Source organism: Lycium barbarum, chromosome 10 (assembly GCF_019175385.1).
Source record: "Lycium barbarum isolate Lr01 chromosome 10, ASM1917538v2, whole genome shotgun sequence".
NCBI lineage: Eukaryota > Viridiplantae > Streptophyta > Magnoliopsida > Solanales > Solanaceae > Lycium > Lycium barbarum.
This window is the reverse complement of record NC_083346.1, coordinates 21,907,138-22,033,591: the sequence shown is the minus strand read 5'-3', so window position 1 is coordinate 22,033,591 and position 126,454 is coordinate 21,907,138. Positions and strand designations below refer to the sequence as shown.

Below are 126,454 nucleotides of genomic sequence, written 5' to 3'. Positions count from 1 at the left end.
TCTACGAATATTCATTGGTGTAACGAGTTTATATGGCAAAATTATTCAGAAAAGTAAAGCTTATTTGATTTGTTTTTCTACCGTTTAGTTAAAAAGAGTATTTATTTAATGAATATCCTATCAAAAGAATAAGGAACAAAATAATTATAAAAAGTATTGGTAAAAATAAGCATAAGGAATTGTGGATAAAAAGAGTGCTTGGATTGTCAATAACTGTATTACAAATGAATTAAATCTACTGACAAATACTTGTTCTACTAGGGATCACGATACACACAGGAGCGTGATTACAATTCAATTTTCCTAATTACGAAAATACCCAATCATTGCTCAAAATTCACATACAAACATGTTGTGAAGTAAAAATTGATGTGATATTGAAAAATAGGTCTTGAACAGTCAATAACTGTGAACAAAATTAAGGACCACAATACACACAGAGGAACTGTAATCGCAATTCAATTTCCCTAATCTACAAAAATATCCAATCAAAGAATAAAAGATTTGTAAATGGACGACTTAATATTTGCCTAGCGTCAAAAGTGGACTTAACTTAATTAAAATATGTATTAATGTAAAATGTGTGTTGTATTAAAAGTGTATAAGCAATATAAAATAAAGGATGGACTAATATTTGTGCCTAAACGCCAAAAGTGTGAATTTAATTAACAAAGTATTTATATCGAGTAAATCTAATCAATTCATCAAAGTGTAGACCGCCTAAGTCTTGTCTAAAGCGAATGATAATTTTAAGTTTAACAAACAAGGCGACAAGTAAATAAATATATCAACCCGTCATTTCAAAATAAAATTTTCACTATACTATGAGTTTATGTTATGTACAAGTTTAAAGAACGCAGGAAGTAAATACAAACAGTGATTCGGTTGCCTTCCGGATGTCGTCTTCGGGATGTGTCTCCACGTACCTGTATAAACACTTAGTAAAAGTGTTAATAAGAGAATAAATAACTATCGAATGAATTAAAGAAATAATGAATATACTTAAAATAAAAAACCCGTCTTTTGTACATGGGAGGCCTTGGAAATCGACGGAAATTTCTTCATTGGCCATTTGGGTGTAGTATTTGCCCAAATGAATTTAAATAAGTGTGAAAAGAAAAGAAAAAAAGAAAAAATGTAATAGTATAGTTGGCCGCCAGAAGTATTTTCTGGGCGCAGAACCAACCATGGTATTTGCAAAAATAATGTAAAATGTGTATAATCAATCCAAACAATTAACAACAATGCGGCAGTAGATGAGCCATTGAAAAAATGACCGAGGTTGTCCGGAAAGTGTCACAAAATGGTCAACGGAAAATAAAATCAATCCATCGTGGAGCAACCAGCTATCAACAGAACAACAACAACAAACCAACATTAACACCAATAAGCAAAAACATAAATAATAGCGAAAACGAAAATGACATAGTAATACTTGGAGCAAAAAATAATCACGAACAAAATTTGAGGATCGTCAGAGAAATTGAAGCTACACCGGAGCTTTATTCTGCCCAGCCAGATCTGAACATTCACAACCTCAATATGGAAATAACTTTGAATCTGCTAGATTAAAACGAAACGACACCCAATTCGGAGCCGCGAACCAACAGAAAGATCGACCTCAACCTGCAACTAAACAAACAACACTCTATTTTTTTTTTAATAGAAAAGAGTAAATCACATTGAAGATTTTTTCATGAAATATCTGTACAATAAGGGACAAATGGCACAACTCTAACAATCAGCACAAACACATTAAAGAAAAACAACATTGAGACAAGAAGCAACAATAAAGACATTTAAGAGCAACAAGAAGCAGTAGCCGGTGTTTGGGATCTGAAACGTCGAACCAAAACAGGGGATGTAGGTGTTTAGGTGGAAATTAGTGGTGGTTTAAGGTATTGTAATAGTGGTTTCAGGCGGAAAAAAAAAGTTTAGGGGTGGTGGTTTATGGGTTTTCCGATAAACAAAATGAAGAAAGAAGATGATTCTTTTTGTTTTGTTTTGTTTTGGGGTTTGTTTGCTGACTGGTTTTTAGTTGTAAAATAGGGGTGTTTTCAGTTGGGGTTTGGGGTGGTGAAATGGGATGAGGCAGTGGCTAAATGGTGAGGGGCGGAGTGACGACGGTGGTGGTGGATGGGAGGAAGATGAAGTTGTGCAGTGGGGTCGTGGTTGGGAGAACGGAGGGGCGTAGTGGGCTGGACGGAGCTGGGGTGAAGTTCGTCGGCGGTGGCAGCGAGGGTGGCGGTCGGCGGCGGCTGTTGTGTGAAGTGGAGGAGAGGGAGAGAAAGAAAATATTTAGAGAAAGGAAGGAAAAAAAATCTGATGTTGTGTGTTGTGTAAATATGTGTAGAATATGAATACCCCCTCTATTCCTTTATAAAACAAAGTGGCGTGATGTATTGTCCAAAAAATATAACGCCATACCCCCTTGTCCCCAACCCATCACCTCAAATGTCAACTTCTTTTTTAAAAAGGTGACGAAACCTTGACTTGATCGAGTTATGCTCTACGTTTAAAAATTAATTACTCCGATTTTCTCTGCACTGTCGGACTGTACTAAAATATAGTTAATTAATACATGTGTATGTATAAAAATGTAATTATTAATGTATAAGATATGAAAATGTATTGCTATATAATAAAGAGACCATTATTAATTGCACAAAATGGTAGTATTACGCTGTACATGTGCAAAATAATGATTCTTGAAAAAATGACAATAAATTGATAAAATTCCTAAAATAAGGATAATCATCAATAAATTATCAAAAATGTAAAAATGTGCAAAAAATGTATTTCGCGCTCTTTAACGAATCAGGGTCCCCCAAAACGTTAATTTTAAGCACGTCAAGCCAAAATTAGGTGTCAACACCAACTGCTTAGTCTTTTGTAAATCCCCAAGTGCTTTTGATGTCGTTTCTCGTGTGTTTTGTGTTAATTTGTAGAATAACATGTGTTGGAAGCGACTTGAGGCAAAATGAAGCAAAAACCAGCTGAAACGAACTAGAACATCACCTGCGAATCGCATGTACTGCATGCGAGTCGCAGGTGCTGCAGCATCTGTTGACAGAGATGGCTAAAAGACAGTGGTGCAACACATGCGAGTCGCACCTGATGCGGCAGATGCTGCACCACACCTAATTGAAGATGCAGTTCCTGCGAAGATTTGGTGCAACCTGCGACTCGCAAGTTGCACGTGCGACACCAAGTGCGATTCGCACCAGATGCGCAGGGGTATTTTTGTCTGGAAATTGTTCCCGTTTTGGACATTCTATAAATAGATTTTCTAGGGTTTTGGACTCATTATTCTACAGATTCTTAGTTGTCTTTTTTTTAAGGTCATTTATTATTGGTTGGTGAAGCTTTTAAGAGATTTCTTTTGCTTTTGTCATCTTCTCCATTCAATAATTTTGTAAGCTTTATGAATACACTTTATATTATTGCTTTACCTTTAATGAATATTAGTGCTAATTTGGTTGGAAAACTTTTAGCAAGATTCGCGTGACCCTTAGTTTAATGCATCTAGGCGTATAAATAAGTTGAATTGATACCCAAGCGAATTACTTTCCATTGGAACCGCAACCTTGGTCCCATTTACCAATAGTTTACATCTTATAACCACTCTTAGTCTTTAATGAACAAACAACAACCAAACTATTATTATACTCTCCTCTCCCTTGAAATATAGACTAATAGTCGGGCTTTACACTTGACAAGTATATTTCTTCATTGTATTCTCTGTGGGATTCGACCCCAACCTCGTTGAGTTCTATATTTGACAACGACCGCTTACTCCTGATATTAAAGGTGTAATTTGGGCGTATCAAATTTTGGCGCCGCTGCCGGGGGCTGTTCTTGGCCAAAAGCATGATAAGATCTTCCACCCAATTTACTATGCAAGCAAGACTCTAAACGGTGCCCAAATGAATTACGCTATCACAGAACAAGAGTTGTTTGCTATTGTGTTTGCTTTCGAGAAGTTCCGGGCTTATTTGTTGGGAACCCATGTGATTGGTCACACCGATCATGCAGCTCTACGTTACCTCATGACAAAGAAAGATGCAAAACCGAGGTTGATACGTTGGGTCTTTCTCTTGCAAGATTTTGACTTTGAAGTCAAAGATAGAAAGGGTTGTGAAAATCAAGTAGCGGACCACTTGTCTCGTCTTAAAGAGGGTGGGCGTCCATTGGATGGCCTAGAAATTAATGAGTCATTTCCGGATGAGCAGGTAATGGCGGGGTCGCATGACATGATCCCTTGGTATGCCGATTTTTCTAACTTCCACGCAAGTGACATCATGCCGGAGGATTTGAACTTCCACCAAAAGAAGAAGTTTTTGAGTGATGCCCGGAAATTCTATTGGGATGAGCCATATCTATTCCGGGTTTGCGCCGACAACATCATAAGGAGGTGCATACCCGAAGTAGAAATGATGCCCATCATCGAAGCTTGTCACTCATCACCGGTTGGTAGACACCGTAGTAGTGCAAGAACGGCGGCTAAGGTTCTTCAAAGTCGCTTTTATTGGCCTACAATCTATCAAGATGCACATGACTTTGTGAAATCATGTGATCAATGTCAAAGGCATGGAGGCATCTCGAGGAGGCATGAGCTATCGATGACCCTGATTCTTGAGGTTGAATTGTTTGATGTATGGGATATTGACTTTATGGGTCCATTTGTGAGTTCCTACAACAACAAGTACATTTTTGTGGCGGTGGACTACGTGTCTAAATGGGTGGAAGCCGTTGCGCTCCCTAATAATGAAGGAAGAAGTGTCACCATATTCTTGAAGAGGCATATTTTCTCAAGATTTGAAACCCCAAGGGCAATCATTAGTGATGGGGGCTCTCATTTTTGCAACCGAGTAATCAAGACTCTTCTTGAGAAGTATGGAGTAAAGAATAAAGTTGCCATCCCATATCATCCCCAAACGAGTGGACAAGTTGAAGTCTCAAACAGGGATATCAAGAGCATACTCTCTAAAACAGTGAATGCTAACCGGACCGACTGGTCAAAGAAATTGGATGATGCGTTATGGGCCTACAGAACGGCTTATAAAACACCAATTAGTATGTCTCTTTATCAGCTGGTGTTTGGCAAAGCTTGTCATCTTCCCGTGGAACTTGAACATAAGGCATTGTGGGCCTTGAAAAAGTTGAATCTGGATTGGAGTGATGCCTCAAACTTGAGGACGGAACAACTCAATGAGCTTGATGAATTTCGACTTAGAGCTTACACTAGCTCTTCACTCTACAAGGCCCGTATGAAGCACTTTCATGATAAGAAGATTTTGCAAAGAGAATTTAGCCTCGGGGATCGCGTATTGTTGTTCAACTCAAGGCTCCGGTTGTTTCTCGGAAAGTTGAAATCCAAATGGTCCGGCCCATTTGAAATCACACAAGTGTTTCCACATGGAGCAATTGAACTTGTTTGCCCAATTGGAAATAAAATCAAAGTGAACGGGCAAAGGGTGAAACATTACTTGGGATCTCATAATGAAGCAAATATTATCGAGGTCTTCCTCCTTAATGAGCCATGAATAGACTGAATAGGTACCAACGTCGTGCTGCAACGTAAAATCAAGTGCTTCTTAGGAGGAAACCCAAGTTTCATTTTCATGTGTTTGTTGTTTTTACTTTCGTGATGTTTTTGATGTGTGTCTAAGTGTGTAGGAATAAATTATGTGCACAAAGAAGAAGAGTTAGGAAAATTCCAACAGGAATAACATGCTGCAGCACATGCCACTCACATGTCGTGCCTGCTGCAACACCTGCGCCTCGCAGGTGATGCAACATTTCAGGCCAAGAAAGCCAAATTATCTGTTAGTAGATGCGAAGAACTGGCAATACATGCGACTTGCATGTTAACATGCTACACCACATGCGAGTCGCATGTTGTGCAGGTAAGTGTGATTCACGGGTCGGACCGACCCGACTCGAATTTTTTTGTTTTCAAATAAAAGAAACGTAATTGATGTTTTCATAAGTTACGCTCTTCATTTTCCCTCTCCCACTCCTCTTTCTTTCCTCCAATATCATCCCATAATCCCACTTCACTCTAATAATTCTTAATCACATCACAAATCTTAAATAGTGTTTCCTTTTCTTTTACCTTGACAAAGATTTCAAGGGTTCCAACTGTCATCAACTCTCAAGGTATGTCAACTCTTCTCTTCTTTACATTAGGTGGTATCTACGAATTGCTCAATCCCATGTTATTACCATGCCCTAACACTTGGTGTAATTAGTTAGTTAGGTAGATTTATCTTATGCACTGTGTGGGTTGTTGGAAATTGATGAACAATGGGAAATTCTTAAGTACCCATGCTTGTGTAGTCTTTCTAGGAAATGGTTGTTGATGCATAATTAGATAGCCACTGGGGAATTCTTGAGTACCCATTGTTGTAAGAATTGATAGTTGATGCATGCTCGGAACTCGTTTGATGAAATGCCTAAATGAACATGTGAGTGTTTGGATGTTGTGGAAATATGATCATTCGCCAACAATGGGGAATTCTTGAGTACCCACGGCACATTACCTGTAGAATAGGACCCATGATGCCCTCTGATTTGTAAAATTGACATTGTCTTTTATGAGGGATGACCATTGAACATAAGCGCGAGTAATTAAATAGCTTTTCCCAATGATAGACGGGGTGACAACCCTCTTAAGGGAAATAGTTACATGAGTATGTTCTTGTGTGTGTGCATCTGTGTTGTGTGTTTATATTTTAAAAAAAAACAACAACAAACAAATTCTTTCAGTGCCTCACCTGCGAGCAGCATTTGCGATTCGCTTGTTTAACATGCGAATCGCACCTGCTGCAGCAGGTGTTGACAGTGAAGAACGAGAATCTGGTCCTCATTGTGTAGCACCTGCGACACTACCTGCGACTCGCATGTGGTGTTTCGCAGGTGATGACACCCTGCAATACTATGTTTTTTTTTTCCCATACCTCTTTCTTGTTGCTTAAAAAACACCATAAATAGTGGGCATATTTTTGTATGTTGTGCAGGATGGCTCGAACAAATAAAGCTCAAGGTGGAGGAAAAAGAGCAACACGACAAGCCTCCACCTCTAGAAGAAAAGAAAAGGCACCTGCGGATCCCGTCCCCCAATCTGAAGAGGGGACACATGAGGCTTCTTCACCTGAGCCCGAGGATGCCATCACAAGAGGTGAAAGAAGGGAAGCAATGGAACAACGGTTCACCGTGCCTGGATCCAGGGACCTGTACAAGGCTTGGAGCATTATTATGCCCGATGGAAATCCAGTCTGGGGCTTCATTGTAGAAAAGAGGGTAACTTTGCATGGTCTACAAGACCAACGCCCGGGCATCATTCGTAAGCTCGAGGCTTTGAGATGGACCTATTTCATACAGCCGGCTGAATACTACCCAGCCCTTGTGATGGAATTCTATATGGCTTATGCGGCCAAGTTGAATGCAAAGATCTCGCGCCGCCAACTAAAGAAAAATATGGAACACTTATGTTGGGTTCCGATTCGGGGGAAGGATATTGATTGTGCTGCCGATACCATAACTTCTATCATATATGAGCAACAAAGCGAAACAGACCCTATTGAAGGTTGGCCTCTGGTGAGTTCTGAATATGATTTAAGGATAGAGAACCCGGAGGAGCAGCGAGAGTGGGTTGCTTCGGTGATTGCCTCAGGGACTCCACCATGGCTAGATCCATCTGTCTCCATTGAGAAGAACACTTTCAACCGCGAAGCCAAGTTTTGGCTATCCCTAGTATTATCGCGGGTGATTCCCTCCAAGAATAATACCGACATACCCATTGCAAAGTGTATTCTTATTGCTTCACTCATGTCTGGGTACCTCGTCAATGTGGGGGTAATTATCCGAGACGAGATCAAGAATAAGTCCACTCAAAAGGGCATATCATTCCCTTTTCCTTGCTTGATCACTGAATTATGCCGACGAAAGAAGGTTCGTGATATTCCTCAGGTGGACAGGATGTTAAAGGCTGACCAAATGATAGATTACACCAAGTTAGAACCGGGGACTAGAAAGAGAAAGCGGGTGAGCCCAGAGCCAAGAGCCTCGGCTACTGTACTTGATGCTCACATTCTTAAGCCCGAGGACTTGGCCACAGACAATGATGCGACAACTCCTAGTTCTGTGCCTCGAGCTCCGGGTCTTGACCCTCCGAGTTCTTCCACTACAGTTCCCTCTGCCCCCGTTCCACCATCCACCACAGCAGCTCGTGGAGTGTCTAGCGAGGGTATGTGAGTGCTTCGGGCAGCGGATGCTAAGGTCAATTGGTTGGTTGAGAAGCTTCCTAATTTTGTTAAAGAGGCTATTGAGGCAGCAATGGCACCATACACTCAGGCTGTCACAGATATTAGGAAAGAGCAGGACAAAATTAAGGAGCATGTACGCCAAATCGATCGTCGATTGAAGCGTATTGAGGGGGGTGGTGAAGGCGGACTTCCAGCTATTCGGGCGGACCTGGCTAAAGTCAAAGAGGATATTCGAGTATTGAAAGTCCCAGACATTGAGCTCAGTGCACCCATTCTACTATCCAGTGCCTCCTTATTCTCCACTGGGCCCACAGCACCTGCCATGCCTTCGGGAAATAGGTTGAGGAGCCAGCTGGGGAAGAAGAAGAAAATGAGGAAGAAGAGGAGGAAGAAAGTGAGGAAGAGTTCGACGAGGAGCTTGAGGGTGACCCAGCTGTTGAGAGGGTACAACCGTCTCGAGTTGTTGAGACAGAGCAGGAGGTCCGAGAGAGAGAGCATCTTGAGGAGGCACGTACTTCCTCCAGGGCTGCTGGTATTCCTGAGGACGAGATTGACACATATGTGGCCATGCAGCAGTCCTATGAGGCGAGCAGGAAATCAAGGGGGGCCTACCGACCCCCGAGGGCGGGTGAGGCCAGTTCATCCGCCGCCCCTCCAACTGACACACTATTGCCCCCGTCCGTGGGTCCTGAGGTAGTGACACCCGGGCCGGAGGCAACGATCGAGGGTGATACTGTGCCGCCTCCATTGATAGTACCTCCGTTGGAGGTCCTCCCTGCTGATCAAACACCATCGGACACCTGACGCGTCCATCGTGAGTTACTCATCTCTTGTACTACATTTGATGCATTGAGGACACTGCATATTCCTTTTGTTGGGGGTGGGACAGCTCACACTTCATATGTTTATTTTTGTTGTTGTAGGATAGCTCATGTTTAAGTTTGTGCACTTGTAGTTTTTCATTGCCAAGTATAATAGTGATGGTTGATCAGTTTATAACATAAATGTTTTTGTCTTGTTTCGTTTTTCCATCGTATTTTAATAACACTCCTCTCCCAAATTTTTTGCATATGTATTCAGAGGGAAGGAGCAACACTAACATGACTCGTTTGGTGACACACAGATGTTTTGCAAAGCCTAGAATGATGGGTTGAGAAGTAGTTAGAAAATAGCAAAGTAATCCATGTGCCATGTGTGTGAGAGGTTATTGTTTTAGTCTTGTGCATAATTGTGATCTAGAACTTGCCCGGAAAGTGTCTCAAGGCGAAATCCTAAACTACACTTATTTGAAAGAGGATATTAAGCTCTCTTTGGACCGCCACTAAACCTAAAAATTCCTACCCATTGCATTTATATTCTAGTTAACCCATTTTTGAGCCTTAACTTTGTTTTTCTTTTCTTTTATTACAACCTTGTGACAAGCCCTGTCCCTTTTGCCCTTGTTTACCCACCTTTTTGGCACCCTATCTCCCTAAGCAAGTCGAATACGCTAAAATAGGCTAAATCGCTTAAGTTTGGGGGTGGTAGCTGGCAAGAAAAGGCATGGTATGTGATGGAGAGTAGAGGACACACACAAAAAAAAAGTGTATATGTAGACATATGTGTATAGAAAGGTGTGTATATGTACATATAATTTTATGTTTTGTTATGAACACGAGGGTGTGAATAATGGTTGTGACGTAAGAAATAAATGGGGAAACTAGGGAGGCAATAACGATATTGGCTAAAAGAGGCACGAATGGGCGGTAAATGCTTAAATGTTGAAGAAGGGACGGATTAGGTGAAGGAAGCGTGTTCAAAAATGCTTAGGAAGAAGTCAAGTCACTCTTACCCAAATTACACCCCACCTTAACCACGAACTTTAGCTATGACCCGCAAGTCCTAATTGATTTTGAACAAAGTATGTTTATATTAGTGGAGAAATACTTAAAGGGCAAGCTTATGGCACCGCATTTTCTGTACTTGTACATTATCTTGTCTGAGTGTGAGTTGTTGATGTGCCCTGAAATTACGGGATATTCAATGCTAATTTCTTAAGCTTTTGTAACTCTTCAAGCACTTTTGGTGTTACTTTTCGTGTGTTTTTGTCATTTTGTAGGAAAAGATATTCGGAAAGCATAACGGAGCAAAATGAAGCAAAATAGGCCAAGTACACACTTTGCACAACATGCGAGTCGCATGTCATGTCTGCGGATCCACAATTCCACCGCATAGCATGACAGGCCATTGAAGAATAGAGAATGAAAGGTTGTGCAATTTGCGAGATCAACATGCGACTCGCATGTTGAACTCGTGAGACAACAGTGTTAACGCAAACCTTGTCCGACATCTGGGAAGCCTGAAGTCAAGAGCATAACATGCGGTTGCTGAGCATGCTTCGCGTCTCGCATGTTTGTCTTGCGCCACAACATGCGAGACGCACGTTGCGCACGCAAGGGTGTTTTTGTATAATATTGGTGCCCTATTCAGTTTTATGTGATTTAGAAGTGATCGGAAGAAACCAAGTGAAAATAAAGTCAAAAAGAGGCCAAACTGGACAGTTTTGCAAAACTGTCAAAACTGGACAGTTTTGCAAAAACGGGACAGATTTGCAAAACCGAAACTTTTGGGGTTTATTTTGTCATATTTTGACTTGGGAAAGTTGAGGAGCTACAAAAGAGAGACTTGGGGCATATCATTTTCATCTTTGGCCATTTTCATCAAGCTTGGAGAGCTAGGTTTTTGCATCCACACTTTGGGATTGAAGATTTGAAGATCTTGATAAGAAATTTCTTAATCATTTACTCATTTCTTCGTTTCCTTGCTATGTATTGATTATCTAAGTGTGTAGCTTTCTATTCCATTACTTGAATCTTGTTTATAAAAATATTCTTGATTAAAGTTTGGTTTGAAACTCTTGTTTTGCTTATGTATTGAATGATTTTTATTCCTAATGAAGTGGGTTATTGTTTCTTTAATTAATCTCGTTCTTGAATGTTTCCAAAGGGATTAGCTAACCCTAGGACTCACCCATTTAATTTGATTTGAGCTCGAGAGAGGAAAGTCAATTTGGGAAAGATTAGTTAACAAGGATTTGAGGCATAACCCTCATCTAATGACTTGAGCTCGAGAGAGGAAAGTCACTTGGGATTATATTGATTGTGCCTAATATCACACTTTAAGGCTTGAGAAAGCTTAAAGTGAAATTCATTGATTTGGTTGAGAAACTTTCAATGAGAATTTAGAAATCATTATCTATTAACATAACCTCGTTCTTAGTTGTAATATCGTACAATACGTTGGATCGTTACTTGAGTGTACTCTCCTATTATCCATGCTTGTGGTCATTGATCATTTTACTTGCTTTCTAGGTTAGTTTACATTTCTGCATTAGTTATAATTTTCTCAAAAACCAAAATATTATCTATCATTTGGCTTTAGCTTAGTTGGTGAAAGTTCCTTACTTTCTTAATCGCCTAGTATATTGTTCCCTGTGGGATCGACCCCGACTCATAGTTGGGTAAATTATATTGCATATGACCATGTACACTTTCTCTTTGAGGAGTGGATTTGGACGTTATCAGTTGTTCTCCCCTTATTCGTCTTTTGTCCCAGTTGCTATTTGTGAATATGTGTGTGGGGGACTTTCTTTGGTCCTTTATGAGGGCATGTGGATTACTAAGCTCAACGAAAGAATTACTTCTTGACGCTTCATTTGAAGCCGTTTCCTTAAAAGATAGAGTAACATTGTGTCACTAAGTGCAGCGGTTGGTTAATGCTCGACCTTTGAGGAAAGACACCATGTTCCGCAACAAGAGGGAAGGGAACTCATATTTTAAATGAATATGTTTAGACTGATCACGATCATCACTGTAGTACCTTAACAATTGGCATATATTGTAGTTTTGCTTTAACTGCTTGAGCACAAGCAAAAGTATAAGTTTGGGGGTGTTGATGTGCCGTGAAATTACGGCACATTCGACGCCAACTGCTTAGTCTTTTGTAAATCCCCAAGTACTTTTGATGTCGTTTGTCGTGTTTTTGTGTTAATTTGTAGAATAACATGTACTGGAAGCGACTTGAGGCAAAATGAAGCAAAAACCATCTAAAATGAACCAGAACATCACCTGCGAATCGCATGTACTGCATGCGAGTCGCAGGTGCTGCAGCATCTATTGACAGAGATGCCTAAAAGACAGTGGTGCAACACATGCGAGCACCACATGCGAGTCGCACCTGATGCGGCAGATGCTGCACCACAGTTGATTGAAGATGCAGTACCTGCGAAGATTTGGTGCAACCTGCGACTCGCAGGTTGCACATACGACACCAAATGTGATTCGCACCAGATGCGTAGGGGTATTTTTTTCTGGAAATTGTTCCCGTTTTGGACATTCTATAAATAGATTTTCTAGGGTTTTGGACTCATTATTCTACAGATTTTTAGTTGTCTTTTTTTGTGAAGCTCATTTATTATTGGTTGGTGAAGCTTTTAAGAGATTTCTTTTACTTTTGTCATCTTCTCCATTCAATACTTTTGTAAGCTTTATGAATACACTTTATATTATTGTTTTACCTTTAATGAATATTAGTAGCTAATCTTTTTAGCTAAGGTTGTGGGGCCAAATGTGTTAGTTATGTGATTGGGTTTCATACTCATACTTCATTTATATGCTAATGGTGTTTTCTATTAACTCTTCAAGCATTAATGTCTTGTGATGGTGTACAACATTACTTGTGCCTTAATACCATTACTTTGCTTGGAAAAGAAAGTAGAGGTTAGGAAAAGAGTTAATAGCAACAATTTGGGTCATAAAATCCATCTAATAGCTTGAGCTAGGAATAAGAAAGCTAGTTGAGGCTACATGGGTGTTCTCTTATAAAACATTCTAGGGCTTGGAAAAGCCTAGGATGAAATTTGCTAATTTGGTTGGAAAACTTTTAGCAAGATTCGCGTGACCCTTGGTTTAATGCATCTAGGCATATAAATAAGTTGAATTGATACCCAAGCGCATTACTTTCCATTGGAACCACAACCTTGGTCCCATTTACCAATAGTTTACATCTTATAACCACTCTTAGTCTTTAATGAACAAACAACAACCAAACTATTATTATACTCCCCTCTCCCTTGAAATATAGACTAATAGTCGAGCGTTACACTTGACAAGTATATTTCTTCATTGTATTCTCTGTGGGATTCGACCCCAACCTCGTTAGGTTCTATATTTGACAATGACCGCTTACTCCTGATATTAAAGGTGTAATTTGGGCGTATCAAATATAGAAAATGATAAGTCTAAACGAAATTGAGATATCAACAATTAGATTTTATCACCTTTCTTATTAATAATATAATGAATCAATATTAGCATAATTAGCAGGAAAAAATAAAATAAAGGTACTTTGAATTTTAAACCAAGTTCATACTATATATAGATGTAAAACAATTTAAACTTAAAATAAATAAATAAAAAATCGAATTTGAATTAAATTGAAAGACAGTTACCTTTTTTAAACTAATCAAAGGACTATCCTTCCTAAAAGTAAAAAATATGGAACACATCAAAGTTTTTTTTGTACTTCCTTTTAAGAAGAAGATTTTCTTTCAAGCTAGGGTACTAACAGAATCAAATCGACAAGTTTTATGGCTCTGATAAACTAAATTTTATAAATAAATATCGATTTCCTTTTCTATATTTCTCTTTCTATGTAGAGAAAATATTCTAATACAAATATTTGAATTGAAATAAAAAATTTGAATTTGAATTAAAAGGTAAAGCATGTGCAATTCAAATATCATCATCTAAGGAATATTAGAATTTTTTTCGCCGTAGATTGGGTTATCTTTGTAATGAATTTATAATGCAATAAAAAATTAAAATTGATTTTACCCCCCAAAATTTAGGTAACTGCTTATAAATTCTAAAATTTTTAATTCAACTTCTGAATTTGAAGTAGTTAGCCATATATTTCATTGGAAAAATGGTTAAAGAATTATCTCCTTTTTCGGCTTTTCTCGATTTATATTTTTTTTTATTTTGCATTCTCCCTTATTAATCTGCTACACCTTATTTAAATAAATAAATAAAACAATCACCAATTTGAAAAAACAATCGATGCCTTATATATGTCCATATAATCTTCCCGAAATTTGTGGAGATAATTAAGTAATCAGTTACATATCAAATCATAAAATTAAGAAAGATTTAAGGAGAACATCATTAAGAAAGATTTGAGTGGAAGTTACAAAAATAAGGTATGAAATAATAGAATATCAATCAATAATGATACATAATTATGGTATATTTATTTTTGTACAAATTATTAAGCAAAAAAAGGGTGATAAATTTTTGGAATCATTCTATTTATGCCATCAACCAACTCTCCAAACATCCTCTTTGCTTTTGCTTTTCATTGCTTGAAATTTTCAGTGTTTATAATCTATATTACATGTGTATTTTCTTAATTTTATTTTATATTGTTTTGCATAATTATGATATAAAGGTGATTGACTTTCTTGATCTTTTTCTTTTTTATCCTTTCAACACCAGATTTTGGTAGAGTAGGAGATCAAGCATGTTGATGAGAAGTTTTCTCAAGGACATCACTAATTCAAAATAAGAGCTAATGGAGGTTGAATGCTGAATTCACAACGTATGTTTGGAACAAGAAAATTATTTATCGCGAATGATTTGAATTATTCATAGTGTTGATAGTTGGTAAGTTTGGTGAATGCTTGATTTGAATACAAAAGTTTATACTTCCTCTTTCCCAATTTATGTATACTTTTCGCTTTCCAGCATTCAAACTGCATGAATTTTGATCATCATCTTGAGATGTATTTTTTTTACCAAATTGATATGCTAAAAGTTATAACTTATTTTTCATGTAGTTTTTAAATAAAATATTAATTTTCAAATATTGAGTTAATCTATTCCAATTTAGCTTCAAAGTTTAATCAAATTGACTCTCGAAAAGTGAAAAATATCTCATAAATCACATTTTAATATGGTTAATATTTTTTAATTTTTTCCGGGTATCGCACGGATATGAATATTAGTACTAAATAAAGGTTGGCTCTTCACATATTCTTTAGGTTTTGGGATATGTTAAAACAATTCCATGCAAGTGTTGTTCCCTTTTTGTTTTTTATACTTTCTCCAGATTTTTTATTGTTTAGTGTGTTTTTTGTTTGGTTGTGCGGTGTCGTGTGGTCCATTAATATTTTCTTATTCTTTACCATATATGGAAGTTTATTTATTGTTACTATATAGAAGCACGAGTTGGGGTCCTTCTTCATCGTTCGTTGATGGGCCCCATAAAAAAAACTTTTTGGGCCCTATATTAAACAGACCCTAAAAAAAAATTGTAGATTCCATATATATTAAACAACAACTAATATTTTAAAAAACAATTGTGCGCCCCATATTAAATACCAACCAGTATTATAAAAAAAAAGTGGTCCACCACATCCAAACTCACGGGAAAAAAAAAGTGGACCCCATATTAACAAAATCAAGCAATATTAAAAAAAAAAAGTGAATCCCATATTAAAAAAAATAATGTTAAAAAAAATTGTGGGCCCATATTAAACATCAACCAGTATTTAAAAAAAAAAAAAAGAAAAAAAGTGAAACCCACCACATCTAAAAACAAAATTGTAAAAAAAATTGTGGACCCCATATATATATTAAACAACAACTAATATTTTTAAAAAAATTGTGGGCCCCATATTAAACACCAACCAGTATTAAAAAAAAAAAAAGTGGAACCCATATTAACAAAATCAAGCAATATTAAAAAAAAAGTGAATCCCATATTAAAAAAATAAACAATGTTAAAAAAAATTGTGGGGCCCATACTAAACACCAACCAGTATTAAAAAAAAAAAGTGGAACCCACCACATCCAAAATCATGGGAAAAAAAAGTGGACCAAAAGAGAAGAAAAAAAGTGGAACCCACCACATCCAAACTCACGGGAAAAAAAAGTGGACCCCATATTAACAGAATCAAGCAAAAAAAATTGTGGGCCCCATATATATGAAACAACAACTAATATTAAAAAAAATTGTGGGCCCCATATTAAACACCAACCAGTATTAAAAAAAAAAGGTGGAACCCACCACATCCAAACTCACGGGAAAAAAAAAAGTGAACCCCATATTAACAAAATCAAGTAATATTAAAAAAAAAAAAGTGAATCTCATATTTAAAAAAAAAAACAATGTTAAAAAAAATTGTGGGCCCCATATTAAACACCAACCAGTATTATAAAAAAAAAGTGGGACTCACCACATCCAAACTTACGGGAAAAAAAGTGGACGCCATATTAACAGAATCAAGCAATATTAAAAAAAAAAATGAATCCCATATTAATAAAACAAATAATTTTAAAAAACAAATGCTTAGAAAATCAAACAATTAAATCAATAATGATGGACTCATTGCCACATGCGTATCAACCCATTAGTGGAAGGAAATGAAATTATTGTACAACAGCATACTTAAAATACTTATATATTAAAATAAGATAGAATTTAAATACTTTTTCATTTTTTCCTTACTCTAATAAATGTGAAAAGAGATTAATGTCATAAAATAAAAAATAATATTAAATGGAGATCAGATAATTAATAAGCTAAATTAGTGAAATTATAATTCTAATTGACGTTTCCTTAAAAAACCATGTAAAAAATAACATGACAAGTAAAATGAGTTAAACAAAAAATATTTACTAAAAATTAAAAAATAGAAGTTCTTCATGACCCCATATTAAGCACCAACCAGTATTTAAAAAAAAAAAACAGTGGAACCCACCACATCTAAACTCACGGGAAAAAAAAGTGGACCCCATATTAACAAAATCAAGCAATATTAATAAAAAAAATGAATCCCATATTAAAAAAACAAACAATGTTAAAAAAAAGTGCTTAAAAAATCAAGCAATTAAATCAATAATGATGGACTCATTGTCACATGCGTATCAACCCATTAGTGGGAGCAAATGAAATTATTGTACAGCAACATACCTAAAATACTTATATATTAAAATAAGATAGAATTTAATTACTTTTTCATTTTTTCCTTACTCTAATAAATGTGAAAAGAGATTAATATTAAATGGAGATCAAATAATGAATAAGGTAAATTAGTCAAATTATAATTCTAATTCACGTTTCCTTAAAAAACCATGCAAAAGACAACATGACAAGTAAAATGAGTTAAACCGAAAATATTTACCAAAAATAAAAAAATAGCATTTCTTCGTTTAAATAGAAAGTTAATTTCTACTTTGTTTCGTTTCAAACATGTAAAATTAATTTAATAATTTGAATTAGAATTATCCAAATCAAAATTTGATAAAAAATAATAAGTATTTTACACTTTTAAATTAATCGAATTAAAATTGAAAGTATCAACTGATGCTTAAATATTGCTATTATTTTATCTCAAACAGAGGAAAATAGTTTTCTTTTAAACAAGTCTTCTGTTTTAAAAAGTATTAATAAATTTTCGTAACAAACAGGAATAAAATAAAGTTTTAGATACGGAGCACAAACTACAATGTTATATTAATCGTATTTTGAACATAGAATATATATATATTATCACTATCTAAACACAATTACATATACATAGATACACTATAATACGAAGTGTTGGGCCCGTGTGCAGCACGGGCATAAGCCATCTAGTATTTATCAACCTGCATGCTTGCATGATTTTATATTTATGACGGGGTGCCTATATTGTTGGTTGTGGTCCTCAAACTTTAATTGTTTTTTCCTTTTTGCTAACTAGTCTATGTATCAGTGCGATGCGCGGACGACATTAAAAGATATTAATCATGTTGAATTGTATCTCGCTTATTCGAGTACATTAAATTATATTATTTTAACAAATACCAAGTACCATCTAAATTTTCAATTTTTACTCCCAATTAACAACGTCTTCTTTAAATAATATTCAATTTTCTTTTCTTTTCAATTTAAATTTGAGTTTTAATTTCAATTTTTGAATTACCTAGATTAAAAAATTAATTATCTTTCATTTAGCTTGACATATTTTTAATTTTAATGTTTTTATTTTCTCATTTTAGCTATTAAGGATTTCAGTTTCTGATCTTATCCATAGTATAACTTTTTCCACCATAGTATAGAACTTTCTCATCTCAAATTAAGTTTTATTCTTCTATATCATGTCCAATCTACATTAAATTATTCATTATTTTCCTTCATGTATACATCTTTTCTCACTATGATATTTTGATTAATTTTTTTCATTTAGTGTTTTAGCACCTGCAATTCAAATAATGTCCAGATTTTCTTCTAAATTGTAATTTTAAGTTGTCTAAAATATAAATAAATAATTTATTTGATTATATATTATAAACGCAACAAATATTTTTAATAACTATTATGTTAGCATTAAATGATCACATTTATTTCTCTTTTATTTTCAATTTAAAAATTTTGAGTTTTAATCTCAACCATTAAATTTACCTACATGATTTTTTATATAGATTTTTAATTCTTTAATCTGCTATTGACGATGTAAAAGTTTATTCGAACTAAAATGGATTTGGATCAAATATTGCTTCCGTTAGCTATTTTTTCTTATTCGTTATGCTAATTAACAAAATTCATTAATATTTTATTTGTGGAAGGATATGTTTATTTTTCAATTCAAATTCAAAATTTAATCACCCTCAACTGAAACAAATTATTTTTCAGTTCAAATTCAAACCTAACCATACTCATTTTAAGAGTTAGCTCCATTCAGAGTTCTTTCAAAAGATATTAGCATGTTTATCTTTCAATTCAAATTCCGAAGATGTTGCAGATGGTGATACTCCTCACCAATTTTCGCGTTGAATCTCTTTACTTCTCCATTGGATGAATTTTGGTTGTGAATATCTGCTTGCAAAACATCTTCAATTCGTGACATAATTGTGAATGCTTTGCTTTGAATTATTTTCGAATAGCTTGACCATATCGTGTTAGATAAAACAGAAAATATAATTTTTTAAAGTCCAAGAACTGAATTTTATAAGAAGTCATTAGGGTTATCATTAAAGAAAATACGAAATAGAGTTGAGGTAGAAAAAGCATATGTATATTCTGGTAAAATCATTTCATAAGTAAATTGTATAAGGAGTCTAGACTCTTTTGAATATGAGAAAAATACTACATACAACCTTTGATATTTTTGGTAGGATTTTAATTTCATTTTCCAACTATCCTGTGTTTATTTTAATTAATTTTCTTTGAGTCGGTTATTATAAATCTTTTTTAATGCCTTCATCTGCTTTACAACGGGAAATATTTTTGGCATATTCCCCTTCTTGGTGCCAATGTAAGTCCTCTTCAAGTTTAATTAGATGCACCACATCCAATTAGTATTACCACTGTATTAGCTTTTCCTCCAAAAATTAATCGGCAATATAAAACTTCATTTAACTACAGTTGATTTGGATAAAAAATTATTCTCGCTGGTTACTTTTCTTTTTTTCTTTCCGTTAATTAAAAAAGGGGGAAAATATTTTACATGTGTGAGTTATTTTTCCTTCTTCTTTCATTAGTTATTTTCTCAAAATTCACACACACACACACATAAAATAAAAAAGAAAATTAATTCAATCTCAAGTTTTTCACCATCATTCTTAGCCTTAAAGTGAGCGGTAGAATTGATCTTACCAATTACGATTGAATAACGTGCATTAAATCAATCAATTGTATAGTTATCTACATCAACAATAATGAACAGACCATTTAAAAATTCTTATAAACAAAGGTAACAACGTAAACATGTATTACTATTATATCAAAATAGTTAAAACTCTGAGGATAACATACTTGTACATTATACATGACCTCCAGAATCCAGATAGAGAACTGTCAAGAAACTAATATGGCTTACAACTTTATTTGAAATAGATCTCCAAAATGATATAAATAAGTTAACTGCACCATAAAAGGCGAAAAATAGTTTAGAATTTTTGAGACTCTTTGTAGTAAATAAATCGAGTGGAAGAGAGCAATATGAAAAATGATATAAAAAATTAAATTGCATCAGTAGAAACATGACGATAATGAATTAATAGAAAGTAGCGTAATTAATAACATGAATAATAAGGAAAGAGATAGGAACACGTTAAATGAAAAACAAAAGTAAGAATATAAAGCATTGAAAGAACATCACAAAAAGAAAAAAGAAAGAAAATGATCAGGAGCATAACCAAATAGCTTCGTAAAATAATAAGAATAATTAAGCCGATAAGAGTTAGAATTTTCATATTCTTCCCAATAATAAAAATGAGCTTTGCGAAATGTTGGCTTCCGCTTTGGATTTGAGGGGATTAAATAGGAAAATGGAAGGGAGATATAGGTATGGATTTAGATAATAGATATTATAAAAGATATAGATTCAAATTCAAGAAAATATTTCAGTTCAAATTCAAATATTTTATGTGATATTTATGTGACAACTTAAATTAACCATATGTTTATCACTTCACTCACTCAAATCTTTTATCCGGTAATTGATTTCGAAAAACCGATTTTGACGCGATGTTTCTTCAAATAATTTAGAATAAATTTTCTCATATACATTGATCTTTAAACGCCCTTACCAAGCACCTTATGTTGACTGAGGAAAACAAAATGAAATAATGAAAATCAAACTCTCAGTTTAATCACAAACTTATCGATTGTGAAGCAAATCAATTAATTCAAAAATCAAACTTTATCTTTAAAGTCAAAATATTATCTTTCAATTAAAAAACTTTATCTTTTGAAAAAAAGTTACATTATAAATCAAATTTAAAACCTTATATTTCAATTTATATTAAATATTGTAATATAAAATATTAATCCTTGTCCAAAAATTGCTAAATAACAGTAAATATATAATTTATTATAATTATTATTATTATTATTAACATTTTGATATGAAACAAAAAAAAAATCCTCATCATATCCCATTGACATATTTTCAAAAAGTTATGGTATTAAGTCGAAACCTACGTAAATTTTGTTATGATATGAATTTTTGGACCGTGACTAATTAGTCGAGAATCTACATAATTTTCGTTTGTATTCATGAGTGGAGGTCTTCCTCCTTTAAGTAGATTGTAATATAAATTTGAATTGTATAAAAACTCGAGAGTATAGAGTTGTATCTTATCCAGGTGGTATGAATTATCCTACCAAACTAATTTATATTCTAATTTTAAGATTATTTAGATTTGTCCTAGAAAAATCTAACAAACTAATAGATAAATTAGAACATATAGCATAATGTATATGTAGCTATTTTAAACTTAAAAATTCTCTCTTTTATTTTTAATATACAATTTTGAGTTATAATTTAATTATTTAAATTTCATGTGATAAATTTATTTAAAATTCATTTATTTATTTGTATGTGTTTATGTATCTTCATAACGATCTAAGTGGAGATATTATCCTAGATCCTATAATTCAGAGGTAAAACGTAAAGGTATTATACTTTCATCTTCTTAAACGAATTTGTATGCACTTCAAATTTAAAATCGTTATATTTCAATTAAAGTATATGTTATTATTGTTCATAATAAACATTATCCTAAAATTGTCGATTGACTTATAGCCTGTTTGGCCAAGCTTATTTTTCCCCCAAAAGTACTTATTTTTTCAATGTGTTTATTTGAAGAAAAAAAAAGAGGTGTTTGGCCAAGCTTTTGGGAGAAAATAAGTGCTTTTGGGAGTAGTAGAAGTAGTTTTTCAGAAGCTAAAAAAAACAGCTTTTGCCCAAAAACACTTTTTTGAAAAATACTTTTGAGAAAAATACAAATAAAAGCACTTTTTAAAAGTTTGGTCAAACACTAATGACTGCTCAAAAGTACTTTTTTAATTAATTGGCCAAACACAAACTGCTTTTCGCTAAAAGTGCTTTTTTGAAAAATACTTTTAAAAAAAAGTACTTTTTAAAATAAGCAAATTTTAAAAGCTTGGCCAAACAGGCTATTAATCTCAAAGCTGATACTATATATATGTGTGTGTATATATAAAAAATAAAAATGAAAAGCTTGCATGATTTAAATTGCAAGAAAAATGGGTAATTATTGACAATTCCCATCTTTTTTTATCTACCTTCATTTTAAAGCCTTAACACTCCTTTCTTCAGTCCAATCCCTTTTGCTACCCACACGCATAATATTTTTATTTGTGTTTTTAATGCTAAAGTTCGTTGGAATATAGTAGCTTTTAATTATCTTTATAATATTTAGTTTTAATTCAAATTTATGAAGAATCTTTACCTATCAAATTTAAATTCAAATTTAGTTATGGACAGAGAAAGGAATTTTGAATATGGATGAAATATTGCTAGTGAATGATAAAAAAATTATCAAGATCAGACATGGATGTAGTTTTCCTGCTTGTGGCATAAAACGTTGGGATATACTGGTTTACTACTTTTCCAACCATTAATTTTTATATTCTTTTTGTTGTTACTGGACTTTACTCTTTTTCTTTCATCATCTGCACTGGAAAATATTTTCTTTCATACAAAACACATTCTAAATATGGATTATAACAAACAATATAAATAGAAAAAACAATAATTTGACTGAATTTCAATACGAATTAAAATCAATCAACAACAACATACCCAATGGAATTCTATAGGTGGGGTTTGGGGAGGGTAGAATGTACGTAGACCTTACTTCTACCTTTATGGGTAGAGAGGTTGTTTCTAATAGATCCTCAGCTCAAAATGAAGGCAATCAATAGTCTTAATCTTCTTATTTTCTGATCTCTTTATTCCCTGCAACTGCCAAATTTTGAAAGGATAAATCAAAATCAATCATTGTATAGTGAGGACATATTTCAAGCACATGTAATTTAATTATGTAATCAAAAAGGTATATCAATGCCAAAATAAAGATCTACCTTGCCCTGCTGCAAGTTCTTGCGCTTGATATTATACATGAAACACAAAAAAAGTATTAACTTGACATAATAGTTGTGTGAAAGGTGATATATTTTAGGATGCAGAATCTCAAATTAAATATTTAAGAAACTAATAAAAATAAAGAAGTTGATAAAGATATACATCGAATTCAAAACTAACGCGAGAGTACCTTGATATATAGGTTTTGTTATATCCCGTATTTTTGAATGTCAGATTATTTGCTGAGGTGGGGCCCACACATCGAGATTTTTTTGGGACATCTGAAAAGTCATATGAATCACATATGTGAAGTTAAACACAACTCAAGAAGGACCCTTGGGCCAAATCAAAGTGGAAGTCCTCCAAACGAATATTTTTAAGAAAACGTTTTCGGGTGATCTGACTTCTAGGGGCAAAAACGGTATTATAAGTTTGGAATTTGGAAAATACCAAGAAATAGAAGTTGTAGATAATTGAATTAGCTTTCCAACCATAGGTCGTGGGTTCCCAGGTGACATCGGTACAAAGAGATATGGACGTTTTAAGGTCGAAAGGTCAGTGGGCTAGGCCCAACTCGGGATCAACCGAGTTGGCCCAAAAAAATAAAAAAACGAATTAAGGCCCAAAGGAGAGGGGTGGCCGGCCATCTTATGGCCCAAGCCCACAAAATTAATAAATTTCCCATGTGATAATTAATATAAAGGATCATTAAATTGTCTTGAAACATTTAGAAGTTTCAAGACAATTGAGAAAGAGAGAAACAAGAGAAAGAAGAGCAAGAATAAGAAGGCCATTTTCGGCCAAGCTCTAGACCAAAAAAAAAAAAAAAAAAAAATTTTTTTTTTTCAAAAATCATTTTCTACCAATTAAAGGGTCCTTTACAACTTGGTGTAATTATTTTGGAAGAAAGAACACTTGTTTCTTCAAGTTGACAACTTGGTCAAGTGAAGAAGATTGTAGAAAAAGGTAAGAATTAATCCCTTTTTATTATGTTATGAAGGTTGGTTTATGTTGTAGTATGTAGAAATGAGTAGAATTTATGGAAATATGGAAGTTTACAAAGTGGGTGTGCATATATGTAAGTGGACATATATGTATATTGTTGTATAAATAATATGAGTTGAATTTTATGTTGTATTCTAGTTGTGGTTATGGTGAAATTTATATTGGAAATGGAAGAAAATGGTTCAAGTTGGCATGGAAAATTTTTGGGAATAGTTATAGGAAATTATATGATTTTAATGAAGTTTTTATGTAATTATAGAAGTGGAGTTTTAAATGTGAATTATTATGTTAGTTGGTGAATTTGGAAGGATAATAGTCCATATTGGCATGAAAGATTGGTTGTTAAGTGGTTATGAGAAGTTTTGTGATTTTATGGTAGATTTATGTAATTATGAAAATGAAATTATTAAGGTGCAAATTATGATTATGGTTGATGAAATTGGAAGATGGAAATATGTTATGAATATGTAGATTGAAGATTTGAAGTTTTGGATGGATTATGGTTTTGGTAGAAAGTTTGTATATCTTGTGAATATTTGGTAGAAATGATATGAAATGCTTCCGAATTATATTGTAATGATCTTGATTAGTAATGAATGTAAAAGCATTGAGATTGGTTTGGAAATGTGAAGTTGGAATGAAAACTATTGCATTATGTTGGAAAGAAGACTAGTTGTGTTATATTGTGTTTTGTAGTCATGGTTGTTGTCATTGTGTTGATAGTTTGGCCGGGTTGAATTCCCGGATTGTTGTTGATAAAAAATTGGCTAAGTTGAATTTTGGGGATGGTGTATTTATAGGGGAGATGCTGCCCAAATTTTTGTAGACAAGTATTGGTTAAGATTGAAATCTTAAAGCCTTACAATTAACATTTGGTAATTGTGACCAAATTGTAGATTTTGGCGAACTTGAAACTTGATTTTGGAGACGTGTATGAAGCGGAAAAGGTATGTAAGGCTTCACCCTTCCTTCTATGGCATGTCTTAAACGTAATAAGTTGGGTACGAGCCTCGGGGACAACTCTATTTCCCGGAATCCGCACTTAAAGTTTCCCCTTTTTCATTCAGTAGAATTGAATTAGAAATTGTGTAAAATATTGGAGAAACTTCCTAAACATCTAGAACTGGCATAAATATGACCCGACTACCTTAAAACCCTCACAAGTGACGTCATGAAATATAATGTACGTAAATTTGGTACGCCGCCTCATTTGACCCGAGGTGGGCCCATTGTTCCCGAATTTTCCCTATTGCTCCGTTTGACTTATTTTGGGAGTAGAATCCAAAGGAAACTTTTGATCCTCGTTCCGATTATCAAACGATAAGTACTGTACCATTCTAATGGAAATATGTATATGTATATAAAATATGTATATGTATATAAGATATGTAAAAGTATATAAGACATGTATATGTATATAAGATATATATATGTTTATAAAATATGTACATGATATACGTATATGTATACGATGAAAGATCCAGAGCGCTATAGACGCTGATATATGTATATGATACACGTGTATGTATATGATAAAAGATCCAGAGCGCTATAGTCGCTGATATACGTACATGATACCAGTATATGTATATGATAAAAGATTCAGAGCGCTATAGACGCTGATATATGTACATGATGTATGCATATGTATACGGGGAAGATAGGAATAAGGGCAGAGCGTTATACACGCATATCCACCTGATCAGTTGGCATTACATGACATGATATCGTCCCGGACGCGGGATGCCCGGACGCGGGATGTGTATTTATGGCTAAATGGATCGGCTGCCGACGCCTCGACAATATGACATGTTCTATTTTTATATATATATGAACAAGAAAAGATTTTCAACGGAAAGCTAAGCTATGATATGATACGCTATGCCATGATATGATACGCTACGACAAGCTATGCTATGATATGATAAGCTATGCTATGATATGACAAGTTACGCTATGGCATGATACACTATGACACACTATACTATGACATTGACATGATATAACACGATACGACATGCTGTAGTAAGACATGACATTACACGATATAATATGCCATGATAAGACACGATAGGATACGACCTGATATGCCACGATAGGATACGACCTGATATGCCACGATAGGATACGACAGGGCACGATAGGACACGATACGACAAGATACGACATAATATAAGTTCTATTTTCTACGTTCATGGAGGGGAAACGTTTTTAAAAGGGAAAGACAAGCCATGCATGATAGCCGCCCAAAAAGGGGCCTTCCTATGTACAGGTTACTTTCTTGCCTCGTTATATGTCCTCTGACTCCATGATATTATTAATCGCACTCTAGGTTATTGCTTGCATTGTCTTCCATGCCTTACATACTCGGTACACTATTCGTACTGACGTCCCTTCTTGTGGACGCTGCGTTTCATGCCGCGCAGGTCAGCAGACAGGTGGACGTGATCCTTAGAAGCTCTACCAGCCGCACTTGACAGCGCTCCAGTTGTTCCGGAGCCTCACTCCAGCGGTACTATTTTATGCATATACATTCGGGCTTGGTAGCACCCCGGCCCTTTCTATGTATAAGTGTACTATGTCTAGAGGCTCGTAGACAGATACGTACAGTCAGTCAGGTACAGATATATGTATAGTGTTTTGGCATGTTAATATTGTTGTACAAGGTAATAACGGAGTTTATTAGTTTATGTTCAAGGAAAAAAAATGGCTCGATTTACACGGCTTGCTAAGAGATACAGGTAATACGATAGATAAGGGGTGCTCGGTACAAGTATCGGGTACTCGTCACGGCCCCTAGTCGGGTCGTGACAGGTTTAACACTTCGTTTCTTTATAGCTGAAGCTGCCCAAAAATCACAGAAACTACAGAAATATAAATTCGTTATAAAATCTACCTTAATAGATGAGAAGAATATCTTACCTCGATTTATATATCATTAGAGTCAACACGCGCGCGCGTTGGAACTTCATTCAAACTCAACTTTCATTTAAAATCAAATTCTAAAATCATATCAGTGAATAAATTTTAGGAACAAAGAATTTGTTTTCAAAATAATATATATTTCAAAAGATATGATTCTAAGATCATATTTATCATTATCTTATTATTATGTAAATAAGATTACTGTAGATAAAATATATTTAAAAATAATACTCTGGTAACATTTTTATCATTATATTTTAATAGAAAATTGAATAAAAAATTAATATAATTGCAACAATTGAGTCTTTTAATTTATAAGATCGTATCATTTATAAGTAAACTGAATCTGGATACTTTTCAATTTAGATTTCAAAACGTCAATTACAATATCAAAAAAAAAAAAAAAAAAAACACGTAATGAAACTTTTTGACATATCACAGGATCGATGTGATGCAATCTCATACTTTGAGATTATGGTTTTAAGTCTTTAATTCATAAGACTTCAATAAAAATATTGTAAAAGTAATTTCTGGGAAAAAAAAAATTGAAGCTGTTCTTGATGTTCATCAATTAATACCCATCTATAAATTCCATCCTCTAAAATATATTTTTTCCATATAAATATTATGAAGTAGTATCTAAGAAATAACATACATTTTTCTGTATCTTCTACTACAAATAAACTACTTCCAACTCCAAGCTGCTGTAAATTTTGCAATGTTGCCAAGAGCTGTGATACGCTCAAATTACACCTATTAATGGCGTAAAGCGGACGTTGTCAAATATAGTAACCCAACAAGGTTGGGGTCGAATCCCACAGGGAATATGGAGAGAAAAGAGTACTAATCGTATGCGATACCAATCTTTAAATGCTTTAATCCTATTCCGGATAGTTTGAATTGATTGTTGAATAATGTAATTGAATACTTTGACTTAGAATGTAATTAATATGAGAGAGAGACTAAGGTTGTGTTTCCCAATTTGATTAGATATTATGCTTCGGATTTCAATGTGATATACTTCTAATGGTTGTTCTAAGAATATGCACTTGATCTCTTAAAGACTTCTTAATGTTTCCCAACAGTTAAGCAGTATTTCCTCTTTATGATTCTTCCGAATATAAAAGAGTTACAATCGAAGAGCGACCAATAATGCCAATTTAGACTTATTCTTATTCCTAAGTTAGTCTATTAAACGAGGGTTAACGCCTCGAGTCATTGTTATTCAATCTTACCAATATTGACTCTCTTTCCCAAGAAAAGTCAATATAATGGCTTCGGCTAATGCTTGCAATCATTACCCAACGTTACAACACAAAGATAGAATAAATAACAACAACCATTATGCATATATCAATAATAGAAACCCATTCACATAATACCCATCATGGGATTCACAACCTTAGAATTGAAATTAGCTACTCATAATGTTTCTTAACAGAAAAAGCTTAAAGATTAACATAATACACTTACAATACTAATACAAGATGGAATGAGAGTGAAGTTGTTGCCTTAAATGCTCCAATCACTTCAAGATTAAAAATCTAGGGTTTATGCCTCTAAAATAAAATCTGAAAAATGAATTAAAACCCTACATTATGTATTTATAGAGCCAAAAATCGCGCCAAGTTTCTGGACAAAAATGCCCTTACGCCGCATTGTTAGTCCTTCATTTCGTCATTTGACCACTTCGACGTTACGGCCACCATGCGACGGACCGTACCCTGTGTTACGGTCCGTCCTTCTGAAGCGTAAGTGGTGACAATTACTTGGCAACTCTCTGGAATTTTGGATGATGTTACGGTGAAGGGTTACGGACCGTAACATGAGTTACGGACCGTAACACTAAACCGTAACACTGAAGATTTTATTGAAACTCTCTGGAAATTTAGCTCATGTTACGGTGCCATGTTACGGACCGTAACATGAGTTACGGACCGTAACACTAAACCGTAACACTGAAGATTTTATTGAAACTCTCTGGAAATTTAGCTCATGTTACGGTGACATGTTACGGACCGTAACATGAGTTACGGACCGTAACACTTCACCGTAACACTGATGGTTTCAATGAAACTTTCTGGAAATTCAGGCCTTGTTACGGTTCAAAGGTACGAACCGTAACATGAGTTACGGACACCGTTACGGTCCGTAACATGAGTTACGGACCGTCGCTTAGCTCAAATTTGTCCGTTTTTCCAGCATTACTTCTCATTTCCGATCCTTAGTTAATCAACCCTATAAAACACAAAAATAACATAAGAAACAATATAAAAACACTTAAAATCAAGCAATATTTCTAGTTACAAAGGCATAAAATGTGCCAAAATTCACGGCACATCAACACCCCCAACTTAAGCTTTTGCTTGTCCTCAAGCAACTACAACAATACTCACTACTAACACACGACATCTTAGCAAAATAAGAATGACTACGGTGGTTTTGGCATGTGTTCCTAGCACGGACTCTTCAATTCAAGAAAAATATTTAGGCTCTTATCCATCTCCTATTTGTGACACAAGATGCACATTTCGGAAAAATGTCAATTCACTATGCAACCTCAATTAATGACATAATCGTAGTACGGGGGCCTCTATGCACATGAATTTCAACTTCCGGAAAGCCAGTTACTTTGAAACCTACAATCCTTATGCCCTCACATAGACCAAAGAATGTCCCAACACACATTTACGACATAAATGGGACAGAAGACTAAAGAGACAGAAGAACACTCATACTCACAAAGAAATTTGCATACCATGCGTGCACATACCATAGGCTTGCCTTTATTTTCCATGCATTCAACTTTGAACAATTTGATCGTGATCACATTAGGACTTTTTGGGCTTGTAACATTGGCTTAGGGACGGGTAGGATGAATATTTGGGTATCGGTGACTCACTCTCCTCGACACTTCTTTTTGACTTCATTCACCATTCTTCCTATCATTTCCGACCCTCCATTTTTAGCGTGGATTTATTTAGAACTTTGAATTTTTTTTTATTTTTTTTTATATATATATATCCACGCTGAATTATGTCCCTTTATATTCGTGATTACCCCCAACAGGCCTTTGACCTCATTTTCCTCATCTTTGACTTATCACCCCCAACTTAGGCTTTTAGCCTCATTTTCCGCATTTTTGACTTGTCACCCCCAACTTAGGCTTTTAGCCTCATTTGTCAATCTTCCGTGTCAAGGAGGGACTTGGTGCCAAATGGGTTTATTCGAAGAAAAAGTCTATAGGCTCAAAAATGGGAGACTAGGGATCATTTTCTGTACGGGCCAGGCTCATTTAAGATACTTTGGGGTTAATACAAAGAAAGCCTAAGATCACTTCACAATCTAATTCTCCTTAGAATTCACGCACGACCAACCGGGCAAGTTCTAGATTGCAGGCATCATATGCAAATAGAAGCTAAAAACTCACAACACAATGGCATAAGGATTGTTTAAATACTCCGACTTCATTTCCGTTTGAAGATTTCACATACATAAACACCCTTTCTTTGCAATGTCATTAAAAGAACCATACATGTCAATATCAACAACTCAGTTTTGATGTACATCACAAATTATTTTTCGGAGGGATATCATTGAACTTGTAAAAACCATTTTTATCTATGCTAGAAACACGGACCACCACCACTTAAGTCAGCATTACTTTACTTCTATATTAAACATTCTAAACATGCTAGGTTCAACATACACACAGCATTCTTCGGGAATAGAAACACATAGCAAAGAACAGCCGAAGAACGTCCTAACACATACTTGTTAATAAAAACAATACCAACAAAACAAAACAATAACAATTGTCTTAAACACATGCTTACTATCACAATTTTGATAAGATATTTACCAAAACAAAACAATAAAAACAATATCCAGTATACTAAAACAGCAATCCCAACAACCAATCAGCATATACCACACCCCCAACTTAAAAGCATGCATTGCCCTCAAAGCATCAATATAACGCAGTAAAAAATTTGGAGGGCCTCCCTGGAGCGCACTAGGCACTCGGATCTGTCGCAGCATCATGGGGTGGAGCAGTGGATGGGGGAGAAATACGGTGAGCCGGCTCTGTAGGCTGAGTTGAGCTAGAAGTAGTTCCTGCGGTGTCGGAACTTAACCGGGACTCCTGGCGGATTATTTTCAAAGTACGCCGCTCCTCTTCCTCATTCTGTGGGCGTAACTCAGCATATGGATCAAGACTTTGGAGAATGGGCTCGAGATCTGGCGAGGCTCTGCTTCGCTTCCCTTTGTCCAAAGAGGGGATATCCTCCTCCAACTCCTCGTCGTGCTGTTCCTCAACCGTGTCATCGTTGTCATCATCCCCTAGTAAGCTCTGAATCGGCTGGTATAGGGTCTGTACCAACTCCGTGTGTACTTTAGGAAGCTGGTCTGTCGCCACAGCCACTTCCTGGGCCTTCAATTTCTGCACATCATCCTTGACAGACCGCAACTCACTCCGAATAGCGCCCAATTCCATAGTAGGGTGTGTCCTAGTCAGCTCAGTCATCCTGCGCTCAATACCATCTATCCGGGAGTGGATTTGTAATGATTGTAGGTGGTCCGCAGCCATCTGTTCTTTTATCTGTTCTTTTATCGGTCGCAGCGCTGCATCAATAGCCCTTTTTGTGTATAATTTTAGCTCAGTCATGATCTGCTTGACCTGCCTATCTGTGCGATCCGCTTGTAAGACCACCGCCCCAAAATTGTCCCGGTTGAACATCATTTTTCTCGCAAGCTCGGGTGGGACTCCTGGTGTTGCCTGCGGTGGTGCTGGGCTTGCTCCAGTGGAAGAGGTAGGACCACCCGAAGTAGGTGCGGCTGGAGGTGGCATAGGCTGTGTAGCATGATCAGCCGGTGGAGCCTCAGAATCTATGTGCTGATCCGCAGCAGCTCCCTCTTCACCCATGATAGCCAAGGGTATAACATCTGATCTCGTAGGCCCCTCCGGCACCTCAGAAACCGATGCAGAGGGCAACGAACCCTGGCTGAACACCTCATCTTTCCCTTTTGTGATGTCATAAATATGGCTGGCAATCACACTGTGATCGATATGGGGTAGGGGTTCTGGTTCTGCACGCAAGAATAGTAGCGTAAGCAGGCATGGATGAATGAGGGAAGTGGCCGGCTGGGTGGCTCTCTCTCGGAGGTCTTCGGCTATCAGTCGCCCGAAGTTGATCTTATATCGCGACATTATGGAAGCCACAAGAACAGCCCTGTCTGGAGTCAAATAATTATCTGATTGGGTAGGACGGATTCGGAACAGAACAATTTGCCACCAAAACTTTGCCTCTGGCGTTAGGGTGTTTTTCCAAATCCGCGTGGTGGCTGTCAACTTTGGCACTATGGCCCATTCAGGATCTGTTGTCCGTGCAATAACAGAAGCTACCCATTTTCGGACGGGGATTGTATCCTTCTGTTCAATTTTGTAGGCAAACTCCCCTTCTTCCGCTGCTGTAGGCTCTATATAATCTTCCCCGAATAGTGTTTTATTTATAGCCGATGGAGAGACATCTATCTTCTTTGTCCGGAATACAACCTCATTCATTGCCGGTACTTGAGTTGCTCGCTGCCCTTTCTTCACTACTTTGAATACAGTTGCCCCATATGAAGCGTAGAATTCCCTAACAAAAACCGATATGTAGGACCCAACGGGGTTTTTCAAAAACTCCAACTTGTGGAATCGGATAGTATCACTAATGCCGGGATATCCTTCGATTCCATCGAAGATGACATTCCGTTCCTCGAAAATACTCCGCCTTGGGTCCATTCCCTCACCTTTTACCCGCTCACACCCCTTGTTATACCAATCTTCAGATCCCTCCACATTAAACCGGAGGATCTTCTCAATCATAGTTTGCAGCCGAATGTCAAGTTTCCTTCTTTCCTGTTCGCGCTCTTTTTCGCGCTCCTCCGCAGTAGACTGTCTAATGGGTGGTTGAGGTCGGTGTGTTGGTGTGATAGCCCGCTGGGGTTCACTTTGGCTCGACGAACTCGACGAGCTCGACTCTCTTAACTCCTCAGTCGAGGAGGAACTTTCTGATTGTGGGTCTGGTTGGCTGGGTGCAACTGGTGGGGGTGGCTTGCTGGGTGAGACCGGCCTCTTTTTAGGCCTGGCGTCCTTGATCAGATCGTCGTCGCGCAGCCGTGAGGTTACCTTGCTTGCAGCACGACCTTTTCCTTTTTGCGCGACCTTAGGTGAAGCCTTCTTTGATTGTCGTGGTTTACCCATACCTGTGGAAGGAAAAGTTAGATATGATGTACGAGAAGTTGTAAAAAATTTACACCTTATGAATTTAAGCCAAAGACTTTAATTAGGTCAGGTACCGTAACACATTCGACGGACCGTCGATGGTGTTACGGGCCGTATCTTCATCCGTAACTGAAATGGTTCAATTAAGCAAAGGGACCGTAACACAGTCGACGGTCCGTATCATAGTATACGGTTCGTAACGTCGCACCGTAACGTGATCAAAATTTCCAGAAAAGTTACTGGAAATTTGAGAGGTGTTACGGTGTGATGTTACGGTCCGTAACGTACGTTACGGTCCATAACACATAATGACGGGCAACAGAGTAGCAAACAAATGGCTTGGCCAAATTTTATCGTTTTAAGCACGAGGCCAAGATTTTCGACTTAATGATCCATGGGTATGTTGTGAAACAATATTATATCCCCTCACATGCCTCGGGTTACTCAGACTTCACCCAATTTTATTAAAGTTTTCATTGGGGACTTGTATCGAACAGTTGGTGGGCAAACCGATTTAGTAATTTCACGAATGAAACCTTCAACCGGATTTGCCCTCCAATTCAGTGGGAAGCAGATGCTTGTACCCACGAATCTTTTAAACAACACCAATACCAATCCCAACCCCCAACCAATGTCAAATCCCCCATAACTTATCAATTTAAATGCAAACTCAATCAACACAGCCCAAAACACGAATTTCAACACATATTTTACGAAATTACTCATGAGCATCATAGAACTCGCATTGATAGCTAAAAGAAAAGAGTAAAGACATGTAATACCTGATCGTTGGCGATTGTAAGGATGAAACTCAACTTAAAACAGTGATTGTGGATAAGAAAATAGTAATGAGATTTTAGAGAAATATGGGGGAGAATGGGAGGAGGATGAAGAGAGGAGGATGTGAAGAAGAGAAGAGAGGATTTATGAGGGAGAGGGAGTTGAAAAACGTGTGAAGAATCGTTATAATTTGGAATGGGAACCGTCGGTAATGTATTTAAACATTTCCGACAATTACGTTACCTGTTACGGACCGTATCATAGGATACGGTCCGTATCTTGTGTTACGATTCATCAAACGACCCCGTTTCGTTTATTCATTAATGACCTGGCAGTCCAATCGACGGACCGTAACTCGTGTTACGGTCCGTATCACCTGGCGTAACATGTTGAAAATTTCCAGTGAAGCCCATATTTTGCATCAAAGTTACAACACAGTGTTACGGTCCGTAACACGTACGACGGACCGTAACTCGTACCGTAACACTCTTCCTCACCCTTCAGTGATTTTTTATTTTTTTCTTTTTGCCTGTTACGCTTCATGATACGGACCGTAACAAGAGTTATGGGCCGTAACGTGGAGCGTCTCGCCTTGGATCACTTGGTAGTTATTTGGTCCCTTCAGTTCTCAAAATCCCACCACATTAGCACATCAACAACACAAAAGAATACAATGAAAATACAAACTTTAAACTACTTACAAAGCGGTAAATGTGGGTTGCCTCCCACACAGCGCTTGGTTTAACGTCACGGCTCGACGTGGTACCTCATTTTCGAGTTCAGGAGCCATATTTCAAACGATACCTATCCACGACCTTACCATCATCAATACACCAATGGTAATGCTTCACTCTTTGTGCATTCACCTTAAATGTCCGAGTGCCATCCTCGGATTTCACCTCAATGACGCTTCCATTTGGGGACACACTCACAATTTCAAAAGGACCAGACCAACGAGACTTTAACTTGCCTAGAAAGAACTTCAGGCGTGAATTGTACAACAAGACCAAGTCTTTTGGCTGAAAATCCCTTTTTAGGATCTTCGAGTCATGATAGTATTTCATCTTTTCCTTGTACAGTGTTGCACTTTCATAGGCATTGTACCTAAATTCATCCATCTCGTTGATTTGAAACAACCGCAGCTTAGTTGCTTCATGCCAATCCATATTCAGCTTTTTCAATGCCCAAAGGGCTTTATGCTCAAGCTCAATAGGCAAATGACATGCCTTCCCAAATACCAACTTATACGGTGAAGTCCCTATAGGCGTTTTGAATGCCGTGCGATATGCCCATAAAGCATCATCCAACTTTTTAGACCAGTCAGTGCGATTCACATTGACCGTCTTTGCCAAGATGCTTTTTATTTCTCTGTTTGAGACGTCAACATGACCACTCATCTGAGGATGATATGGAGTGGCAACCCTGTGATGCACGCCATATTTTTCAAGAAGATCAGCTAATGGTTTATTGCAGAAATGAGATCCACCATCGCTAATAATAGCTCTAGGAGTGCCAAATCTAGTAAAGATGTTCTTTTTGAGAAACGCATTGACTCTCCTACCATCATTGTTAGGCAAGGCCACCGCCTCCACCCATTTGGAGACATAATCCACTGCGACAAGAATGTATTTCAGGCCGTAGGAGCTCACGAAGGGCCCCATAAAATCAATTCCCCATACATCAAATAGCTCCACCTCAAGAACAAAGTTCATCGGAGTTTCATGCCTCCGACCTATTGTGCCCTGGCGTTGGCATTTATCACAAGAGCGTGCCAACATATTTGCATCACGATAAATGGCTGGCCAGTAGTAGCCACACTCTAGCACCTTGGCTGCTGTTCGATTTCCACTGTGATGTCCACCAACTGGAGAATCATGGCACGCTTTCAAGATGTCCATCACCTCAGATTCCGCCACACATCTCCGGATCATATTTTCAGCACACGTTCTGAATAAGTAAGGCTCATCCCAACAATACTGTCGGCAGTCTCGCAAGAACTTCTTCTTTTGATATGTCTTCAACTCTTCAGGAACGATGCCAGTTACCAAATAATTGGCAATATCGGCATACCATGGTGCCACATCATTGGAAATGACCAAAACTCTTTCATCCGGGAAAGTGTCATCAATATCTAGCACATCACTCGGTCTCCCTGGTGCTTCCAGTCTGGAAAGATGGTCAGCTACTTGATTTTCTGACCCTTTCCGGTCTCTGACTTCAAAGTCAAATTCTTGTAGCAACAACACCCATCTTATCAACCGAGGCTTAGCATCCTTTTTCGTCATCAAATAGCGCAATGTAGCATGGTCAGTGTGAACCACTACCTTGGCACCTAACAAATAAGCCCGGAACTTTTCAAAAGCATAAACAATAGCAAGTAATTCTTGCTCCGTTACTGTATAGTTCAGCTGGGCTCCATTCAATGTTTTGCTGGCATAATAAATTGGGTGTAGGATTTTGTTTAGCCGCTGACCAAGCACAGCACCAATTGCAAGACCACTGGCGTCACACATTAATTCAAAGGGAAGTGACCAATCTGGGGACACCACAATCGGTGCGGAGGTTAATTTCAGCTTCAACTCGTCAAACGCCTTGATGCACTTTTCATCAAAATTGAATTTGGATTCTTTTTCTAAGAGTTTGCACATGGGATTTGCAATTTTTGAGAAGTCTTTGATAAACCTTCTATAGAATCCGGCGTGCCCCAAGAAACTCCGAACGCCTTTTACTGAAACGGGCGGAGGGAGTTGTGAAATCACATCGATTTTAGGTTGATCAACCTCAATCCCTTTTTCTGAAATCTTATGGCCAAGGACAATGCCCTCCTTGACCATAAAATGACACTTCTCCCAGTTGAGCACGAGGTTGGTTTCCTCACACCGTTGCAGCACCCGATCAAGATGACCCAAACATTCATCGAATGAATCTCCCACCACCGAGAAATCATCCATGAAAACTTCAAGAAAGTTTTCAACCATATCAGAGAATATGGACATCATGCATCTTTGGAAGGTAGCTGGTGCATTGCAAAGACCAAATGGCATCCGGCTGAAAGCGAATGTCCCATAGGGACAAGTGAAAGTAGTCTTTTCTTGGTCTTCCAACGCAATGTTGATCTGGTTGTATCCTGAGTACCCATCCAAGAAACAGTAATAAGATCTTCCGGCTAGCCGATCAAGCATTTGATCAATAAAAGGCATAGGGAAGTGATCCTTGCAAGATGCGGTATTCAGCTTCCGGTAGTCCATACACACTCTCCAACCGGTGACAGTCCTTGTTGGAATCAACTCATTTTTCGAGTTAGGGACAACAGTGATGCCCCCTTTCTTTGGCACACACTGAACAGGGCTTACCCAAGGGCTGTTGGCAATCGGGTAAACCACCCCAGCATCTAACCACTTAATGATCTCCTTCTTCACCACCTCTTGCATCGGTGGATTTAATCTTCTCTGATGTTCAACACTCGGCGAACTTTTCTCCTCCAACTGTATTCGGTGCTCACAAATTCCGGCGGGAATCCCCCGGATGTCTGCAATAGTCCAACCCAGAGCTCTTAAATGCTTTCTCAAGACTACGATGAGTCTTTGAATTTGGCCCTCATTCAGAAGCGATGACACAATAACTGGAAGAGTAGCATTTTCTCCAAGAAATACATATTTAAGATGTGATGGCAGTTTCTTGAGTTCCAGTTTCGGTGGCTCAATAATTGATGGTTTTGCTGGAGGAGTTGTTCGTTTCTCTAGATCAAGAGACAATTTCTTGGGCTCATAAGAGTAAGACCCCAGACCTGTGAGTGAATTCACTGTCTCATTATATCCCTCCATTTGGTCGGCATCAAAATTCACCAAGATGGCCAACAATGCTTCGCTCAAGCATTCTTCCTCCATTTTAAATTCCACTGCTTCATCCACCTTGTCAACAGAGTTTATGACTGAAATGCTTTGATAAGGACTAGGTAACTTCATGCCTTTGCTAGCGTGAAAAGTCACCTCCTCATCGTTCACCCGGAACTTTATTTCGTGCTTTTCGGAGTCCATAAGAGCCCTCCCTGTGGCAAGGAAAGGTCTTCCCAGAATAATAGGAATTTCATGATCAATAGCACAATCAAGAATCACGAAATCTGCCGGCAGTAGAAATTCCCCGATTTGAACCAGCACATCATCAACTACTCCAACTGGCCTTTTTATCGATCTGTCAGCCATCTGCAACCTCATGGTAGTTGGCCTTGGCATAGCTAGCCCCGATCTCTTAAAAATTTCCAGGGGCATAAGATTTATGCTAGCCCCGTTATCACACAAAGCCCTGGCAAAATTTTGCTGCCCTATGGTGCATGGAATTGTGAATGCTCCAGGATCTTCCCTCTTTTGCACAGTGGTTTTGGAAAGAATGGCACTAACGCGGTGAGTGATACCCACAGTGTCGTGTTTCAATGGCTTTTTCTTCTTTGTTAAAAGATCCTTCAAATACTTAGCAAAGCCAGGCATTTCTTTAACAGCATCCATGAAAGGAATGTTCATCGTCAACTGCTTGAGTTGATCATAAAATCTCAAGCACTTCTCATCTTCTGTTTTTCTCACCAACCTTTGAGGAAAAGGCGGTGAAGATTTAAACAATTGGCTCAAAGGGCGAAGAGCACCAGAAAGTTTTGCCTTCCCCTTTTCCTGGTTTTCCACCGGTTCCTTTGGTTTATTAAGATTCAGCTCTTCTTCAACTACAATGGGGACTTCCTCCCTTGCTTCTTCCTCGACAATATCATCCAATACACTAGGCTGCGCTTCTTTTTCAACAATTGGTTCCTGATCAATTGGCTTTTTATTGTCACCCTGAAGTATTTTTCCACTTCTGGTGCTAATGGCAAGTACATTCTCCACAGAGTTCACTCCACTACCTTTTGGATTAGGAACTGTATCACTCGGTAATTGTCCCCGTTGAGGAGTATGCACTTCTCGGGAAAGGTCTCTGAATTGCGCTTCAAGCTTCTGAATGGAAGCTGAATGCGATAGTTGGACCTGGGACATTCCCTTGATTGTGCTCTCTGTTCTGTCTTGATTCATCAGTATTTTCTGCATCATACTCTTCAGTTCTGCAGAATCATTAGACGTGTTACCAGCAGAGTTAGTAGCTGAATTATCTTTCCATGGCTGGGAATTGGATGCTTGCCCCCTAGGTGGAATGTAGGGGTTAGAGCTCTTGTTGCCATAATTATTGTTATTGTAATTCCCTTGTTTGGGATTACCCTGATCAGTTCTTCCATAATTCTGTCCTTGGTAATTTTGTTGAGGCCTTTGCCATGGGTGATTACCGGAACCTTGGTAGTTTTGCCGTTGATAACCCCCTTACGAGTTATTGACATAATTCGCATCCTCATATTGTGGCTGCCCCTCAAGATAAGTTTCGTCAGAAACTTGATACATTCCGGGAGCATGAGGTGGCATCTCATCGATAACGTTTACACATTTGGCCTCTTTCTCCATAAGCCTTTTGGATAATAAATCCACGGTGGTTTGCAGTTGAGCGAACGCATGATCTCGCTCATGATTTTCTTTGGCCACCGCGGCCACAGAGGGACTACCATATGATAGGAATTCGCTATCAGTCGAATGCCAGGCTTGATTATGGGTAGTAAGCTTGTCGAGCAACCGGGTGATGTTGACAAAGGTTTTGTCCATAAAGCATCCCCCAGCTGCAGTGTTGACAGCTATTTGATTCATTGTATCTAGCCCCTTGTAGAACTTCTCTGTGAGAATTGCATCTGGAAATCCATGATTCGGAGATTGAGCTAGATAATATTTGAACCTCTCCCATGCAGCATATAGTTGTTCCCCTGGAAGTTGTTTAAACCCAAAAATCTTATCCCGAAGCTCAGCCTTTTTGCTGGGTGGGAACCATTTTTTTAGAAAGATATTGGCCAGCTCATTCCAGGTATGAATAGTATTGCTCGGGAGCTTTTCATACCATTCCCTAGCTTGGTCAGCTAATGAATATTTGAAAACCCGCAGTCGCAGTGCATCAGCAGGAACAGCACCTTGAGATTGTTGGGAACATACATGCACGAAATTATTTAGGTGTCGAAGTGGACAGTCTTCCGAAGAATTTCGGAAATAGCCTTCAAGTTTCAATAGCTGATAGATAGAACTATCAATTTTGAAATTAGCATTTCCTGTTCTCGGGGGAACTACAGCAGAAGCATAATCAGCTTCGTCGATGAATTCTGCAAATACATTCTCATCCTCCTCTTCTTCTGGTGCAGGATGGTTCACTTGGATCCCCCCTTGGTTCCCTTGATTGCGATGGGGTCTTCCAGCCATGTTCACCTGGTTCACTAAAACAGCAAACGAGGTGTGATGGAATAGAAAAAGTTTTAAAGAATAGTACACAACAATTAATAATTTCTGAACCGTATTCCCCGGCAACGGCGCCAAAATTTGATACGCTCAAATTACACCTATTAATGGCGTAAAGCGGACGTTGTCAAATATAGTAACCCAACAAGGTTGGGGTCGAATCCCACAGGGAATATGGAGAGAAAAGAGTACTAATCGTATGCGATACCAATCTTTAAATGCTTTAATCCTATTCCGGATAGTTTGAATTGATTGTTGAATAATGTAATTGAATACTTTGACTTAGAATGTAATTAATATGAGAGAGAGACTAAGGTTGTGTTTCCCAATTTGATTAGATATTATGCTTCGGATTTCAATGTGATATACTTCTAATGGTTGTTCTAAGAATATGCACTTGATCTCTTAAAGACTTCTTAATGTTTCCCAACAGTTAAGCAGTATTTCCTCTTTATGATTCTTCCGAATATAAAAGAGTTACAATCGAAGAGCGACCAATAATGCCAATTTAGACTTATTCTTATTCCTAAGTTAGTCTATTAAACGAGGGTTAACGCCTCGAGTCATTGTTATTCAATCTTACCAATATTGACTCTCTTTCCCAAGAAAAGTCAATATAATGGCTTCGGCTAATGCTTGCAATCATTACCCAACGTTACAACACAAAGATAGAATAAATAACAACAACCATTATGCATATATCAATAATAGAAACCCATTCACATAATACCCATCATGGGATTCACAACCTTAGAATTGAAATTAGCTACTCATAATGTTTCTTAACAGAAAAAGCTTAAAGATTAACATAATACACTTACAATACTAATACAAGATGGAATGAGAGTGAAGTTGTTGCCTTAAATGCTCCAATCACTTCAAGATTAAAAATCTAGGGTTTATGCCTCTAAAATAAAATCTGAAAAATGAATTAAAACCCTACATTATGTATTTATAGAGCCAAAAATCGCGCCAAGTTTCTGGACAAAAATGCCCTTACGCCGCATTGTTACGGACCGTAACTCAGGTTACGGTCCGTCCTTCATTTCGTCATTTGACCACTTCGACGTTACGGCCACCATGCGACGGACCGTACCTTGTGTTACGGTCCGTCCTTCTGAAGCGTAAGTGGTGACAATTACTTGGCAACTCTCTGGAATTTTGGATGATGTTACGGTGAAGGGTTACGGACCGTAACATGAGTTACGGACCGTAACACTAAACCGTAACACTGAAGATTTTATTGAAACTCTCTGGAAATTTAGCTCATGTTACGGTGACATGTTACGGACCGTAACATGAGTTACGGACCGTAACACTAAACCGTAACACTGAAGATTTTATTGAAACTCTCTGGAAATTTAGCTCATGTTACGGTGACATGTTACAGACCGTAACATGAGTTACGGACCGTAACACTTCACCGTAACACTGATGGTTTCAATGAAACTTTCTGGAAATTCAGGCCTTGTTACGGTTCAAAGGTACGAACCGTAACATGAGTTACGGACACCGTTACGGTCCGTAACATGAGTTACGGACCGTCGCTTAGCTCAAATTTGTCCGTTTTTCCAGCATTACTTCTCATTTCCGATCCTTAGTTAATCAACCCTATAAAACACAAAAATAACATAAGAAACAATATAAAAACACTTAAAATCAAGCAATATTTCTAGTTACAAAGGCATAAAATGTGCCAAAATTCACGGCACATCAAGCTGCAAAACCATAGTAAAGCAAATCACCATCCCTCCTGCGATCAAAAAAGAAAAAGTAAAAATCACATATTATATGACACATCAAATACATTTCGCATGAAAATGTAGATTACTTCCAGGGGAGGTCTAATATGCATTCATTCCAAAGAGCAAAATAATGAAAAAAGAATAAGGAGAAGAAACAACAATCCGCGTCTCTACCATTCTCACCACCAAACATTGAAAAATATTTTTTTCTCAATCCAAGCCTACTCTTCTCCTTATATATAGAGAGAAGATAAGATTCAATTGTTATCTTTCAATTCAAATTCAAATTCCAAGTTTTTAAAATTTCTTTCAAATCAAATTTTGTGTTTATCTCAGTTTATATAATTTTTTATTAACTCAATTCAAATTCGAAATAGTCTCACTTCTCTTTTCCCCCCTGTAATATGTACATTTGAATCAAAATATGTGGAATTAAGGAGTAGTGATATAAGAAGAGTCCTATATGATTCAAAAAAACCGATAGAAGTTGATATGTTTTATAATTCAAGCCTCTATCGTATAAAATTTGGTTTAAAATTCAAAAAGCTTCATTAGTTATCTAGTAATTGTATTACTATTTTCATTTGTATTATCGGAAATTGACAGGACTACTAAATAATTTGTTAAAGAGGAATTTTATAAAAAAAAAGAAATTTCTTATCTTGTAACATTTTCACTTGACATAACTATGCCTTTTTTGAATTTCAATTTAGGTTTAAAAACATTATCATTAAATTCAAACTCATATTGCAAATAAAATTAAAAAAATAAAACAAATATTTATCTCTAATTCAAATTGATAAAAGATCTTCTTAAACTCGAATTCAAACCACAGTTAAGTAGGATAATGGCAAAAGAATTTCGACATGTTGGTCAACAGTGTAACCGGTTGCTATTGTGAAAATTAAATACACTATTTTCTTTTACAGTGCGAAAGCTAATTGATTAAATTTTCTCAAGCAAAAACAACATTCAATTCTTCTCCGATAGCAGGGTTCATATATCCGCCCCCCCCCCCCCCCCCCCCCCCCTCTTTTACGTACTCTATTAAGAAACACAAAACGGAGAACAATATCAAAATAAGTTAATATCTTTTAAATTTAAAAAATGAATAGTAATCCACAACATCTTACAATAAGAGTTTCAATGATACACTACAAAGCGCATACATAACCTGCTTAATCTATAAGCTAGATTGATCAAAATTGCTAAGGCACTGCCTTCTCACAATAACTACAAAATTAGAAGATATATTTATCTAAAAATGACCTATTTACTATAGTGGCTCATACTACACAAATATGCATTCTTTTGGCAATAGTATCCCCAGGAACCTCCTTGTGCTCAAAGATTCTTGTGTTTCTCTCCATCAAAAATGGACTATAATTATGAAACTCAAATGAACGAACTTGCAGTGAGAAAAAGTATAATGGATACTATACATATTCATCATTAAATATTGTAATATTCTTTCCTTATATACTACACATGTGATTTCTCTTCAACTCCTATAAAATTCACTATACGACACTTGTTCTCTCATTCGTTGCCTGCATATCTTTGAGAGGAAGTATATGTTCCTTCTTTATGATGATATCCTTGCATTTTTTTTGTCAAAAATCTAAGATTTCCTTGTCCTTGAAACTCTTTTTTTTTTGTCTTTTCCTGCTTAAAATGATGAATTTAGTGCTAAACTTGAGAAGAGCGTTAAAGATGATAAAAGGTCAATGCACAAACTGTACGGATTGGCCTCAAGTAGCTAATAGATCGAGAACATTTTCTCAACTATTTTTATCCAACAGATTTTTGGAAACCTGAAAAGAAAAAAGAAAAGCAAGAATTCAAAAATAAAGAAGTCTGATTAAAAAGAAAAATGATATACAGTAAATACATTGTATAAATCAAGCTTTAAAATATAATTGTAAATTAAGAAAAGAACACCTAACCTCGTAAGTTTTTTGGTAATAAAATAAAAAAATGTGAATAAAGGATTTCACTAAATTAAATTGGATAGTCATGTCAAAAAAAAAAAATTCTATTAGATCTAAAACAATTACCTACGACAAAATTTTCAATTTCTTAAATGTCTTCTTAATGCATTATAAGAAGAAGTGCATTTTTATTCATTCTTGTGGTAACACATAGTTATGTTCCTTTTGAGTAGGTTTGAAACAATTATCTATTATCACTACAAAAGAATTATTTCGTTTATCTACCCTCATTTGTTGTAGCACACTTAATTATAATTTAATACTAAAATTTTCAAGCTATAAAGAAAATTATCCATTCAACTTACTTGTCACACGGCAAAATGTATATGCTAAGAAAATTTTCACTGTTAGTCCAAGAAAACAAACCACAACTCGAAAAAGATTACTTTTTTACTTGAGAACGCCATAAAAATCTAAGCTCAATGATAAAAATAAAAATAAAAGGTATACGAACAAAAAGTTTAGATTTTTTCTACTGTTTGTAAGTATTATGACTGAAACAATACGTGAGGTGGAAAATATTTTGACATTTTCATAAAATTTCAAAGCCATTTCAAATAAAAGGTAATAGAAGGGAAATATTTTCAGTTTGAAGTTTCTTGATTCATCACCTCTTCGAGGTACATTTTCTTTGCCATTGACTTCCGTATATATAGTTGAACTTGAGCATTTCACGAACCAATAGAAGACCTGCATTTCATTTCTCAAAAGAAAACAATTTCACCAATAGTAATAGTTAAGAAAGTGAGACATAAAAAAGAAATAAGGATTCATTTGATAATTGTTCTTAAGATAGTGCACAGAGCCAATGATAATAATAGCTCTTCCCTCTAAAACTTGATAAGCATAATTACTAAAAATTAATAATCAACAACAAAAAGAGAGAAAAGAAACAACTCCGAAAAGATTGTGTTGTGAATGAAGTATATATAAGAGGTTAGACGTTGGAACTTCACTCCAACTCAAATTCATCTAAATTCAAATTCAAAAACCATACAAAATAATAAGCTAATAGGTACAGGATCTGTTTATTTTTTTTTACTTTTTTAAAAAACACAACGTATACTTAAAAGATAGACCCCAAGATCCTTAATCCTTATCTTTTACTCCTAAATATGACTACTATAAAATATAATGCCACTAAGGACTTCTTTATTTTTTAATTGCTATTACTAAAATTATCTAAATGAACTTTTTGTTTGTTTGTTTTAAGTTCTAGTCTATTGCTCCGAAGTTTATTATTATTCAATACTATCTTATCAAATAATATATTTCTTACTTCATAAAAATATTTCCTTTTTGTTTTTCAACTTATATTTGCTCGTGAAAATTCTTTCTTTGCATTAAGTTATCAATTAGCTAGTATTTTAGTATTATTATTAAGTTTTATTTATTAATTTCAAAATAATGGAGTGAGTAATTTTTTTAATGGGATTTCAAGTAATGCAAAGTGAAATTTAACTACTTTGCAACTCCTATGCCTCTTCTTGAATGACATAAACTGTACACTTATCAGCAACTTTTGTAGTAAAATTAATTCTCTAATATTTATTCAATAATTTTAAATTTGAATTGATCGTGTTATCTTTCAAATCTAAAAATGATACCTTTACAAATTCAAAAAGTTTATCTTTTAATGATAAGCTTAATTTTTTTAAAAAAAATATATATATTAGTGAAGCTATGATGGATAACTACTACACCTAAAAAATATCATATTCAAATCTAATGTACATATGGATTCTGCTTTATCCTTTAATTTAAATTTCAAAAGGTTTATCATCCAATTCAAGTTTTAAAATCTTTTAAGTTCAATTTAAATTATTAGTTATTACAACAAATAATATATAATCAATATAGTCTTAAAATTGCCAAGTGGCTAATTATTAGCTTGCAATTTGGCTTAATCATATTACTTGCACCTCTCCTATTTTGTATATATAGAATATATAAATATAGATATAGATTTCTTTTGACTGAAAAAATACCAATTGTTGTAAATATTAATATATATATCTATTATTCGATTACCATGTTGAGTAATAATTTTTAAATTTAGGCATAGTATATAATTATATATAGAAGATAACTGTTCAAATATATATGGAATCTTATCACTTATTAATCGGATTTGGATAACTTTAACTCAAATTTCAAAACTTTAAAATAATTGCAAGTTCAATAAGTAAAAGCACGAAATGGAAATTTGTTGATTTTGAATTTGATGTTGTCAGTGCTTATCTTTCAATTCAAATTTAATAACTTTATTTTGTCAATTTTAAAAATTATGTTTTAAATTTGCTTTGTCCTAATTCTCATTAGCTTTGTCTTAAAATTGCCAAGTGGCTTGTTATTAGCTTGTCACTTGGCTTAACCGCATTGCTTGTACCTCTCCTTTTTTATATATAAAATATATAGATATATAGATATAGATAGATTGGTTTCTATTTTGGTTTTTTCCTTGATGTGGGTTTTTCTGTTTATTGATTTCATTTTACTTATTTGTTTTTTAATATTTGTTAAATTTTGCACGTTATTAAGATGGTAATAATTAACTTATTCTTCCATCATAGTGAGTGGATTAGAGAACCACATGTGTTGTATGACAAGAAATGGCTCCACTGTTGGAGAGGATGATTCTGATTTCTTATGATGAAAACTAGTAGTTCTGAAATCGATAATAATAACGTTCACGTATTCATTGAGCAAGACAACATGAACCTACTGTTTGGATAGTTGTAAACGATAATAACTTTTGTCCCTTGAGTGAGAGAAGACAAATTGCTCTATTTTCTTACAAAATATTTTCTGATAACTATATTTTTTTTAAAATTCTTCATAAAATGTATATTTTTCTAAGAAGTAGAAAAATATTTTTCATCATACCAAACACAATATTCATGCATGAAAGTCGATGTATGTATGTCAATTTCAGTTGTGGCGACTGGCTCCATCTAGGTTTGTGCTTGTGAAATGTAAAGCTTAGCATTGTAATGATGAGACTATTGTCCGATCTCACATATAACTACTACAGTTTCACGTGATGCCCACTGAAAGTTTATCAACTCTGCAAGTATCTTGGCTCTTCATTCATCAAATTCGCATAGATCAGGCTCAATTAGCATTTTCATCAGCATCGCGGATTTGGCCAATAGAAGCTTCATAAGCTCCATTTCAAGCTTTGTACCATTTACTCGTTCAAGCTGAACTGTCCTAAGGTGGTTCAATGTAACACCTGAGAAACTTGCGAAAAATTCATCAACTTCATCAGTGGCCATAGGTTGTTCACCCGATTTATCATACCCCACACGATATACCAAAGAAAGATCAAGAAGATTCAAAAACCCAAGGAGTATGATAACAAGAAAGTTGTCATTACATACGAATAGCATATAAAAAAGAGAGTAAAACATAAACATCATTAACAACCTCCACTTCAAGATCATGTAAATATGGAGAGCTGCTTATCGAGCAAAGAGCACAGGAAAGATAAATATAAATCTAAAACATCCAGAGATACATGGAGACGTTTAAGATGGTTAAGAGGAGACGAAAGCCTTCTTGGTACTGCAGCTGCACCTGCAACCAAGAACTACAAAGAAAATAAAAAAACCAGGATGACTTGAAGCCAAAAAGATCGTACATGTATGAAAGTGAAGGTACATTTACCTGGACACTTCCCTCATCCAAGTACAGATGCTCGAGGGCAGTAAGTGACTGAAAAAAATTGTCAAGATCACATTTTTCTGATTCCTCTAAAGATCCTCCATAGCAAAGAGAAAGTTTAGCAAGAAGAGGAACATTAATTTAAGAAATATATTTTGTAGTCTGTGAAGTTGAAGGATGTCAAATTGGGAGCGTTAATTTGAATGTGGTCTGAGATTTTCAACACCAACTTCTCAAGCAATGGGCTATAAGAGATTAAGCTTTCTAGTAATTTGGAAGAAACTGTGACATCATGCAAGTTCAGGCTATTTAACATATCAAATCCTTTGAAGGCCGGTGGAGGGCATATTACAAAATTTTGGAGAGTCAAACGCCTCAACTGCGAACACGTGAAAAATGAAGGTGGCAATCTGTATCGGTTCCGCTCCGAAAATAAAAGAACAAGATCCTGAATGTCATTCCTAAAGAGGAAATATATCAAACTGCCAATCTTAGGATACTTTTTCATTTCAGAAATGGAGAGGGTAAACTTAGTAAGGGGTCCTGAATGACGGGTCCAAATGTGGTACATAATTTTTGTATACTTAATAGAAGGGGATAGTAAGTCATTTGTCGCATCCCAAAGTGAATCATCAAGCGTCAACTGTGGAAGTCTGCACCATTTATACCTCCATTTCTTCGATAAGATGCTGGTCCTCATAGCTTTTTTCAAAGGCAAACGCATCAGAATGGCATTCATAAAATTCTCAGGAAGGTTGCTAAGTCGATCGGTAGGTAAACTTTGACAACCATGCTTTTAGCTCTCAGTGCAATGCCAATGGGAATCTGCAGAAAATAAACAAGAAAACAAAGGTAAGTAATCTCAAAATTATCTGCACATACTACATAGTACATAGACAACAGTCATCCATCTCTTCTTAAAATAAATGAATTGCATTGTTTTAAAGCAAGAATACCTTCCATAAATAATTCATGGATCCAGGAGATTATACAGATTTGTTATTGGAAAGGAAAAATCAAAAGAGCACCTACGAGAATCACATTGTCGTTTTCTGCTAATAAGATTCTCAGTGGACATCTATAGCTACAAAAGTTTGCCCAGTATTTGGTAATTTTCGCTCTTAAGATCTGCTTAAAAGCTGTGAACTGGATTTGACATCAAATACAGTACTATTAAATTTCCAATTACCTAACTAAGTTTAGTAGCTTAATTCCCACAACTTGCCTGGCGAGTATATACAGAATGGGAGTGAACAATGATGTCATATTCAACATTACTAAGAAAACTGAACATAATATTAGAACTTATAGCTGCAGAAAACACAACTGCAGTTACTGAATCTAAGCACTACCCAAGGAAAGCAACATCTAAAAAAGGGTTCAAATAAGCACTTTAATTGATCCAAAAAGGAAAGATATAATTACAAATAAAATGATGATACTAATACACATTTAAGCTTACCAACACCCAAGAATTTTTATGATGCAAGATCTAAAATGGTGGAGTCGACTTTTCTCCTGATTGTTGCGAAATGCGCTGTGTGTTCTTAACTCTTCTACTCCGTGCTTCCGCAGGTGGATACTATTTGTGATTTTCGATTCTTCTGCAAGTATTTTTGCCTTATCACTATTTAAGTTAATGACTCTTAAATACATCTCGAGTTTCGATAACTATAAAATTTAAAATGAATTAAAATAAGAAATATTAGTTCACAAGAATAGAAAGACCCTTTAGATTTATTTATTTATTTATTTATTTTAGTTTTTTGAACAAATAATAGCTCCATTTCACTAACAGTGTTTCCCGCCTACATCATGTCTTTATTCCACATGCCCTCCAAGGTGGAAAAAAGGATTGATAAAGTGAGAAAACTTCCAGTTTAGTGAAATAGAGCAGAGTCACTGAAAGGAAGAAAGAGGTTACCGATTCTGCAACAAATAGAGCACAGTGAGATCTCATGGTTACCGAATGACATCACCAAAAATTCGACGTGCCCCCGCAGCATTTATGGACCTCATGAACAGGGTATTCAAGCCATACTTAGACCATTTTGTGATTGTGTTCATTGATGATATTTTGATCTACTCTCGGAGTGAGGCTGAGCATGGACAACACTTGAGAATTGTGCTACAGACACTTAAGGAACGAAAGCTTTATGCCAAGTTCTCAAAATGTGAGTTCTGGTTGAGCACAGTTTCCTTTTAGGACACGTGGTGTCCCGAGATGGGATTCAAGTTGATCCAAAGAAAATTGAAGCAGTTCGAGATTGGCCTCAACCCACTACTCCCACAGAGATACGCAGCTTCATGGGACTAGCTGGATATTACAGAAGGTTTGTGGAGGGTTTCTCGAAGATAGCTGCTCCATTGACACGTTTAACTCAGAAAGGTGTGGTATTCCAGTGGTCAGATGAATGTTCAGAAAGCTTTCAGAAATTAAAGACTGCTTTGACTACGGCTCCGATTTTGACCTTACCTACTGATGAGGGTGGTTTCACCATTTATTGTGATGCATCTCGAGTCGGGTTGGGTTGTGTCTTGATGCAGAATGGTAAAGTGGTAGCTTATGCGTCTCGACAGCTAAAGAAACATGAGAAAAATTATCCAACTCATGACTTAGAATTGGCCGCAGTTGTATTTGCACTCAAGATCTGGCGTCACTATCTTTATGGTGAGCCGTGTGAAATCTATACTAATCACAAGAGTTTGCAATACATATTCAAGCAAAGAGATCTGAATTTGAGACAGCGACGGTGGTTAGAGTTACTTAAAGATTATGATCTTACTATTTTGTATCATCCTGGTAAGGCGAATGTGGTGGCAGACGCCTTGAGTAGAAGGTCTATGGGTAGCTTGGCCCGATTTACTGCTGAAGAACAACCTATGGCTAAGGATGTTCAGGCATTAGCCAACCGCGGAGTTCGGATTGATCATACAGTACAGGGCAGGTTACTTGCAGTTATGGTGGCACAATCGTCCTTAGTGGGACAGGTCAAGGCTTGCCAATATGAAGATCCCCGTATTGCTAGACTGCGAGATCAAGTGCAAAATGGGGGCGTTAAGTCATTCTCTATTGATGGCGAAGGCGTGTTACGTTGTCATGGTAGACTGTGTATTCCTATGGTGGGTAATGTGAAACAACTAATTCTTGAAGAGGCTCATAGCTCGCGATACTCCATCAACCCAGGTGCTACGAAGATGTACCAAGACTTGTGTGGATTATATTGGTGGAAAGGTATGAAGGCTGATATTTTGAAACATGTGACAAGTTGCTTAAATTGTCAGCAGGTCAAATATGAACATCAAAAACCCGGCGGAGTAATGCAAAACTTGATTATCCCAGAGTGGAAGTGAGAAAGGATTACGATGGATTTCGTAGTTGGTTTGCCGAATACTTTCAAGAAACATGACTCAGTCTGGGTGATTGTGGATAGACTCACCAAATCCGCTCATTTTATACCAGTTCGGGTTACTCATACCGCAGAGCAGTTAGCAAATATTTACCTCCGTGAGATAGTACGACTTCATGGTGTGTCTATTTCTATAATATCTGATCGAGCTGCACAATTTACTGCTGAGTTTTGGAAGTCCTTTCAGAAGTTGTTGGGTTCACAAGTCGAGTTGAGTACAGCTTTTCATCCACAAACTGATGGACAGTCTGAGCGAGTTATTCAGATTTTAGAGGACATGCTTAGAGCTTGCGCGATTGATTTTGGTGGTCATTGGGACGATCAGTTGCCTTTGGCAGAGTTTGCTTATAATAACAACTACCAATCGAGTATACAAATGGCGCTGTTTGAGGCTCTATATGGTCGCAGGCGTCGTTCACCGGTTGAATGGTTCGAACCGGGCGAAGCACAACTATTAGGTCCAGATCTGGTTCAACAAGCCTTGGAAAAAGTTGCATTGATACGAGAACGGCTTCGGACAGCACAAAGCAGACAAAAGTCCTATGCAGATAAGAAAGTACGTGATATGGAGTTCATGAAGGGGGAAAAAGTCTTTCTAAAAGTATTCCCTATGAAAGGAGTTATGAGATTCGGTCGGAAAGGTAAGTTAAGTCCTAGATACATTGGTCCTTATGAGATTTTGGATCGAATTGGGTTGGTGGCATATAGACTTGCTTTACCTCCGAGATTGTCTGCTGTTCATCCTGTATTTCACGTGTCTATGCTAAGACGATATGTTGGTGATGATAGCCACAAGATTCAACCAGAGGATGTGGAGCTCAATGAAAATTTGACTTAGAGGAGGGTCCGATATCTATTCTTGATAGGCAAGTGCGACAATTGAGGTCGAAGAAGGTAGCTTCAGTCAAAGTGTTGTGGCGTAATCATCCAACCGAGGAGGCTACTTGGGAGTCTGAGACGGATATGCGAGATAAATATCCTCAATTATTTGACGCGACAGGTATGATCTAGATCCGTTCGAGGACAGACGTTATTTTAAGTGGTGGAGAATGTAATAACCCAATTTTTAAATAAGGGTTTAGTTGGTAATTTTAGCTAAAAGGAATTTAAAAGAAAAGAAATTCGTAATTAGAATCAAAGAGAAAATAGAAAAAGAAGCAATTTAGTGGGCCAAGCCCAAAAAGGAAAAGGAAAAGGAAAAAAGAAAAAAAAAGGGGCTTTAAAACTCTGATGGCTTAGCCATCAGACGTGAATCACTAAGTTGCTGAAAGAAAAAAAAAAAAAAGGAAACGTGCCAACAGAAGGAGAAAAAAACCAGTGGGACAAAGGAAAAGAAAGGGAGAAAAAGAAAGGGAAAGGGAGGATAAAAACAAGAACTTTCATCCCAAATCATCAAGGTAATGACTCTAATCTTTTATTTAAGTTTATTACATAATTATGGGTGAATCTTTATGGTGAAAAGATGAGGATATTTTGAGGCAATCCGGAGACTCGAGAACGCAGTTTTGATTTATTGGGAAGTGTGCTTGAATTGTGAATTTGAGGTAAGTGAGACTTTAAGCTTTGGGTACTTGCTTTTCAAAACCCGTTTTAAAAATATGTTTTGTCTGCCTGGTCCATGTGTTGGGGCGAGCGTGTGCTTGGCAGAATCGGTGGTCCTTAAGGCCAACCGCATATACTTTATTTTCAAATAATCCAAAACTCTCTTTATAAATTATTTTGTGATGTGATATAGCTGTGAGCCGTGATATAGCTGTGAGCCTTGATATTAAGGCATTGTGTATGCTTCCCTTAGCATTGTGTATGCTTCTTGATTATATCGGGGCATTGTGTATGTTTCTTGATGATATTGGGGCATTATGTATGCTTCCCTTAGCATTGTGTATGCTTCCTGACATATTTGGCACATTGTGTATGCTGCCGTGAATTCATAGTGTTGACTAATTCTTTAACTGCCACTTATGACGGTTCGTAGTGTAAATTGTGTTGAGATATATAATATATTTGATAAATAGTGGTTTGGACCTTGGTTGCTATTATATAATGATATATTCATGTGCATAATATTTTTGTGCTTGTTGTGTGTTTGTATTTTCTAACACTTGTTCCAGGGGTATTTGAAGTGGCGGGTCGAGGATCTTACTGGGTTATATTTATGTATAACTCACTCCTTACCTGCATGTCCATGCAGATACTGTCGTTGAGAACGAGGCTGGTAATTGAAGACTTCGTAAGTGGATTCTGTTGCTGAGGTGAGCCACCGCATTGTTCGTGGAGGCAGCCATTTCAGCTTTATCTAGTTTATTTCTAGTTATTTCTTTTATTTTGGGTTTACATGCCCGACACTCAAACTCATGTAACTCTGTTAGATGCTCCATGGTCTTAGCGTGGGATGTGGGCTAGAGATTCTTTTTATCTTAGCGTTGATTGGTCTTCGTAAATCGATTATGGATTTGGTTGGCGACTATTTCGCATTTTTATCATTAATAACGTTGTTGGACCTGCACTTATTTTCTTTTAGTGCTTTTGTAAATGATTAAGAGTATGATATATGGTTTGCCTGGCGGGTGGTGTTTGCTGGGTGCCAATCACGTCTAGCGGGTACTTTGGGACGTGACAGTCACTGAAAGGAAGAAAGAGGTTACCGATTCTGCAACAAATAGAGCACAGTGAGATCTCATGGTTACCGACAGTCATTGAAAGGAAGGAAGAGCACGGTGAAATAGAGCACAGTCATTCAGGGTGTCAGAAACTTAAGAAAACATAATAGAAGCCTTCTGATGAAATGGCTTTGGAGATAATTTGCAAAAGGAGAGGTTACCCAATCTGCAACAAATGCTATATATGGTGATGGAAGCATAAAGACTATCAACCACTTATTTGGGCACTGTCCTGTTGCTAACACAAATGTGGCAGCTGTTCTGGGCAGGAGTTGGGCTAAGTTGCTCGGACTCAACTTCCCTTGGAATCTCAACCTGAGATCTCATGGTTCTAAACCCACTCCAGTGACCACTAGGCCACAACCTTGGGTGCACTTCCCATTTTTCATTTTCTAGAATAAATATTCAGTCTTTTCTTCTTTTTGAAAATGTAAAGGATGTCTTATTAGTTATTACATACTTTGTTGAAAATTATCAATCCCCTTCTGCGTAAAGTGTGTTAGGCCAAGGGAGCCTTCTTTGGTATAGGAAAAAGGGACATGGTGTAAGTGAGAAGTGCATCCAAAACACTAGTTTTTCTTTGACGGTAGTATCCAAGACACCTTGCACTTACCTCGATTACGCCACAGGTATCTGCGGGAATTTGAACCTTCCAAAAACACTATTTTATAAGATTTTTGGGACAAACGTAAATAGCTCTTGTGCTTTGAAAAAAAACTACCGAAAGGAAGTAGCTTTTATTGACTTAACGAACACATACACATACCCAAAAAGGAAACCAACAACTAAAACAGAGTATTGAAACAGAAGATAGATACAATTATTTTCAGAGAGTGAAGTTCAGTTCATGCAAAAGGGAAGGAAATGATAAACCACAGAGATTTTCTATAACAAAAATACGCCTTAATTGTCTCACTCCTATACACAAGTGAAGAACTCATCATTTTAAGTTATAAAAATAACTATGACCAGTTGACACACACTCTTTATCTCAAATTGATAATCGTGCATTTTTATTTTAGGTTCCTGTCTGCTTTCACTTTTTTATGTTATCAATTTATTTGATCACCAAAAGAGTGATTCGGACCCTATATAAAGAATGTTCAAATTGTTCCAATAAGTCAACTATCATTTGAATTCTACTATTGTCTTGGCTCTGTTCTAATCTTTTCCAACATCTCCCGCTACATGACCCTATTAATTTCTGGCGTCTCCCGCTAATACAGAACTTCCAAGAGAAGATTGGCATCTCCCCCTAATAAAGAACTGCATATACATTAATTCCAACAAGCATATCCTCTGATATATGGAAGATACCCAACCATTACTAACAATAAGCCAACCTTGAAAAGTTGGACAACACAGTAAACAATCTATCACTATAGATTTGATGATTTTCACACTTTAAGCAACCTTATCAATAGCAAAAGTATTACAGAGACAGACCCTGAGCAAAAACACAACGAAAGCTGAACATTCCTGTCATGCCTAACTTTAACTAGAACTCATAGTTGCAGAAAGCATCAAGAGAAAAACTTCTTAATTTGGAGGGGCGATGTTTTTAGGATTCTCATGCTTGTCAAGATTTCATCTACATACCACCCTAAAAGATGGCAGAACTCCAATTCTCTATCCAGCTTCTTCTGATAAATGATAAAATAGTCTTCTCCTACTATAGAGCAAAATCATTTTTCCTGTGATATTCTAAGTCACTAGTACCACACACTTTCTTCAACGCCTAAACACAGTATTCATCTGTCACAACCCACAGAATATCACATACCATGAAAATTTATAAGAAATATGACCTGGATAATAGTTTATCCAAAAAAAAAGCATTTACTAAGTTAGTTCTTGGCTGGTCGGACATAAATTTGATAGAACGTAATATTAGTGGAGGGTGCGTATGAGTATAGTGGCAATCGGTGAAAAATATAAGCAGAACGAACACATTATCTATCTGGTGTCCCCGTTTTTGGGACAAGCGTAAACAGATTCTTGTGCTTTAAGAAAAACTATCGAAAGGAAGTAACTTTTATTGATTTAACGAATGCATACACATACCCAAAAAGGAAACCAACAACAAAAACAGCGTAGTAAAACAGAATAAGATAGATACACTTATTTTCAGAGATTGAAGTTCATCAAAAAAGGGAAAGAAATGATAAAACACAGAAAAAATAAGCAAAATATAATGGAAGAAGATTTAAAGCTTACCAAGCAAGAAGATTGCTGGTGATGGAATCTGCTTACGCCCTACTTCTCTGATGCTTCAGCTCTTAGGCCATTATTTTTACCTCTTCAAGTATTTTATCCTAACCCAGGGCATGGGCTTCGGCCTTCAACAATTGGGTTTCATCTTTCATTATGAGACCATTTTTAAGAATAAGATAATGGAATTAAATGCTTATTTTGGATAAAACTATGGGAGTGGGGGGGGGGGGGGGGGGGGGTGGAACTGAGTTACACTCAAAATGCTTGACCGCTGGCAGGAAAATAAAAGCTTGGCCTGTTAAGTCCCTCCAAGCTGTGCCATAATATGCAATTGACCAGGTAGAGAACTAACACACTGTGATCCCACAACTTAACGTTGAAATAAACCACCACAGTATCAATTCATGTATAAGTCACATTTGATAACTCATTCATGAGCAGGCAGTAAATGTAAAAATCCTTAAAACATGTAATGACAATGCTATTACAACAAGACAAACTAATCAAAACATCCATCTAGCAAATGCTCATGTTCCGAAATAGACGTTATGGCAAAGCAAAACACAGTGTTAAACTACATCAATGTTTGTTTCTCTCTTCTCAATTTTAACTTCTAGCCAGAGAACGTGATCTGGTTGAATCTATGTAGACTACTTGTGCTTTAGTAGATGCACGCGAAAATTTTGATACCTCAGCAAAAAATTGTAATCTTGTGTCAAGATTTTCATGATCTATAAACCGTCGATCAATTAGCATTCTCTCCAACAGTGGGGACTCAGCTAACAAAAGCTTGATAAGCTGCAACTCAGGCGTTGTTCCTGCAAAGCATCCTAGCTTAACTTCGCTGAGGTGATTAAATGTCATGTCCGAGGTATGTTCGAGCTTAAGGGATTCTAGAATAGGATCATCATCTTCATCATCTTCAATACGAACCTAAGATTGATAACAAGAAGTCAACTCACAGCTTATTGAGGATCTAAGAAGTATGAAAAGAGCCGCTAAACAAGAAAGAAAGAAATAAAGAAAGAAAGAAAGAAAGAAAGAAAGAAAAGAGTCAAAGCACTAAGAACCTTAATTTCAAGATATTCTAAATATGGGAAGCTTCTTATCAAGCAAAGCGCATACGAGAGCTTATATGATGATTCAGTCAGCGTAATATCAGGCAGGTAAAATCGCTTGACACTGCTAAGATTAAAGGTAAGCCTTGTTGGTGCTTCATATCCTTCTTCAGCAAAGAACTAGAAAACAATTACCAAAAATCAAGATCAAGTCAGCCCAAAAGAAATTCCATCCGCTAAAGTGCATAATGATTCAGTCATGAAGCAACATTTACCCCGGAATCAGAGAAGTTAAAGAGGAGGTGCTCAAGAGCAGAACAAGACTCGAAAACCTTTGCAAAATCAAGTTCCTCTGCCTTAATATAGTCACCTTGCAGAGATACTTTTAACAGACGAGGGACATTCTTTAGGCAGATAGAACTTATATTGCCCGTGAAATCGAACGATCTCAACATGGGGGCATTAACTTCAATTGTGTCTGAATTTGCTGTGGTATCCAGCACCAACTGCTCAAGCAATGGGCAATGAGATATTAAACTTTCCAGCAATTCAGAAGAAATTGTGACTTCACATAGTTCCAGGCTAATTAACTTATCAAATCCTTGAAAGGCTGATGGATGATCTATAAAGCAATAGTGAAGATTTAGATGCCTCAGCTGCGAACATGTGAAAAGCGAAGAAGATAGTTTGTATAGCTTTCTAAATGGAAGGTGAAGAACAAGATGTTGAATGTCATTCCTCGAGAGGAAACATATGAAGTTGTCAATCTCAGGACAGCTTTTTAGAAGAACAACATTGAGGGTAAACTTAGTAATGGGTCCTTCATGAAGGGTCAAAAGCTGGTAGATAATCTTTGAAAATTTGACAGTAGGGTTTAGTAAATCCTTTTTTGTTTTCCAAAGTTCATAATCAAGCGTCAACTCTGTAAGTCTACACCACTGATACCTCCAGTTCTTTGATAAAACGCTTGTCCTCACAGCATCTTTACAAGGCAAATGCATCAGAATGACATCAATTACATTATCAGGTAGGTTGCTAAGGACATCATGCGGTAGACTTCGACAATGCTTTCTTCTCTTAGGAGGCATCATAAATCACCAAATACCTGTAGAAAATAAGCAACAATACGAGGTAAGGAATCTCCAAACTATCTGAACGGAACTGCAATTCACATTGTCAAATCAACATAAGAACAAAATAGCACTTATAACAATAATCACCAAGAAACTGCAGAAAAGTAATAATAATAATAATAATAATAATATGAAGCATGGAATCCCCAAACTATCTGGATAGAACGTTTATTCGCATTGTGAAATCAACATAAGAAATAAAGGTGCATTGTAATTGAAATCATCAATTATCTCCTATTAATATCTATGTTATACGGATATTTAACTTGACATGAGGTACCAAGTGGGGTAAGAAGTTTTAATATGCTGGTCGATACTTAAAGAAGTGAATAAATGAAACAAATCATTTTAACACATCATACAGAAAAACACAATTCAAATTATACTCAAGAAACCCTACAAGATAAACCCCAAATTGTTTTAGAGAACTCAACCCACAAAGAAAAACAATGGATGTTTACAAGTAGTTCCAGGTTGCTTTTCTAATATTATTATCAGCTCATAAAATTTTCTCATTTGAAGCAATAAAATAAGCATAATAATCTGTTCTATATTTAGAACAGCAAATTAGTAGCTTTACTAGTATTAAAATTTGCAAATCCTAAAGAACCTATATATAACTGCAGCATAACACTAACCCCAAAAGGCAAAGTAATAGAAAAAGAATGGTAAGTCAAATACCCTTTATGTGTGCTTCTTCAAGACTTCAATCTCAATCTAGAGTCCGTTCATCACTCACAATGGAGAGAGGATTTGGGGGGGAAAGCGTAGAGTGAAATGGTGAGCGTTGGAGAAAAGTACCCTTTCAAGTGTTAAAATTAGAAAAGCTTAAAGGTCCAGTTTACCCTTCAAGTGTTAAAATTAGAAAGCTTAAAGGTTCAGTTTACCCTTTATAGTTTAAATTTATTCTCCGTTAATGTTTGGGGTCAAATTTCCCCTCGCCGTTAGCATACTTGATAAATTTACCTTTATATTGGATGAAAGTTTGACTTGAACTCCACAACACAAAAAAATTAGTCACGTCATATTCACGTAGGCTCTACGTTAGGGGTGGGCGTTCGGTTCTTCGGTTCGGTTTTATCAAACTTCGGTTCGGCTATTTCGATTTTGGTTTTGTGAAGGTGGACACCAAACACCGAACCAAACTAATTCGGTTCGGTTCTTTCGGTTTCGGTTTTTTTGATATGATATTATAAGCGATTCCATTTACACTAATTCATATTCTCAAAAGCAATAAAACATAAAACTAATAAATTGAAATCAAAATCAAACAAACAGGATACACAGGAATATAGAAAATCATAACCACGATATAAGATTACTAGGTGTTATATACATACAGTAAGAATAACTAAGAAAACACATAAAGGACATACATTAATCCTAAAGACACATCCTAATCACCTTCCTTTGTTAAAGATATTTGATTTTCTCAACTGAAGTGGAAAAATTAGAGATACAAAAGCAAAAGAGGGCTTGTTACAATTGAGACTTTTTTTTGGCTTAAACTTAATGGGTCTGGACTATTTTAATTTTTTTGGGTAATGTATTAAATTTTGGTGTGCGTTCAGTTCGGCTATTTCGGTTTCGGTTTTTTGAAGGTGGACACCGAACATCGAACCAAAATAGTTCGGTTCGGTTCTTTCGGTTTCTTGAAGTTCGGTTCGGTTCGATTCGATCCGGTTTTCGATATTTATGCCCAATCTTACTCCACGTCGGATCCCAACCCCAATTCTTTTAACCCGTAACCCGTTTCCCCATCCCATAGAATCATACAAACCTAGTTCATTTTATTTTAGAATGAGAGGAATCACCTCTATTTGAGTCTTCTTAAACCAGATTGTGCTTCTTTTGGTACAATTCCTCATTGGGAAACAAGGAGTCATACACAATTCCTCATTTTCTATTTTATATCCTAGCAATATGTCAAAAAAGTTTCGCCTCCCCAAACTTAATAATTTTTCCGAAATTATGCTTATCTGTGAGCTGTGATAAGTGTTTCTATAAACCTTAATCCATCAAATTTCGGTGCAAATTTATCTGATGATGCCTGCACTTGTGGTGTTGAATAATTTTCATTTCTTTTTCTTCTGACTATCATGTTGAAAGAAATTTTAAAAGAAGAAAAAAATTAAGCTTTGTTAACCCCTACAACAAAAAGAAAGAGCAAAATTCCATGAAAAAAGTATAAGAAAACCTTTTTTTTTTCACACCCAAGAAATTGGACGCTGTTTTTTTTTTTTTAGAACAATAATTAAGTAGAGACCTATCTAGAATTTTAAACACAATCTGATTTAAGAAGACCCAAATGGGGTGATTCCCTCTCTTTCTAAAATAAAATGAACTAGGTTGTATGATTTTATGGGATGGGAAAATGGGTTACGGGTTAAAAGAATTGGGGTTGGGACACTATATGGAGCTGACGTGGCTAATTTTTTTCTGTTGTGGAGTACAAGTCAAAGTTTCATCCATATAAGGACAAGTTTATCCAGTATCCTAACGGCGATGGCAAATTTGATCTTAAACTTTGACGGAGGATAAATTTAAACTATAAACCATACCTGGATGGTAAATTTGACTCTTTTCCCAATTAGAAAAGGTGACAAGTTTGACTTGGAGTGGTCAAAACCCACTTAAATTTTGATTAAGTTAAACTGGGGCCATATATAATATTTAAAACTTGTTAAACTTTTTTAAAATACAAAAACACCCCATTCTCTTAACCCCTTTATTTTAAAATAAAAAAGCAATTTCTTTTTTTTGGTATTCAAAAGGCAACCATGTGTTCATCTTCTCCCAACTGTAAACACCCTTAGTGGTCATTTGGTACGCGGACAAAGTTATACTGGGATTATAGTTCTGGGACTAAATAATCCCTAGATTATTTAGCACTAGTCCTTTGTTTGGTTCATTGGATTAAAGGTGGGATACACCATGTATAATCCAAAGCATGTGTTTGGTTTGAAGTTGGATAAACCTGGATAAAGTTTTCATTTCCAATTTTAACTTTGATATTCCAATGACTTATTGTGCATAAGTGCAAAAACATGCAAGAGATCCAACCTTCTGCATAGGTTATAAATTACCCATTATAATGAACTCTCACTAGTTTGTTTCTTTTTTTTTTCTTCTAACAACTTTGGTTAGTCACTCAAGCTAGTAAATTGGTTGCCTAGAAACCAATAAAACAAAAACTGAAACTAAAACTAAGTGCTAGAAATGCAAGAATTATGCATAAGCAGTACTAAACTTATACAGAAAAATGCAAAAAAGTGTGCAAAAAGCCAGAAACTATAAATAAAAATGCAAAAACAAATGCAGAAAATACTAAAACTGAAGTAAAAAAATGCAGAAATTGTGCAAAAATGAGTGTAAAAACTATGCAGAAAATGCAAAAACTGTGTAGAAATTGTTAGGAAGAAACAAACAATAACCAAATTGCACGACGAGGTAACAGCGGAAGAAATACCCAAGTCGAAACTTCCCACACTATTTGAACCAAGAGAAGACAATAAATACTAGAACAAATGGAAATCCAGGCAGCACCTATACTAACAATAAAATAGCAAAGCAAGCAAAAATAAATCGAATGGAAGAGACACCAAATTTACGTGGTAAAACCCCTTCAAGGTGAAGAAGAAACATCCACGGTACCTCCGACCCACAAAAGCTCCACTATAAACAACAAGAGTTACAACAATGTTCTCCAAATGGCTACAACAACAAACCCAAGCACGGAGCAACAATACATAAAAGATAGCACCAAAACTAGCGAAGAAAAGAGAGAAATCACCCCAAAAAATGAGCTACTGTTCGTACTCGAAAACTGGAGCTACAGACCACAACATCCGATCTCCCCACCGTTGAAATCGAAGAACCAGATGTTGAGAACCCCCAGTTCAAATTTCAGCACAATCCAACGGTTAACGAATCGGGAAACGCAATTTAAAGAGGACTGCTGTAGCAGAAAATTTCTGGACGAAAATCTGCTTTCTCTCTCACGTTTTTCTCTCTATATGGCTGCTATGAATTCACTCTTGTATTCTCAAAATAAGACCTAAATTGATCCTATATATAGAGGAAATTTTAGGCAAAATTGGTCTGGTCCAAATTGGATTGGGTTTTATTAATCCAATTCCACATAGGAAGGGAAAACCTAAAAACCTAACAATTCTCCCCCTCCCGACTATGTGGAGGAAACTCCCATCCCAGCAATCAAGAAACACTCTAAATCTAGACTCGCAGCCAAGCCTAGGACAACCTGAATAGATGACATCTTCACAAATGGAGAAACGATTTCATCAAAATCAACTCCCTTCTTCTGATTAACGCCCTTGACAACCAATCTAGCCTTGTATCGTGGAACTGGGTTACCATCTTCATGTTTCACCCTAAAAACCCACCTGTTTTTCAAAGCTTTTCTATCTCTAGGAAGCTTAACCAGATCAAATGTATGATTATCATGCAAGGATTTAATCTCATCTTGCATAGCATCAAACCACCTTTCTTTTTCTTCACTATCCATGGCCTCATCAAAACTTTCAGGCTCTCCCCCATCAGTCAAGAGTACAATCTCATTGGGAGAATAACGAGATGAAGGTACTTTCTCTCTAATAGATCTTCTGAGAGAACTATCTGGAACATCAATAGCAACTGGTTGCTGGCCAACCACATCATCTTCCACTGGAGCATCAACAACATCATGCTGGTCATTCTGAACATGATCACTATCTTCATTATCAACTTGATCTTCATTATTTTGAAGATTTTCTTCAGGTGCAATAGTCACAGGAACTGGGTCAACATTAACTAAGCTCTTATTGCTCTGAGAATCAACCTTCTCAGCTTTGTCAAAATCTTCAATTGTCTAGTCTTCAAAGAACACAACATCACGGCTTCTAACAAGTTTCTTCTCAACTGGATCATAGAAACGATAGCCAAATTCGTCTTGACCATAACCAATGAACATACACTGCCTAGTTTTAACTTCCAGCTTTAACCTCTCATCCTTAGGAACACAAAGGCCTTACACCCGAAGACTCTCAGATGAGCATAAGAGACATCCTTACCAAACTAAACTCTGTCAGGGACATCACCATCCAAAGCAATAGTAGGAGATAAATTGATAACATAAGCAGCAGTATTAAGTGCTTCTGCCCAAAATGAATCTGGCAGCTTAGCATCTGAAAGCAAACATCTAACCCTCTCAACTAGAGTTCTGTTCATCCTCTCTGCTAACTGAGGAGTCTTTGGAGGAGTTTTCTGATGCCGAATATCCTGCTGTCTACAATAATTATCAAAGGGACCAATGTATTCACCACCATTGTCTGAGCGGATGCATTTTAGTTTCTTCCCTGTCTGTCTATCAACCAAGCCCTGAAAAGTCTTGAACACATCAAGTACTTGATCCCTGGACTTCAAAGGAAATACCCAGAGTTTGCGAGAATGATCATCAATAAAAGTCACAAAGTAAAATGCACCACCATGAGAGCTTACTTTAAAAGGACCACACAAATCAGAATGTACCAACTCCAGCAAATCCAGCTTTCTTGAAGGTGAATGACTCTGAAAAGAAACTCTTTTCTGTTTCCCAGCTAAGCAATGAACACATCTCTTTAACTTTGCTTCTTTCACTCCAGAAAGCAAATTCTTCTTAGCCAAATTATCAATCCCCTTCTCGCTCATATGACTCAACCTTTTATGCCATAACTCTGATGAAGTATTATTCTCCACCAAATTTACTGAGTCACCACAAATGGAGCCTTGAAATAAGTACAAGTCAGATATCTTGTTACCTCGAGCCACAATTATTAAACCTCTAAAAAGCTTCCACTGGCCACCACCAATGGCTTGATCATAACCTTCATCATCAAGCTTTCCTACAGAAATTAAATTCAGACGAACATCTGGAGCATGCTTAACATTGTTAAGAACCAACCTCGAACCGTTCTTACTTTTCAAGTAAACTGTGCCAATACCAAGTACCTCAACCTCACTATCATTGCCCATTCGTAAATTTTCAAAATTACCCGAAGTATAAGAAGAAAATAATTCCTTCTTTGGCATGACATAAGAAGTGGCACCTGAATCCACAAACCAGGTAGACTCATCACAGACGAGATTGATATCAGTTTTACCACAACCAACAAGAAGATCATTTTCAGCAATAACAGCAACACGATTTTCATTATCGCCTTTTTTCTTTTGCCTTTTCTGGTCTCTCTTAAACTTGTAGCAATGTTTCTTGGTGTGCCATTTCAAGTGACAATAGTCACATGTAAGATTCTTGTAACTGGAGGATCTTGAGTTGCTTCTACTTTTGCCTCTGTCATTCTGACCTCTGAAGTTACTTCTCCCCCTGTCTTCAGTAACCAAAACATCGGAGTGTGAAATTGAAGAAGACGAAGCTTGAGATCTTCTTCTCATCTCTTCATTTAAAACACCACTCTTAGCATATTCCATAGTTACACCATCACTGGGAGCATAATTAGTCAAAGAAACTCGAAGAGTTTCCCAAGAGTCTGGCAGAGTATTAAGAAGCCAAAGTCCCTGTATTTCTTCATCAAACTTGACACCCATTCCAGACAGCTGATCAAGGACACCCTGAAAATCATTGATATGATCAGAAATAGGGCTGCCCTCTTTGTATCTAATATTCATCAATTGTTTCAGTAGGAATAACTTATTATTGCCAGTTTTCGAAGCATAAAGTGTCTCGAGCTTTTCCCACAAGCTTTTAGCATTTGCCTCATTCACAATATTATTTCGAACATTATCTTCAACCCATTGCCTGATATAGCCACAAACCTATAAGTGCTCAAATTCCCAATCCTCATCTTCAATAGACTCGGCTTTCTTAGAAGCAAACACAGGTAAATGCAATTTCTTGACAAATAAAAGATCTTTCATCTTGCTTTTTCAAATATGGTAATTACTACCATTTAAACAAACTGCATCTTGCTCATATTTGCCTCCATCATTCAAATAAACGATCAACACAACCAAATACAACCACAAGCTCTGATACCACTTTGTTGGGAAGAAACAAGCAATAACCAAATTGCACGACGAGGTAACAGCGGAAGAAATACCCAAGTCGAAACTTCCCACACTATTTGAACCAAGAGAAGACAATAAATACTAGAACAAATGGAAATCCAGGCAGCACCTATACCAACAATAAAATAACAAAGCAAGCAAAAATAAATCGAATGGAAGAGACACCAAATTTACGTGGTAAAACCCCTTCAAGGTGAAGAGGAAACATTCACGGGACCTTCGGCCCACAAAAGCTCCACTATAAACAACAAGAGTTATAAAAATGTTCTCCAAATGGCTACAACAACAAAGCCAAGCACGGAGCAACAATACATAAAAAATAGCACTAAAACTAGCGAAGAAAAGAGAGAAATCACCCCCAAAAACGAGCTACTGTTCGTACTCAAAACATAGAGCTACAGGCCACAAAATCCAATCTCCACCGTTGAAATCGAAGAACCAGATGTGGAGAACCCCCAGTTCAAATATCAGCACGATCCAACGGTTAACGAATCGGAAAACACAATTTAAAGCGGACTGCTATAGTAGAAAATTTCTGGACGAAAATCTGCTTTCTCTCTCACGTTTTTCTCTCTATATGGCTGCTATGAATTCACTCTTGTGTTCTCAAAATAAGACCTAAATTGATCGTATATATAGATGAAATTTTGGGCAAAATTGGCCTGGTCCAAATTGGATTGGGTTTTATTAATCCAATTCCACATAGGAAGGGAAAACTCAAAAACCTAACAGAAATGAGTGCAGAAGCTATGTAGAAAATGCAATAACTGTGCAGAAAAATGTAAAAAATGAAGCCAAAAAATGCAGAAACTGTGCAAAAATAAGGCAGAAAATGCAGAAACTGTGCAAAAATGATGCGGAAACTGTGCAAAAATGAGGCAGAAATTGCAGAAATTGTGCAAAAATGATGCAGAAAATGCAAAAACTGAAGCCAAAAAATGCAGAAACTGTGAAAAAATGATGCAGAAAATGTGCGAAAACGATGCCGAAACTGTGCAGAAATGATGCAGAAAATGCAGAAACTGTACAAAAATGAGTGCAGAAACTGAAATTAAGATTTGTAGAAACATACACAAAATACCATACCATACCATAAGAAAGTTCAAAATACATGATTAGCATTCATATATAATATTTACATTCGCATCCTCATGCTCTTCTCCGTCACATATCAAGTTAATAGAGCTGAGGCATCAAAATATAATACAACCATTAAACCTTTTGAAGATCGTCGATTTAGCAAAAACTATCAGCCCATGGCCAGCCTGAACAATCATATTATATACTTGGAAACCTATCATTGACAACCATCCACACATATAACATTGACATCTGCATCCTCATGCTCTTCCCGACCACATATCAAGTTTATAGAGCTGAGGCTTCAAAAACAGCTACAATCATTAACCCTTTTGAAGGTCGTCAATTTAGTAAAAACTATTAACCCATGGCCAGCCCTTACAATCATATTCATATACTTGGAAACATGTAATTGACAATCATCCACACTATATTTTGACGTTGAAGTTCACCCATTCGTAAGAACAAATCCATTTTTCTAACATCAGAAGTAAACCCTATTGATGCTTTGATTTGTTGATCTGGACTATACAACTCTTGATAAGCAGGGGATGAAAGGATATCTAAAACTTTTCCAAGAATTTCAGATTCATCACGCGCCCCAAACATGTCAATTAAAGCACCCATTGTTTTACCGTGATTTGTCGTAAATTCCTTCATAACATCAACTAAATCCTTTAAAGCTGTCTCGGTAACATCTTCAACAGTTCTTTTTCTTTTTTTTTGCTTTTCTCCTTATCATTGACATTGGAAGAGGAGCTTCTAGTATTTTTACCTTGTTGTTGGTTTTGTTGGTGTTCGGGATTTCCACTTTCAGAAGCTCTATCTGCACTTTGAGAAGCTCTACTAGGTCCGTGAGCATTTTCCGCTTCTCCAGGGGCTACATCAGGTTCATGTCTAGCATCTTCTTCATCATCTTCATCATCAACTTCAATAAGAAATCCTAATCTTATATCATTAGAAACTCCTTGACCTTGGCTCCTAACAATTTCCTCAAAAGCATCTCCGGCCCTTCTGCAAACTCTCCCGTTGCTCTATCTTTTCCAAATATTTCTTCTCAATCCTCGAACAATGGCCATGTCTTGTTTTGCATTCCTTTGGCATTTGGATCAGCCTATAATAAAATAGGATAAAGCAGCATATTCAATCAACATACGTACTTTATATGTATACAAATTGATGCAGCAAAAGGAATAAGTCCAAGAATAGACGTGATATTATAGTCTTGACATAAAATAATATTACTTCCTTTAGTTAAGTTAGTGGAGTTCACAATCCTAAGATAGAGCTAAGGCAGTAGTCTTGACATAAAAAAATATTACTTCCTTTAGTTAAGTTAGTGACTATAAAATTTGAGGACAAGCATAGTAAAGAGCCAAACTACTAAAGCTATATCTCTCTTTTACTTGGCATATGCAATACAAATCACATGTTAAGAAACTTTATTAACAACGTATTCGATGACTTGAAAATAAAATTTTCATTACCTTAACAAACTCATCCCATTTGCTTGGATCATCAACTATAATTCTTCCTTCACCATATTGAAAGCCCAAACCACTACGACTTTTTAATAAAGCTATAGTCCCGTAATCCCTCTTCCACGCTTTCATTTTAGAATTAATATGAGGTTGAGATTTCAATCCACAGTTAGGATGGGTTTTGTTTAAATAAAGCTCCAATTCCATCGTGTATCCGGGCCTAAAGGTGCCATTATCCGCTTTCCAACCCTTGACACACAAATCCTTTAAACCATCAATAAGAGTGTGTTCTTCTTATAGTGTCCATGACCTTCGGTTTTGAGGTGTTAATCGGCTCGACCTTTTTGATGCTTGGTCAGAAGATGATGTGTGATTACTCATTCCGTCAATATGATCTTGACCAAAGCTGATCAAATAAACAACATAGCAAGAAATGAGCAAGTATTTGCTATTTGCAATCAAATAATTAAGAACATTAACAAGAAGATGTGAAGTCACTTACTAACTTATGACTCACTGATAAATATTTTAGCCACCGCCAAAAAAATAAAAAATAAAAACACAACTAACTTTGTCTAGGAAAAATAATAATGTGAGACTAACTCATAGATACACTGCTTATATTGAAAAAAAAAAGAAGTAAAAACATACGTAAAGATTCACTACTTGTCTTCAAAAAGATATTGTTAGATATACATTAAGGTGAATTGTCTCCACAAACAACAATGTGAGACATACAAAAAGATTCACTATTTGTCTTCACAAAATATCACTAGCTACTACATCTTCCAATGGACGAAAACCATACCAAAAGTGTACAAGCCCCACAAAATGACAACATAACTTAAAAATTACAAAGATTAATTGCTAGATCTTTCATTCCACATAGACTGAGCTAGCTCATCCCTCCAAGTGGTCCACTCATTAGATGGTTCAACGGTGTCAATATTTCCATGTTCATGTTCATGTTGATGCTCCATGTTGAATTCTGTTTCCATGTCTAACGGATCAACTTCCATCTCTCTTCGAATGAAATTGTGTAACAAACAGCATTCACTAATGATTCTAGTATGAATCTTAACCGAGTACCACAAAGGACTTCTAAGAATTCCCCAACATCTTTTCAATACACCAAATGCTCTTTCAATAACATTGCGCGCCCTAGCATGCTTCATATTAAAGAGCTCTTCTCGGTATTGACGTGGTGGATTGTCACCTTGCCAATCCCTTAGCCAGTATCTATATCCTCGATACGGGGACAGAAAACCATTTCCATTTGTATATCCTCCGTCACATAAATAATAATTGCCTAAAAAATATAAACAATGATATAATTACTTTAAAATATTATTCTATTTTTGAGGTAATAAGAATAGACAAGTCTTTCTGTATAAAGCATACCCTCGGGTACTTTCAAACCATTCCTTCGTACAACAGCATCTCGCAATACACGACCATCAGCGGCTGATCCCTCACAACCAGGTAAGACATAAGTAAAGTTAAGATTTCTATCACAAATCCCCAAGACATTAGTTGTTATATCTCCTTTCCGTGTCCTGTATCTTGGCTTATCTATAGTTCGAACTCTAATGGGAATGTAAGTACCATCCAACGCACCTAGACAACCCTATAAAATAAATTAACAAAATGCTTACATGATAATGTTTTAAATCTTTCTATAGTAAATCAAATGTTATATTGAAATTTACCTACCTTAAACCATTTCCATCGATCATCAGTCTCATCTTCGGCCACTGGATTAGGACTAACAAGTAACAATGGAGTTAGTTTGAGAATAGCTCTTAGACATTCATTAGAGGCTTGAATTAAACTCCACCCCTATCTAATATAATCAACTTTGATAGACCTGTTCTTCTCGTGATGAGCCAAAATATTTAAGAACATTGCTATCTTTTCAGTGCTTGACATATTGTTAGTGTCTGTCAATCCTCCCATATTCGTGGCTAAAGAAGCTAAAATGTGAAAGGCCTTTCTATCCATCCTAAGCTTATCAATACATACAATATCACTATCGTGAATGATAAAATGTAGATGAGACATGATTTTAGGAATTCTAGCACCAGTGCTATATCGAGTGACCCGTCTATTTCTAGATTGTCTTCTTAAAATTATGCTGTAAATAGCTGTAAAAAGACAAATAAAGACAACATATGAATGCACCATAAGCTCCACAAGGATGATAAAGCATTCGACATCGCACAATTGTTGAGGATCCATAGATACTTATTTGTCATTTAAAAATTGCAAAATCATTATTAAACTATGTATATATACTGAAACATATATATTACATAATATAAAATTGAGTTCTTGTTTTCTTCTCATGTACAAATAAATTTCACCATTGGTCACTAGAACAAATAAGTTTCACAAAAGAGTTACGTTCTTCACCGCAATACGGTCCTCTTTTATAACCGATGACAATTAGAAATAGTATAGTCATCTATAAACACAATAGTTCTAGTTGAATCATTACATCAAAAGAAGGTAAAAATCGTCAATATCCCGCTAAATCTCCATTAGTAACATAAAAATAACATCAAAAAATTTGAAGCTTCAAAAAATCAAAACCAGTACAACAAAAATCCAAACCCCAACATTAGTGATTACAAAATGTGGATCTTCCTCTCAGTTTCAAAAAAGTTTAATCATTTCTCCACATTAGTACTGATAAGAGGCATACAACCGAAGAAATCTAAGAGGAACTCAGATTTAGCATGAACTACTGCTGAGAGAAACTAAACAATAAGACCTGCTACTTTATTCAATGATCAATAAACATACAAAATTGAAAAAATAAATAATAAAAAATAAAAATTTACAAGAAGAGGAAAGTAACAGAAAAGAGGAGGAAAACATGAAGTAGAAGGGAGAAGATTTCTTGTGATAGCAAAAACTTATCAATTTGTAAGTAGAATGGTAAATGGTTTTTTTTTAATGATAGTAGATACATGGTAAAGTAACAGAAAAGGAGAAGAAAATAAAAGGACAAACTTACAGAGATGGATTTCTTGGAGTATCAATCTGTTGGATTTCTTGGAGTATCCCCAAAGCTCTAGTGGGAGAAGTGAAGATGAGAAAAGGATTATCTAGAACAACATAATACGTATATATGAAATAGGTTAAGGGGCAAGATGGTCATTTAGAAAAGTTATCCCAAGATATATTAGTACCGGTATTAGTTATACCAACTAGGAATGGGGATAATATTATCCCAATTTATGGTATAATTTCGTACCAGTACTAATTAATAACTCAAACCAAACATGGTACAAATTTATCCCAAAAATTTAGTACCAGCATATCCTATCTTATACCCTCTACCAAACGACCCCTTAGAGTAACCATTTTTTCTTCCGACAGACCACCGCTGCTCGACGCTGCTCCGACCACCGGTGGCGAGGACGAAACCCCACCCATCTCTTCCATTCTTTTTTCTTCTTCTATCTCTACACCCACCCAGCTTGGAGATATGGCAAGAATTGCACCCGTACTACTAGTTACTCTTCATGAAAGAAAAATATTCATTGTTCTTATTCATGGCTGCTACAATTTCAAGACCAACAATAGCACTATTTAGATCCTCAAACTTCTTAGGAGATTTATTACTGCTATGATCAGTGAGGGCAAAAAGGGAAAGATTTCTAGACAATCTTTTCTTCTTTCCCTTCACTTCACCCATTTCCACACACACCCCAAAAGAGAAAAAGATTGAATTTTTACTATGGGGTTCTCCTAAATCACTTCAAACACAAAAAGAATTAAATTTTTAATATGGTGTTTTCCTAAATCTCTTTCCCTCTCTTCAAACAAAGAAAAAGATTGATTTTTTATTATGGGGTTTTCCTAAATCTCCTTCAATTTTTTCTGTCCACTTTTTATCCTTCGCTAAATACCCACAAACACAAACACTGTGTTTTGGTTGGTTCTAGGATGAATATGAACTGGGAGTCTTGGGGTTTAGGGGATATACATAAATATGGAGTTATTATCTTCTATATGTATGTATAGATAGAGAAAGGAGACCGAGGATAAAGGGGGAAAAAATGCAAAGCACAAGTTTTGTCTATTCAATTTTTTGATTCTCCCTATGGTTCTCCCTTACTAAGAAGAGGAGCACTCCTCTGATTTTTTTTTCTATGAATAACAAGACAATTTCTTATCTTTAGCTTCAACTCCTTTTCTCTTAATTTTAGAGTCTACGCTTGTTGTAGTGTAACCAAAGACTTCACTAGATGAGCTCGTTGAACAACCAGGAGCATTACTAATTGAAAATGAAGTTGCAATTGAGTATGCAACTCAGCGTCAGCAAGAACAACAATTTGAAGACAAGAATGAGGGCCAAAAAAGCCTCTCAATCCTCTTAGGTAGAAGAATAAAGAGAAGTAAAAACAAGATCTGAAGATTATGATGATGATACACATTCTAAAGAGCTTAGTACCCAAGAAAGAACTGAAGGTGGAGATAGCCAAGATGAAGTTGATGATGATAATACTACACCAGTCGAAAAGTCGATGACCGGCAGTGAACAAAAAAGCAATCAGTTACATGATCAGATTGCTAAATCTTCTACTTATGAGTCATCTAATACTATTTTTTTTTGTCAATTTGTTTGATTTATGTTATTGTTAAACAATATTATGAATTGGATGTATTTTACGTTCACTATGTTCAGTATATATTTTCTATGTTCAGTATTTATTTTCCATGTTCAGTGTATATTTCTAGCAAAATATTAGATTTAAACAGTTGTTGCAATAATTTAAACAAATGTTGCAACAAGTCATAGGTTGTTGCAACAAGTCACAAATCTGTTGCAACAGATTCCTAATCTGTTGGTGAAAAATCAACAGATGTCGCTGATGTTGCAACAGATGAGTAAAGTTGTTGCAAAAAATTCATTATCTATTTCAACATCTTCTGCAACTGTTGGATAAAAATCAAATCGTTTTCAGTATGTCATTAGATTTTCACATTATGTTCAGTAGTTTCAAACAAGTTACAAATCTGTTACAACAGATTCTAAATCTGTTGGTAATAATCAAACAGCTGTTGTAGATGTCGCAACAGATTTTCCATCTGTTGCAATATATTAAACAACTGTTGGGAATAATCAAAGAGTTTCTTTGAGTAAATGATTACAACAGCTGAGTAATCTGTTGCAACAGATTCCTGACCATGTTGGTAAAACTCAAACAAATGAGTAAATTGTTGCAACAACTGAGTAATCTGTTGCAATAGATGGCTTGGCTGTTGCAACAAATCAAATAGTTGGTGATACGCTCAAATTACACCTATTAATGGCGTAAAGCGGACGTTGTCAAATATAGTAACCCAAACAAGGTTGGGGTCGAATCCCACAAGGAATATGGAGAGAAAAGGATACTAATTGTATGCGATACTAGTCTTTAAAGGCTTTAATCCTATTCCGAATATTTTGAAAAGAGATTTGGTTTGGAATAGCTATTTTGAAGTGTTTAGAATTTATTTAGATTTTGAGAACCAAAGTTGTGTCCCCGCGATGATTAGATGTTATGCTATGGGTGTCAATATGATATATTTCTAATGGGTCGAGGTTATGTATGCACTTAATCTCTAATACACTTTCTAATATTTTCCAATAGTTAGAAAGTTTTTCCTTTCATGATTTTCCCAAATGCAGAAAAGTTATAAATAAGGTTGATTAAATATGCCAAGTAGAACTCATCTTATCCCTAAGAGAGTTCATTAAACGAGGGTTAGCGCCCCGAGTCCTTGTTATATTATTTCAAATCAGACCCTAGTTTATCTTTCCAAATAAACTAGGGTTTGTGCATGAACAAGTGTTTGCAACAACTTATAGAACAATGAATACGAGAAATAATAAAACACATCACAACCCATTATATATATATATATATATATATATATATATATATATATATATATATATATACAATGTTAGATACCCATTACATAGCACCCATCATTTGGGTCCACAACTTTGATTAAAGAAACTACTCACACATTATGGTCTCAAAAGTAGTAAGCAATAAATGAGACATAAAGCTTACAAAGTGTAATAAAGATGATGGAAAATGGAATCTTGTTGTTCTCACTAAGCTCCAAAAGGGGAGTATTCAATGCTCACCCACCAAAGGAACTTTTTAAGTGGTTATAATAAAATCTGAATGCAAAGAAAAACCTAAAATGTTCTTTAAATAGGCTCCAAAAACGCACAGCAAAAACTGACAAAATTGCCCCCGATAGCAAGATCGACGGACCGTCGATCGTTCAACGACCCGTCGATTTCTCCATCCTTTGTACCTTCAGCAATGTGTTCCATTCGACGGTGCCGTCGACCAGTTCGATGCTCTGTCGAGTATTCTGTCTTTTTCTCCTCTTGTTGAGAGATCCTACTTGACGACACAAACGACGAAACGTCGATCAGTTCGACGCTTTGTCGATGCCTCCGTCCTTTGTCGTCTTCAACTTTGTCATCACTAGAAAATCGAGCTTATCGACGCTTCAAAGGATGGTTCGTCGGCTGATCGACGGAACATCGATTCTTCATTTCTGGCCAATTTTTCCTTTGTTCTTTGCTTTTTGCTTTTGATCCATTGTTTTCCTAAAACACAACAAAACATATTAATGAGCACCAGACTTACTTGAAAACAACCAAATTTCATAGTAAAAAGGCGTCGAATGTGCCAAAAATCCGCGGCACATCAACACCCCAACTTAAGATCTTTACTTGTCCTCAAGCAAGTTAGACAAAACAACTACAAAATAAAATTGCAACTATGCTAAAAATAAAGTAAAAGTGACTACAATGGTGTTTGCTCATCGCTACCGGCATGTGCATTTTTCAAATCAACTCCGTCTTTCATCATTCCCAAACAGGGTTCTTTCAAAACAAACTTATTAGAATTGACCTTGACGCTTCAATTGTTGACATCACATTATTAGAAGTATTTATGCGTGCGAGTATTCACCATTATGCCCTCACTTAGCTTGGAGAATGTCCCACACACAATTTTACAATAAGATCGGGACAAGGATGGATGAGAATAGAAAGCACTCGCGATCACAAAGAAGTTCATGATTTACAAGTGCAGATACCATATGCTTGCCTTTAATTTCAATGCCTAACACTTTCGGATGGTTCAGTTGTGATCACTATAGGACTTGTTCTTGGGTTGTAATGTAGGCTCGTGGATGGGTAGGATACTCATTTGGGAATTAGTGACTCATCCTCCTCGACACTACAGATTTCGACCTTTCTTCTCATGCCCAATCTATTCATTCTTCAATTCATGACTAAGATGTGATTTTACTCTTACTAGAATTTACAATCTTTTTATGAGACAATATTATTATTGTTATAAAACTATATATATACATATACATATGTACATGAAAAATATTTTTTTTAAAACTTTTCTCAAATTTAATCCGCTATCACATCCAGTTCTCGACTATGCAACTCACACACCCCCAGCTTTAGGCTCTTGGCCTTTACTTCACACGTATACCACCCCTAGCTTAGGCGATTTGCCTCTTTTCTCTAGTAGTGTCAAGGAGGGAATGGGTGCAAAGATGGAATGAATTCATGAAATGGGGAAAAAGTTTGTTGCAGCTAATCAAGAGAAAAAGTCAAAGGCTCAACGTGGGAACTAGTGATATTCATATAGAACAGGTTTTGGGCTTTTTAAGGCTGACGTGACTATTCAGAAGGAAAGCCTATGATCACTTCACAACCGACTATCCTAAGCAATATAGCACGACCTACCAGGCAAGTTCTGGATCCACATATGCTAATAATGAAAACAAGAAGTTCTCACACTCACAATGGCATAAGGATTTGAACACTCAATTCATACGCACTTTAATATCTATGATGTCACAAAAAGAACCATACAGGTCAATTCATTACAACTTGAGATACGCAATAAACTTTTGGAGGAGTCAATTTCAAATCAATCCATAAAACACATCATAAATATCCTTTTTCATCCAAAATTCATGCCACAAGTTCAAAATGCAACAACCATGAAAGTCACAATTACTTTAATTAAAATTTAACAAATATAAATACTGCAAAGTACATCAGGTTACCCCACCCCCAGCAAAAAGAGGATGCATTATCCCCAATGCATCAAAAAATCATACCATCACCCCATGGTGGTGGTGCCGACCTGAAATACTCTAATCTTGTTGTTGCTACTGAGGTGTCTCCCCCGCAGCAGTCTGAATGGGGGCCCTCTCTGCTGCTGGCTCAGTGGACTGAAGCGGTGGAGCTGACTGGATCTGTGGCTGTAGGTCCTGAGGAGCTATCGTGATCGGCCTGACTGGCGCTGGGATAGCACTAGTGTTGGAAGATGCGCCGACGAACCTCATGTCCAGGCGTGACCGCCGAATACCCTCCTGAAGCTTAAGGTCTTCATCCTCATTGTCCTCCTCATCATCCTCATCATCAGCCAATGTGACAGGCCTCGTTCTTTTGCGACTCTCCTTGGGCTCATCCTCAGTCACCAAGTCAACTACTCGGATCAAATCGCAAAAATGCTGGCGACTGGTGCAGGTGGTGTCGGGTCATCCACAATAACCTGATCTCTCGTCCGAAGGGCTGCAATCTCAGCTCGGAGCTGGTCAAGCTCGATCTTCAAATCTCCCGAAGTACCAGACTCACTCTTCTTCTCAATAGTGAGTATCTGCACCTCTAAACTGTCAAGTCGTGCATTGAATCTAGCATGATGCCTCTTCATAGCCTCCTGAAGAGGCTCCAACTCCGGTGCAATCTCTTTCCGGACGAACCTACCCAACTGCTGTAGTATCCGGGTCACCTTCTGATCAGCACGCTCTGCCTTGATTGCAAACTCTCTGAAGTTGGCTCTGTTGAGGACAAAAAGATCCTCGGAAGCTGATGCTGCGGCTGACGGAGGAATAGGAGATGCAGATGGAACAACAGGCCGAGGTGGTGCCTCAGAAGAAGGGGTAGCATCAGCTACAGATGGTGTGGAGGCCTCTGTGGTGGACAATCCTTCTGTGCCTATATCCACTGTGCCCTGTGGTACTGAATCCGTGACATGCTCAGCCTGCTCACCCATGAGCTCTAGTAATGAAGTACTGGTGGCCTGAGATGTACGGAGGGTGTCAACCCTACTCCGTGTGATGTCGCACACCTTTGTTGCGGAAAGAGTAGCTGCAAATATATCAATGTGCCTCACCTGGGCCAACCTACACAACTGCGTCATAAGGCACGGGAATATCAAGGTTGTCGCCTTCTGTGGTACGCGTGCCCGAATGGCTCTACTGATCAAATCACCCAAGTTCATTGGGTACCTGGATAGCATAGCAGCCACAACCACTGCTCTGTCCGGCGTAATTATGTTATCTGCTCCCGTGGGCAGAACCCGATATATGACGAAATTCCACCAAAATTTAGCTTCTAAGCTGATATCTGCCTTATGGATTTTGGCAGCCAAGTTTCTCACCCATGGGGCTTGGTCCGCCGGCCCTCTAGCCATCACTGTCGCAAACCATTCCTGTACAGATTGGTCAGCCCTTCTTTCAAATTTATCATCATATTCCACTGTGGTCGGTGCCACGAAGTCATCACCAAAATAAAACCTGTTGATTGTGCGGGCTGAGATGTCAACATGGACACCTGAACATACACTGTGTCCAACGGAGGGGCGGCTTTCAAAGCTCTCTTGTTCTTGTGGCGCTGCTCGAGCATTACCTTATAAGTAGCATAGAATTCCTGAACCATGATCGGGCAATAATCCCCTAGAGGCTGTGTGAATGCCTCAAGATGATAGTGCTGGATGAGATCGGTAATCCGAGGGTAGCTCTCTAAGCCGCTCATACTGATCTGTTCTTCTTCTTGAATATTTCTCCTTGGATTACCCCCATCAACTGTAGTGGCCCCTTTTACATAGTACTTTCGGCACTCTTCATAGGGGAAACAGATTGCCGCTATCTCCATCTTTTGCAGCCGCAGCCGCTCGTGCTCTTCATCTGAATTGCGCTCAGGAGCGACTGGTTGTTCTGTTGCTGCATCGCTAGAATCAGCGGATGTGGAGAATGAAGTCTCCTCTGTAGACTGAGAGGAGAGTAAAGTGGGTGATTCTGCTTGGGGCGTGGTGGTCTGTGCCCTCGATCTAGTCGTTGGGACTACCGCTTGACGGTCAGAGTCAGAGGGTTCAACCCTAAGAGTAAGGGTTGTTTGACCCCGACCTCGCCCTTTTCTGGGACCACCACCCCGCTTGACTGGATTCTTTGGAGGCATACCTGAGAACAGAACACACTTCATTGTTAAGACAACCATAGAAACATAACAGAATCGGACAAAAGTACAAGACATGCGATAACGCTAAAGCTGCCAGTGGTCCGTCGATGTGCTACAAGAGTCATCGAACAGATCGACGAAGCATCGAAGTTCCCGTCGAATTGATCGACGCGCCGTCGATCTCATCGTCGATCTTGTGTGAGCCACTGGAAATTTCGACTAGAAGACGGTGAGAAAGACGCCCCGTCGATCGATTCGACGCGCCGTCGGTCTCATCGTCGATCTCTTGTTAGCCATTGGAAATTTCAACTGAAAGACGGTGGGAAAGACGCCCCGTCGATCGATTAGACGGGTCGTCGAATCCACCGTCGATGTTGTTTTTGTCAAGAACTTTTGATAAGGCTCATTCGACGTTGAGTAGGATGGTCCGTCGATTGAATCAACGGGCCGTCGAATTGAGGGTCGAATGTTTTCGCATGCTACAACTACAGATCCCATACACTTCTTTGGCCGATGTGCCAATCGTCACGTATTTTGGGGTTACTCAGACTTCACCCCATGTTGGCTTGGGTTAGACTAGGGAAAACATTTGGCGGGCAAAACAACTCGAAGGTCGTAATGCCCTCCAAGCTATCGTGACAAACAATGCCATACTTTGGCATTTCATCGAACAGTTGGTGGGCAAAACAACAACAACCTCATGAATGAGGTGTGTTTGTCGTAATGTCCTCCGACTCGGCTAAAGATCAATGACCCAACAACCACAAACAAACCAACAAACCACCCCCAGCAAAAAAAATGAGCATACCAGGCGAAAATAAACCAATAAAATGATGCAAAAACAAGGAAAACAATAAAAAATAAGCAAAACAAGCCATGGAATGCAAAAACAAACAACACAAGGGAGCACACAATCCAGTAAGTCACATACCTTGAAGTAGAATGAATATGATTTCAACTTTCTAGAATGGAAAAACACCCGAACAAGCACACACACAGAGGGACAGAGTAGTAGGGCATGAGAGGGAGGGGGGGGGGAAGTGGCGGTTGTGGGGTGGTGAGTGAAAGGGAGAAGTGGGTGGGGGTAACGATTATGGAAAGGAGGAGAGGTGGAGAGAGAGAGAGAGAGAGAGAGAGAGAGACGTTATATAAAACAAATGAGGTGCAGTGGAATGGACGTGGGTTATAAACCCATGTTTCTGAACCGCCGTGGTAAAAAGACGGAACGTCGATCGATTCGACGCTCCGTCGATTGAACACCCCCCTCTGTCGAGTTCTTTTTTTTATATATATGAAAAAGAGAGAAGAACGCTCGTCGATATGACCGTCGATCAGTTCGACGGAGCGTCAAACCTATCATCGATTTGCCATTATTTCCAGTGACCAATATTTCAGGCGATCCACTCGACGGTGCATTCGACGTTTCGTCGATCAGATCGACGGTCCGTCAAATGTGTCGTGTAACTGCTGTCCTGGCTATTTCTGGGTTCAACACTTAGGTTCTGCAACACATCAACAAACATTAAAACATAACAGAAAACAAAGGGAATACAAAACTTAAACTACTTATAAAGCATTAAATGTGGGTTGCCTCCCACACAGCGCTTGGTTTAACGTCACGGCTCGACGTGATACCTCCATTTCCAGTTCAGGAACCGTATTTCAAACGATACCTATCAATCACCTTACCATTAGCAATACACCAATGGTAATGCTTTACTCTTTGTGCATTCACTTTAAAAGTTCGAGTGCCATCTTCGGTTTTCACCTCAATGACACTTCCATTTGGGGAAACACTTGCGATTTCAAACGGACCTGACCATCGAGATTTTAACTTGCCCGGAAAGAACTTTAGGCGCGAATTGTACAACAAGACCAAGTCCTTCGGCTGAAAATCCCTTTTGAGGATCTTCGAGTGATGATAGTATTTCATCTTTTCTTTGTACAGTGTTGCACTTTCATAGGCATTGTACCTAAATTCATCCATCTCGTTGATTTGAAACAACCTCAGCTTTGTTGCTTCATGCCAATCCATGTTCAGATTCTTCAATGCCCAAAGGGCCTTATGCTCAAGTTCAATAGGCAAATGACATGCCTTCCCAAATACTAACTTATACGGTGAAGTCCCAATAGGCGTTTTGAACGCCGTGCGATATGCCCATAGAGCATCATCCAACTTTTTGGACCAGTCAGTGCGATTCACATTGACCGTCTTTGCCAAGATGCTTTTTATCTCTCTGTTGGAGACTTCAACCTGACCACTCGTCTGAGGATGATAGGGAGTGGCAACCCTATGATGCACGCCATATTTTTCAAGAAGATCAGCAAATGGTTTGTTGCAGAAATGAGAACCACCATCACTAATAATAGCTCTAGGAGTGCCAAATCTAGTAAAGATGTTCTTTTTTAGAAAGGCATTGACCCTCCTACCATCATTGTTAGGCAAGGCCACCGCCTCCACCCACTTGGAGACATAATCCACCGCAACAAGAATATATTTCAGGCCATATGAGCTCACGAAGGGCCCCATAAAATCAATGCCCCATACATCAAAGAGCTCCACCTCAAGCACAAAATTCATCGGTGTTTCATGCTTCCGTCCTATTGTGCCCTGGCGTTGGCATTTATCACAAGAACGTGCCAACATATTCGCATCACGATAGATGGCTGGCCAATAGTAGCCACACTCTAGTACCTTGGCTGCAGTTCTATTTCCACTGTGATGCCCACCAACCGGAGAATCATGACAAGCCTTCAAAATATCCATTACCTCAGATTCAGCCACACATCTTCTGATCATATTGTCAGCATAAGTCCTGAATAAGTAAGGCTCATCCCAATAATACTATCGGCAATCTCTCAAGAATTTCTTCTTTTGATATGCCTTCAAATCTTCAGGAACAATGCCAGTTACCAAATAATTGGCAATATCAGCATACCATGGTGCCACATCATTGGAGATTACCAAGACTCTTTCATCCGGAAAAGTGTCATCAATATCCAGAACATCAACCGGTCTCCCCGGTGCTTCAAGTCTGGAGAGATGGTCAGCTATTTGATTTTCTGACCCTTTTCGGTCTTTGACTTCAAAGTCAAATTCTTGTAGCAATAACACCCATCTTATCAACCGAGGCTTAGCATCCTTTTTAGCCATCAAGTAGCGCAAGGCAACATGGTCAGTGTGAACCACTACCTTGGCACCCAATAAATAAGCCCATCGATTTTGGCCTGATCAACCTCAATCCCTCTTTCGGAAATCTTATGGCCAAGGACAATTCCCTTCTTTACCATAAAATGACACTTTTCCCAGTTGAGAATGAGGTTTGTATCCTCACACCTTTGTAGCACCCGATCAAGATGGTCTAAACATTCATCGAATGAATCTCCCACCACAGAGAAATCCTCCATGAAGACTTCAAGAAAGTTTTCAACCATGTCAGAGAATATTGACATCATGCATCGTTGGAAAGTAGCTGGGGCATTGCAAAGACCAAATGGCATTCGGCTGAAAGCGAATGTCCCATAGGGACAAGTGAAAGTGGTCTTTTCTTAGTCTTCCAATGCAATGTTGATTTGGTTGTAACCTGAGTATCCATCCAGGAAACAATAATAAGACATTCCAGCTAGCCGATCAAGCATTTGATCAATAAAAGGCATAGGGAAATGATCTTTGCAAGATGCAATGTTCAGCTTTCGGTAGTCCATACACACTCTCCAACCGGTGACAGTTCTTGTCGGAATCAACTCATTTTTAGAGTTAGGGACAACGGTGATGCCCCCTTTCTTTGGCACACACTGGACTGGACTTACCCATGGACTGTTGGCAATCGGGTAAACCACCCCAACATCTAGCCACTTATTAATCTCTTTCTTTACCACCTCTTGCATCAGTGGATTTAATCTTCTCTAATACTCAACACTTGGTGAATTTTCCTCCTCCAACTGAATTCGGTGCTCACAAATTCCGGAGGGAATCCCCCAGATGTCTGCAATAGTCCAACCCAAAGCTCTTAAATGCTTCCTCAAAACTGCGATGAGTCTTTGAGTTTGGCCCTCATTCAGAAGTGATGACACAATAACTAGGTGTGTGGCATTTTCTCCAAGAAACTCATATTTAAGATGGGATGGAAGTTGCTTGAGTTCCAACTTTAGTGGCTCAATAATTGATGATTTTGCTGGAGGAGTTGTTCATTTCTCTAGATCAAGAGATAATTTCTTGGGCTCATAAGAATAAGATCCCAGACCGGTGAGTGAATTCACTGTCTCAATATATCCCTCCATTTCTTCTGCATCAAAGTTCACCAAGATGGCCGATAATGCTTCACCCAAGCATTCTTCCTCCATTTTGAATTCTACCGCTTCATCCACCACATCAACAGAATTAATGACTGAAATACTTTGATAAAGACCAGGTAATTTCATACCCTTGCTGGCGTGAAAAGTCACCTCCTCATCGTTCACCCGGAACTTGATTTTATTCTTCTCGGAATCCATAAGAGCCCTCCCTGTCGCAAGGAAAGGTCTCCCCAGAATAATAGGAATTTCTTGATCAATAGCACAGTCAAGAATCACGAAATCTGCTGGCAGTAGGAATTCCCCGATTTGAACAAGCACATCATCAACTACCCCCACTGGCCTTTTTATCGATCTGTCAGCCATCTGCAACCTCATGGTAGTTGGCCTTGGCATCCCTAATCCTGATCTCTTGAAAATCTCAAGGGGCATAAGATTTATGCTAGCCCCATTATCACACAAAACCTTAGCAAATTCTTGTTGCCCTATGGTGCATGGAATGGTGAATGCTCCAGGATCTTCCCTTTTTTGCACTGTGGTCTTGGAAATAATGGCACTAACGTGATGAGTGATACCCACAGTGTCGTGTTTCAATGGCTTCTTCTTCGTTGTTAAGAGATCCTTTAAATACTTAGCAAACCCAGGCATTTCTTGGACAGCGTCCATGAAAGGAATGTTCATCGTCAACTGATTGAGTTGATCATAAAATCGCAAGCACTTGTCATCTTCTGTTTTCCTCACTAGCCTTTGAGGAAAAGGCGGTGAAGATTTGAACAATTGGCTCAAAGGGCGTAGAGCGCCAGAAAGTTTTGCCTTCCCCTTTTCCTGTTTTTCTGCTTGTGCCCTGAGATTATCAAGACTCTGCTCCTCTTCAGCTATAATAGGGACTTGCTCCTCTGTTTCTTCCTCCACAATAACATTAGATATATCAGGTTGCGCTTCTTCTTCAACAATTGGCTCGAGATCAATCACCTTTTTATTAGTACCTTGAAGTATTTTTCCACTTCGGGTGCTAATAGCAGCTATATGCTCCACAGAGTTTACCCCATTACCTTTTAGATTTGGAACTGTATCACTTGGTAGTTGTCCACGTTGAGGAGTATGCACTTCCTTAGAAAGGTCTCTGAATTGCGATTCAAGCTTCTGATTGGAAGCTGAATGAGATAGTTGAACCTCAGACATTCCCTTGATTGTGCTCTCTGTTCTGTCCTGATTCATTAGCATTTTCTGCATCATACTTTTCAGCTCCGTAGAATCATTAGTAGTGTTGCCGGCAGAGTTGCTAGCTGAATTGTCTCTCCACTGTTGAGAATTTGATACTTGCCCCCTTGGTGGAATGTAGGGGTTCGAGCTCTTGTTGCCATAATTGTTGTTATTGTAATTCCCTTGATTTGGATTTCCCTGATCATTTCTGCTATAATTGTTCCCTTGAAATTGGTGTTGAGACTTTTTCCATGGGTGGTGGCCCGGACCTTGATAATTTTGCCTTTGATAGCCCCCTTGCGAGTTGTTGACATAATTAGCCTCTTCATACTGTTGTTGCCCATCTTGGTACATCCCCTCAGGGACTTGATACATGCCTTGTGGATGAGGTGGTAACTCCTCAACAACATTTACCCCTTGTGCATCCTTTTCTGCTAACTTCTTTGATAATAGATCCACCGTGGTTTGCAATTGAGCAAAGGCATGATCTCTCTCATGGTTTTCTTTTGCAACGGTTGCTAGTGATGGACTACCATAAGAGGGACTCTCACTATCAGTTGAATGCCAAGCTTGATTGTGGGTGGTGAGTTTATCAAGCAAACAGGTGATAACGATAAATGACTTGGCCATGAAGCATCCTCCTGCGGCAGTATTGATAGCAATCTGATTCATTGTATCTAAGCCCTTGTAGAATTTCTCCGTGAGAATAGCATCCGGAAACCCGTGAGTTGGAGATTGAGCTAGATAATACTTGAACCGCTCCCATGACGAATATAATTGTTCCCCCGGGAACTATTTGAACTCAAAGATCTTATCTCGAAGTTCAGCCTTTTTGCTCGGTGGGAACCACTTCTTCAGAAATGTGTTGGCTAGCTCGCTCCAGGTATGGATAGAATTGCTGGGAAGCTTTTCATGCCATTCCCTTGCTTGGCCAGCCAAGGAATATTTGAAGACCCGTAACCGCAGTGCATCAGCAAAAACAACACCTTGGGATTGTTGAGCACACATGTGCAGGAAGTTCTTCAGATGTCGAAGTGGACAATCCTCCAAAGAATTTCGGAAATAACCTTCAAGTTTCAGCAGCTGATAGATAGAACTATCAATTTTGAACGTAGCATTTGCAGTCCTGGGAGGGACCACAGCAGAAGCATAATCATCCTCATTGATGAATTCCGCAAATATATTCTCCTCTTCGTCCTCTTCTGGTGCAGGTGGGTTCACTCGGAGTCCACCTTGGTTTCCCTGATTGCGATTCTGTCTTCTAGACATGTTCACCTGGTTCACCACAACATCAAACAAGGTGTGATGAAATAGAAAAAGTTTTAAAGAAGAGTGCGCACAATCAGTAATTTCTAAACCGTATTCCCCGGCAACGGCGCCAAAATTTGATAAGCTTAAATTACACCTATTAATGGCGTAAAGCGGACGTTGTCAAATATAGTAGCCCAAACAAGGTTGGGGTCGAATCCCATAGGGAATATGGAGAGAAAAGGATACTAATTGTATGCGATACTAGTCTTTAAAGGTTTTAATCCTATTCCGAATATTTTGAAAAGAGATTTAGTTTGGAATAGCTATTTTGAAGTGTTTAGAATTTGTTTAGATTTTGAGAACCAAAGTTGTGTCCCCGCGATGATTAGATGTTATGCTATGGGTGTCAATATGATATATTTCTAATGGGTCGAGGTTATGTATGCACTTAATCTCTAATACACTTTCTAATATTTTCCAATAGTTAGAAAGTATTTCCTTTCATGAATTTCCCAAATGCAGAAAAGTTATAATTAAGGTTGATTAAATATGCCAAGTAGAACTAATCTTATCCCTAATCGAGTTCATTAAACGAGGGTTAGCGCCCCGAGTCCTTGTTATAGTATTTCAAATCAGACCCTAGTTTATCTTTCCAAATAAACTAGGGTTTGTGCATGAACAAGTGTTTGCAACAACTTATAGAACAATGAATACGAGAAATAATAAAACACATCACAACCCATTATATATATATATATATATATATATATATACAATGTTAGATACCCATTACATAGCACCCATCATTTGGGTCCACAACTTTGATTAAAGAAACTACTCACACATTATGGTCTCAAAAGTAGTAAGCAATAAATGAGACATAAAGCTTACAAAGTGTAATAAAGATGATGGAAAATGGAATCTTGTTGTCTTCACTAAGCTCAAAAAGGGAAGTATTCAATGCTCACCCACCAAAGGAACTTTTTAAGTGGTTATAATAAAATCTGAATGCAAAGAAAAACTTAAAATGTTCTTTAAATAGGCTCCAAAAACGCACAGTAGAAACTGACAAAATTGCTCCCGATAGCAAGATCGACGGAACGTCGATCGTTCGACGATCCGTCGATTTCTCTGTCCTTTGTACCTTTAGCAATGTGTTCCATTCAACGGTGCCGTCGACCAGTTCGACGCTCCGTCGAGTATTCCGTCTTTTTCTCCTCTTATTGAGAGATCCTGCTTGACGGCACAAACGACGAAACGTCGATCAGTTCGACGCTTCGTCGATGCCTTTCCTTTGTCGTCTTCAACTTTGTCATCACTGGAAAATCGAGCTTATCGACGCTTCAAAGGACGGTTTGTCGGCTGATCGACGGAACGTCGATTCTTCATTTCTGGCCAATTTTTCCTTTGTTCTTTGCCTTTTGCTTTTGAGCCATTATTTCCTAGAACACTACAAAACATATTAACGAGCACCAGACTTACTTGAAAACAACCAAATTTCATAGTAAAAAGGCGTCGAATGTGCCAAAAATTCGCGGCACATCAGTTGCTGAAGATTTTGCAGCAAGTTACTAATATGTTGCAACAGATGGCTCAAATGTTACAACAAGTTACTCATTTGTTACAACAGATGGCTCATCTGTTGCAACAATGTACTTAGTCGTGGTAAAATATTCACTCTATTGATCACTTTTCCTTTGTTTATCACTAAATATAGGTGAATCAAGTAGTTCACATCAAATCACTTTAATGATCACTCAATTTAGTGCATAATGACTTAGTTGATCATCTGTCCTAATCCAAAATACCATCAAATTGATTAAGTATATATATTGATCACTAAATATCATTAATTTCCTTTGTTTATCACTAATTATGGGTGAATCAAGTAGTTGACATCAAATCACTCTACTGATCACTCGATATAGTGCATAGTGACTTAGTTGATCATCTGACTCAAGGTACCACAAAATTGATTAAGTATATATATTGATCACTAAATGTTATTGATTTCCTTTGTTTATCACTAAATATGGGTGAATCAAGTAGTTCACATCAAATTACTCTAACGATTAGTCGATTTAGTGCATAATGACTTAGTTGATCATCTATCCTGACTCAAAATACCATCAAATTAATTAAGTATATATATTGATCACTAAATTGATTTCCTTTGTTTATCACTAAATATGGGTGAATCAAGTAGTTCACATCAAATCACTTTAATGATCACTCGATTTAGTGCATAATGACTTAGTTGATCATCTGTTTTTGACTCAAAACACTATCAAATTGATTAAGTATATATATTTATAACTAAATATCATTGATTTCCTTTGTTTATGACTAAATATGGGTGAATCAAGTAGTTGACGTCAAATCACTCTAATGATCACTCGATTTAGTGCATATTAACTTAGTTGATCATTTGTCCTGACTCAAAATACCATCAAATTGATTAAGTATATATATTGATCACTACATGTCATTGATTTCCTTTATTCATCACTAAATATAGGTGAATCAAGTAGTTCACATCAAATCACTCTAGTGATCACTCGATTTAGTACATAGTGACTTAGTTGATCATATATTAAGCGTATATATATATATATATATATATATATATATATATATATATATATATATATATATATCACTAAATATAATTAATTTCATTTGTTTATCACTAAATATCATTGATTCCCTTTGTTGATCACTAAATATGGGTGAATCATATCATAACAGTTGCAACAATTGCAGTATCTGTTGCAGCAAGTAACATAGTTGTTGAACAAGACATATCACTTGTTGGATAAAATACAACAAGTTTCCTAGTTTCTATAACAAGTCATTTCACTTGTTGGAAAAACTCAAACAACCAACCTAGTTACGGTAACAAGTCATGTCACTTGTTGGACAAACCCCAGCAAGTAACTTAGTTGCTGCAACAGATTTGTTAATTGCAGCCAGTCTTGTCACTTGTTGGATGAAGTCCAACAGATAAATGGTTGTTGCAACAAGTTCTTCTATTTGTTGTGATATGTTCAACAACTAACTAGTTGTTGTTGCAGCAAGTCCTGTTACTTGTTGGAAAACCCCAAAATTTTACAGAGCTGTTGCAACAGATTTATCACCTAGCTTGTTGGAATTTTTTTTAGCAATTTATTAACAGAACATACATTTGTGATTTGAACAAGATCAACATATCACTTAGGTGATTTGTTACAACTGATCACTTAGTTGTTGGAGACAACTTCGGTTGTCTCTGTTTCATCCAATAGCTGTAAAATATGTCCAAAAACTAATGTAGTTGTCGCAACAAGTAGACTTCTTGTTGCGACAAGTCAGTGAGTTGTTGGAAAGAGTAGAAGCTATTCAACAGCTTTCACAGTTGTTACAATAAGTAGGCTAACATATTTTACACCTTTTAGCAGTTGTTGCAGCAGATTAGTACAGAAGTTGTAATAACTGCATAAATTGTTGCAAGTGTTGCAGAAACTATAACATCTATTACAATAAATTCAGAAGCTCTTATACAACATCTTTAGCACTTGTAGCAACAACTGTAACTGCTACTGTAAATTGTTGGAAAATCAGCAGCTATACCCAGATGAATAACTGAAATAAAACAACATTGTTTTACTTACCAAATGAGTGAAAATAACCTATGAAGTAATGCCCAGTGCTCAACGAATGAAATTCGGTCTGAAAATTACCTAAATAGGGTGAGTTTTTTTTTTTTTTTTTCTTAAGCAACTTTTTTCTAAATGAAAGCAGCAGCAGCAGCAAAAGAGGAGGAGTAGGGGGGGGGGGGGGTGGAATCGTAGAAAACCAAAAAAAATTGGGGAGGGGGGGTCGTGGTGGTGTAAAAAACCAAAAAAAAAAAAACTTGTTAAAACTTTTCTTTAAGAAAAAAAATTTGAGGGGGGGGGGGGTGAGGGGTGGAGGTGGGTCCCACTGAGGGGGATGACGGGGGTGAGGGGGAAGGGGGGGGGGGGCTGGTGGGTTTTCGCCCCACCAATTTTAGATAATTAGGGTTTTATGAAGTTGAGCCAAAGTGTAAAAAATAAAACTTGGGGGCAAGTCCGAAAAAGAGTCAAAGCTCCTTAATCACTAATCCAAAATTTGTCACCCCCTACTTAATAAAAATAACTTGAGTTACTCCAACTTAAATTTGAAACTTTTTTGTCACCTATAATTAATTGTCCCAAGTAAGTGAGTGAGCCACAAATAGACTCTTTTAGATAATAGGGGTCGTTTGGTGTGACGGATAAGCAAAAATAGTCCCGGGATAAAATTTTAGTGCCTCCTTATCCCATGTTTGGTTGGACTAAAAATCCGGGATAACTAATCCCGGGATAACCTTATTTTATCCCACCTTGAGGGTGGAACAACTAATTCCGGGATAACTTGTTTCCCAACCAAACGAGCCCTTAGGGTTTTATTAAGTTGGGCCAAAGTGTAAAAAATAAAACTTGGGGGCAAGTCCGAAAATGAGTCAAAACTCCTTAATCACTAATCCAAAATTTGTCACCCCTACTTAATAAAAATAACTTGAGTTACCACAACTTAAATTTGAAACTTTTTTGTCACCTATAATTCATTGTCCCAAGTAAGTGAGTGAGCCACAAACCGCATTTGCACAAATAGATTTTTTTTTTTTGTTTGAATCAGGTAAGTTGCACAAATAGACTCTTTTAGCGCGTTGTTTAATTTTTGTCCTCATTTTTTCAAAATTTGCACAAAATAACCTCAATTTTCAAGTTCTGACGGATGCTCAAAAGTTGTGAACAATCTCATCACAAGTTTTGACGGATCTGTCACATGTTCATTTGTTCACAACTTGTGCCACTGATAAAAACTAACAAGTTTTGACAGATTCATCAACAGTTGTGAATAATTAAATTTTCGATGCATACTCAAAACTTGTGTGAAGTTTAACACTCGTCAAAACTTGAAAAAAGGGGAAAAAGTTAAACAACGCTGTACCAAAGGGCCATTTGGTGAAATTTTCTGCCTGAGAGATGTTTTAGGTTGATTTTCTCCAATAGCTAGCCTTTTCCAAGGACATTGTTTATATTTTATTCATGTTTTAATAAGTTTTTCAAATATGACCTATGTGCTTTATAATCGAAAAGAATGAAAAATTTACCGATACTTCAATAAATTAAGACTAACATAACGTTTGGTCATAAGATTTTTTATAGATAGCTCAAATTCTTCTATAACTTCAGAATTAGTTGATCAAAATTTAATCGAAACACATAAGTGAAAATGAAATGACTCTTTATCTTCAAATTATCTGCACACGGTTCTAGATAATGAATTGCATTCCCCAAAGTAAGAATACCTTCCCTATATACTTCATGAATCCAAGGGATTATGAGCCAGTTTAGATTGACTTATAAGTTGCTTATAAGCTGTTTTCAGTTTTTTTGAGTGTTTGGTTGGCCAGCTTAAAGTTATTTTGTGCTTAAAATAAGCTCAAAAAAATAATTGGGCCCATTTGACTTAGCTTATCTAAAGCAGCTTATAAGCTGAAAACAGCTTATAAGCCAAAAAAATAAGTTAGATTACCCAACTTATTTTTTTTAGCTTATAAGCTGCAAACAACTTATAGGCATAAGCCCATCCAAACAGGCTCTATATAGATTTGTTATTGGAAAGGAAAAATCAAAAGAGCACATAGGAGAATCACATTGTCTTTTGCCGCTAATAAGCTGCCCCGTGGACATCTATATATAGTTACGCGATAAGGAGAAAAATTTGTCCAGTATTTGGTAATTTTCACTCTTATAAATTTCGAGATTTTGAAACATGACTAATCTTTGCCCAAAGTATGAAAAAAACGTGATTTTGATAGCTTAAAAAAAAAGTAGCCTCTTTCACGCACAGAATCTGTGCGTGAAACCTACTTTTGTAACTTTTTTTTTTTGTGTGTTATTTTGGTTCCAAATTTTTTTTTTTTTTTTTTTTGTGTCACTTAAGTCGCGGACTCTGAGTTATGGAACTCTTGTCACGTGTAAATGGCCTAAACAACACTTTACTCTAACCTTACTATCGTGGCAACATTTACAGTGACCTATTCTTTATAATTTTTGGTCATATATGCTCACAAGTTATAGCACTAATGAACTGCATGCTTAAGTATTACATATTTTTACAAGATTTGTTAATTGGCTCATTGGTTGTGACTATTCCTTCAGTTTAGAAATTTTATAATATTTCCTTTTAGATATTAAAATTTCGAACGTTTCATGTTTGTTGTATGTGTATTACTTATCACTTTTACATACAATACATGTTACTGAGAATTTTATTGCATAAGGTTTCAGCAGTAAATTTGTGTAAGGTTTCGAATTAATGTCTAGTGATTCATATAATTTTATTTGATTAAGATTTAGCCACAACAATCTTGATTAAATGAAATTATATATTTTGTTCAGGATCACATAAGGAAATTATAGACATTAAATAAGGTCTAATGTCTAAGTGATCTATAATTTTATTTGTTTGAAGATTAGCCACAACATATTTAATTTTATTTGGTTCAGCCTGTATACGGTGTCATGACGGCATCATAAGAACATTGTCTAATGTTCGACATGTTCCTGATATGAAAAAGAATCTGATCTCTCTTGGTACTCTTGATAAGCTCGGATATAAGCATGCGGGTGAAGGTGGAATATGCAAGGTGATCAAGGGTTCTCTAGTCATGGTAAAGGCCAAGCGGGAGGGTGGTCTTTATGTACTTATGGGCAGCACCATTCTAGGTACTGCGAATACTGCAACCTCACAGTTATTAGATGATGACAAGGCTAAGATGTGGCATATGAGATTAGGTCACATGAGCGAGAGGGGGTTGGCAATTTTGAGCGACCCAAACCTTTTGAAAGGTGAGAAGATTAGTAAACTTGATTTTTGTGAGCACTGTGTCCTTGGTAAGCAGAAACGGGTCAGCTTTAGTACGGGCAAGCACAAAACCGAAGGGGTACTTGACTACATTCATTCAGATTTATGGGGTCCATCTCAGGTTCCATCCAAGGGTGGAAAGAGGTATCTTCTTACTTTCATTGATGATTTTTCATGCAAGGTTTGGGTATACTTCTTAAAGGCTAAAAGTGATGTCTTTGAGAATTTCAAAAACTGGAAGACATTAATTGAAAATCAGTGTGACAAAAAGATTAAGTGTCTTCGAACAGATAATGGCTTGGAGTTTTGCAATGAAGAGTTTGACAATTTCTGCAAGATTCATGGTGTATTGAGACATAGAACTGTTAGGCATACACCATAACAGAATGGAGTAGCTGAAATGATGAACCACACTCTTCTTAAGAAAGCACGATGTACGCTCTCTAATGCCAAGGTGCCTAAGGAGTTCTGAACGGAAGCAGTAAATTACTGCTTGTTATGTAGTTAATCTTTCTTCAGTGTCGGCGGTTGACTTCAAAACTCCAAATGAGGTATGGTCAGGTGAATCGTCTGATTACTCGTACTTAAGAATCTTTGGATGTCCCGCATATTATCATGTAAGTGGTGGAAAACTAGATCCTAGGGCTCGAAAAGATTTATTAATGGGATATGCTGAAGGGGTAAAAGGATATAGAATATAGAGTTTTTATCCTCTTAAGTTTGTAATAAGTAGAGATGTTACTTTTGATGAGGCCTCTATACTTGATCCTGGAAAGACTTCTATTGAGTTTGCAGGACAGAAAGTTCTTATAAGAAAAATGACGGATGAAAATGTGAAACTCACCGAGCAGGAGGATCAAGTGACTCAGGTGGCGTTAGATAATGAAGTTGCTCACACAATAGTACCTGAAGGTGAACCATACAGTATAGCTACTGGAAGGGACAAACGAACTCCGAAGCCTAATCCAAAATATTATCCTCAGCCTTCGAAAGCTAATGTTGTGGCCTATGCATTAGCTATTGCCGAGGAGGAAATAAAGGATTTGGAACCCTTAAGCTATACAGAAGCTACTTTGTGTGGTGAAGCTGATCAATGGCGTTTAGCCATGACCGAAGAGATAGAGTCTCTGCACAAGAACCACACATGGGATTCGATGAGTCTACCACATGAGAAGAGAACTGTCGGTTACAAATGGGTCTTCAGAAAAAAGGATGGCATTCCGGGTATAGAAAATGCTAGATACAAAGCGAGATTGGTTGCTAAGGGCTTTTTTCAGAAGGAGGAAATCGACTACAATGAGATATTTTCTCACCAGTCGTGAAGCATAGCTCAATTCGTTTGTTACTAGCTTTGGTTGCTTATTATGACTTGAAGTTTCATCATCTTGATGTCAAGACTGCATTCTTACATGGTGAACTTGAAAAGGTGATCTTCATGAATCAGCCCAAGGGTTTCCTTATTGAAGAAATAGAAGACAAGGTTTGTCAATTGAAGAAATCTTTGTATGGTTTGAAACTGTCACCACGACAGTAGTACAAGAGATTTGATGCGTTCAGGATTACTAAAGGTTTCTCGAGAAGTACATCTGATAGCTGTGTGTATCATATGACGGTATCTGGTAATTCAAATATTTATTTCTTGTTATATGTTGATGATATGCTTATTGCTGCTAATAGTATGACAGAGATAAATGATTTGAAGAAACTGCTAAGTAAGGAGTTTGACATGAAAGATTTAGGTGAAGCTAAGAAAATCCTTGGAATGGAGATTCACAGGAAGAACGGTGAGGTACATCTCTCACAAAAAAAGTGTATTGAGAAGGTAGTTCAGAGGTTTGGCATGAATAAATGTAAACCCGTTACTTTATCGTTAGCATAACATTTCAGACTTTCTTCTTTGATGGCACCGCAATCAAAGGAAGAGGTGGAGTACATGTCAGAAGTTCCTTATTCTAGTGCAGTTGGTAGCATTATGTATGCTATGGTTTACACTCGGCCTGATATTGCTCAAGCAGTAAGTGTGGTAAGACGTTTCATGTCTAGTCCGGGTAAGACACATTAGGAATTAATTAAGTGGATATTGAGATATCTTAAAGGTTCTTCGAATGTTGGTCTAACTTTTTGTAGGATTAGAAATGAAGGCTTATCGGTCCTTGGTTATGTGGATTCTGATTTTGCAGGTGATCTTGATAGAAGGAGATCAATAATGGGCTATATCTTTACTCTTGCAGGTAGTGCCATAAGTATGGCAACTCTCCAGTCTATAGTTGCTTTGTCCACAACAGAAGTTGAATATATGGCAGCAGCAGAAGCAGTAAAGGGGGCTATATGGTTGAAAGGTTTGGTGTCAGAATTTAGTAGGGTTCAACATGAACCAACTCTAAAATGTGATAGACAGAGTGCTATTCACTTGATAAAAAATCAGAGATTTCATGATCGCACCAAACACATTGATATCAGATTCTATTTTATTCGTGATGTTGTTAACAAGGTCTTGAAGGTTGATACAAAGGACAATGCAGTGGATATGTTGATCAAGGTGGTTCCTCTTGTCAAGTTTAGTCATTATATGAATTTGGCAGGAGTTCGCATCAAATGATGCGTCAGGATGGAGAACGGCAGGGCAAGGTAGAGCTACTAATATGTACAAGGTTTTGGTTAGTGTCTCTTGTTTCCTACACAGATTTAGCTCATGTAGGCTTAGAGACATTGGACTAAATGACGTTCATATGGAAGCTCGAAATTCATCTCAAGGTGGAGATTGTGAAGTTGAGAAAATATTCAAGCCAATTCCTACTCAAAACTGGAAAGAAATAAAAGGAATCTTTTTTCTTTGTTGGTTTTCGAGTGTTATTGGGATTTAGATCCTTTCTAGGAAAGGATTAGACCTAGTAGTATAAATACATGCTAGCTAGGATTTATTAAGCAGGAAAGAACATAGAACCTAAGAGTATTCAATCTTGTCACTTACTTTCTCCCTTGATATTAATAAAAGTGCCGGTCATTCTCCATGGACTAGGATCACATCGATCTGAACCACGTTAATTACTGTGTTTTTAACGTTTTTGCGCTAACACGTTTCAAATCAAAATCTTCACCGCTTCAGTTCTTGTGTCCCTAAATTCAGAATAAGTCAACAAACAACAATCAACAAAGGAAACACATTCAACTCAACACCCGTATGAAACAAAACTTCAAATCCAGTTTGCATTCGATGTAGAGAAGAAATCACCATGGGAGAAAGGCGTGCAGAATATCTGAAGGTACGTACAAAGCTTCATGTTTGGTTGTTCTGATATTGATCTGAGCCCTGATGTATCTCTGTATTAAATTCTTTTTCTATATTTTCCCCGCAGGCCTTATATTGATTTCTCGATCCTTCTGCGATAGTCGTCGGAGCAACAATTAATTCGTCCATGGGATTCCACTGTAACTTTTTCCTCATCTTCATTCTTCTTTATTTCTACTTGGCTTTCACATTGTTTGTCCTAATAGTGGAATTTGTGACTTATGTTAAGAAATAATGGCAAAAAGGTGTGTGTGTGGGGGGGGGGGGGGGGGGGGAACTGAAAATAGCATCTGCAATTTAAACTTAACAACGTATCTTATATTATTGATTTCCTTGATTTAGGTTGGTGTGTACAAATAAAGTTTGGATCTTTTGGTTATTTTGTTGTCCATTTTGTGTGATTTGATGAATCTTGAATATGTTTTACTTACTGAGTTTTTCATCTAATGTTTTATGTGTAGATAATGACACTGATTTTTCTTTTGCCATTTATATATGTGTTTTCTCGATAAGTTTGCTTCGTAACTTTAAAGTATTATTCAGATTCCGTTAAAAGCGTCTGTAGGGGAAAGTTGAACATTCGAACTTCTATTCGCTGACTTCTTGAACAATGTCAGAGAAGTTTATCATCCTCGAGATATATCCAAAAGTACAAATTCTTCATTTTTGGGTTGGTGTTTTATTCCATACGTTTTCCTATATTTAATCTTTTCTTTTTTCCTTTTTTTATTTACATCGTGTTCTAATAGATATTGGGTCAAAGCATGCGAATTCTAGTGAAAGTTTTTTTCCCCGTCTTTTTGTTAATTAATTTTCATTTGGCTTTTACAATATATGCCTTAAGAGTGAAATTAAGAAGGGCAGTGTAATTAGAGTACAGAAAGATCAAACTGGTAATTATATGCTCCTGCGCTCCACATATTTTGATGTTGCTTGACTTCCGTCATTATATTTTTGATAGTTTATCAAGAGTCCATCATCAACAATTTCAAAAGTATCGGTTCTTTCTGCGCAGCACCTCAATGGTTGGCTAAATAGTGCACTGTTATTTTCTTGGAAGCGGTTATTTTTTATTTAGATTTTCTCTGACTTGTAAAACAAAAAAAAAAAAGCAAAACTTTGATATATTGTTGTCCAAGTATAATTTTGTTTATTTACTCTATGCGATCGTTGAAAATAAACAAATAACATCAGTTAAGACTTATTTTTCTCTTTCCCTTTCCTCTTTCACAGAAAAATCAAGTAGTAACCAATTGTAGACAAGTTTTGGTGAAGAAAGGTAAAACGAAAGAAAGAGATGAAGTAGGGAGGAGAGACGGGGTTTAGGATTCTTATTTATCTTTTTTTCTCAATTTTTCCTCATATTCTTCCATTTTTTTAAAGTTATTATCATGATAGACCCAAAGTCGTAAGAAAACCCGTCACCTGTTTAAAGAAAGTACAAAAGCCAAAAGTTCCCATGAACAAGAGCTTCGAGAAGGCGAAAAGTCTCTAAAAGTTTGATGAAACTGTTGTTTTCGATAGTATTGCAGTATGTCTTACACACAATATCTACAGGCTATCCTATTCTTTACTTCTATTTTGTTATTCTTCCTCCCTCCTTTAGATTGACTTTCTCGTTCTTTCTACCTTTACCTCTTATTGGTTTGTTAGGCTCTTGACTATTTCAACAGTAAGAAGGACGGAAAACGGTCAGTAGTTCTTAGTTTCCCTATATTTTTAGGGATAAGGCCCTATTAGCCCCCTGAACTATATCTGAAATTGCTACGACACACCTTACCTTTCTGTTATACCTTGGAAAATTTCCATGTCGTTGCATAGTAAATAGACCAACACATTGTAAGAAGTATACGATGTTTCTATGAGTAAGAAAGGTTACTTAACGATTCTAATTAAGATTCCAAAGACGTTGGAAGTAAGAGGAGAAAGTTCCCTAAGAAAGACATATGTTGTGTTTTGGAAATGTTCCGTAAAGTACCGAGCTAATGTTGACTAAAGGATGAATTAAAGAAAAGTTATAACGCTCTCTAGATTGCTAATGAAGTGTTAAACAAGTGCTAAGAAGGTTCCATAAGGATTGGAGATCAAACGAAACGACGAAAATCATTTCAGGAAAATGGAGTTGTACGACCACTTATACGGTTCGTATAACTTATACGGTCCATATAAGGGTCCGTATAACACCCAACAGAAATGTTGTTTCTCTGATGGTGAAGTACGGTCACTTATACGGACCGTATAATGTTATACGAACCGTATAAGTGTCCGTGGAAGTCCCAACGGGCTGAGTTAAGTTCAAGTATAAAATGATGTTCCCACTTCATTATTTTCATTTCCCACTCTTCTCCATTTCTCTCCAAGGTTCTAGAACATTCCACACCTTTCATATACAAGAATTCAAGGGAAATCAAAGATTTATATCATTAATCCAAGGGAATCAAGTATAAGGAAGCTCTTAGGGGTTGATAGAGTCAAGAAAACTTTATGGATTGAAGCTAGGGTTTTTCTTCAAGTGAATTATTTTCATCCAAAGGCTATTCCTACGCAATCAAAGGTAAGTTTTATGATCATTTCATGTTATTTGGACTATGGAGAGGTTGAAAGACTTGGGTTATAGAAGGAAATAGAAAATGGGTTACAAACATGAGAATAGTGACATTGTTGAGTAATAGCTTAATATGAATCATGATTCTTGAGATGTTGTGATTATAATTACGTTATAAATGATATTAAGAACATGGGAGAAACATTATATGAGGATGAATGAAATGTTGTATTATGACCATGGTTATGGATGCCCTTGAAATGGAAGTAGGAGGATCGAATAATGTATGGTTGATGAATATTGTTAGACATGATATTAGGAATGTTGTTATTGATGATTGAGAGTTGTTATATGATATGGAGAAAGTTGTAGAAACAAAGGAAATGCTGCCCAATTTTCGTTAGCTTTAGCTTAAGCTTAAGTATGTTTCGATTATCTAATCTTAGCACGAATTCCTTCGAATGTAGAATTACGAACTTGGAAGGAAGCGTATAGCTGGCAAATCAGAAAGGTGAAGAGGTATGTAAGGCTAGTCCTTTTCTTTCATAAAGGCATGATTCTTATGTTACCATTTTCTGTATATTCCATGACCTTCTTACGTCCCAAAAATTAAGAGTTTCTTATGAGCTAGAGATGAGAAATGTTCTACGATAACGATGGTGAGGATGATGTTATTTATGAGTTCGATAAACCTATTTCATGATTTTACTTCCTTGTCTCCCATGATCTTCTTACGTTCCGGAGATTATAAGCCTATGACTATTAAGAACTACTTATGAGATAAAGATAAGAGATATGTCATGAATAGGATAATGATGATGATGAGCGTCAGTCTAGAGATTCTAAAGCCTATGATACGATTTCACCGTGCCTAGATGGCCGGACATGTCATCGCTAATGCGGGCTGCTTATGATTCCACTGTGCCTAGAGGGCCGGACATGACACCACTAGTGGGCGGCATTATGATGGTTACCCGGACGCGGGTTAACGATGATAGTACATATGATATGCGTACACGTGTTTTCTTTTAAAAGGTTAAGCAGGTTATATCTTCAGCTCATGTTTCATTGTTTCTTTATTATGCTATTACTATTCATGCCTCACATACTCAGTACAATGCTCGTACTAACGTCCTTTTCTTTTTGGACGCTGTGTTCATGCCCACAGGTAGACAGGGAGGTGACCCAGATTCATAGGAGCTATCAGCAGACTTACAGGAGCACTCAATTATCCTGGAGGTGCTATTTTGAGATATTGTTTTGTGTACATATTTGGGCACGACGGGGTCCTGTCCCGTTCTTATGTCTAGTACTCTAGTAGAGGCTCGTAGATATGTATGTGTGGGTAATATGGTCTCATAATTTTCCTCATTGTATATATGTTATTTTGATAGCCGAGGGGCTTATGTATATAAATGTAGATACGCTTGAAATTGGAAGGGGTTTTCCTTATGACTAGAAGTGTGAGAGTAATAGATAAATGCAAAATAATTAGTATGATGACTAGCAGTATGAGTGGTGCTCGGTAGTCAGCTCCGGGTACCCGTCATGGCCCTCTAGTCGGGTCGTGACACTTTCCCTGGGTCCTATTACCCCCCTAAACTTATTTTAAATGGAATAATTACTCCCCTAAACGCTGATGTGACATACACTCTCATATGGAAGAGTGACATACACTCTCCTTGCCACATCTGTATTTATTTATTTATTTTAAAAAAAATTAGCTTACCTGTCAATTTTTTTTTTTAAAACTGAATTTTCTTTAAAAAAAATGATTTTTTTTAAAACCCGTTTGTTTTTTTTTTCAAAAAAAAAAAAACTAAAAACATGATTTTTTTTTAAATATGGAAAAATGGATTTGTTAAAAATATGGAAAACTTGATTATTTTTTTAAAATGTCTTAAAAAATCTTGATTTTCATGATTTCATTTTCTTAGGACACTTTTATTTTTCAAATAAAATCTAGAAAAAGTGTTTTTCTTGTCAAAATGTGAAAAACTGAATTTTTATAATATTTTGAAAAAATTAATTATTTTTTTAAAATGTGGAAAACCCGTTTTTTAAAACTAGATTTGGAAAACTAGATTATTTTCATATATAGAAAAAAATAATCAGTTTTCCAGATTTAAAAAATGACCAATTTTTTTAATAAGAAGACTCAGTTTTCCAGATTTATTTTCTAAAAATCCGGATTTTCATATTTTTTAAAAAACAATTCAGTTTTTCATATTTTAAGAAAATACAGATTTTTAAGAAAAAAAAATAAGTTTTTCCCTTTTTTATGTTTCTCACTCTCTCAAAGAGAATGAAACACACTCTCCTTGCCACATCAGCGTTTAGGGCGGTAATTATTCTGTTTTAAATAAGTTTAGGGGGGTAATAGGACCCAGAGAAAGGTAAGGTGTGTCGTAGCAACTTCGGGTATAGTTCAGGGGCTAATAGTGCCTTATCCCATATTTTTAAAGCTTTTCCTATGTGAATATTTAAGCTAAATTCTGTTGGACTATAATGTTGATGTACAATGACTGGAATAGCTTCGGGATACATGGATTAGTTTAAATCTGTAATTTTCCTATAAATATATATTTTGAATACCTTTTCACTTAAGTATGAGAATAGTTCTTATCTAGATATGTAACTTCGATAAAAGTTTCTAATATGTTTAGCAGAAGTGCCGAAGTGATTACTCTTTTGAGTCTTGAAATACAACTTGATCTCGGTAAGCTTGTACAATATCCAAAGCTTTTCTTTCTTATTTTGTGCGTTTCTTTTTTTCTATTTCATAGAAACACTGGGATTTTGAAAGGGATGCTAAGTGATACAACTTGAAATATTAAGTGAAATAGCATACAACTTGATTTCCTTTCGTATTTCAATTTCACTTGAAATAGTAAGTGAAATGTTAGGTGCTCGTCTTGAATTAAAACACTGTGCTTATGATAGGGATAAATGTTTCGCGATCAATAATCCTCCAATCAATTCTCCAGTATACTGTTGGTTTTCCTGAAACCAGTTGCATACAAGGACACAAGCACCTTTTAAGCCAAAAAACTGTAAGTTTTCGCTCATAAAAGTACCACGTATATTAGTGCAGAATTTACTCATGAAACTATGGCTTCTATTTACTCATTTGTTGTTTTTAATAATCAATCTGAGTAAGAAAATTTCCTCTGATATGATAAGTTGAATTATATGATATTCAGATTGTTCGGCATGAAGAGGATTCAATCGAAGTGAATATTGACATATCCAAACTGAACTTGCAGCGCTCATCAATGATTGAGCAGGTATTTATATGGAAATCCAGATGTTGGGATGCCGCATTGCTGAGTATGTTCTATCAAACTTTCTCAAAAGAAGTATCTGCATTTTCTAGGGGAACAAGTGTCAAGCATATACAAACTAGAATTCTATCAGAAGGGCTGTTTATTTTACTTAGCATTTAACTTTCAAGGAACTCAGTCTTTTGTTATTTTTACAGGGCTTATTTGAGGAGTCCGAAAGGTCAAATGGCGTGGAATGTGGGTTGTCAAAAAAGTAATCAGAAGGCATTCAAATAATATGTTATTACTTTAATGATTTTGAAAGGCTTTCTGGATAAATTCTTCATTTAACTTTTTTTCATTATACTTGCAACAGGGTGTTTTCTGCAAAGGTTAATACTTTACTGAGGGAACTTCGAAATCCATATAATTTATAGTTTCTTGGATCAGTTGTGCATGGTGATGATATGATCTTGATCACAGAGTATTTGACGAAAGTATGTTGTTTTGTTCCATTAATTGTATTGACAGAAACAGTTCAGAAGTTTTCATTGTAGGAGGGCCCTCAATAATAATTTAGTTAGACATCATGCAGATATAAGTGCATTTGGTAGCCATGCCTCTTCCATTCCTGTAATATCTGGATATTACTTGCCAAAGCACTATCACCTAGTATTTCTGGATGCTAACAGTTATGGAACTTATGACTCTGTATTGAATTTAGTGATGGAGATACAAAAAAATGCAAGATGTAGACTGTTTACTATTGTTTTTTGGAATGTTTAATGTTGTGTGAGCCAAGAAAAATATTTGGCCCTTTTATGCTTTTCTCTTTAGTGTCTAGAGTAGATGTGTGCTGATGAAGAAGTTGCTCTACTATTGTCATTTAATTTTTACTTAAAGTGCTGAAAATGTGTGCATGTTTGAGGGTAGTGTTTGTTGACACCTAGTTTTCACCTCATAAGACGCGTATTTTAATTTTCAAATTTTCCGAGTCAATGACGGAGTAAGGATAGTTCCTTTCAATTTTAAAATTTTAAAAATCTCGAGAAAATTGCAAAAATGACGTCTAATTACTACTTTCTGAAAAATTGACAAATATAAGAAATACGAGTTATCTACTTTCATCCCGCTCCATCTAGTCTGGGAAAATTGTTAATTTAGACGACATATGAATTACAGCTCATTTTGACCGCATTTTTCACATTTTTAAATAGTGCCCGGAACTATGTCAATATTGAGCTTGTTTTAAAGATAATTTTTCAAATTTGCGAGTTTTGAATTTTAACTTGCCTAAATAACTATTTTACTTAGTGATATATGTACTTATAATATATAGTTCATTATTATTAAAATAGGACAGGGTCCTTTTGGTTATTTTTAAAAGTAGAGGGGTTTTAAGTTTTTAAAAAAATAAAGGGTGTGAAGTTCCACAACTCTTATTCTTCACAACCCGCACCCCTCGTCTCTCTTTGAGGCGATTTTCGCGATTCTAGGGTTTCATCTCACTGTGCTTAATTCATGACGATTTAGGGTCGTTTTTGGCCAGATTCTTGAGGGGTTTTACACTTAATCATGATTACTCGTGATTTCCAGGTTTATTTCCCTTCAAATTTCATTATTTCATACTTAATTGAAGGGTAATTAGGTTGTTACTCGGGTTCTTTAAGTATTAAGGTTGCCATGGGCGGGGCCTCGAGCCCTTAGCCATCTTGTGCACGTTAATACACATAGTAAAGAATTTAGGGGAAATTTCCTAGATGCTTCACAATTTGGGGATTTTATCCCCATTGTACTATTTGGTACAATTGTACCGTTGGAATAGTACATTATGGGCTGTATTCGTACTATCTTAAATTTTCTGATTTTTATTGGATTTCTTTGTAGATTTTAGGTACAATTGGTGGTGATTTTTGTTGTCTTATGTGTGAAAATTTCGAATTCTGATATAGAGTACAAAATTTTGGGGTTTTGGGGGGAACATTTGGGTGAGGTGTCCATTTTATTCCTAGGATTCCCTAAGTGTGTTAAGTCTATAAATAGAAAGAAAAGAGAATGAGAGAGGAAGGACTTTTTTTTCCGAAAAAATCAAGAGCATAAACTGAAAATCTAAGTGCTATACAAAAATGTACACTATATACATTATATATATAAAACAGTCAACAAAATACTATATATATATATATATATATATATATATATATATATATATATAAGTATTCACTCAATATATAGATACATATATAAGAAGAAAATATAAGAAAAGGGATTTTTGAAGATCAAAAGGAGTTTAGATTACTTGAAGGTGAATTTCAATCCCCTTTGGTCTTTAGGTTGCCCCTACAAAAGGTAAATCCTTTTCTAAACCTTTACTTTTATTTTCAGTTTTTGAATATTTACTATTCTAGCTTATTTATTATGTAAAGTGTTATAAACTGTCAATTTCTTACTTACAATGATGATTCTGTCCATGTTTTGATTATTTAAGATATAAGGAATGAATTAAAAGTGGGCTTATTATAACTAAATAGGTGTTATAACTTGTTAGGTTTAAAAATGAGAAGAAATAGGTTTAAAAGGGGGGTATAGTCTCAGTTCTGTGTTTTATTTTTGAAATTTGGATGTTTGAGACCTTTTCAATGAAACAGTACCAAATAGTAACTATTTTAGTTAGATTGAAGTTATTTTTAATACCCTGAAATGAATTTTGTGATATTGGACTTTGCTTGGCCTTAACTTAGCCAAATGTGATCTTTATTAGCCATCTTGATTCATTTTAGTGATATATTTGCTCCATGTGTGAAAACTGTCTCAACTTAATGAGATTCTGCCTTCAAAATGAATGTTGAAATTATTTGTTAAGGTTAAATGAATTTCTTGTGAACACTGTCTAATATCTTGAATATATTTGGTTCTGAGACTTAGAGTTTAACATCTTGTTGCTATTTTTAAACTGTTAAAATATGACCTGAAACTTGCTAAGTGTCTTCTATAACTTGGTTTATGACTGGTGTATTTACATTTTGTGTGAAGATGGTCTTAGTCATACTAAGAAATGGATTTGTAGTTTAAGCTCTGGAAGTTGCTTAAGTATCATCACTGTTTTGAAAAGTAGAAACTGAATGAGTTTTATAACTTGTTAACTTGACTAAGTGGTTCAGTAAATGCTCTAATATATAGTTTGAAAGATGTTGAAATCAAAAGTTGTCAATATGAAAGTTAATGAGTACATTGAGACCTTTTTTTTTAATAAAAAATGGAGTCTACTTAGCTTTATATGCTTATGCGTGCTATTTGAAATTTTTGGGTTTGAAGTAGCAAAACAAAGTAAAAATGTTCTTTCATTTTGACACTTACTCCAATTTTTGAACCACTTAAGCCATGTAAGGGTTAAAATGAACCAGTTTATAGAAAATAAGCAACACAGGCTAGGTTGAGTATTATAATTGTTATACATTTTCAGAATTTCCAAAAAATGATTTTGTTTCCTATGTGTGATTTGAGTGAACAATCTGTTTTATTTCCATGATCTAGTCTTTCCTTAAAGCTGCTTAGTTAACCACTTATTTCAAAAAATGATTTGTTTCCTTTTCTCTGAATCTATCTAGTTGAACTTTTAAGAATAAGAAAATGGCTTCAAAAGGTGTGAAGTTTTATTGAAAGTCAATTCTGTGTCCTTTTTACCTAAAAATGATTCAAAAAATATAAACTTGTCAAATCTATTTTGGTACAGTCTCCTATGTGTGTTTACCTCCTAGTGTGTTTCTATGACTTAGAATAGGGATCATGCACCCTTGAATTTCTTTCCTTGAGATTTGCTGAAAACTGGCATTAGTTTCTTGTAAGAACTGTGTGAATATGTGATTTAAAGTGGAAAATTTACCTTGAAATTCATTAGTTGAACCAAACTGCTTGCTTAAGTGTTATATGGGGTCATGATGATCCATTTTAATTTAGAACTTGCTCTTGGATGTCGCTATTCTTTTCAGTTTACAGTTTCACATTTCCATGAACTTGTCTATAAAATTTGAACATGTTATTTGCCAAACATGACCTTTAGGAAAAAGAAAAAGGACTCCTGTGCATATGATTTACTTAAACTGTCTATGTGTTGCTTGTCATTACTTCTACTTGGATGCCTTTGTCTCATTTGAGTTTGAAAACCTACATTATGATCAAAACAACTAAGAATGAAGACTTGGTATTTGAACTAGAAATTTTGAAAAGGTAAACTGTAAATTTTGAAGATAAGAAACTGTTTCTTTGTCTTGTTAATTAGCTTGGCACTGCCTCATTCTACCTAGTGTGATCAACTAGTTTTGAGCCTCTTTGTGATCTTATGCATTTCTTGGACTCTATTTGAACTTGACATGATCATGTTGAAGGAAAACCTGCAAGAACACAAATATATCTCTGTTTCTTTCTTTGTTGTATATTGGTAGGGCATTCATAATAACTGAGGGTTGTTGTTAATTTTCCTACATAATATTTGTCCAAAACTGCCTTAACTGGTAAAATTGACTGACTTGAGTTTACAATAAGTGGTTGTGCATAATTGAACTTTGAAAACAAGTTGAAATCTCTAGTTTGAAATTATAAAGGCTTGTGTGCTTGTCATCTCAGAATCTTTCAAATTAAGCCAAGGTAAACTGAAAATCTTGTTTGCAACTGTGCTCATGAAAACTGTGTATTAATCCCCTCAAACTGGAATTTGAAAATCTCTATTTGACTAAGAGTTGCTCTCATTTTAGACTAGGTTAATCATGAGCTCTTTGAATTCAAAAACTGCTTGATGCATTGAGTTTTGGATGCTGATTTGCTTAGCTTAACCTATAGATCTTTTGCTATTTGTTTTACTAAAATATTGCTTGATTTACTTGCCTAAAACTTGTCATTTGAGAAGGTAAACTTGCTTACCTATTAGTTTGTTCCATTGCTGGGTTCTGAGTATTTTCTGGGAGTTTGATGTTATTTCTGGGTAGTTTTGATAAGTTATTTTGAAGGAGAAATATGGGGAACATATAGTGTATATGGAGGGTATGCCCTCCTAAGGGGTTTTGCTCTCCATAGATAGGTATATCACCTACTATATCTTGAATATCACTGTCCTACACTTACAAAAATTCATGTTTGCTTTAGAGTTTGGGCCTGGGCATCGGTTGAACTGAGATTCATTTTAAAATTTGTCCCTTTTTGCATAAATGTCCCCTTCCCTTGATAGTTAGTAATTATGAGCCTGGCCCAATTGTTTTGTAATTTAATTTTTGGCCATGTAATTTAATTTATGTCCCTAAGATTGAGTACTAATGTATTGTATACCTTTTATTTGTAAACCCCCCTATCCGTTGGTGGGTCCAACGAGGCCTATCAACTCCATTAGATCGAGTCGACTTCAACCATGGACGAGCTAAGCATTGGAGCCGATTTGGAGCGGAATAAATTTAAATTGCATTATTTTTCTGTTGGGTTTGGTAGGCCTAACCCCTTCACTTGATATTATTTATTTGACAATATATGCTTATTGGAACCCTTTAAAAATTGTCACAAATTTGGAGTTGCCAAAAAATTATTTCTAAGTTATAAAAACTGATTTTGATAAAAAATCGACGTGTAAAAAAATGATTTTGGGACAGAAACTACTTTATGGATAAAAATGGACATTGTTTTTTAAACGTAAACTATGATGTTGGACAAAAAAGGACTTGACAAATTTTAAGGACATTGAGACAAATTGGGACCGTACATATGGACAATTAATTTGGACTAAAAAACAAAAAATCTAAAAATGTAAAAAATGGTAAACATATGGACAATAATAGTATGCCAAAGAGATTTTTATAAAACTTAAAACTAAAAACTTTTTTTCTAAAAAAACTCTGGTGGGCTTACGTGGTGTTCTACTTTGGTTAACGCCTTCGGGTTTTAACCTAGGTGTTCTAGTCCGAAACTCAAAACGCCCAATTTTGGGCAAAACTCTACCATTTTTTATTTCTTGAAAAAGAGTAGTTTTTGCATAAATGACTAGCCTTTATTTGCGGAAATATAAAACAAAAGTAGTTTTTATCAAAAACAATTTATATCTACAAGGCATACTATTAGAACCCGTAGGTCAACCGTATTTTACGAATCCTTTATATCGGGGTGCCTAACACCTTCCCCGGGGGATCACAAGAACCCTTACCCAAACTTTGGTATAGATTGGTTTCTTTTAAAACTTAGCCGTTTAAATGAACCCTTTTCGAACTGGTTTTTCCAACTTACCTATAAGTTAGGTGGCGCCTCTAAAAACAATGTCCATTTAGAGCGCCATCCACGTAGAAATATATTTTTCCTTTTTCCCGATACGATTGACAACCATACTTTCCCGGGACACTTTCCTTTTTAAATGAGGCAAGTGCAAATACGAATCGAAAAAAATAGAACCGCTACAATGTTGTTGTTATGTCATCTCATTGTTCTGAGTCAACTTTAAGTGCTTATGCTGGGTTCAAGGATAGAAAAGGTGAGAACTTGTACTCATTCCCTGATGGGAGTTTGTATCCTCTATCCTTTCTTTTCCCCTTTTCTGCAATAAGGAACAACGAGAGTGTTGTTGCTTCTATAATAGTTATATGAGGCACGATAATCAAATTTTACACCTTCTACTCCCTCTTTTCGGTCAAATGAAAGGCTGCAACTAAGCCAAATTGTAAAGTGAAGGTTAGAAGGTTATATTATTTGTGCTTATGTTGGCAGGTTTGATTCAGATAATACTTTTAATTTATTTTGAAATTAGGGGTCGGGTCTAGCTTATTAGACTCACTATTAATCTTAATACAGTGATGATTTTAGGAAATCTTTACACGATGAAATTCTTGAGTACGAGTAAGATGTATGCCGTGAGATTGATTTTTCTAATACTACTTCTGTACACAAAATATTGAGAATGTTGAGATAAATCAATATTGAGAATGCAATTATATCATGGAACAAATGCTACAATTTGAAGTTCTTGAGATATATTAACAACGTCAAATTTTATTACTTTAGAATGTTCTCAATTAATATCTTTATTTTTCCCATCATTTTTAATATTCAAATTCGTAAGCTTAATGAGGTCATTTATGACCGCGCTTCACGCGGGTAAATTAACCAGTTCTATATAATTGCTAGACCAAACAGTTACTAGGGAAAAATTGTAGGCTGTAGCAGCTTACGGATGAATTATACATAAATAAGGTGAATGGAATTTAATGAAATCCTATTAAACTCTACATGGAGTAATTGCTTTACTTTTTCCGTTGCAAAACTTTTTGGTTTCCTCCAGCTAACAAATTAAAACTAATGATGAATTATCTTACCTGATATGTTTAAATTCTGCTCATTAATTAATCATACTTTAAATGGACATTTATAAGAATATGCCTAACCCTCACCATTGAAAAAAACAATAGAGAATAATTGCAAGTATGTAAAGTTTTCCTTCTGCCTTCTTCCATGGCGGCCTCTCCTTCGTAAGTCGTTTTCTTATCTCCACATTATATTCCCATTCACGTGTATCTCTAATCTATCTTCCCGTTAGTTATTTAATTATTCACAATCTATCTCCTATTTTTTTTTTTTTCCATTTTCCCCATTTTTAACTTGAATTTTTCAGGCGAAGTAATGCAGAAGAACATGTGAATCAAAGTTGATGTAAGCAGGTACAAACTTTTCCATGTTCACAGCTCTTTACTTTTGTTACGCATGAATCTTGTTGAAAAACTTAAATCACGATCGGAAGTTTATGTATGAAAAAACGAATTACTATAACTTCTTTTCACATTTAGAATTACTTCTCTTTATACTAGTATTACATTCTGTGAGAGTTTGGAAGTACCAAAATTTGGCATGCACCAAAGATCCTTTGGGGTCAAATAAATTGTTATTTTCAAATCACTTCGACAATGATCTTTTTCTTTTTTTCTTCTCTTTTTAGGTTCTAAATATGATGCATTTCTCAAAACAATTAATAAGCTCAGTTTCACTTGCACTGTACAGTGGATCAGTGGCGGAGTCAAAAATTCTACTAAGGGGTTTCAAAAATATAAAAATGTACAAACATGAAGAAGCTAAGGAAGTTCAACGTCTACTATATATACATAAAAATAATTTTAACCTTGTATATACAGTGTAATTTTTCACCGAAGGAGGTTCGGATGAACCCCTTGGCCTAACCTAGCTCCGTCCCTGCAGCGGACATGTAAAAGAATGCATCCATCACGTTTCTCAGGATTTAGACCCTACAAATGGGTTTTATAATGGCACAAGAATGATATGTAAAGACTTTCACAACGTCTTATATATGCTGAAATAATGATCGGCTATTGTGCAACCAAGACTATGTTTATTCTAAAAATACAATTATCATCCCTTGAAAATGAAGACTATCCTTTCAAATACATTCAGAAGTAATTTATAAGACATCTTTGCTTTGCAATGATAACAGATAAAGCAGTGCGCCTAACAATTCCTAACATTGGCTTGTAGATATTTGTTTTCTGACGGGATGGCTGAACATTATACTTTCAATTAATATTGAAGTTAAACGTATTTCTTCAATTAATGAGAAGTTGAAACATATTTCTTCACTTAATGAGAAGTTGAAAGGAATCCAATTAAGTAATTGAGGAACATGAAAAAGTTTTTACCACTAAACCTTGAAGCCTACACTATATAAACATACTTTTGATTAGTCATTCAGCATATGCTTCCGTCGGTATGTGAGTACAATCCCTTACAATTTCCAGCTACATTCTCATTAAGTCTAGATTAAGTTAAGATTTTTAATGTTTGATTTGCTCGATCCATTTGAGTGATAATATTCGGGTTTTTTATAGGTGCAAGAAATGGCCGGAACGGTAGATTCTGTTATACATATATTGTGGTGCGGAATGATGATCAACTCTCTTTGCTCCTAAACGCTGTGATTGAACTATTTTATAACCATCTATCAGAAGTGGTTAAAAAAACTAGACATGATAGTTAGGCTGTGATGGTTCATTCCTACAGGAATAAATTCTGCTTATTTTAATTCTATAGTACTACTGAAATTACAGTTATTTGCTAGCAAAATATATTGAATTATCTGTGTTGAGTCTTTTCCTAATCTTGAGTTTATTAATTATTGCTTTTAAAGAAAAATCCTTGAGGAACAGGATCCTGATGAATGATAAAAATATCTATGCTTCCTAAGTACATTTTTTGAGTAATTAACCATGGTTGAAAAGAGGAGAGTACTTAACCATGCTCTCAGAAAGGATCCGACAGAAGTTAAATGAGAATAAGGAAATTGTGATAATATCATTTTGGAAAGCATAAACAGAAATTGAATTTGGATATATAGAATTCGAGTTTTGTTACTTGCTATAACAACTTACCTACCAAAATGTTGTCTTAAAAATTGAAAATAAAACATGTTTGAGAAAAAGCCGCTTTCCTACTGAATTAAGAGGCTGTCAGAAAAAGCTTCAGCTTCATTAGGTTTGTACCTGATGTAACTCTCGACACAGTTTTCAATTCCAATTCATTTTGTTACGTTTTTTTTTTTTGTTGTATATGACCATGAGTGTTGCAATGGTGACAGTGGTGTCACAAGCACGAGCATTGAGATATTTTTATTTTATTTGTCATATTTCATATTGGCTTATTTGTCATTGACCTAGAAAAGGCTTACGACAAAGTCCCAAGAGAAATCCTATGGAGATGCTTGGAGGCTAAAGGTGTACCTGTGGCGTACATTAGGGTGATCAAGGACATGTATGAGGGAGCCAAAACCAGGGTAAGGACAGTAGGAGGAGACTTAGAGCACTTTCCAGTTGTGATGGGGTTGCATCAAGGATCAGCTCTTAGTCCGTTCTTATTTGCCTTGGTGATGGATGGATTGACGCGGCAAATTCAAGGTGAGGTGCCATGGTGTATGCTTTTCGCGGATGACATAGTCCTGATCGATGAGACTCGTAGCGGAGTTAACGCTAAGCTGGAGGATTGGAGACAAACTCTGGAGTCTAAAGGGTTTAAGCTGAGTAGGACCAAGACAGAGTACTTAGAGTGTAAGTTTAGTGAAGCACCTCAGGAGGCCGGCTTGGAAGTGAGGCTTGGTACCCAAGTCATCCAGAAGAAAAGTAGTTTCAAGTATCTTGGGTCTATTATGCAAGGCAGCGGGGAGATTGACGATGATGTCACACATCGTATTGGGGCAGGGTGGATGAAATGGAGGCTTGCTTCCGGAGTGTTATGTGACAAGAAGGTGCCACCACAACTTAAGGGAAAGTTCTACAAAGTGGTGGTTAGACCGACTATGTTGTATGGGGCGGAGTGTTGGCCAGTTAAGGTTTCTCACGTTCAAAAGATGAAAGTTGCTGAGATGAGAATGTTGAGATGGATGTGTGGCCACACCAGGAGTGACAGGATTAGGAATGAGGATATTCGGGACAAGGTGGGAGTGACCTCGGTGGAAGACAAGATGCGAGAAGCGAGATTGAGATGGTTTGGGCATGTGAAGAGGAGAGACACGGATGCCCCAGTGCGGAGGTGTGAGAGGTTGGCCATGGATGGTTTCAGACGAGGTAGGGGTAGGCCAAAGAAGTATTGGGGAGAGGTAATTAGACACGACATGGCGCAGTTACAGCTTACCGAGGACATGACCTTAGATAGGAGGGTTTGGAGGACCCATATTAGGGTAGAAGGCTAGTAGATAGTCTCATTACCCTGCCTTATTAATAGTCGCATTATCGTAGTATAATTTCTTGTGCTCTAATTTATGCTATTATGCTATTATCTGTTATTTCCTGTGCTTTGATTATTCTATGTTATCTGTGTCGCTTGCGTTACTTCATTTCCATATCGCTTTGAATCTCTTAGCCGTATCTGACCTCTTTTTATGTTTTTATTGAGTCGAGGGTCTCTCGGAAACAGCCATCCTACCTTGGTAGGAGTAAGGTCTGCGTACACTCTACCCTCCCCAGACCCCACGTTGTGGGATTTCACTGGGTTGTTGTTGTTGTATTTCATATTGGCTTATTTTGAGCTCAACTGTCACGTTGCTAACAAAGTATCACATTCATATATAAATACTGTACTTTATTAATTTGTCTTTTGTTACTCAATAACATGCTTCAACAATCTTATATGATTATGCAAGAGTTTGTACTAAATCACTTGAAATACACGTGCAACGCACGTGTCCAAAAACTAGTATATATATATAGATAGATAGATTGACTCATAATACCCCTAACGTTAATTTTTGTCTCAAATATACTTCTGAATAATTAAAAAAGGTTTAATTAACTCCCCCTTACACTAACGGCAGAAGCCACATAGGAACATATTGAAGAGTATATTTGGACCTTTTAAATTTCTAAAGTGCATGCTTCAAATTATTGTATTTGCTATTAAACATGTATTGTTTATCTTTCCAACAAAGAAGCGCATATTGAAGCAATTAGCAGAGCTTAAAGTGAATTTATAAAACCCCTCAGATATTAAAGAATTTAGCGGCAATTTTGGTTCCTTTAGCTGCAACTTGGACTACCCTTCATATATTATAGAAAGCGGCGGTCTAAGTGCAGTTTGCGACGGTTAGACTACCCTTACGAATATTTAGTCATTCATAGCTCCAAATGAAATTCACATTTAAAAACTTTTAAGTCTTGAAACTTGCATAGGGTGAAAATTATGGGATTCACATGAGTGTAGATCATCATTTGTTTGGTTAAGTAATTTTGAAAGCTGAGTCACTTTTTAGACAAAAAGGATAAAATAAAAGCTTGGTCTGTTAAGTCCCTCCAAGTTATGTCATAAATAAGCAATTGACCAAGTAGAGAACGAACACACTGCGACCTCACAACATAACATTGAAATAAACCGCCACAATGTCAATTCATGTATAAGCCACATTTGATAACTCATTCATGAATCATGAGCAGGCAGTCAAGGTAAAAATCTTTAAACATGTAATGGCAATGTTATTACAAAACAAAGTAATCAAAATATCTATCTAGCGATGGTCATGTTCCGAACAGACGCTAGGACCAGTCAAAATACAGTATACAGTATTATATTACTACATCAACGTTGAATTCGCTCTTTTCAATTTTAACTTCTAAGCCAAAGATCCTGATCTGCTTAAATTTATGTAGACTACTTCTGCTTTAGGTGATGCACGCAAAAATATTGATACCTCAGCGAATATCTTTAATCTTGTGTCAAGAGGTTCATCATCTAGATCACGTGTATCGATTCACATTTTCACCGTAACAACCCGATTGGTCGTTATGGTGCTAATGACCCTTTTACCCCTGTTGACCCTTTCCCAAGGTCATTGGGAGGGTTTTGGAGTGACTTTTGGAGGTTTGAGCCTTAAAGTGGAATTCGTTTGACCCGAAGTTGACTTTTGGCTAAACGGACTTCTTTCGAAATTCCGTCAATTCTGAGAGGTTTGGATGGTCATTTATGACTTGGTAGTGTGTTCGGTTCGGTTCCCAATGCAATTAGGAGCGTTTTGGAACTTGGGTTGGAAACTTGGCTTTAGGCCATTGGGGTTGACTTGGTCAAATAGACCCCCGTTGGGAAATCCGAGGCCACAGGTGAGTTCGTAGCGCATTTTTATGTGTGTTTGCATCTTTGTTTTGTATCTGTGGGGCCTCGGGTGATAGTCGGATTTCGGGTTGAGATTGGTCAAAACCAGAATTTTCTGATATCTGGTGTATCCGTTGCAGCGGCACCAGAAACCGCTGTGGCGGTCTCGCTATAGCGATGGACCGATGGCCATAGCGGACTGGGTGATTTGGTGACTAGCCTCCGCCATAGCGGTCATGCCAACCGCTATGGCTAGCTTGCAGTAAAGGTATCCTTGCCGCTATAGCGGCCTGTGGATTATTGTGATGGCTGCCATAGCGAGCCTTGTGTGTGCCATAGCGCGTGCGCCACAACGTTTCCCATGACCGCTGCAGCTGTTGAAGGGCAGAATTATTTTCTTTTTCTCAAGTTAAAACCCTTAAACCCTACCACTTCTTTTCATCACTTTCTAAGCACTCTTTGGGAGAATTGATCAACATATGGACTGAATCTTCTTGGAGGTAAGATCTATGACCCTAGACTTCATCATTTACTTTCCTAGATCCCTAATCCATGCTTAGAATCACTAGAATCAAGATAGGGAAGAGAGTCTTGTGATAAATTTCTTAAAACGGGTTTAGACTTCTAAAATGGAAATTGATGGTGAAATTGATTAGTATAACCATAGAATTTGATGAATTCCTTGTTATTAAGCTTATTTCTTCCATTATTAGTGGCTAAATTGAGGATTGAAGAATTAGGGTTCATACCCAAATTTGGGGGTTTTGCTTTAAATCTGAATTAGGCGTAATCTTGAGTTGTTTTAGCAATTGATTAGTGGGGTTGATCACCTAGATCTTGAATTGCATGTTCCATCTTTCAATTTCCCGTTTTACCCTTGTGGGCCCGTTTCCCTAAATTTCTAGGGTTAGAATTTGACCTAACTAGAATTGTAGCAATATGGGTGTCATTATTCGTGTTTTTTTAATATAAAATTTGATTATGAATAGACTTTGAGTACTTGGAGGCGCTACGAAAGGGAAAGGCCAAGTTGTGACGGTTCGTGGCTCCTATTCGGTTTTCCAGGTAGGTTACGGCTTACCGTTTGGGTTAGACTTCGGTTAGCGGATCATATGTAGAGCTAGTGATTGTTGGAGAAAGCATGTGAACCTTCGGGTATGAAGTTGAGATGGAATACTTAGGTTGGTATTATTGTTGATTATGGTTGGTCGCCTTATTGTGTTCTATTGAGTTGTTGCTTATTTGTGAGTTGTTGCTTATCTGTGAGTTGTTGGCTTGTCCCCACGTGATTGATTCTAGAGTTGATGCTTAGTGATTACTTTTGTGTCAGAAAGCATATTTATTAGGATTGTGGTTGTTGGACAGGAAAGAAAGGTTATGATATTGATATTGTGAGTGAGATTTGTGTCCATTTGTAGCACCATTGATTCTTGTTGGCATTATTATCATGCATTCACTTATTTATACATATTTTAGGATCGGGTTGCGCGCCGCAACACTTATTTGGATCGGGTTGCACATACCGCAACACTGACTGGGATCGGGTTGCACGCTCCGCAACACTGAGTATTGTATCGGGCTATGCGCCACAGCAGGTACATGGACTTAGCGGTCCCCTGTGGGTCATGACTGTCGAGGCGACGAGATATTCCGCCCGAACCATGTGTGTATCATTGCATTCATCTCATATTTACCTACGACATTGTATTGTACTTGTTGGTTGATCTTGGTGTTATGTGTACTTGATAGTGGTTCTTGAGATTGTATTTCAGACTTATAGTGGAATTTGAGGCGATTTACTAGACTTGGTGATTTGGTACTAGATAATATTTTGGCGTGTTGAGTTTTATCTGATTGTGAGCATGCCTATTTTTTCAGTCTCTTTCTTATATATATGATTTTCTAACTATTGTCGGCCTATGATGCCTACTCAGTACGTGTTGTTGTACTGATTTTACCTTGCTGCATTCTTTCTGAGTGCAGAGTTTGTGACTGAATCGACTTCTGCGCTTCGTGACCCGAGGCCGTCTGACGAGCATTCCAAGGTGAGCACTTGGATGGATTAGCTGCCCGGATGCCTCTTCTTAGCAACTTGTCTTATTTTGATATTCTGAGATAGTATTCCATTTTCAGACTTGTATTCATATTCAGACTTGTAGTATTTGTAGTAGTGGCTCTTGTACGGCCTTAGACTAGATTCCTTGGGATTGTCGTATTATTTTCTGCACTTATTCACTTATCATTATTATTATCTACGTTTGAGACTTATATTTAGTTGTCTTGATTACTTTATCGTGGTTAATGAATGATTTGGGAAAGGGTTCGCCTACCGGGGTTGGAAATGATAGGTGCCCGCACGTTGCCCGATTTTGGACGTGACATTCACCAACACCGGTGAGTTGGCTAACAAAAGCTTGATAAGCTGCATCTCAGGTATGGTTCCTCCAAAGCGTTCTAGCTTAATTTCCCTAAGTTGATTAAATGTCACATCTGAGAAACGTTCGAGTTCAAGGCATTCTAGAATACAATCATTCTCTTCATCTTCATAGTAAACCTAAGAAATAAAACAAGAAGTCAACTCTCAGATTATTGTGGATCAAGAATAATGAGAAGGTCCACTAAATAAGAAAGAAGAGAGTCAAAGCCCTAAGAACCTTAATTTCGAGATACTCTAAATATGGGAAGCTTCTTATCAAGCAAAGAGCATATGGGAGCTCATATGATGATTTAAACAGCATAATACCAGGCAGGTAAAGTATCTTGACACTGGTAATATCCAATGGAAGCCTTGTTGGTGTTTGATATCTTTTTCAGGAACAAACTAGGAAAAATTTATCAAAATTCAAGATTAAGTCATCACAAATGAAATTTCATCCGCTAAATTGCATAACAATGAAGTCATGAAGCAACATCTACCTCGATATTAGAAAAGGCAAGATAAGGTGCTCGAGAGAAGAACAAGACTCGAAAACCTCTGCTATGTCAAGATCATGTACATACAATTCACAACATGCCAGAGATGCTTTACTAGACGAGGGACATTCTTTAGGCAGACAGAACTTATATAGCCTGTGAAATCAAATGATCTCAGCATGGGTGCATTAATTTCAACAATGATAAACATTTCTGGGATTCTCAGAACCAACTGCTCAAGCAACGGGCAATGAGATATTAAACTTTCCATCGATTCAGAGGAAATTGTGACTCTACATATTTCCAAGGTAATTAACTTATCAAATCCTTGAAAGGCCGGCGGAGGATGTATTAAGCAGTTATGAAGAGTTAGATGCCTTAGCTGCGAACATGTGAAAACTGAAGAAGGCAAGTTGTACAGTTTACCCCTGAAAGCCGAGGAACAAGTTGTTGAATGTGATTCCTAGACAGGAAATATATGAAGTTGTCAATCTTAGGATAGGATTTTAGAAAACCAATGTCGAGGGTAAACTTAGTAACGGGTCCTTCATGAAGGGTTAAAAGCTGGTAGATAATCTTGGTAAATTTAATTGTAGGGTTTAATAAGTCCTTTTTTTTCCGAAGGGATTCATCAAGCGTCAACTCTATAAGTCTACACCAGTCATACCTCCATTTTTTCGATATGATGCTTGTCCTCACAGCATGTTTACAAGGCAGACACATCAGAATGACATCTTTTACATTATCAGGAAGGTTGCTAAGGACATCAGGCAGTAAACATCGACAATGCTTTCTTCCCTTATGAGGCATCATATATCACCAAGAACCTATAAAAAATAAGGAACAATAGGAGGTAGGGAATCTCCAAACTATATGGACGGAACTACTATTCACATTGTCAAATCAACACAAGAAGAAAAGGAGCACTTATAACAATAATCACAAAGAACCTACAGTAAATTAATAACAACATGAAGCATGGAGTCCCCAAACTATATGGACAAAATGCCTATTCGCATTGTGAAATCAACATAAGAAATAAAGGTGTATTGTAATTGAAATCATCAACTATCTCCTCTTAATATCTATGTTATACTAATAATTAACTTGACTTGAGATACCAAGTGGCGTACACAGAATACTTAGTAAGTGATATCGATATTTAAAGAAGTGAATAAACGAAACAAATCATTTTAACAAATGATTCAAGAAAACACAATCTGAATCATACTCAAGAAACTATCGAGGATCAAAATAACGCAATTGGCCATAAAAATTAGATAAACCCCAAATTGTTTCATAGAATAAGTTGTCTATATCACACCTCTTGGGACGCGGTTCCTTCCCTGAACTCTGCTAATGCGGGATGCTTTGTTTCATAGAATTCACCTCACAAAGAAAAATAATGAATGTTTTCAAGTAGTTCAAATTTGCTTATACTAAGATTATCAACTCATATAATCTGTTCATTTCAAGTAATAAAATAAACATAAGAAGCCGTGTTTTTGATTGATTTATAACATTAACTCAGTAGCTTTACTAGTATTAAAATTTGCAAATCCTAAAGAACCTATATAACTGCTGCATAACACTAACCCCAAAAGGGAAAGTAATGATATTTAAAAAAAAAAAATGGTATAGTAAGTTTCAAATACGATTAATGTGTGCTTCAACTGTAGGTAGGGGTGTACAAAGTAAACCGACAAACCGCATTAAACCGATAAACCGAGTCAAACCGAGAAAAAAACCCGGCTAGTGGTTTGGTTTGACTTGATTTGGTGTTGGAAAAAAAACCCGACCATAATTGGTTTGGTTTGGTTTTAACTAAAAAAAGTCAAACCGAACCAAACCAACCCGACATTACATGTATTCAATTTTTAAAATATTTTATACATAAAAATGTTTATTTGTAAAGTAATTTATAAATATTTCTTAAGTTTTTTCGTAATTTTTTATCTATTATCATATTATTCAAGCTTGAACTTAGAATTTTGAATGTCAATAAGTTTTATATCATATGGATGTTAGTAACTCAAATAAAGTCCAAACCAAAACCAACTCAACACTAATCCTAACAAAAGAAATTCAATTTACCACTAGAAATGACAATAATGTTGGATATCTATTCTTTAGTTTTGCATAATTGATTTAGAGAGTAAAAATACATAACTTAAGTTTTTTTTCTTTGTCATATAATTAATACTTATTTTAGCATGACTTAGTATTTTTAGATTATGGTCATTTTCTTTTATGGCTTGTTAATTAGCAATATTTATTTTAACCGATTATATTAGCTTTTGTTGAATATTTTAATACAATGTCATCACTCTTCTCACATTTTGTGTTATTTTCTTAAGAAACACCTTAATTATATAATTGTATCTTACTAGGACCAAAGAAATATTTAAAGTAAAAGTTATATGTTTTGTATCAAGACTATTCCGAAAAAAAACCCCGAAAAATCCGAGAAAACCGAACAACCCGAGAAAACCCGAGGTTGAAAAACCCGAATTTTATTGGTTTGGTTTGGTATATAAATTTTAAAATCCGACGCAATTGGTTTGGTTTGGTGTTTAAAAAATCCGAACCAACCCGGTCCATGTACACCCCTAACTGTAGGGCACTATTTGGATTCTTCAAGTCTTCAATCTCAATCTTGGGTAAGCAATTTATCCTTCAACTCTTTAGAGAGAGAGAGGAATTGGGAAAGTTGTTTTATTGTTTTATTGAAAAGCAGGGGAAAGAGTAAAGGGAAAAACATCACACTTCACCACAGGTCTTGGTTCCGAGCAGTGGGTATGGAAAAATCATATTAAGAAAGTTTTTTCTTTGAATTATCTTATCTTACGTGGCACGAAATCAAATTAGTCGAATCCAATACAAATACTTAATACTAGGCGAGAAATTAAACTAAGGGGGAAACCAAGGTAGGGTGATAATTTTTTGGTAAAAGTATTTCGAATTATACATGGTGCGAATATGAACTAGTCTAGTTAGTAAACATGAAATTTCAAACAATTAACCAGAAAAAAGAGCGAAAAAGTATGACATTGTAAGATTTGAATAATCTTTGAATTATTTACCTGATTGGTTTTAAAAACAATAGTATAGGATTATCTCCAGAAGGGTAACTTTGATAATTTTATCTAGATATTAGATATTATAATTTTCAGATTGTTATCTCACATTGAATGTCGGTATCGTGTTAAATAATACTAGCAAGATTCATGTATAAAGTTATATTAGGTATTAACTATATAGAAATAGAAATGATCACCGATCCGCCCTTAAAATATATTAAAAAAAAAACTCAAAATGTTTAGCAACTTGAATTTGATGGAAGAGGGAAAAAGAAAACGTTAAATCTGTTTGTTGAAAAGAAACGTACAACAGAATAAGATCATGAGTAGTAAACTTACATCGACCACAGATGCAAATTGACGCGAACATGAAAATTAAAGTTGTGACAATATCCTTAACAACTATTTGGGTGTGTGTATATGCAAGAAATTCAGAAAGTCAATACTCTATTTGCTTTGGCGGCGGCGCAAAAACCCTAATTCAATATCGAACACTGAACATATGGTCCGAAAAGGGCGAAATAAAACTTTTATGTCACTAATGGGCTGCCGGAAAAACTATTTAAATGGATATGGTTTTCCCACTAACGTCAACAATTGAATAGATTAGAAAAGGACATTTAGTTACTCAGAGGATCGACGACGACGACAACAACAACAACAACAACAACCCAGTGAAATCCCACAACGTGGGGTCTGAGGAGGGTAGAGTGTACGCAGACCTTACTCCTACCAAGGTAGGACGGCTGTTTCCGAAAGACACTCGGCTTAATAAAAAACATAAAAAGAGGTCAGATAAGGCTAAGAGATTCAAAGCGATATGGAAATGGAAATAATGAAAGCGATGTTATACCCCATTTTAAACGGGTCAAAGCGGAGTATAACATATTGGTGATTCGTATATTTTTTAACTTAAGAAGTCGCCACCTAATTCTTTTAAAGGTGAATTAGGACACCTATTTTTACTAAGTTAACACCTAAAATAAACTCTAATTTCAACGGTCTTACTAACCTAATAAATTCTAGGTAAGGGTTCTAAATATCCTAATGGGAAGGTATTAGGCATCCATTAGAATCCATTAATTACGGTTACCGACCAAACTTAGGTTAATATAATATAGTCAGGAGTATGTAAAATAATAGATTGGTAAAGACTTATGAAATTTTTTATATAAATGTTTTAGTATGAGCAATTGAGGAATTTACACTTAGAGGTAATACAAGGTTGAATGATTTGAAAACCATTTGATAGCTAAACGATAGAAATTATTAGAAAACTTTAAAACTTTTATTCAGCTAAGTTATTGGCATCTTAAAAAAAATTGTTATGAAAAATAAAAATTTGATTATAATTTGGGCATTAACAGGTAGCCCCTTTAAAAAAAACAGACTGATTTGACTCAAAGTTCCTAAAGTTAATTGCGAATAAAATAGACTCAAATCTCATGAATGAGCTAAATCTTACAGTTTTCTTTTTTTATCACGTTATTTCTGAAAATTATGAGAAAACTTATTTATCTTTGCACAACAACCTATTTTCAGAAGAAATTTCCAAAAATATTCAAATCGTTATAAATATCTTCAGCTTCCCTTTTAAAAATATATAATTGATTTTGAAGCTTTTAGAGTCATAAAAAAACATAGTTAAACCATTCAGGAGGTGAGCTCAATTAAGTTTCGAAAATAATAATAATAATACTTCTCAAGGTTCTACAAACTAATATCCCCATTACCCATCTGACAGTTAAAATATTCTAATGTTTAAGGCCGGTAGTTCTAAATAAGTAAGATACACAATCAAACTTAAGAAAAAAATGAAAATCCTGGGGTTTTCTCGGTGTTTCTATTCAGGAGTGTTCGAGGGGACGAGAGGAATGAATGGAAATGCGCGTTCGAGGTCCAGTAGCAGCATAGTCTCAAAGTGAGACTGCCCGAACAATGAGTCTTTATGAAGACTCCATTTCGCTCCGAAGTATACATGTAAAAAAAAGATAAAGATTAGTGACAAGGGAATTTACACAAGGATATCTATACTTAGTTATTAAACTAAAATGAAACTTAAGTATGAAAATCACATATATGGGTCATATGACAAGTATATTCATTATAATTTGCCAAACAAGTAAAGAAACAAAAACCCAAGTAAACTGACATAAGAAAGAAACACAGACAGGCCCAAATTGTATGGCATGCAAGGGACAAAGCCCCATATTGAAAGCAATATGAATCAGCTAAAGCCTAGAGACGAACCCAATTCATTAACATAGCGATAAAAGGCTAGAGCAGGCCTAATCAGTTGAGAGGTAAATTCAGACTGACCCAATTCTGATTATAACCGAAGGATATACCATGTATATGTTGGATATTCAAGTTCATATATACCACGGGTATACAGAGCTTTTGTATATACTTAATACATCTTGGTATATCTTTCGTATACATAGGTTGTACTCAAGTAAAACAATCATGTAGACTTCACAGAAAACCTAGTTCTATCCACTCATCATATCATGACACATTTAGAAAGGACATAAAGGCAGTTTGAAAGACATGATACAGGTCATATACATAAATATTCAGAACTCAGAAATTAACAAGAAACAGTTACTCAATCATTCTCTTTTACTTAAGTGTATGCCATGCAAACTTGTAGTTTGATTCATACTAAGCGCAGATACTCAGAACAAGCTACCAATAAGGTCTTAAAGACACACAGCCTTATAGGTCTAATTAAGGTCACCTACTACAGATATAGTCAACTAGACATAAACCTAGTAAGGATGCGAGACAAGATCCTTGAATTTAGCTAAGCAAGGCAAGTATATATTAGGTGATTCCGTACTGATAATGCCTTATATGATGAAATGCAACAAGACAGGCAAAGGGCTAAACATATGCTAGCATCTAGCACTCCAGTGATGAAACAAATACACTTTGCAGGTTACATTGTATAACTATGTAACATTCAGGGGCATGCTTAGACATGAACAACAAGACACTTAACTTCAGACAATTAACATGAGGTTTCAGAGCTCAGATTTCGAATTTAGCAAACCACTTTTGAACTAACACACACAGGGTTATTTTCTTATGCTTATATGATATGCAGGCATAAACTAAATGCATACGTTTGAATATCTAAACTAGAATGAAGGCAGCATACAAGATCTCATGATATTCAGACAGTAAATGTAATCAGACAAAGGGTATGATAACAATAAACAACGATAGAGACTCCAACATAGCCCATATGACCTTTCAGCAGATAGGGACATTTATCATTCAAAGGTCTATATTACATCTATCCCTTTTAGACCAGGCTTATTACATTCTGTACATAAGTCCAGTTTTCACAAATTATTTTCAAAGTTCAGATGCAGAACCAACTCAAACAGACCAAATGTGAATATTTAAACCATCATTTGTTTAGCATACCTATGGGACTTACAGGACATAACCCTTGCACCTTAACTATTTCGAATCTCAATTTCACCCAACATGTAGTGTATATAGATTTCAGGACAACTGAACATGTTTAAATTATTCCATACCGAGCAGAAATTAGTAAAAATCTTAAATTTACAAAGGTTTCCTTTAAAACACATCATGTCTTGCCAACAAACAATCAACAAACTTCATGCTATTCTCAGATCACTTAACTGAAGCCCCGATGCAACTAGTCACGTTTATGTATACATATCAACAGGTGAATATACTCTATACTGAACAATACACATTGCAATATGGACTTACACAAATTGTCTATGGCACCTGTTACACTTAAAATAGGATAAGCAGGAATTCCACATGCTCTTTAAGCTAGATTAACAACAAAGTAGGGTCTAATTCCATATAATAGAGACTCAGTCATCAGTAATAAACTAAAATTAATTCAAAGAGACTAACAGGGAACTAGACCTATAAATATAACTAAACCGGGTTAAATATGAACAAACATGTTACAACAACAACATACCCCGGTGGAATCCCACAATGTGGGGTCTGGAAATATGAACAAACATGTGCAAACTAGTAACTAATAAGCATGCTTAAGCAAGAACAATTATTAACACACATAAACAAAGGCTAAACTAGCAATTAATACTACATTTAGAACACACATGAGCAGGAAAGCAATTAATAAATGCGAAAATAACTAAAGGAAAGAGAGTTTACCTTTTTCGGAGGCAGTGAACAGGGGCTTGAATCTCGGGTCTACGCTCGAACGCGAACGACGCTCGGATCTTTCGAATGCAACCTTCACCGAGAAATGGAAGTGAAATTCCTTCCAAGACCCCCAATATACTCAAACACAATGAAAAGGAAGAGAATTTAGAACTGATAAATCAAACTAAACTCCTTAGAAATTTTGCTTAAAAATGACTCTTTAATTAAACGGGACTAAGTTTTTAAACAAAAAGACTCAATTTGTAATTTCCGTTTTTTCCAACCTCCTTCAACACTGGGATGGGGTTCTTTATATAGAACCCCGAAACCCTAGATCCCATTGTCGTTTTAATTGTGAGGCGAATAGAAATGGAGGGAAAAATCACTCCAATGTTTGACACAACCAATCATAGGTGAGTATTCAAACTCACAAATGCACGAAACCCATTAAATGGTTTCAGATCAAAAACAGAGGTGGAGGGAAAGAAAACAAAAGCAACCTCTTCAACAGCTGAAATTCTGAAGGAGGAAGGACAAGATCATTAATTTCTTTCCCTCAAATGGCCATGCATAGCCTATATTCATGAAAGCCTCTGCGAATTTTACGGTTTGCGTCGGAGAGAGAGAGAGAGAGAGAGAGAGAGAGAGAGAGAGAGAGGAAGGGGTGGAGGCGGCTGAAGAAAAATGTATAACCCTAGTCGCTTCATATTTTGTTAAACAAACGGGTCGGGTCATCGAGTTAAAAGGGTTAGTGGACTGGGTCATTTAACGGGTAGTGGGCTGGGTAGGTTTAAACGGGGTGGGCTGGTCCGAAAAATAATGGTGGTTGATTGGGTTCGGATTTGGGCTCACAAGTTAGTTGATGAAAGAACCAATTTGGGCTTCTAAATTTAAATAAAAGATCTTCTTCAATTAATTATTTATTAGCATGTGCTAAAATATTACTTACTATAAAATATATTTATTACTACTCAAATAAAATTATACGATGTCGTAATAGCTGCGCGATAATATTTTTAAGGTTTAACAGTAAGTAAATGCTATTGTTTAATTGCATAAAATAAATGCGATGCGTGTGTGCATCAGACGGTAAATAAAAAAATGTTAAAAATGATCATAATGCAAATCATAATAATAATGGTAATAATAATGATGATGATGATGATGATGATGATAACAACAGCAATAATAATGATAATAGGCAACGACTATAGTCGGATAATAAACGGCGGTATTAATAGAAAGCTAATTAAAATTGCGGTAAAGTATAAATGACTATTCTTAAGCTATCGAAATATTAGAAACGCCAATAAATATTTTGGAAGAAAGGCGGGATAAAATTGGGTGTCAACAAGCGACACAGATAAAATAGGATAATCAAAGTAAAAGAAATAACAGATAATAGCAGAAATCAGAGCACAAGAAATTATACTGCAATAATACGACTACGAATAAGGAAGGATAACGAGACTATCCACTAGCCTTCTACCCTAATCTGGGTCCTCTAAACCCTCCTATCTAAGGTTATGTCCTCGGTAAGCTGTAACTGTGCCATGTCGTGTCTAATCACCTCTCCCCAATACTTCTTCGGCCTACCCTTACTTCTTCTGAAACCATCCATGGCCAACCTCTCACACCTCCGCACTGGGGCATTTGTGTCTCTCCTCTTCACATGCCCAAACCATCTCAGTCTTGCATGGATCGACAACAAACAATAACAAATTCAAAACCCTAACAACGCATGCAAGAAATTTCTCTAAGGGGGGAACAAATAAAATATCAAGGCTTCATGATCGACCACCAGTTTTGAACTCAATCTAGGTGAAAACGAAAGGAACAACTCTTTTCCTGAAATGGAATAATCTGGTTTTTTCTAATAATCAACTCCTTTGGCTATGGATTCACTGCACCAGATGAGAGCTTTGTGGTGCGAGGAAGTGCTCCCATGGTAGAAAATCATACCTTGATTTCCGGTCTTTGCTCCGGCGAAGATGAAGAGTTCTTGAAGTTTCCTATTTTGTTTTTGAGTTTGGTGTTGAACTATCCTTGTCGGGACCTTGTGCGATATTTCCTTTTTGTCTTCAATAGATTCGATTTTTTTAAGAGCTTGCATTCAGTTTTGTGAAACACTATGCTTTCAATACACCTAAATGTTCTTTTTTTGGCGAATTTATACCACTAGACAGTATGTCTAGTGGCCTTTTATTATTATTATTATTATTATTATTATTATTATTATTATTATTATTATTAATAATAATAATAATAATAATAGTAAAAAAATTTAAAAAAAAATCCTCAACAAAGATAAGGGCAAGCAAGGGGAGATGGGTCTTACCTTACCAATCATAATGAGCTAACAAAACTCTACTAGTAAACAAGCATGAAGAAATAGAGCGAGAGAGAACTAGATATTCTATGATCATTATAGAATTTATATTACACTCTATGATGATATTACAAATGAGAATGCTTAAGTAATCCAATAATACAAAAGCCAAGAAGAAAGTTAAGTTATCAACCTCAAACTTTTTGTTATAATGTATAAACTAAAAACCATAGAATGCCCATCTAAGGTAACCTGAAGTACTCTCCTCTTGTCTTCTTCTTCAGCCCTGTCCAACAACACTTGATA

General features: G+C 36.4%; 2 protein-coding genes, 3 long non-coding RNA genes, 1 other non-coding gene and 2 pseudogenes across 9 annotated transcripts; 3 read left to right on the top strand and 5 right to left on the bottom strand.

Moving 5' to 3' along the window:
* Positions 1-24,859: 24,859 nt before the first annotated feature.
* Positions 24,860-26,865, top strand: LOC132614855 (uncharacterized). Its single transcript, XR_009572467.1, has 2 exons — positions 24,860-25,139; positions 26,619-26,865. It is a non-coding gene; the product is annotated as an uncharacterized LOC132614855 (long non-coding RNA).
* Positions 26,866-39,922: 13,057 nt separating this feature from the next.
* LOC132616308 (small nucleolar RNA R71) lies at positions 39,923-40,029 on the top strand. Its single transcript, XR_009573098.1, has one exon. It is a non-coding gene; the product is annotated as a small nucleolar RNA R71 (small nucleolar RNA).
* A 7,036-nt stretch (positions 40,030-47,065) lies between these two features.
* LOC132612835 (F-box/FBD/LRR-repeat protein At1g13570-like) lies at positions 47,066-48,707 on the bottom strand (annotated as a pseudogene).
* LOC132614772 (F-box/FBD/LRR-repeat protein At1g13570-like) lies at positions 47,599-59,221 on the bottom strand. 4 transcript variants are annotated; one of them, XR_009572441.1, is made up of 7 exons: positions 59,068-59,221; positions 57,529-58,358; positions 57,266-57,433; positions 56,886-57,128; positions 56,199-56,320; positions 49,374-49,515; positions 47,599-48,736 (listed from the first exon to the last, which is right to left on the bottom strand). XR_009572441.1 is itself a non-coding variant. In XM_060329298.1 (5 exons), the coding sequence occupies exons 2-5, from the start codon at positions 58,342-58,344 to the stop codon at positions 56,323-56,325; spliced, it is 1,245 nt and encodes a 414-aa protein (XP_060185281.1). In that variant the 5' UTR covers positions 58,345-58,358; positions 59,068-59,221; the 3' UTR covers positions 56,308-56,322. The 4 variants fall into 4 exon arrangements, 2 of the variants coding, with proteins under 2 accessions (XP_060185281.1, XP_060185280.1); XR_009572440.1 differs by lacking the exon at positions 49,374-49,515; XM_060329298.1 differs by lacking the exons at positions 47,599-48,736; positions 49,374-49,515 and having other exon boundaries at positions 56,308-56,340.
* A 9,645-nt stretch (positions 59,222-68,866) lies between these two features.
* On the bottom strand, positions 68,867-71,709 carry LOC132612834 (uncharacterized). Its single transcript, XM_060326917.1, has 5 exons — positions 71,532-71,709; positions 69,874-70,150; positions 69,720-69,771; positions 69,408-69,633; positions 68,867-69,315 (listed from the first exon to the last, which is right to left on the bottom strand). Exons 1-5 carry the CDS (start codon positions 71,707-71,709, stop codon positions 68,867-68,869), a joined length of 1,182 nt encoding a protein of 393 aa, XP_060182900.1.
* Positions 71,710-102,517: 30,808 nt separating this feature from the next.
* Positions 102,518-110,164, top strand: LOC132616191 (uncharacterized). Its single transcript, XR_009573040.1, has 3 exons — positions 102,518-102,655; positions 108,696-108,741; positions 109,918-110,164. It is a non-coding gene; the product is annotated as an uncharacterized LOC132616191 (long non-coding RNA).
* Positions 110,165-113,183: 3,019 nt separating this feature from the next.
* On the bottom strand, positions 113,184-117,392 carry LOC132616112 (F-box/FBD/LRR-repeat protein At1g13570-like; annotated as a pseudogene).
* A 3,930-nt stretch (positions 117,393-121,322) lies between these two features.
* LOC132614802 (uncharacterized) lies at positions 121,323-124,486 on the bottom strand. Its single transcript, XR_009572449.1, has 2 exons — positions 123,829-124,486; positions 121,323-121,617 (listed from the first exon to the last, which is right to left on the bottom strand). It is a non-coding gene; the product is annotated as an uncharacterized LOC132614802 (long non-coding RNA).
* Between the last annotated feature and the right edge of the window lie 1,968 nt (positions 124,487-126,454).

What these genes read in the sequence shown, in the direction of transcription:
- LOC132612834 (XM_060326917.1), bottom strand. Translation starts at nt 71,709, where the DNA reads ATGGGTGAAGTGAAGGGAAAGAAGAAAAGATTGTCTAGAAATCTTTCC. An exon ending in ATATTTTTCTTTCATGAAGA is followed by an intron (nt 70,151 to 71,531) that starts GTAACTAGTAGT and finishes GTCTTTTTACAG; the next exon opens with CTATTTACAGCATAATTTTA. An exon ending in TGGTTTGAAAGTACCCGAGG is followed by an intron (nt 69,316 to 69,407) that starts GTATGCTTTATA and finishes TATATTTTTTAG; the next exon opens with GCAATTATTATTTATGTGAC.
- LOC132614772 (XM_060329297.1), bottom strand. Translation starts at nt 58,344, where the DNA reads ATGATGCCTCCTAAGAGAAGAAAGCATTGTCGAAGTCTACCGCATGAT. An exon ending in TTAACTTCTCTGATTCCGGG is followed by an intron (nt 57,434 to 57,528) that starts GTAAATGTTGCT and finishes ATTGTTTTCTAG; the next exon opens with TTCTTTGCTGAAGAAGGATA. An exon ending in TAGAATATCTTGAAATTAAG is followed by an intron (nt 57,129 to 57,265) that starts GTTCTTAGTGCT and finishes TATCAATCTTAG; the next exon opens with GTTCGTATTGAAGATGATGA.